This window comes from Mesoplodon mirus (assembly GCF_964341445.2).
Source record: "Mesoplodon mirus genome assembly, chromosome: 8".
In the NCBI taxonomy this organism is placed as follows: Eukaryota; Metazoa; Chordata; class Mammalia; order Artiodactyla; family Ziphiidae; genus Mesoplodon; species Mesoplodon mirus.
The window spans coordinates 34,398,724-34,520,619 of record NC_138984.1 but is presented as its reverse complement, the minus strand read 5'-3'; the positions used below and the strand labels follow the sequence as shown (position 1 = coordinate 34,520,619).

Sequence of the window (121,896 nt, the reverse complement as noted above, 5' to 3'; positions counted from 1 at the left end):
AATGACCTTAGGAGTCTATGAGAGAGAAAAGTTCTGTTCAAAGACTGCAAACTAGCTTGAGGTAGTTCCTTGACATGTCATGGTATTAATATAGTAAATGTTAATTACATTTATGTGGAAGGAAGGAGGCAGGGAGAGGGGAGGAGAGAGGGAGAGAAGGAGCTATTTCATACAAACTTCTCTCTCTCCACCATTGTGTAACACTGTTACCTGTTTAGTAATAAGAACAACACAGGTGCTCACTAGATAGTTTTTGAATTGGTGAATGAATGAGTACCCGTTGGGACTCTTAGTTACACTATTGCATAAAGGCAAAGAGATGGAGTAGATATCTTCAGCTTTCTTCCTGTTTTAGGGTTCTGTGGTTTCTTTGACTACTAAAAGTTGGCTAGGTTACAAATTTATTTTGAAGTCTTAAAAACAAAATACTTTCAGATGAAGGGCAGGAGGAAAATACTCCTTAACATATCTGCTTTAGCACCAGGAAAGCCTAATAAATATTATCAATAATATGGATAAGCAATGTAAATTCATAAAAACTGTGTATACCAGTAGCACTAACTTGTGACTGGAATAAGAACTTTAATTGTGCCAAGTTTTATTCTTGCCAATATTAGCTGTCCTGGTTTCAGTTGCGCACATATGAATGCAGGCGGCCGCCTTTCTGATGTGTAGTTTCTTGCACTGATGAAGAAAAACTGCTGAAGTCATGAGGCTGCTCCAAGCAGAGCCCTCATGTGAGTCATATGAAAGCCCCAGCATTGCTGACCTCTGGCACAAAGGGAGTGAACAAGGACAGGAGAGGCAGAGGGAGAGAGGTTCAAGTGCCGGGTTTTCTCCTTGAACCTAGAAGATTATGGGTCAAGAGCTGTGTGCAAAGACTCTGCAGCCTGGATGCAGCTGCCATTGCTGTTGGGAGGGAGGCGATGCACACAGCCGTCAGAGGAGTGCTCCGGAGATGATGGAGGCTGCGATCAAGGTATTTGTATTCCAGGAGCAGCATCCTCCTCTATCCATAAACCGAGGAGTTCAGAGGCTCCCTTTCTGTACCAGGGTCTGGTTTTCCTGCACTAGGTCTAAAGCAATAAAAAGAAAATTCTATTAAAGTCACAGAGGATTTGTGACTGTTGTTATCAAATTTGGAGATATCCTTTTAAGCCAAAAGGGAAAACTAATCCTATGCTTTGGGCTGCATGAAACTCACTTGACTTGAAGTCGAGAAAGTTATTCTCTTGAAATCTCTGAAGTACTAAATTAGAGAGCTGAACCTCAAAAAGCAAGCTGCAGTAATGGTACCCTACGGATTAAAAATTTCAGTAATTAGTTCATGTTTATTAGCAGTGTTATACTAGAAAATTTTTCTCCTAAAAAGAGAAATTAAGGGGACACGAAAAAAAAAAGTGTAGGTTTAACAGAAAAATTTGAAACCATCCATCAAAGAAATTTAGGTTAACCTAAGTGTTTAAAGATATATTTTTAGGTGAAGAGAAAATGTTGTGTTTCAGCAGTTGATATCATTATTTTATTTATTTATTTATTTTAAGGAACTGATGCTCAGGAAAGGTGCCTTTTGGGCGTGTAGGAAGCTTGGAAAACATTTGAAGAGTTAACATCAGGCAAATAAAGGAAAAGTGGTTTATGCTAGCCATTGAGTCTTGACTTTGCATAAATTTTATTCCTGCACTTTCCCTTTTCTCTAGCTAACAGACCTAAAAGAAGCATCATGTTCCATGACTTCATTTCACCCCAGGGGACTTCAGGCTGTCCGTGCCCGGAAGTTCAAGAGTAAAAGGCCACGGAGTAACAGCGATTCTTTTCAGGAAGAGGATCTGAGTCAGGGTTTTCAGTGGGTGAGTGAGCAGCTGATGTTGATCAAGAATTTAATGTGTGCTTGTCTAGAGAGGCTGGGCCTTATTTCCAGGGCAATTACTGAGCAGACCTTCCCAAGTACATTCTGCAATGCTGTCTAATTTCTCTGGGGGGAGAAAAAGGCAACACTAAAAAAATGCTCTTTTCTTTCCCCCCTCTCATTCCTCCTCATTCCCCTTATGCAGAGGAAGAGCCTCCCCTTTGGGGCAGCCTCATCTTACTTGAACTTGGAGAAGCTGGGTGAAGGTTCTTACGCTACAGTTTACAAGGGCATTAGCCGGTGAGTGACTCATTACCTGGGAGAGACTAGAGATGAGGCTCTCACCCCCAGGATTTGACATTATGAAGCCAGATGACACAGGACAGAAGTTCGGGACCTATGCAAGACTCCATAGTCAATAGGGAAAGACATGATTATTGAAGTAGCCTTGAAAGAAAACAAACTTCCCCTGCCCCAATTAAAATAAGCCCACTAATTTATCAGCTTTTCCTTTCTTTGATTCAATTCAAATTAAACTTTCTCAACTATTGACCCAAAGAACAATTACTGCTCTTTACCTGGTGGGAAGTACAGTTGATTAGGTGTCTCTACAGATATTTTCATATCCCCCCATTCAGCCCAAAATACAATGACAGAGGTTTGCAATGGCAGCCTTGAGTTTTCTCCTTCCTTCTTCCACTTGGCCTTTGTAGAAGAAACTGAAGTTGGTTTCTACAAAGTATGATATATTATGCAAAGAATGATTAATCCTGGGTATTCTACACTTGCAATTCTACACAAAATGGCTGGAGAATAAAAAGATTGTTAATCCAGAAAGCAAGTGCCCATTTTGGCTAATAAAAACTTTGTTAAACGTATTTGAAAGATTCACAAACTCCACAGCTTTTAGTCAAGGTGGGATAGTCAAAAGGTCTGATTTCTTTAATTTATGTTACTCCAATGGAGAAAAATAATGGCTCAAAGTAGTTAAATGTTAATTTTAAGAATTTAATATAAATACAAGACTATTATTTATCTTAGGACTTGTGTTATAATTTTTACTTGTTAAAGAGGATTTTGGAGGAGATACCATTTTAAATATATTATGTAAAAATAGGATTTAATTCACTTCCATAAACTATCTTAGGTACTAAGAATATAAAAGATTTCCTCCAAGGGATTCAGCCTAGTAATAGAATGAAAAATACATTACAAATATATACCCTGTCCAAGTGCACAGAGATATATGTAACAGTGTATTAATTGCAGCAAGATTTATAATAGAAAAAGTAAAAACCTGGTTACAAATATCCATTAATGGAGGACTGGCTAAATTATCACTATATAATGAAATAGCATGCAACCATCTAGAGTATAAGATGTATGAAAAGATGCCCAATATTTTATGAGAAACAAGCAAGTTACAGAACAATATATGATCTCATTTAGAAAAAAAGCACTGTTCATGTATAAATTTGTATGTGCCTAGAGGAATCTGGAAAAATATACAAGGGATTATTAAAAGTAGCTCCTTCTAGTGGTTGAAACTGGAATGGAGAAAGGTCACTCAAACTTTTCACTTTATTTCTTACCACAAAAGCATTACATTTATAATTTTAAAACATATAGAGATAAATGTCAAAAAGGCATTTGATAAATTCAACATCAATTTCTAGTTTTTAAAACTCTGAACAAAATAGGATTAGAATGATAATTACTCATTATGTTGTAGAATAATTTCAAATCAATAGCCTACATACTTTTTCTTTGTTAAATACTAGAGACATCACCATTAAGTTAGAGGTAGGGCAAGACTGCCCACTATTCTCTGTTGTTAAAGATTATCATAAGCATTCTAGCCAATGCAACGAGGAAAAAAAGACTGAATATAATTTTTGTGGATTATAGAATTGTCTACCTAAAAAAACCCAAGAGAATCATTTAAGAAACTATTAGAAGTAGTGAGATAGAACAATAAGGTGATCAGTTACAAAATCAAAATATACTTATCAAAAGTTGTCTTATGTATTAGCAATAACCATTTAATAGAAAATACTGTAGGGGAAATTATTCTCAAAAAGCAACAACAAAAAAAATCATTACAATAAAAAATGGGCAGGATTGGGACTTCCCTGGTGGCGCAGTAGTTGGGAATCCACCTGCCAATGCAGGAGACATGGGTTCAATCCCTGGTCTGGGAAAATCCCACATGCCATGGAGCAAGTAAGTTTGTGTGCCACAGCTGCTGAGCCTGCACTCTGGAGCCCGCAAACTACGACCACCAAGCCCGTGTGCCACAACTACTGAAGCACACGTGCCTAGAGCCCGTGCTCCGCAACAAGAGAAGCCATCGCAATGAGAAGCCTGTGCACCACAGCTAAGAATGGCCCCTGCTCAACGCAACTGGAGAAAGCCCACGCGCAGCAGCGAAGACCCAACGCAGCCAAAAAAAAAAAAAAAAAAAAAGGGCAGGATTTATATAAAGATTTAGTAAGGGACACAAAAGACTTGAAGAAAAAGCCAGAAAGGCATTCATTCATTCTACTCATATTTATTAAGCACCTACTCTGTGCCAGGCACTATTTTAGCCAATAAGGACTCATTGGAAAACAAGAGACAAAAATCCCTGCTCTTATGGAGTGTATGTTCTAGTGGGGCTGAGAGAAGCAATAAACAAATGAACTCTTTGACTGAGTTTGTCAAAGAGTGAAAATGCTTTGGAAAAGAATAAAACAGGGAAGAGGAATAGGGAGTGCCAGAGTGGGGTGGTGAATTACTATTTTAAATAGTGAGAGAGGAGGCCTCACTGAGAAAGGAACATTTGAACAGAGACTGACAAAGGTGAGGCGTGAGCTGTGTGAGTGTGTAGTGGAAGAGAGTTTCAGGCAGAGGGAACAGCAAGTAGCAAATCCCTGAGGCAGGAGCAGGCCTGGCACTGGGCTGGGAGAATGGAAGGATGTGAGGACAGTGAGGAGTTGCAGATGCAGTAGGGCCTTATATGGGGTCTTGTAGATCATTTCAGGGACCCTTGTAAGGATATTTGGATTAGAATATCTAGTAGTACAAAGATGTCAATGATTCTGTAATTTAGAGTTTTAATGTATTCTAAGTATGTTCAAAAGCTACGATAATTAAAATAGTGTAGCACAAGTATAAGACAGATCAAAGAAATATGATCTGTAAAAGTCCAGAACAGTCACAAATCCAAGCATTAGTAAGATCTAATATACAATCATGGTGGCGTGTCGAATCAGCAGGGAAAATAAATAAATAAATAAACAGTCCAATAAATGGAGTTGGGACGATTGTTAGCAATTTGGAAAAGGTAAATATACAATATAAATTCCCAGTAGATTAAAGAGTTAAATGAAAAAGGAAACATACAAGAGCTAGAAGAATAAACAGGGGAAGTCTGTGTAACTTTTGGACTGGAAAGGTCTGTCTATATGTAACACTTAAGTCAGAACCTGTACGGGAAGATTGGACATGTCCGTGGTGCCCCATCTATCCAAGTACGTTCTAGGGACCCCCCCCAGTTCTGAGACACCTGACTAGAAGTTTCACTGAAACCATTACCATTGTCCAATTGACACGGGTAACCCTAGAACAAAATAAAATGTGATCCTTTATTGTAGGTGCTCTCAGCATCTTTAAAATGTTGATGTGTACCATGACTCTCTAAAAAAGATGAAGAAGGGCCTCCCTGGTGGCGCAGTGGTTGAGAGTCCGCCTGCCGATGCAGGGGATACGGGTTCGTGCCCCGGTCTGGGAGGATCCCATATGCCGCGGAGCGGCTGGGCCCGTGAGCCATGGCCGCTGGGCCTGCGCATCCGGAGCCTGTGCTCCGCAACGGGAGAGGCCACAACAGTGAGAGGCCCGCATACCGCAAAAAGAAAAAAAAAAAAAAAAAAAAAGATGAAGAAAAATTTTAAAGTATAAAGCATTTTCTAAACATATTTGAACAGAAAAATTTAGGGTAGGGGATAGGGAGAATTTCACAGAGCTATGTTCTGGGTAAAACATTTTGGAAAATACTGAGCATCATAAAAATTTTTAAGTTTAAAATTTCAAAGATATGATAAGGCAAACAAAAGAAATTGGTGAAAAGTATATGCAAAATTATTTCAATAAAAAATGGGCAAACAGGTAAACCACAAAAGAACAGAAAAGACCAATAACCTTATGAAAACTCAGTTCCACAATTATTTAAAGGAATAGAAATTAAAATGTGATAATCCTTTTTACCTATTAAATAGGCCAAAAAATGAAGATAAAAACATGCCCCCCAAAAAGAAACCCCACATTTATGGGGATATGTCAAAGATACCTAGGAGCCAACTGAAAAAGCTCCCAAAGAGCAAAGGTGGAAACATTTGAGCAACAAAATAAATAAAATAGTATTTATTGGGTTGTAACCCAAAGTTTAAAGTGACTATGAGGGCTTCCCTGGTGGCGCAGTGGTTGAGAGTCCGCCTGCCGATGCAGGGGAAACGGCTTCATGCCCCGGTCTGGGAAGATCCCACATACCGCGGAGCAGCTGGGCCCGTGAGCCATGGCTGCTGAGCCTGCGCGTCCGGAGCCTGTGCTCCGCAACGGGAGAGGCCACAACAGTGAGAGGCCCGTGTACCTCAAAAAAAATAAATAAATAAAGTGACTATGAGTCCATAGTACTGTAAATAAGTGGTTCGGTTAATTAATAAATGGGAGAGAAGAGACAAATTTCCAGATAATTTATGCAGATAACCCACCCTCAAGGTGGTGGAGCGTAACTTTCCAGTACTTAAGTGTGGGCTACTCATAGTGACATTCTCCCAAAGTTTAGTATGGAAGGGGGTGGGGGGAGAATAATTTTACAGTGAAGAAACCTGACAAGTATTACCTGAGCCAGGTGATTAAGGCCACATCAAAAGCCGTAAATTCTGATGACAGTATGTACCTTTAATATGATGTGATGAAACCAAAACCCATAACTGTGGTCTAATCATAAGAAAAACATCAGAAAAATTCCAATAGGTATCCTACAAAATACTTGACCAGTACTCCTCAGAACCTTTAATGTCATCAAAAACAAGGAGTGTCTGGGAAACTGTCACAGCCAAGAGGAGCCTAAAGAGACATGACAACTAAATGCAATGTGGTGTCCTAGAAGAGATCCTGGAATAGAAAAGGGACGTCAGGTAAAAACTAAAGAAGTCCTGGTAATCATATTGCAATATGTATATGTATCAAATCAGTTTTTTCTCTAATGTTGAACATTTCAGCTATTTCTATTTTTTTCTATTGTGACTAACACAATGAATGATATCTTTCATGCATTTGGAAGTACTGAAATCTTTGTTAAGTAACTATTGAGAAAAATTCCTGAGTGTGGTAGTTTTATGGCTTTTCACACATATGATCATGTTGCATTCCCCCAAATTTTACCAATTTACAGTGCAACCCACAACAAGCAATACAATTTTACTGAAAAAAAAAACCTAAAGAATTCCTAATAAACTAAGGGCTTTAATTAATAATAATATATCAATGTTGGCTCATTAATTTAACAAATGTGTCATACTGATATAAGATGTTAACAACCGAGGAAACTGGATGTGAGGTATATGAGAATTTTCTGTACTATCTTCTCAACTTTTCTGTAAATCTAAAACTTTTCTAAAATATGAAATCTTAAAGCAACAACAACAAAAAAAAACAAACAACGCTGCCTGCTGTTGGCGAGAGGGTGCTGGAATGGCCAGGCTCACGACCAGTTAGAGGTGTGATCACTCTGCGGCACAATTTGGGAACATGTGTTCAAAACAATAAAAATTTGTGTACTGCATACTCTTTGATTTAGCAATTCCACCACGACCCTAAGAAAATAACAGAGGCTGTATGAAAAGATTTATCTACAAATATGAACAAATATGATCGTCCAGGTATTTTTATAATAGTCAAAAATTAGAAACAATGTTAAAATATTTGGAATTGGCAAAATATATTGTACATATTTATATGATGAAATGTTACTATTAAATGTCAAATAATACAAGAATGACTAACAGAAAAAGTTAAATGGAGGAAAAACAAGTTCCTAATAATACGATGTGAATCCCACTGTATTAAAAACAATATACTGGGCCTCCCTGGTGGCGCAGTGGTTGAGAGTCCGCCTGCCGATGCAGGGGATACGGGTTCGTGCCCCGGTCTGGGAGGATCCCATATGCCGCGGAGCGGCTGGGCCTGTGAGCCATGGCCGCTGGGCCTGCGCATCCGGAGCCTGTGCTCCGCAACGGGGGAGGCCACAGCAGTGAGAGGCCTGCATACCGCAAAAAAAAAAAAAAAAAAAGAAGAAAAAATAAAAACAATATACTTATACTTACATTAAAATCTTCTCTGTTCTCTGGCATTTAGCTTACATCAGCAAACAGAACAATGAATAAGGGGAGAGTAAGAGATGAAGAGAGAGAGAGAATGGTGGGACTGGGCAAGTCTGGTAGCACCTAGGAGGCAATTGTAAGAATTTGGCTTTTATTCAGAATGAAATGTGGAGATGACGGTGGGTTTTGAGCACAGAAGTGACTTGTTTTGACTTTCACTTTAAAAAAGATGCCCTGGGCTACTGTTGGAAGTAGACAGTAGGGGTACAAACATATAAGCAGAAAGACTGTTAGGAGGTCATTACAATAATTCAGATGAAAAATAAGAATGGGTCAAACAAGTGCACAAAGGGAAATAAAAGAAACAATATACATCAAAATATGAAGCTGGCTTTGTTGGGTTATTTTTTTCTGTGCTTTCCCATATTCTCCATATTTTCTGTAATAAATATATATCACTTTGGTAAAGAGAAAACAATGGCTTGATATATACATATGACTTTTAAAACTTTTTTATTTTGAGAAACATGTACATTTCATATACTGGAATAAATTTTGAAGGAAAGCTACTTTTGCTAAACCATCCTTAGTATAAATTGCTGCTATGGGCCATGTCAACAAATCTGTGCCCTTTCCCCCAACTCTTCTAGGATAAATGGACAACTAGTGGCTTTAAAAGTCATCAGCATGAATACAGAGGAAGGAGTCCCATTTACAGCCATCCGGGAAGGTAAGAACAGTAGAGTGGACCCAAGGGATATTTTAAGTTTTTGATTTGATAAAAATGCATTGAGCCTATCCATTCAGCATCTAGCTTTTTATATTTATAGAAGTAATGTTATAATTGCAATTTTATTCTTCACACCAGTTTTCCAAATCATTTTATTACTTATTCCTGAAGAAATTAGAATTCAAAACTATTATATTCGTTGACCCAAACTATGAACTCAGTGAGTATTTACTAAATATCTTCTGCAAGTTTGGTCCCATGCTAAGTGCTAAGGCTGTATCTATATAACCCTAGAAAAAGCCATACAAAAGAGAAAGTAAATAATATACTCACACAAATTCTCAGTAAGCAGTTTGCCTGAAAATAAGTCGTTGAGATAGCATTTGAAAAACTCCTTAGGAAAACGTGTATTTTTAGTGTTATGCCTGTATTTTCTCTGAACCCTGGACAGTAGAGCAAGTGGGTGAGAAGTTTGGTGGCATCAGATAGACTTGAGCTTCAATCTTAGATATACCAATTACTAGTGGTGTGACCGTGGGTAGATTACTTTTCCTATTTAAGACTCAATTTATTGCAGAAAGAGGATAATAGTACCTATTTCACTGAGCTGTTATGAGGCTTTAATGAGAATATACATATAAAACACTAATCATAGAGTTTTATCTTCATAGTTCAACAAACATTGACTATTATTATTATTCTATTTTTTTTACTTTCCCTTAGTGATGTCTTGTTCACTATCAAGATAACTAACAATTTATAATTTAAAAATCAAGAAGCCAGTATAGTGAAAATAAATCATTAAAATGCAATCTATTAACCTTTTTACATAAGCCATTTGAAATAAAATGGTGGCGCAGTGGTTGAGAATCTGCCTGCCAATGCAGGGGACACGGGTTCGAGCCCTGGTCTGGGAAGATCCCACATGCTGCGGAGCAACTAGGCCCATGAGCCTGCACGTCTGGAGCCTGTGCTCCACAACAAGAGAGGCCACGATAGTGAGAGGCCCGTGCACCGCGATGAAGAGTGGTCCCCGCTTGCCACAACTAGAGGAAGCCCTCGCACAGAAACGAAGACCCAACACAGCAAAAATAAATAAATTGATAAACTCCTACCCCCAACATCTTCTTAAAAAAAAAAAATGACAGGATTGCTATTCATTTCATCAAAAACCCAAAGAAATGGCTTCTCCCTGGTCTTTCTTTCTTCCCTTTTAACTACTTCACCTTCCCTTCCTTATGGAGCACATCCTGTACGCAAAGCATGCTGCTGGGTGTTGTGAAGAATAAGAAAAAGCCTGATCTTTGCTCTCTATCTTTTCAGTTGTAACAGAGCAAATGATTCAAGTTGCAACCAGTGTTATGGTGGAGGTAACAAAGACCTTGTAAACTGAGATGAGAACAAGTCAATCTCAATGTGGCTAATAGAGTCAATAGAATTTGAACTGAGCTTGGGAGGATGGGTCATGCAAACAGGCATGGAAAAAGGAATTCAGAAAATGAGTTTATAACTGAATTTGATGCCATTTTCAAAAGTCTTCCAGAGCCCCTGGGAAATACATCATTTTGAATTTCAGGAGAAGGGCCAAATGACTATCAGGTTAGCCGGGGATTTAGTCTGGTAGGATCAGGTGCATTCTGGAGGAAAGTGTGGCCTTAAGTGTTTAATATAATGGAAGCTGTACTTAGTGATGTATGTATTAGTGGTCCCCCTAAAAGGATGATCAGATTTAGAAAGAGATGTGTGGATAGGCTAAAGAGGATTTCTGAGCATAATAGACATCCCCAGGTCACCAGCATAAGGGGAGGGTCTCTAGGCCCAGGTTCACCCTGTTCTCATGGTGTTTCCTTTGTGAGCTGAGCTTGCCTGTTGCTTCAGGCCTGGCTCGCTCAGATTTTGCCCACAGCCAACATTTTCGGGATGACATTTGAGTTTAACAGTGAAAACTTTTGCCGGTTTTGCTAACAGATGGTTCTTAGCATGGTTCAGAAAAACTGGATGTGTATTGCTCTGTATGCTAAGTGTTTCTTTTATTGCATATTTACCGAGGAATTGCCTCTCCATCACAGGTGTTTGCAATTACATTTAGTATTCAACTATGGACTTTTCTTGGTTTGTTTTATGGACTTACCTTACTGAATGCTTTGCTTGTTTAATATGAAAAACCACAAAAGGATTTTTTTTGACACATTTGAGGTTGTTAGGCATCCAGTTTCCAACAATGGATGTTTCTTTTTCCACCAGTGTAAAAGCTGGGAGCCCTTCATAGAGGAGCCCTCTCCCCTCAAGAAGACATGAGGCCTCATTTGAAAACTTTGGCATTGTCCCATTTTTCCTGTAAGAACTTTAAGGATGTGAGACCAGGGAGACAGGAGGTTAAATGAGAAGGGCTGAAAGGCAAAAATAAGAACAGCTGGAGTTCATTAGTTAAAATCCAGGGTCACTAGCTAAAAAGGCAACTGAAAGCCACGTGCAGAAAAACTAAATGAACAATACAGACTTCTCTAAAAAACCTTGAAGTAGGAAATACTTTTCCTGAACACTCTGGCTGCTCTAATGGTATATCAGCCAAAGATTTATTGAGTAGGATTTTACTACATGTACAGTCTCTCTACATACAGGTAGAAAACATGCAGCAGTTTATTAATCTGGTCATTTGGAATACTTTTTGATTGTAACATGTAATGTTATAAATTAGCAAATGTATGAACAGCACTAAGGAAAATACATGTGCCAGATATTTTTCATGTGTTACCTCTTTCAATCTTCTTAATAACCTTTGGAGATAGAGATTATTACGATTCCAGTACAGAGCTATGATTCAAACCAAATCTCTCTGATTCAAAAATCCATACAATCTCTTAGCATTCATTCCATGAGTATTTACTGAGCACCTATTTTGGCCAGGTACTCTGATGGCTGCTAGATACACAGCAGCAGACACAATAGGCGTGTTCCCTACCCTATTCCTCTGCTAATTAAAAAGATTAGCCACCTTCATAGCAACTTAGGGAATCTTTCATAACTAGCTGTATAATTATATATATTTTTCCAAGTTTGCAAACATTTTTTTTTCTTTTTTTTAATACATTTTTATTGGAGTATAATTGCTTCACAATGCTGTGTTAGTTTCTGTTGTACAACAAAGTGAATCAGCCATATGCAAACATATACCCCCATATTCCCTCCCTCTTGAGCCTCCCTCCCACCCTCCCTATCCCACCCCTCTAGGTGGTCACAAAGCACCAAGCTGATCTCCCTGTGCTATGCGGCTGCTTCCCACTTGCTATCTATTTTACATTTGGTAGTGTATATGTGTCCATGCCACTCTCTCACTTTGTCCCAGCTTCCACCTCCCACCAACACCCCCAATGTCCTCAAGTACATTCTCTATGTTTACATCTTTTTTCCTGCCCTGCCACTAGGTTTATCAGTACCATTTTTTTTAGATTCCATATATGTGTGTTAGCATACAATATTTGTTCTTCTCTTTCTGACTTACTTCACTCTGTATGACAGACTCTAGGTCCACCCACTTCACTATAAATAACTCAATTTCGTTTCTTTTTATGGCTAATATTCCATTGTATATATGTGCCACATCACATATACCTAAACGTTTCGATGGACGTTTAGGTTGCTTCCACGTCCTGGCTATTGTAAATAGTGCTGCAATGAACATTGTGGTACATGACTCTTTTTGAATTATGGTTTTCTCAGGGTATATGGCCAGCAGCGGGATTGCTGGGTCATATGGTAGTTCTATTTTTAGTTTTTTAATGAACGACCATACCGTACTCCCTACTGACTGAATAAATTTACATTCCCACCAACAGTGCAAGAGGGTTGCCTTTTCATCAAACCCTCTCCAGCATTTTTTGTTTGTAGATTTTTTGATGATGGCCATTCTGACAGGTGTCAGGTGATACCTCATTGCAATTTTGATTTGCATTTCTCTAATGATTAGTGACATTGAGCATCTTTTCATGTGCCTCTTGGCCATCTGTATGTCTTCTTTGGTGAAATGTCTATTTAGGTCTTCTGCCCATTTTTTAATTGGGTTGTTTGTTTTTCTGATATTGAGCTCCATGAGCTGTCTGTATATTTTGGAGATTAATCCTTTGTCCATTGTTTCATTTGCAAATATTTTCTCCCATTCTGAGGGTTGTCTTTTTGTCTTGTTTATGGTATCCTTTGCTGTGCAAAAGCTTTTAAGTTTAATTAGTTCCCATTTGTTTATTTTTGGTTTTATTTTCATTACTCTAGGAGGTGGGTCAAAAAAGATCTTGCTGTGATTTATGTCAGAGTGTTTTTCCTATGTTTTCCTCTAAGAGTTTTATAGTGTCTGGTCTTACATTTAGGTGTTTAATCTATTTTGAGTTTATTTTTGTGTATGGTGTTAGGGAGTGTTCTAATTTCATTCTTTTACATGTAGCTGTCCAGTTTTCCCAGCACCACTTATTGAAGAGGCTGTCTTTTCTCCATTGTATATTCTTGCTTCCTTTGTCTTAAATTAAGTGACCGTATGTGCATGGGTTTATCTCTGGGCTTTTTATCCTGTACCATTGATCTATATTTCTGTCTTTGTGCCAGTACCATAGTGTCTTGATTACTGTAGCTTTGTAGTATAATTTGAAGTTGAGGAGCCTGATTCCTCCAGCTCCAGGTTTTTTTTTTTTTCTCAAGATTGTTTTTGCTATTCACGGTCTTTTGTGTTTCCATACAAATTGTAAAATTTTTGTTCTAATTCTGTGAAGAATGCCATTGGTAGTTTGATAGGGATTGCATTGAATCTGTAGATTGCTTTGGGTAGTAGAGTCATTTTCATAATATTGATTCTTCCAATCCAAGAACATTGTATATTTCTCCAACTGTTTATATCATCTTTGATTTCTTTCATCAGTGTTTTATAGTTTTCTGAGTACAAGTCTTTCGCCTCCTTAGTTAGGCTTATTCCTAGGTATTTTATTCTTTTTGTTGTGATGGTAAATGGGATTGTTTCCTTAATTTCTCTTTCTGATTTTTTGTTGTTAGTGTATAGGAATGCCAGAGATTTCTGTGCATTAATTTTGTATCCTGCAATGTTACCAAATTCACTGATTAGTTCTAGTAGTTTTCTGGTAGCATCTTTAGGATTTTCTATGTATAGTATCATGTCATCTGCAAACAGTGACAGTTTTACTTCTTGTTTTCCAATTTGCATTCCTTTTATTTCTTTTTCTTCTCTGATTGCCGTGGCTAGGACTTCCAAAACTATGTTGAATCATAGTGGCGAGAGTGGACATCCTTGTCTTGTTCCTGATCTTAGGGGAAATGCTTTCAGTTTTTCACCATTGAGAATGATGTTTGCTGTGGGTTTGTCATATATGGCCTTTATTATGTTGAGGTAGGTTCCCTCTATGCCCACTTTCTGAAGAGTTTTTATCATAAATGGGTGTTGAATTTTGTCAAAAGCTTTTTCTGCATCTATTGATATGATCATATGGTTTTTATTCCTTAATTTGCTAATATGGTGTATCACATTGATTTTCGTATATTGAAGAATCCTTGTATTCCTGGGATAAATCCCACTTGATAATGGTGTATGATCATTTTAATATGTTGTTGGATTCTGTTTGCTAGTATTTTGTTCAGGATTTTTACATCTATGTTCATCAGTGATATTGATCTATAATTTTTTTTGTGATATCTTTTTCTGGTTTTGGTATCAGGGTGATGGTGGCTTCATAGAACGAATTTGAGAGTGTTCCTCCATCTGCAATTTTTTGGAAGAGTTTGAGAAGGATCGGTGTTAGCTCTTCTCTAAATGTTTGATAGAATTTGCCTGTGAAGCCATCTGGTCCTGGACTTTTGTTTGTTGGAAGATTTTTAATTACAGTTTCAATTTCATTATTTGCAGTAGGTCTGTTTATATTTTATAATTCTTCCTGGTTCAGTCTTGGGAAATTGTACCTTTCCAAGAATTTGTGGTTGTCCATTTTACTGGCATATAGTTGTTTGTAGTAGTCTTTTATAATCCTTTGTATTTCTGTGGTGTCAGTTGTGATTTCTCCTGTTTCATTTCTAATTTTATTGATTTGTGTCATCTCCCATTTTTTCTTGATGAGTCTGGCTAAGGGTTTATCAGTTTTGTTTGTCTTCTCAACCAACTTTTAGTTTTATTGATCTTTGCTATTGTTTTCTTTGTTCTATTTCATTTATTTCTGCTCTGATATTTATGATTTCTTTCCTTCTACTGACTTTGGGTTTTCTTTGTTCTTCTTTCTTTAGTTGCTTTAGGTGTAGGGTTAGATTCTTTATTTGAGATTTTTCTTGTTTCTAAGGTAGGATTGAATTGCTATAAACTTCCCTCTTAGAACTGCTTTTGTTGCGCCCCATAGGTTTTGGGTCGTTGTGTTTTCGTTGTCATTTGTTTCTATGTATTTTTTAATTTCTTCTTTGATTTCCTCAGTGATCTCTGGTTATTTAGTAGTGCACTGTTTAGCCTCCATGTATCTGTGTTTTTTACAGTTTTTTCCTGTAATTGATTTCCAGCCTCATAGCATTGTGGTCAGAAAAGGTGCTTGATATGATTTCAATTTTCTTAAATTTTCCATGGCTCGATTTGTGACCCAAGATGTGACCTATCCTGGAGAATATTCCCTGTGCACTTGAGAAGAAAGTGTGTTCTGCCACTTTCAGGTGGAATGTTCTATAAATATCAATTAAATCTATCTGGTCTATTGTGTCATTTGAAGCTTGTGTTTCCTTATTTATTTTCTGGTTTGATGATCTGTCCACTGGTGTAAGTGGGGTGTTAAAGCCCCCTACTATTATTGTGTTACTGTCGATTTCCCTCTTCATGGTTGTTAGCATTTGCCTTATGTATTGAGGTGCTCCTATGTTGGGTGCATAAACATTTATATTTATTATATTTTCTTCTTGGATTGATCCCTTGATCGTTATGTAGAGTCCTTCCTTATCTCTTGTAACAGTCTTTATTTTAAAGTCTATTTTATCTGATACGAGTATTGCTACTCCAGCTTTCTTTTGATTTCCATTTGCATGCAATATATTTTTCCATCCCTTCACTTTCAGTCTGTATGTGTCCCTAGGTCTGAAGTGGGTCTCTTGTAGACAGCATATATATGGGTCTTGTTTTTGTATCCATTCAGCCAGTCTGTGTCTTTTGGTTGGGGCATTTAATCCATTTATATTCAACGTCATTATTGATATGTGTGTTCCTATTACTATTTTCTTAATTGTTTTGGGTTTGTTTTTGTAGGTCCTTTTCTTCTCTTGTGTTTCCCGCCTAGAGAAGTTCCTTTAGCATTTGTTTAAAGCTGGTTTGGTGGCGCTGAATTCTCTTAGCTTTTGCTTGTCAGAAAAGCTTTTGATTTCTCCTTCGAACCTGAATGAGATCCTTGCTGGGTAGAGTAATCTTGGTTGTTGGTTTGTCTCTTTCATCACTTTAGGTATATCCTGCCACTCCCTTCTGGCCTGCAGAGTTTCTGCTGAAAAATCAGCTGATAACCTTATGGGGATTCCTTTGTATGTTATTTGTTGCTTTTCCCTTGTTTCTTTTAATATTTTTTCTTTGAATTTAATTTTTGATAGTTTGATTAATATGTGTCTTGGTGTGTTTCTCCTAGGGTTTATCCTGTATGGGACTCTCTGCACTTCCTGGACTTGGGTGACTATTTCCTTTCCCATGTTAGGGAAGTTTTCCATAATCTCTTCAAATATTTTCTCAGACCCTTTATTTTTCTCTGGGACCCCTATAATTTGAATGTTGGTGCATTTCGTGTTTTCCCAGAGGTCTCTGGGATTGTCTTCAATTCTTTTCATTCTTTTTTCTTTATTCTGCTCCTCAGCAGTTGTTTCCACCATTCTGTCTTCCAACTCACTTATTCGTTCTTCTGCCTCAGTTATTCTGTTATTGATTCCTTCTAGTGTATTTTTCATTTCAGTTATTGTATTGTTCATCTCTGTTTGTTTGTTCTTTAGTTCTTCTAGATCTTTGTTAAACATTTCTTGTATTTTCTCAATCCGTGCCTCCATTCTATTCCTGAGATTCTGGATCATCTTTACTATCATTACTCTGGATTCTTTTTCAGGTAGATTGCCTGTTTCCTCTTCATTTATTTGGTCTCGTAGGTTTTTACCTTGCTCCTTCATCTGTGACATATTTTTTTTCTGTCTCTTTGTTGTTGTTGTTGTTGGGTGGGATTGTGTTCCTGTCTAACTGGTTGTTTGGCCTGAGGCTTTCAACACTGGAGTCTGTAGGCTGATGGGTAGAGCTGGGTCTTGGTGCTGAGATGAGGACCTCTGGGAGACCTCACTCCAATGAATATTCCCTGGGGTCTGAGGTTCTCTGTAGTCCAGTGGTTTGGACTCAGAGCTCCCAGTGCAGGAGCTTCAGCCTGACTGAAGCTTGTGAACCAAGATCCCACAAGTGCGTGGGGTGGCAAAAAAAAAGAAAAAGAAAAAAGAGAAGAAAAAACAGAAAAAAGGAGAACAATAACAAAGAGTAAAGAATAAACTTAGACTAGGAAACTAACAGATATGTTAGAAAGAATATAAAAATAAAAATATAGATGAAGGTAAAACAGAACCACAATTGTAAAAAAGAGAAGGAAAAAAGAAAAAAAATGGTGGAAAAGGCCTTGGCTGTGGAGGATGAGGCCTAGGCAGGGGCGGGGTTTGGGCAGTGGGCAGGGCCTATGCTTAGGACCCAAAGGGCTGGAAAAGGCCCTGTGGGATGGGGGCAGGGGTGAGGCTTAGGCTCAACAGAAGGGGCCCAGGCATGCCTCTGGTCTCAGAGGGTGGGGGACCTGGCCTGGGAGGCCAGCAGGCCTCCTGGGCCCGAGTGGGTGGGGCAAGCACCCTCTGCTCCTCTCCTGCTCCTCCGGTCCTGGAGGGCCCCTCCCACCTGCCCCTCCTGTTCTCCCCTGCCCTCCCTCCTATGCCCCCAGGACCACTGTGGCCTGGAGGGGGCCTCTGAGAGCATAGGACCTGGCCTGAGAGCCAGGCAGGCTCCCAGGCCTTTTGGGCAGTGGAAACGCTCGTCACACTCCCCCCTGATCCAAGACCCCGAGGGTCCCTCCAGGAATGGGAACCCCTCCCCACTTCCAGCCACCCCTCAGGGGCACTGATCCTGTCTGGCCTCCACTTCTCCTTCCTTCTTGGTTCCCCCATGTCCTACCAGTTTGCTTGGGGGTTCCTCCCATCTCCTTGGGCATCGAGGTCCCCCACCAGCATCTGGCAGGCTCCCTAGTTGTGGGGAGACACGAGCTCCATGTCTTCCCATGCTGCCATCCTGACTCTGCCCCCCATAATTATATTTTAAATGTTTATTTTTACAACTAGGAGATAACACTTTCATTTGAATAGGCAAATATTAAAAGGTTTTATATAAGAACAAGTTCCCTAGTTTTATTAACCTATGTATAAATGTCTTAATAATGTGCATTATTTTGAATATCTTTCTATAAAAATAGAAACTTGGTTTAGAAAGAACTTCCAGGACTTTCAGCCTGTTAGCAGAATTAGTGAGGAAGCAATCATAGAACTAATCTTTTGTGAAGGCTAGGCACATGACATAATCTTCCTCCCAATTCAGTCTTTTTTTGAAACTTTACATCAACTCTAGTTGGTAAAGTGTTATTTTTGTCATAGTGATGAAGGAATATGAACTTCAGAGAGGTTAGGTTACACATCTGAGGTCACAGAGCTAGTAATCAGTCATTACTTATTCAAATCCATTCTATTATATTCAAAATATCCTTTCTACTTTATTATGATAAATTTAGAAATCCTTAACTCAAGCATTTTCCTTTTGCAACAGTTAAAATAAAAATAGAAATCTATTTTTATGATACATTTTGTATAAGTGTTAAGCAAAATACAGGAGAGACATGTTAAAGAAAATGCTATACAATATTGTATATTTGTCAATTCTGATTCTTTCATCCACTCTACAGCACTGTAACTGCAAGTCTTTAAGTTAGAAAACTGTTTCAGCTGAGAATCTTTTAATATCATTCTCTAGTAGAAAACATTACAAAGGAACTATTCCCAGTCCATATATGAGAAAACTGAGCCAAAAATAGACAGAGGCACCTCTGCAAGGTCATACAGTGAGGTGGAGGATAGCAATTAGAAGCACTGAGTTGCTGGTTACCACATATAGATTACGATAGGCCTGGTTGTCAAGAAGTCCTCCGTTAAATGCAATCAAATCACATCAGGGACATAACACATTTATATGTGCATAGTTGTATTTTTATAAAACAAAATAATGCCATGTGATTGGGATAACAATTCCAAAGAAGTCAGATGATAACTATTATCTAACATTTGTCTTCATATTTTTCTAAATTTATGTAGGTGATTTCTTGGAATGCATAACTCAGCTCATTGACTTGATTTGTGACACTCAGGCCAGAGAAAACATGGCATCAGGAACTACAAATTCTTTTCAATTCAATGCCCAATGTGGGTTGGGCCTAAGAATTGGCTCCATTATTGACTGCTACATAAATTCATGACAACTGTCTGGTCTTCATTAATTCACAAGCACTTACTGAGCACCACATGCCAGGCGTATGCTAGGTGCTTAAGGAGTTCAGAGCCTAGGAGGGCTTTGACTACCAGGCACTCACTCTATATAGCTGTGCCCCAGGACTTTGAGAATCAGCCTTGTTCTTTGTCATTGTCATCTTTACATTTTCTTCTAAAGTAGAACAGAGAGTAACATCAAACATCCAGACCCATTTCACTTGCAAAGCTTCAATTTTCCTAAAACTTCACTAAACCACAAACCCAATGAAATTAACAAAACAAAGAAATTAAATATTCTCATATCATTGCAAGATGAAAATGATAATTTTTTTCTAAATTATTACTCTCTTACCTATATTAGAATCAGGTTAAATTTCATTAGCTGGAATTTCATTGGTATTTAGTTGGTCATATTAAACACCTTTTGGGACACTTAAAGAAAGAAATACTTTACATTTTTTAAATGAGCTGACTAATGTTTCGTCATAGGTCATTTTTTTCTGATTTTGGGATTATGTTGTTTTCTTCAGGTTTTCTCTTTGGATTTCTGGGTGTTCTCATGATCATACCAAGTTAGTATATGTAAAATTCTTAGACCAGTGCCTGGCATGTGGTAAATGCTCAGTGAGTGTTAGCGATCATCATCATCATCATTATCATTATAAAAGTATTTTAGAAGCACTTAAAGTAATTCTATTATGATTCCATTTGTCTGGAGCTTTAAAGACTCCCTTGTTTATCTTTGTGTCTACTTTGAAGAACAAAAATAAGTATATCTAGACTATGTGAATTATAAAAACAATAATTTGAGAGGAATCAGAATGCTCTGATTTTAGGATTTTTCCTCTTCTCATTTGGCTTTGCATCCCTCAGCTATTTATCCTGTAGAACACACCATACTCTGCTGTGAAGTTTACGAGGTAGCCTTGAAATTAGAAGAAAAGACCTTTCCTTCTTGGGTTTCAGACCCACACATCTGAGGTGTAGGCATCTTAGATATCTCTGCTGGATGGACCAAACAACATACCAATATCATGAGAAAACTGCTTTAAATATCATCTACTCTTTCACATAAATTCCCTATTATTACTCGTCAAAAGTCACAGTTTCTGTATAAGTATTTCAATGGTTCTGGGGTGTTAAAAAAAAAAAGCAGTAGTAGACATGCCATAATACACCCGACATTTATAACTAAAATAAACATGGAATAAAAGCATCTTCAACAGAAATACTCTATGCCAACCAATAGTATGTATAGAAATATTAGGTAAGTAGTGACCACTAATTCAATAGCAAATATTTACTGAGTGCTTATAATATCCCAGACATTGTTGTAGCCACTGCCAATACAGCAATAAGCAAAAGAGACAAAAGTGCCTGCTCTCATTGGAGTTTATATTCTGAAAGGTGGAGGCAGACAACAAACAGATAATATGTCAGGGGTGATAAGTGCTCTGGAGAAGGATACAGCAGGGCACAGGGATAGAGGACACCTGAGGGTGGGGCAGGGGCAGGGGCTTGGACTTATATATATAATATGAGCGGAGACCTGAAGGAAGTGAGGGAAGAAGCATGCTGAGCTGAGACAAGAAGGTTACTGGCAGGGACAAGGGCAAGTGTAAGACCTGGGGTGTAAATGTGTTTGGAAGCATCCAAGGAACAGCCTTGGATGTCCACAGTGGCCAGAGCCAAGTGAATGAGGATGGAGTGAGGAGAGGAGGGCAGGGCAGTACCAAGGGTGGACAGGCGTTGTACGTCCCTTCCGTCTCACTCTGAGTGAGATGAGACACCACGGGAAGGTTTGGAGCCAGGAGGACATGTCCTGACTTCCATTTGAGAAGGGTCACAGTGGCTGGGTTCTGTGGAGAAGAGACTGTCGGAAGGAAGGGAGGAAGCAGGGAGACTAGTTAGGAGACATTTGCAGTGATTTGGCCCCACATGATGGTGGCCTGGCCCTGGATGGCAGCAGAGGAGTCGGTAAGAAGGGAGGAACTCTGGACGTGTTTTGAAGGCATCGCCAGAAGTTCTGCTGATGGACTGGATGAGGGTGTGAGAAGGAGTTGAGAGGAGCACTTACTGGAGTGGGGAATCCTCATCATATGGATGAATGGCTTCAAAAGATGTCTGAAAAATTGTGAAGATAAGACGAATAATGCAAATGTAAGAGAACAACAGAGAAATGCAAAAGTGACACTTTTGCTACTCCTATAAAACAAATTATCGAGAAAACTATATGAAATAAAGATTTATACCCAATGTTGTCATTAGCAGTGAGCCTCATCCTAAGTCGATATTGTTCCTTGAGCTTTTTACCAAATGACAGTGTGAGGTCATTGTGATTAACAAAACATACCATCATGGTTAAAAATAAGCATCAGGAGTTTTAGTAATATCATATTTAAGCAAGACTAAAATTGTATTAAAATAAAATTAAAATGTCAATAATATTCTTAGCCATTTCAGCTTTATCATATCCTTTTAAAATCTAATTTGGGGGCTTCCCTGGTGGCGCAGTGGTTGAGAGTCTGCCTGCCGATGCAGGGGACACGGGTTCGTGCCCCGGTCCGGGAAGATCCCACATGCCGTGGAGCGGCTGGGCCCGTGAGCCATGGCCGCTGAGCCTGTGCGTCCGGAGCCTGTGCTCTGCAATGGGAGAGGCCACAACAGTGAGAGGCCCGCGTACCGCAAAAACAAACAAACAAAAATCTAATTTGGTATGTGCTTTGTAGTGTGTGTGTATGTGTGTGTGTAGAGAAAGAGAGATGAGAGAGAGGGAGGGCAGGAGGGGGAGAGAGAGAAGTTCATGAACGTAATTTATAAATAAAAATATAAGCATTCTCAACCAATTGTCTGAAGTCAGTGTTGTAAGTATGGATGGTGTTGAAAACTCTAGCAGAAACATGACATAAACAAAATTTTAAGATGTTAATCTGGGAATGGAGGTTTAGTGAGGTTCAAATTGATAGGGAGGCTTAGAAGCTGATGGCTGGGATATTCTAATTTGCAACAGGGGTGACACTTTATATTTATGCATGGGATCTGATTCCATCCACATGTCAACCCTGTGAAGTCAGGTCAGGAAAGGCATTATCTCCTTTTCACAGGGAGTGAATGGAGACTTGGGTTGGGATTCTTTCCTGAGCTCGCTTGGGTAGAAAGTGACAAGGCCAGGATTCACATTAGGCCCGTGGCTCTACAGTCAGTTCTCTGTTAAGACACCCAGTAAATATATTTGAAAACATTAAGTGCTTACTCTTGGCTGAGCGTTGTACTAGGTAATGTGGCAGCATCCGAAAGAGAGGGAAAGTTGCTCCATTTCCACGTAGTCTTTGGTCTGGGACTAGGGACAGTAAACAGATGCCTGTGAGACAATTTACTACGTTTACAAAGCAATGTACTTGTGAAAGTGAAATAATAAATTTAGCTCATAAGAATTCAGGGGGGAAAAACTATAAGTTAGAACATTAGTCATTCAAGCAGAGTAGGGTTAGCAGGTGCAGTAGGGCTCCTATGATGGTAAGGTTCCCAGCTCAAACCGAGGTAAAGAAGGAAATTCACTGGCTCACAGATCTGATAACTACAGTCTTGCAGGGTGCAAAGGACGTCACCAGGAATCTGGCCATCACCCAACACTGTTTTTCTCTGCCTTAGGTTTAGTCCCAGGCATTGGTAATCTGGCCACAGCAGCTCCCGGTTAAATCCTACAAACTCAGCCCTTACAGTGGAAAAGAAAGCATGTCTTTCCTAATGGCATAAGCAAAGTTAAAGCTCTCTTAAGTCTTGGATTTTGTGCCTGTCTCTGAACCAATCACTGTGGCTGGGGGGATGTTGTGCTCTGATTGGCCAGACCTAGGTCACATGCCCAATCTTAGGTAGGGGTGGTATCAGCCCCATCAGAATAGCATGGGCTGAGTAGGGAGAGGGTTGGTTCCCCAGAGTAAAATAGAGATGTCCCCACTAGAAAGGAGAATGGCTGCCAGGACATAAAACAACAGGATGATTACAACAGGATAAGATTCCTGAAGGAAGTAATTGTAAAAATTTGAGTATTTGAGTTAGTCTGTTTTTAATCTTATGGAATTCTGGGAGAGAGTAGGTGGAAGAGATTCATGATATGCAGGCAGACCCTGCAGAACATTGATTTGAGTTTTTACACTTCACTTTTCCTTTCCTTTAAGTCTTAAAGACATCATTTCTTCATGCAGGGATGCCCTGAGCTTAGACTCACCATCTCCTTATTGTGCCTTTCCTGGTCTCCACCCTCCTGAAGGTCTTCCTGTCTCTGGAGCCCCCAGAGTCAACCTTTCAAACCCTCTCCCAGCCACTCACTGGCCTTTTGTGGTGACTTCTCCCCTTTAGAGCTGCCTTTAGTGACCTAATAATAACCTGTTATCGAAGATGCAGAGACAGTCCTCACCCCTTGCCACTCATCCGGGCTCCCCAAGTTTGGCCCTCTCCTCTTTTTAAGTGTGAATTTCCTCCTTTCCACAAGTTTTCAATTCTCCCATTAAGAAATCCCATCCACTCTCTATATTATGATTCAGCAATCCTTCATCCCATGTTCTTATCCCTGCCTTCCATCAGTCTTATCTACAGGCCCTGCTGACCCCCTGTGGGACTTTGAATTTTAGAGAATGGTCACATGTTGCAAAGTCCTGCTCTAGAAGGCACAGCACTCCTTTTCCTGCTCCTCCAATGGCCTTTATCTCTCCAGGCTTCCTCTCCTGTAGCTCTGAAGCAGAGATGATAAGCTTCCCAGAGGAAGGCATTTGCAAAGCGCTCTGAGTGCTTTGATGAAATTGATTGGGTAAATGGAAACATATTTTTTGCAACTGCTTTAGCCTGTAAGAAAAATAAGTTATGTAAATGCAATGATTCACCATTTAATAAATAATGAAGATTGTTTTATAGCTTTAAATATTATTTCACAACAAGAGATTTTTTTCCAACATTAAAAAACCAGAATGGTTGATTTGAAATGTTTAAAAAATAAATACTGCTTGATATTTTTAAAGCAGTACTTTCATGATCAATGATTGAATTAAAATTTTGTTTAATTTTTCTAGCTTCTCTGCTGAAGGGTTTGAAACATGCCAATATTGTGCTGCTCCATGACATTATCCACACCAAAGAGACACTGACATTCGTTTTTGAATACATGGTGAGTTGCCCCAGCATTTTATAAAGCATAAGGGAAAATCCTGGTGCTTGTATAATGAATCTGTTAATATTTTATGGCATGATAAAACTTTCATTACAATGTGGAAAGTGTCATGGAACTTTTCATTATTGTGATTAGTGGAGCCTGTTGTTCTTATGCTCATTCTTTAGTCCTGCTCCTTTACCTGCTATATTTGCTGCCTTTTCCCCCCCTCACCAGCAATAATAAACACTTTGAGTTTGCCTCCTAAATAAAACTTTTGCACTTATTTTTTTAATCTATTTTATTCACTATCTGAGCAGAACCCAACATTTTTTCATCAACAATAAAGACATAAACCACAAGGTTTTAAAAAATTGTATACAAGTTTACTAAAGAATACCTCATTTTGTATTTCTGAAAGAAAAAACTGTTCAAATATTAGCAGAAAGGAATCATAAGGCATGTGTACCTGACTTGCCTCCAAGGACACTGAAGAGTACAAAATCCCCATGTCATTGTGTTCAGGGGAAGTCATTTAAAATGAGCCTCTCTTGTGCCGAGAAACAGGCTTCCTTCTAAGAGCAGCCAGTTAGGAAGGCACACTGTGTTTGACTTTAACAGTGGTGTCTCAGAAAACCTGGTTGTGTACCTTTTGCACCTTATTCTCAAAAATTCTGAACTTTGTAATACCTTTGAGAGTCAAGTCTGTGGTCTGCTTTGTGACACTGACCGAGCACTGCTAATGTCACTCTCTCCACCATTTTGTGTAGCACACAGACCTGGCTCAGTATATGTCTCAGCATCCAGGAGGGCTTCATCCTCACAATGTCAGGGTGAGTACTTTGAGGCTCGGGACTCTCCTCTGGCTTGCCCACAGCAGAAGAATCTTGAAACAGACTGCCATCACAAACTGAAGTTCCATGATACTAATAAGAAGATGGATATCACTGATATTTTAGGAGAAAGTAAAAAAAAAAACAAAAAAGATTTGCCTCAAGATATGGAGCAATGTCTGGCTGTTTTCTGGGCAGCCTAACCCTGTCAGTCATTGTCAGCATGCAAATATGTCTTTAGAAGTATAAACCAATGAAAAAGAATTGCATTACAAGAAAAAATGTGAAGTTAGGCCATCATAAAATAAATACTTTCTTCATAGCAGACTACTGTGGTCTGTGATAAAGTTTGTGTTGTACCTATAGTTCCCCACTACAACTAGCAAACAAAGTACCTTTGTTGGATCTTTATCAGTTATCCTTTTGCCTGTTCTATCAGATCCGATTATACGTGGGACCAACTTCCATTTTTCCAGTCATTGGAATAGAAATAATAATAAACTCTTAACTAGCTGTAATTCTACATCTGTTATAAATTTTAGAAAGCATTTGTATTTCATACTTTTCATTCCCTAAGGTTTTATTGGCATTAATTAATTGATTGGCCCTTAACATAACCATATGAGATTTGTATATGATGTACTCATTCATTTAACTAATATTTATGTGTTTATTAATTCATTCATTCAAGAAATATTTATTGACTACTTAGTGCCATGTTAAATCCTGAGGTTTCAATAATGAATAAGTTGTGTTTCTTATTTTCAATGAGCTAAAGCCCAGTAGGATATATGGACTTAAATAGGTAGTGAGAAGCAAAGTTATAAGGGCTATGACCATGTTAACTAGGAATACTATGAGGACTCATAGTAAGGGGACCTAATCCAGTCGTGGAGGCAAGGGGGAAAGGAAGGTTTGAAGACAGGGGTTTGAAAAGAGTGAAAACATTTAAAAATAGTTAGAGGAAAATGAAATAGAAAACTAACTAGGGAAACCAAGAAGGAATGTCTAGTAGTGTGTTAAGGACGCTGGTGAGGATGAAACCCATTAAATTATTTGCATGATCATGAGATATCTTTCTTTGTTTTCTTTCTTTCTTTCTTTCCTTCCTTCTTTCTTTCTCTCTCTCTCTCTCCCTCCCTCCCTCCCTCTTTCTTTCTTTCGTTCTTTCTTTCTCTCTCTCTGGCAGTGCTTAGCAGTTCAAATAGAGGAGCAGAGAAAGTAGATAGTTGGATTGATTGAGAACTGGGGCTTTGCCAGACATGTGAGAGGAAAAGACAAGTGGGCAAGATATTTGGCGATTGTCAAGACAGAGGTTAAAGGGATGGTCAGAGGCTTCTAAACTGAGTCCAATCTGAGGGAAGGAAGTGAAGATAGGCAGGTTGCTGATAGCTAGGGAGAGGGCAGAAGAGTCAAGGGACTAGAGGTTTGATTAAATAGAAGAACAGTTGTAGGAAGAGTAACTGTGAGAAAGATAGAACATTTTCAGGGTTGAGTGACTCTTATTCCAAGCACTGTGCTAAGTGCTTAGCAAAATAGAAAGACATAGAAAATATGATTCCTCAAGGGACATAGAGCCAAAAACAGGAGATAAGACATACACACCAATACTATTACAGGACATTGGTGAATAACACCAAGTAAGAAATAAGACCTAATGTTGTAGACATGCAAAGAAGTAAAAGATATCTTCTCATTTTAAGAGGTTTTAATAAGCCAGAACTTTAAAGTTGAACTGCATTTCAAGAGGCTGGAATAGGGGAAGATGTTAGAGGAAGAAGGAATGTTTTCAGCAAAGGTACAGAGCAGGGAAGTAGAGGATGCATTCAAGGAAGAGGACCCCAGAGCCATAGACTGTTAGTGTTGAAGGGACCACAGTGTTTTTCACTCTTCAGGCTCTGACCCACTAGTGGGCTGTGAACTCAGTTGGTGATTAGCAACCAGCATTTAAAAAAATGAAATGGAATGGATAAGAAAAGAATAGAAAATATTATAGTATATTACATTTAGTAAGAATAAGTATTATTTTGTGCAACTTTTTTTCCATTTGAAGTTGTGCTTCTATCTATGTATGAATGTGAAAACTGGAAACATATATATTTCTTACTGGGGGATGCAATAAAAAAAAAAGCCTTAAAAACACTGGGTTGGTCTAACTTTCTTTTTCTGCAGAATTAGAATCCAAGGTTTGAAAGGACAAATGTTTTGCCTGAAATTGTAGAACCAGCTTTTGCCATTGCTAAAAAGGATTCTTGGTTAAGATTCTTTTCTACCAGTGCCATACTGCGTCTCTGGTCCTGTTGGCCTGAAATAGAGACTATCTTAGTGAAATGGAGTATATTAGTCCAGAGAAATAGATTGGGTAGGTGGCTGAGAGCCTTACTTTCTAAGATGTGGACTTTATTCCTTAGACAGTAGAGTCATTAAAGGGGTTTGATTGAAAAAGAATGACACGATCAGAAGGAAATTTATGTAATTGTGGTCTGTGGGATAGATTAAAGAGAGGAGACTGGAGTCAGGGATTCCAGTTAAGAGTTTATTGATGTGGGCTAGCCTAGTGCTTCTCAAGCTTCAGTGAGCAGATGAATGACCTGGGGATCTGATTCAGTTAGTCTAGGGTGAAGCCTGAGCTTTGCATTTCTAGCATACTCCAAGGTGATACAGATGCTGCTGGCTGAGGACCAAACTTTGAGTAACAAATTTCTAGGTAAGAAGTGATAAATTATGATAGTGAAGGTACAAATAGAAAGGAATGTGAAAAACAAAAACAAGAGTTCAGCCAAGACATGGTGACTAACTGGGCTTGTGGAGGGAAAGGATGAGGTCAAACATGACTGATTTGGGGTATGATTTACCTGGAGAATTATAGCTCTATTAACAGAAATAAAAGAAGTCGACTTAGAGAGAAGGCAGAAGAGTCCTGTTTTAGACATGATGAGCTTCTCGTTGAGGTGGGATAGCCAAAGGAAATGAGCAGCAGGCAACTGAAGAGGAGATTGGTTCTCAGGAGGAAGGTGTATGCTAGAGATGTAGATCTGAGGGTAATTGATGCATGGAGTTTGTAGTTAAAGACGAGAGAGTGGATAGTCAAAAGAGCAAACACAAAGAGAAAAGAACTGATGGTAGAACTTTTGCTTTTGGGGGTGAGAAGAGGAACAGGACAGCAAGGGGCAGAGGGAAGCAGCTTTTAGGAATATAGAAGATCCAGAAAAATGCATTTTTATGGAGGTCAAGGCAAGAGACAGTTTCAAGGAGGGCATGGTTGAGAGTGTCACAAAGTTGAAAATCATATTTGATAACAAGGACTTTGTGGGTTTGTGAGGGATACACTAATAAATAGAGGAATTTATTAGGGGTATATGGAAGCACAAAGGAAGAAGTTATCCAATCAAAGCAGATAGGGCTAGGGATGAGTTCCCCACAGTAGAGGCAGCAGTGAAAATGCTGGGATGCCAGGGAGGGTATGGTATATTCCAAGAACTGAAGATAACTCAAGAGTTAAGGCTGGATTAGAATGAACAGAGTTGAGGGTGGTTAGAGCTGAGACTTGAAAGGTAAGTAGGAGCCAGAGCATGAAGGGCCCAGCTATGTCATGCTATTCCATATGAGGAACCATTCAATCATTTTAATAGGAGGTGATAAATTCAGATTTCCTTTTTGTAGAGCTCACTCTGATGACACTGTGGTGAATAGATTGGAAGGTGAGCAATACGGATTTTTTTGGAATGTTATAGTCCCCTGACCTCACTCTCCCCTTGTTTTTTTTTTCTCTACTCCCACCCCATACTCTCATTTCCTCCAGTCATTCTCTAAATGCTGGTGTCCATTAGGGTTCCAACCGTGACAGTGAGGCTAATGAGGACAACAGTGGTGCAGATGTGAATTGATGGTGGAGGAAACTGGATATATGTGCAATTAATTACTTAGCCAGAATGAATGGGAGATGGAAGAATCAGCAATCCTTTTTCTAACTTTAAGTAATTAGATGGATGATAGTGCCATTCACTGAAACAGAGAAATGGGAAAATAGATTTTGGAGGGATACAGTGAGTTAAGTTTTGGCATACTGAGCTTGAGGTGATTATGGGATGTCCAGGTGAACTTCAGACTATAGGGGTCTAACAGTTCAAGAAAGAGATCTGAGGTGGAGCTGAAGACTTTTAAATAATCAGAATACAGCTGTTAATTGAAGCAAGGTTAGTGGATAAGGTGGCTAAGGGAGCATGTAAGGTGATAATAGAAGGTCAAGGATGGAACCCTAAGGAATATGAATATATTAGACATTAGTAGAGAAAGTGGAACCTATAAAAAGAACAGTCAGAGAAGTAGGAGAAAAATTAAGAGATTGTGTTACCAAAGTGGGGAGAGAGCTTCAGGAAGGAAGATGGTCAACAAAGCCAGATGCTGCAAAGAGAAGGAGTGAAAGGTATCCATTGGATTTTCGTAGCAAAAGACATTGGTGACCACAGTAAAAACATTATGAATAAAGTGATCGTAGCAGAAGCCATTTTGTAGGGGGATGAATTTCACATTTCAGAGGAAAAGCAATTCCATATGATGGCAAGGCCCAGTGTGTGACCGTGGAGAGTGAGGGGCTGGAGTGTGTTGGAGAAGCAGACCGTCGGAGTGTGGAGGGTGACTGGACATGTTCACATGGGCACTGATGTTAGGGAAGCAACAGCTGGGATCCGGGTGCCCAAGTCTTGAGTGAATGATGGAGAATGGTAGGGAGTCGTGTGGATGACAGTGAGAAGAGAGATAGAGGAAGATGTGGCTCAATGGCATGAAAGTCCAAACAACAAGGGTTTTTACTTGAGGGTGGAGAAGCAATGGTTTTGAAGTGGTATTGGGAAGTCACCCAGTACCCCACCTCGCAGTAATCAAAGGTATGAGCAAGTTGTAGAAGAACTAACATCCACTTGAGAATGCTGTAGGGAAGCAGTGAACTCAAGGTCTAATTTAAGCCAAAGGAGACAGAAGGAAATTCATCAGAGGGTGGGTTTTAGGAAGTTTTAAAACCAGGATTGAGGAGTGAAAAGTGAACAATGAAAAGATTTGGGGGAGAGAGGGACGATGGATGCTGGGTTAAATGAGAGGAAGCAGAGAGCGGTATGGAGATGAGCTTTAGGGAAGAAAAAGGAATAGTCAGAGAGGCTTATATTTTTAGTGACCACAGAAGACAGGATGGGAATCATAGTGAGATTAGCCTGTGTCAGATTTCTAATAGAACAAATCCCAGGAATTCCCTCGTGAGTGGAAGGACTCAGGCTTCCCTGGAAGAGTTGGCTGAGTGATCTGATTGTGTTTTTGCGGGAGTCCTAGCCCAGATGGTACTAGCCCAATGGAATTATTTTGTTCCCAAGAGCCTCATTGTGTTGGAAACAGGACTAACCCCTGGGCTATGGGAAACCCCTCTGGAAAGAGTCACGATCTGGATGGTGACTGAGAAAACACCATCAGATTGGGTCGTATTGCTGGTGAAGTTTTGGCAGTGGGAAAGGAGAAATACAGGCTGTAAGGGATTAAAGAATAAGTGGGTGGTGAGGTCACTCAGCACACACTGCAGTTTTGACAAGTGTGGCTATGAAATCTCATACCTTAAGACTGCAGTGTTTTGCCATTTACAAATGCTTGTAGACATGCGGAGCCAGGGAGGAAAGGAGCTAAAGAGCAAGAAGGTGAGCGGCGGGCGTGTGACTCATCAGTGAGATGGTCTATGCTTGGGACGTGAAAGGGGTTTCAGGCTGGCCCACTGTGAAGCTCTGTCTCTGACTCAGCTAGCCAATTCTCTCCTTCCCTGTCGGGTTTTAATTTTCTAACTTTTCTCTGGTTTCTCAGGATGGCGTCATGGTGTCAGGTAGGTCTGAATTTGAGACCTGGCCCTGACTCTTTTTAGACGTGTTTTGAATGTTTCCCTGAGCCCTACTTTTCTTATATATAAATCGAGGACGAGCCTATCTTCCTCACAGGGTTGTTTTGAGGATTCCAAAGGGTCCTGGGTATTCAGTACATGTTCTTTTCCCTCCCTTCCCTCTGTCTCTGTTCCTTGCTGGTCACCATCTCTCTGTCTTCTGTCTCTCACGTGTCTTCATCTGTCTTCATCTCCCTCTTTCCTTACTACTATCACGTTGAAAAACATATTTTTAAGCACCTACTATGGCATCTTATCTTTTACCTGGAATTTAAGTTGGTCCTTTGTATTGTCTTTTCCACGAACATGTATGTTTATAACCGATCGGAGGGTTGAAATGTTGTTATGGGACTTTTGTGCTTTGGCAGCTGAGTGATGTGATAAACGGTAAAATGAATAATACAGTGTGTGTGTTTGAAGCACCAGGAAGAGAAAGAATTGGGATGAGAAAGACTCATAGAACCAGCGAACATTTGAAGTAGGAGCCTCAAGAAAATGTTAACATTCTTAAACGGCTTGGGGACCCTGATATGGGAACAGCATAGAGCCCATGCAGCCACAGCTGTGCAGTGGGAGGTAAACTCCCCAGGATCCTGCTTTGGTCAGACCATGGCACCCATCAACTTGATTCCAATGTGTCCAAGTCATTGCTAGGTCATTGCAGGTTCAAGCATCTCTGAAGTTCCTAGTTTCCAAGATGTGATGAAAAAAGTGGATTTATCCGCATGGTTCTGCATCTACTATTTTGCCTGTGTCCCAGGATTACTGGGGCTGGCCTTTTCTTTTCAAAACTGCCAGAACATGTTCTCAGTTGGCATAGGTCTTTGTAAACACTAATGTTGGTGTTTGAATTCTCAGTTGCCAGTGGCACTGGAAAATAGCAAAAGACACTTGGAATACTAGCATTCTTATTTTTTTTTTTCCTTAAGCTTGTGTTTTGATGGGAACCTAATAATGTCTTTCATTTCTGTGCCTTGTAACCACAAGCAACATTTTAAAATTTAGGCCTAGAATGTATTTTTCATTTTGTTTCCCCCCCCACCCCCTTTTTTCTTCTCTATACTATTTATTCCTTATTCTCTTTTGATTTTTTTTTTGGTCTAATTTATTTTGGTATCTTTTCCCTCTGAATCTCTACTGTATATTTCCCTTGTTTTCACTTTGAACTTAATACTTTAAAAATTCATTTAAAAAGATAATGGTTCCTTTATTTCCTAATACCATCTAAGGATATATTTCCCAGTCTGGTCTCCCTGTGTTCTGTTTTTAAAAGGGTTTTATATCAGAGAGCCTGGAAAACTTAAGCAGTTGTAAATGTTAGAATATCATTTCCAGGTCAACTTTGATCTTATATGCCAAGTTCATCAGTGGGAAAAAAATTAAATCTTTCACATCTAAATCAATAACTAGTGTTCCAACGGAAACTTCAAAGTTTCGCTTTAGATTTTTAAGGAAGGGTAATTCCTTCAGTATCAAAGAAATGAGATGTCAGGAAAAACCAGAATCCCTTTGTTTAGGACATGGTCTACTTACTTGACTTTCCTTGTCCTTTTTTTCCTGTTCGAATGCAAAATCTTCATTTTTTTTTGGTCTCTCAAGAGACCCTTTTACTATATTCTTTCAGAAGACTGTTTTTGATTTGGAGGAGAAATCAACACATAGTGGCTCAAATCCGCTTAGATAAGGTGTTCATTCCTTCCAGCTTTTCATGTTTCAACTTTTGCGGGGCCTGGCGTACCTCCACCACCAACACGTTCTCCACAGGGACCTGAAACCTCAGAACTTACTCATCAGTCACCTGGGAGAGCTCAAACTGGCTGATTTTGGTAAGTCGCCTCCCGAGTCTCTTCCTGGGCTATGAACAATGATGCTTTTGTGTGCACATGTTTAAAGCATCAACTAGGGCTGGCTTTTGAAAAGTGGGAACCGGGGAACATGATGCTTTGTCAGGATTTCAAACAACCATATAGGAAGATTGAGGCAAGAAATAGGACGAGATTGGTAACTTCTTAGGGTTCCATCAAGCCTCAGTCTAATCAGATCCTAAAGCTTGGTTACCTCTACTACCTCACTGCCAGTTTTGATGTAAAGACTTTTGTAGAGTGACCGTACTTGGTAGGTTTCCCTAAACCTAGGTGGAGGTACAAATTCCATCAGACTAGATCAAAGTTATCCCAGGATGACAGGATAAGGAGGTTAAGCCCAGATTGTAGGATGGACTCCTGCTGGAATGGAGGCTCCATCCATGGAGCAGGACACCTGTTCCTGCTCACCTATGTATCCATATAGGTGGGACTGTATGGGTACCTGAGGCTTTTATTCTCATCAAAGTGATGCAGATTTCCCCTGAGTATCACTGTGTCTTTCCATTTTAGCACGTATCACAGTTTATAATTTTACATATATACACACATATATACTTCTGTGATGATTTTGTCTCCTCCACTAGACTATAAGCATTATGAGGGCAGCCTGGATCCGTTTTTACTTATCATTATATCCCTAGTGCCTGGCACCGTAGCAGGTGCTCAATGAATTTTTGTTGAAAACCTGGTTCTGAGTAAGCTGAGGAGCCACTCTTCTCTGTTTGGCAGATGTCAAATGATGCAACTATGGCTGCAGTAAGCCTTTAACAGACATTCATTTATCCAATTCCCCACAGCAGTGAACTCATCTATTCAGGGTGTTTTCTAGCTATAGATCATGTGATCCAGTGAGATAAATAACTAACTGATGAAAGTACTCTCATGTTTGTAGAGGAGTACTTGAGAATGATCCAGCTAAGGTCCTGCCAAATAAGTAATGTGGATCAACAGCCCTCACCCTGTATCTACTAAACTGGGGATTCCTGGACTGCAGAAATGGAGGGTGGCCCTAGTAGTAGTGAATCGATTTTCCATTGCTGTTACAGAGAGCCCAAATTACAGAGGTGTATACGTGCTCGAAGCTTCACATTCTCTCATGTAACAGTCTGACCTAAGCAGTCGGAGCTCTGTAGTGGCTCCATGGTGTATTGGTCCACTCTCCTTCTTTCATGAGGCCCCACCACCCCTAGGTATTGCCCCACGGCCTATTTCAAGATGGCAGCCACTTCCGCCTCACTACAGCCTGGAGGAAGGAGAAAAGAGACCAACACTTAACCCCTGCATGAAGTTCGCACATCACTTCTATTCATATCAGATAGGCAAAAATTTAGTTGCCTTGCTACACTTAGCTGCCAGGAAGCCCATATCTAGCTGCAAAGTAGGCCAAATTTTGAGAAATTCATTTGATGAAGAGGTACGCAAGAATCAAGATAGTTGAGTAGCTCTATTAAAAGCACCAAAGTTTGTGTATTATTTTTTAAATGTTGTTTACTCTGCCAATTATACTCTCCTTGGCAGACTGTATCACTGTGGCTCTCCAGAAAGTCTCAGGACAGTGAGTTCTGTGCTTTCCCCCTTTGGTCAGGTCTTGCTCGGGCCAAGTCCATTCCCAGCCAGACATACTCTTCAGAAGTTGTGACTCTCTGGTACCGCCCTCCTGATGCCTTGCTGGGAGCCACTGAATATTCCTCTGAACTGGACATATGGTAAGAGCTAGTGCCAAGAAAATGTGAGTCATCCTACCCGTGAAGGTTGTTTTATTACCTGTATTACATTTTAGATAATCATTTTAATAATGACAATCACATTTGTATACAGAAATAGAAAGTACTTTCAAATACATATCTCATTTGATTTTTACAATGCCCCTCCTTCTAGCTCTTCTCTTCAATCCTTTGTCATCTCCCTTGTCCTCAGGGAAACATACATACACTCCCAAACCACAGATACACACACACACACACACACACACACACACACACACCCCTGTCTGCACATGCCCAAACACCGTTCAGAGCCTGGTGAAAAAACCATAAATACCAAGACTCGGTAGACCTGATTTTCATGCCAATATTTCTAATCAGTTACTCTGGATTACATTATCTTCAAAAAAGCCATGTATCTTCTTTGTTTTTAAAATAAGGGTAATAAACTCTCCCCATGAGGGGTTAAAGGGGACTGTAGTGCAAATGTAAGAACCAGATAGATGCTATCAAGTAGAGCCACACTGTTGTAGAGGTTCTTGGATTAACCGGGTGCAGTGGTGAGAATGGGCTCTCAGCCACTCATCATCCTAGAGCAGTGGTGTTATGTAATCTGGCTCTGATCCCTGGAAATATCCCAGTCATTTGTGTGGTAAATTTGCAGTCACAGCCACCTCCTCAAAGGTAACAAAATGTATGGGCTTCCTTCAACTCCTTAGATGGTCTTATATAAACAGAAGGCCCTGTTTTTAAAAAAAAAAAAAAAAAAAACCACTAAAAGGCTAAACTAAGCTTTTGAATTTCCCAAAGAATTGAGAAAAGTTGAAGAGAATTTCCTCCAGTGTGTCTGGAGTCATTGATTTCCTGATACCCAGTCGCACTTCTTGAAATAACACCTGCTAGTCAAAACCCCCCTGAAACTGTCAGCTCTCACTGCTCTGCACTGTCACTTCAAAGGCCTTCAGCAGGCTCTGGCTTTCTCAGCTCTTAATGATCACTTCCTAGTTGTGCTTCACAGACAGTGAAACTTCTTCTCGTCACTTTTAAACTTTGTTTTATTATAGAACATTTAAAACATTCAAAATATATAAATATGCACATCAGTGATTCTTAACCAGGATCAATTTTGCTTCCCAGGGCCCATTCAGTGTTTGGAGACATTTATTGTCACAGCTGGGTGGTGGTGGGTTGCTCCTGGCATCTAGTCGGTAGAGGCCAAGGATGCTACTAAGTATCTTATAATGCACAGGACCGCCCCCTATGACAAAGATGTATCCAGCCCAAAATGTCAATTGTGTCAAGATTGAGAAAACTGATGTAGATTAAAAGCATAGTAAAGTGAACTCCACGAGCCCACTACCTGATGTAACAACCAGAAACATCATCAGTACTGTCACATCCACTCGTGTCCCTTTCCCATCAGCCTGCCCCTCCACCAGAGGGGTTTCTACCCTGAATTTTTTTTTTCTTGTTGTCATTCCCTTACCCTTTTTAAAAATAATATTTTTTACATTTTTATGTATTTTTAAAATATTTTATTTTACTTGCTTTTGAGTTTTTATAAAAATGATATTACATTGTTTTTAGTCTTCTGTGACTTGGTTTTTTTTTTTAACTCAATGTGTTTCTAAGGTTCATCTCTGTTGATCTATGTGGCTATACTTTATTTTCTGTTGATGAACATTTCAGTTATTTAGTTTGCCTTTTGTTTTATTTCTTTTTGCTATTTTGAATATACTTGGTACTTATATTTAAGGATATGTCTAGAGCACTTACTTAAGTGTAGATTTGCTGTGTCACGGGGTATATGAATGTTCAACTTCATGAAACAGTGTCAGATTGTTCTCCAAGTGGTTGTAACAACTTATGCACCAGCAGTGTATCATAGTCCCTTATCCACATCTGCACGAACTTCATAAGATCAGATTTCTTAATTTTTGCTAAGTTAGTGGGTAGAATGGTAGCATGTTGTGATCAAATTTGCATTTCCTTAATTACTAATGAGGTTGGATGTCTTTTCATGGATTATTTGCCATTTGTGGTTTTTCTCCTATGAAATACCTCTGTGTGTCTTTTGTTTATTTTCTTTTGGTCTCTATGTCTCTGTCTGTCTCTCCTTTTCTCTCCCTTCCTCCCTTTCTTTCTTTATTAATTTATAGGAGTTCTTATACTCTGGATACTAATCTTTTATCAGTTATGAGTGCTACAAGCAGGCTCCCCAGTTCATGGCTTATGTTTTCATATCTTTATGTTGTCTTTTTAAACAAAATTTCTTAATTTTAATACTGCTGACTTTATCAGTCTTTTCCTTTATGGTTAGCCCTTTTATTTCTTGTTTAAAAAATCCTTCCCTCCTTGAGGTCAAAATGATATCCAATACAATCTTTTTTTTTTTTTTTGCGGTACACGGGCCTCTCACTGTTGTGGCCTCTCCCATTGCAGAGCACAGGTTCCGGACGCACAGGCTCAGCGGCCATGGCTCACGGGCCCAGCCGCTCCGCAGCATGTGGGATCCTCCTGACCCGGGGCACGAACCCGTGTCCCCTGCATCGGCAGGCAGACTCTCAACCACTGCGCCACCAGGGAAGCCCCCAATACATTCTTTTAAAAGTTGTAAAATTTTTCCTTTCACTTTAAATACTTAATACATTGGAAATTGACTTTTTCTATGCTAACCCAGTGGTCTCACCCTAATTTCTTCAGCAATCTGCATGCCAAATCTCTCATATATCAGGTTTCTATAAATGCATAGGTCTGTTTTGAGCTCTCTACTCTGTTCTACTGGGGTCAATTTATCTGTCCCTGTACCAACATCCTACTGTATTAATTTCTATACCATTATAATAATACTTGATATCTGCTAGGACAAGTCTCACCACTTACTTCATCTTCTTCCTCAGGAGTATCTTGCCTATTTTTCCCCTTTGATTCTCCATATAAATTTTACACTCAGTCTTTCAAGTTTCATGAAAAACCCTAGTGGGATTTTCATTGGAATTGCATTGAAATTATAGAACACTTTGAGGATAATTAACACCTTTGTAATATCCTCTTTCAATTTTTAAACATGGTATAATTCTCCATCTGTTTAGCTCATTTTTAATGCCGTTTAGTAAAGTTTTATAATTTCCTCTCTAAGCTCTTACATATCTAGAGCAAAGGTCCTTCCTTGTAAGTCTGTTTCTGTTGTTTATTGTTTCTTTTGGTTCTTGCACATGGTATCTTTTTTCCATGCGTGTTTTGTTGTTTTTGACAATGATATGCTAAGTATCCTTGGAATTTTATTTGTGGGATTTTTTTTTTTTGAGGGCTCAGATGAAGTGTGGTCTCTCAGAGAGGATTCACATTTGATTCTTCTAGGTACATTTTTTTAAAAAAGAAATATATTATTGTATTTTACGTAAGTGTTGGTCTGCTACTCAGATATTGCTTTCATAATGCCATTCCCTACTGAAAAGAATTAGGCCTTTTTGGAGAAGTAGCCAATACTGAGGCTGGGTCAGGGAAAGTATAAGATGAGCTAGGAACATCTTGTTAAGCCAGAACATTTTTTAACAAAGTGATCAAAAAATGATGCGAATATGTAAAAAGATGTGGGAAGCAGCTTGAAGAGACTCCCACTGGCCAAAGCTGGTACCTTCTGAGCATCCTAATAGTGAGAGTAATGTAATGTATTCTACCACTGAATAACATAAGAATACATAAGTCCATACTGAAGGTAGATAGATAGATGGATGGATGGATGGATGGATGGATGGATCAATAGATAGATAGGAAGGGAAGCTCCTTTATACAGTAGAATGCCAAATAATAACTGGAAAAGAAATGACGGAATTAGAAAATCACTATTTTGCAATATAGTAATAGTTGGTTCAAACAAGAAGCATCATAGCTAAACTAGAGGGGAAGGTTTGATGAGGAATAAAATATTTATTTACATAGTTCCAAAGTGCCTCTCTACAAATTACTTATTAATTACAAAAGAAAAAAATAGTAACTATAGTAGAGAGTCTTGGCAGACATCACCTTAATCAAGTGATTAGAGTTAGTATTGTTGATAATGGCACTGACTGACATCGTGTGCCCCCTAATAGGACACACTGGAGAGACAGTATCATATACGTGGTTTTCCTGCAGAAAAAGAGCATAACCAGAGTCACATCGTGAGGCGGCATCAGATCAACTCAGTCTAAGGAACATTCTACGAGGTGACTAGACTGTACGCTTTAAAAGCGTGGTAGGGAAGGAAGAAGTTTCCTCTGTCCCCTGAGGTTCAATGGATGGGTCTGTGAAATAAACTGACAAAAGACAGATTAACAGGAGAAAAGCGCACACATTTTATTTTATGTTAAGGGTTTTATGTGACACAGAGGAAGTGACTTCATGGAAAGAAGAGAAAATCCCCAAAGAAACAGCTAGCCTTGGAGGCTTTTATACCATTCTTACAAAGGACAATACACTTTAGAGAAGGAACAAGACAAAGGAAAGGGGTTTCTTTTGTTATTATTATTATTATTATTTTATTTATTTGGCTGTGTCAGGTCTTAGTTGCAGCACACGGGATCTTCATTGTGGCACGAGGGCTCTTCGTTGTGGTGCACAGGTTTCTCTCTAGTTGCAGCTCACGGACTCCAGAGTGCATGGGCTCAGTAGTTGCGGTGTGTGGGCTCTCTAGTTGTGGCGCGTGGGCTCTAGAGTGTGTGGGCTCAGTAGTTGCAATGTGCGGGCTTAGTTGCCCCTGGCATGTGGGATCTTAATTTCCTGACCAGGGCTCGAACCCATGTCCTCTGCATTGGAAGGCAGATTCTTAACCACTGGACCACCAGGGAAGTCCCAGAAAGGAGTTTCTGGACTCTTTAGGGGTGGTAATTGTGGAAGGTGAATATGTATATGGGGCACCCTGGTGGTAGATAAGGGTTACTTAGCAAGATTTGTTTACATAGATTCTTCTTGGTGCCATCTCTACACATGGTGATAAGGTTGTTCTCCCCTCCTGGGATGGGAATGGGGGACATCTTCATAAGGGGATTTTATGCCCTCCTTTCAGGCAGCTAGAGAGAGGCAAAGAGCTCATCCGGTGTTTGCTTTTTCTCAGTTGCCTTCAGCTCACAACAATTCTTATGGCAGGGTGGCATATTTTGGGGTGACATTTTCCGTTCCCCTACAGAGTCAAGGTTTTAAAAGCCAAAGAAAAGCTGAGGAAATGTTCCAGATCAAAAGAGACTAAAAAGAGATATGCCAACTAAGCACAGTGCATGTTCCTAGATTGGATGCTGGGGGAGATGGAGCTAAAGAACACTACTGGGACAATCAGTGAGATTTAAATATGGACTGTAGGAGTGAAGTAAGTCAGAAAGAGAAAGACAAATACCGTATACTAACACATATATATGGAATTTAAGAAAAAAAATGTCATGAAGAACCTAGGGGTAAGACAGGAATCAGCTAGGTGCTTTGTGACCGCCTGGAGGGGTGGGATAGGGAGGGTGGGAGGGAGGGAGACGCAAGAGGGAAGGGATATGGGAACAGATGTATATGTATAACTGATTCACTTTGTTATAAAGCAGAAACTAACACACCATTGTAAAGCAATTATACTCCAATAAAGATGTAAAAAAAAAATAAAAATAAATAAATAAATAAATAAATAAATAAATAAATAAATATGGACTGTAGATTAGATAGTACTATTGGGATTGATGTTAAATTTCCTGATTTTGATAATTGCACTGTTGTTATGTAAGAGAATGCTTTTGTACTTAGAAAATACATGCGGAAGTATTTAAGGGTGAAGAGTCATTGTATCTGCAACTTACTCTCCACTGTTTCAGAAAAAATAGATGACAGATAGATAGATAGATAGATAGATAAAATGATAAAACCAAAGAGGCAAAATGTTGGCAACTGGTGAATCTGTTTGAAGAATATAAAAGAGTTCTTTCTACTGTTCTTGCAACTTTAAATTTTAAATTATTTCAAAATTAAAGGTTAGCAAAAAATTGAGAAAAACCTGGTGTTTCACCAAAGATAGTGAAGTAGCACTGGCTTTGTTAGAAGCTCTAGCCCAGTACGTGATCAGTGTTTTCAATTATTTCCTGTGTGTTCAAGAAGGGTGTGTATTCCTGAATTGTTGGGTACAGGGTTTCACATATGTTCAAAACTTCAAGGTTGTTAATTGTGTTATTCACATTGTCTTTATATAATTTTTGTCTGCTTAAGTTATCAGGGAAAGATGTATTGAAGTTGTTTGATATATTGTTGACTTGTCAACAATGAACAATTCTATTCATTTTTGCTTTATATACTTTGAAGCTACTTTCATTAAGTGCAAATAAATTTAAAACTGTTCATCATTCCTTCATGCACTTTAAATCTTACTTTTGGAATAATTTTCCTTTCTTTTGGTATAAATCTTTTAGAACTTTCTTTAGTGTCGGCCTGTTGGTGGCAAACTCTGCTTTTGTTTCTTAAGGTAAACTCTGATTGTTGAAAGGTAGTCATGCTAAGGTTTTTTTTTTTTTTTTTTGGCGGTACGCGGGCCTCTCACTGTTGTGGCCTCTCCCGTTGCGGAGCACAGGCTCCGGATGCGCAGGCTCAGTGGCCATGGCTCACGGGCCCAGCCGCTCCACGGCATGTGGGATCTTCCCGGACCGGGGCATGAACCCGTGTCGCCTGCATCGGCAGGCGGACTCTCAACCACTGCGCCACCAGGGAAGCCCAATGCTAAGGTTTTAATTGTAGATTGACAGTTATTTTCTCTCAGAACTTTGGAGATACCATTTCCCCAGCTTTGTCTTCCATTGCTGCTCTTGTGAAGATTGCTCTTAGCCTAATTGTAGAGAAGTTTACTTTTAGCCTTATTGTCTTTCCCTTTTTTCAGGTGATCTCCCATTTTCTCTGGATGTTTTAAAGAATTTTTTCTTTGCCTTTGTTACTATGCAGTTTTCACTATAAGGTGCCTAGTGTGGATTTTTTTTTTCACTTACCCTGCTTGTTGCATATGGTGCTTCTTCCAATTATGAATTCATGTTTTTCATCAGCCATTTTCTTTTTGAGTGTTGCCTCTATTCCATTCTCTCTTTCTGGAGCTCCAATGAAAGATTATTAGACTATGTCTTTCTATCATCCATGGTTCTTATCCTCTCTTTCATATTTTCAGTCTCCTTGACTTTCTGTGCTGCATTTGGATAATTTCTTCAGCTCATGCACCAATTCTTTAAATCTCTTTTAAACTATGTATCCCTTACTTTTTACTACATATACAAAAGCGTATGTTATTCCATTGATGAATAATGGTGACACTTACAGAATAAAAGTACAGTTGTAAGTTGGAGTTATTGTCATTACTCTTATTGGTTTCATTATTGTTGTTTGTCCAGTAAAACTCAAAAAGTAATGAAATAGAATAATAGGCATTTTCCACTGTTTACTATATTTGTTCACTCTCTATGTAACTGTTAGATATTGAGTGTTTACCCTGGGATTCCTCTTCCCCATTTTTTTTTCTTTTCAGAGTGATAAGAGGGAAATGGGCAGGGAAAAGATTACAACAGAAGAAAAGGGAAAAAAATCCTATCTTGCTAGGCATGCAACCCTGTAGGATACAAACTGAATGCCTTTGTAGGAGGCCGATGACATTGGGTGAGCGTTAGAGCCTTTGTCTTAATGAAACTAATTATGACATGTAGTGCAAGAGCCTCTCATTCACAGTAAACCCTGGGGAACAGCAGAGTCCGTGGGAAGCCCAGAGCAAACTGTTAGATTATGGAAACTATACAAGTAAGACATACTGGCTATTCCCAACACTTACAACCACCATCCTCTAATCTCCCAACATCTTTTCTTCTCTTTCTGCTACTTTTTCAGACCTTAAAAGATTCCATTAGCAACTTCAGTGAAGAGAAAACCTCAGTGTTTTAGGATGATTACACTGTTTTTGGTTTTGTTTTTACTTTTTTGTATTGTGTTAAAATATATATAACATAAAAATTACCATTTCAACTATTTTCTTTTCTTTTTTTTTTTTTTTTGCGGTACGCGGGCCTCTCACCGTTGTGGCCTCTCCCGTTGCGGAGCACAGGCTCCGGACGCGCAGGCTCAGCGACCATGGCTCACCGGCCCAGCCGCTCCGCGGCATGTGGGAACTTTCCAGACTTGGGCACGAACCCGTGTCCCCTGCATCAGCAGGCGGACTCTCAACCACTGTGCCACCAGGGAAGCCCTCAACTATTTTCAAATGTACATTTCAGTGGCATCGAGTGCAGCCATCACCACTATCCATCTCCAGAACTTTTCATCATCCCAGAATGAATACCTGTACCCATTAAACAATCACTCCCTGCTGCTCCCTCCCCTCAGTCCCTAGCAGCGACTATTCTACTTCCTGCCTCTATGAATTTGACTACGCTAGAACCTCACATAAGTGGAATCATACGATATTTATCCTTCCATGTCTGGCTTATTTCACTTATCATAATGTTTTCAAGGTTCATCCATGTTGTAGTAAACTGGGTTTTGTTTTTTTTTAACATCTTTATTGGAGTATAATTTCTTTACAATGGTGTGTTAGTTTCTGCTTTATAACGAAGTGAAGCAGCTATACATATACATATATCCCCAAATCTCCTCCCTCTTGCATCTCCCTCCCACCCTCCCTATCCCACCCCTCTAGGTGGTCACAAAGCACCGAGCTGATCTCCCTGTGCTATGTGGCTGCTTCCCACTAGCTATCTATTTTACATTAGGTAGTGTATATATGTCCATGCCACTCTCTCACTTCATCCCAGTTTACCCTTCCCCCTCCCCGTGTCCTCAAGTCCATTCTCTACGTCTGCATCTTTATTCCTGTCCTGCCCCTAGGTTCTTCAGAACCATGTGAACTGGGTTTTAAAGAAGGATTTATTTTGGTAGACAAGTCCTCTATTCAAAACTAACCACAGGCAGCTGCTGGATTTAGGACTATGGAAAGTTGTCACTGCCTGAGAGATTCTTTATGGTCAGATTTCTTGCTGAAAACTTCCAAATATAAAGAGTGGCCCAGGGAAAGCAAATGGAAATATCATGTCACTGCCATATATCATGCTGTTCTGAATTAATGTCAATAGTGGAAAATGAAATACTGATTCACTTCTCCCAACAATGTTCTTATGTACTCCTTGCACCTCCCCAAACCTAAAACTCCTGAGATGGTTTATTTCTCCAGAGATTGCCTAAGGAATTTGAGGAATCTTTTTCTTTCTTATGGAAGAATTTGTTCATGCTCAGAATAGAGAAAAGACTAGGAAGAGAGCCAGAAAAAGCAGAAAATATGTAAGCTGTCTCGTCTAACTTGACTGAAGAACCACAGTTGGAGCAATAAAATGACCCATTGCATCTCTCCCTTCTGGAAGGATTCACTCTTTGATATCACCAGGTTTTTTTTTCTCCTGCATGTGAAGTTCTGCTTCATCTACATGAGCTGCCCCAAGGGCATCTCCACAGAGCAGAAATCCTCTGAGAAGCCTAAAGATATGTAGGGTAAGAAGAGCCACAGGAATGAAGATTTAAGAACAAAACAGAGGAGTAAAAGGAAATAGGAGCTGGTTCCCTATCTAGACCTGAATGTCCAGATTATTTAAAATGTTTGCTTTGGGCTTCCCTGGTGGCGCAGTGGTTGAGAGTCCGCCTGCCGATGCAGGGGACGCGGGTTCATGCCCCGGTCCGGGAAGATCCCACATGCCGCGGAGCGGCTGGGTCCGTGAGCCATGGCCGCTGAGCCTGCGTGCCTGGAGCCTGTGCTCCGCAACGGGAGAGGCCACAACAGCGAGAGGCCACAACAGTGAGAGGCCCGCGTAACGCAAAAAAAAAAAAAAAAGTTTGCTTTAAGGCTAGTCTGAGATGGGCAAAATAGATGATAGCCACACAACTTGTTTAAGAAGCAAATAAAAAATATGAAAGCCACGATACTTGTTTACAAAGCAAATGAAAAAAAACAGTTCTGAAGAATAAATGAAAAAAACAGGAAGATGAATCATATAGTTTTTAAAGAACAGTGCTTACCTGAAAAATATCTTTCCTTTTCAAACTTAAGGTGTACAGCCTTATTTTCTTACCAGTGCACTGATGTTTATGATACGGATATTCTAGGTCCTGAAATACAATTGATTTAGGAATTTTGTTTGTCTTGTAAGTGTTCTAAGTGCATTGCACATGTGCACACATACACACTATATATATATATATATATAACCTTAGACTCCAGATTGTTAGGTGAGAAAGGTTTTAACCTGCCCCTAAGTGAAGCTTAAAAAGAAAGACTCAAGAGAATGCCTATATGGCACCAACCATACAAATGCAAATACAAATGGGAATTTCAACCAAATATTAGCATTTTATTTCTTAGTGCAAATATCTTGTGTTAGACTGCAGTACTTGCACAATGGCCTTAAAGTCCAGCTTTCTCCAATATGTTTACACCACTGTGTACACTGTTCTAGTGGTGCAGAAGGCAAAGGGCACTAAGAAACTGTAACGAAAAGGGCTTCCTTCTCGGCTCCCCAGAGCCACCAGTATGAAAGGACATAAAAAGGCAACAAGCTTTTTCTAAGCCATGAAAGCCTTTTGAGGGGAGGGGGGAAAAGTGGACTACAGGTCCACTACCTAGCAATGACTATGGTTTGAACCTTGTTTAAAATGCCCGCAGGCCTTCTGGTGATTTGCGAGCCCCTGGGTTTCTGGAAGGTGTTAGGGTACTGGATGGAGGGTTGGTTTAAGTCTTCAAAAGCTGTTACATTTCCATTTCTATTTTGTGTCAGTTAATAAACAATTACATGTGTTTTATACACACAGATACATAAATGTGTGTGTGTGTGTGTGTGTGTGTTTTCCTTCAAAATGAAATGATTTGAGACCTTTCAAGTATGCATAGACAAGGCATGAGGGGAGGTGGATGGAGACAGTTTGATTTTATTCACCACCTCAGTTTTTCAGCTGGCTTATCTCACTGTTGACCATTGCTAGCAACCAGGATGTTTTTTAACCATTTGGCAGTTTCCTATTACTTTTATTATTCTCCATGTATTGTTTAATTTTTACCTTTTATATCTGTTGCTTTAAAGGCAAGAAGCAAAAAGGCCATGGATATTTAAAAACAAGCTAGTAAGCAGTCTTAAAATGATAATAATTCTAAAAATTCACCTCAAGATACTGTGCACCAGATTCTTAAGCTATATTTGCCTGATCAAAATTCTTTTCTTTTTTCTTTTTTTTTGGTCGTGCTGCATGGCTTATGGGATCTTAGTTCCCCCACCAGGGATTGAAGCCGGGCCCCGCCAGTGGAAGCGCCGAGTCCTAACCACTGGACCGCCAGGGAATTCCCAAAATTCTTGTGTCACATATCAAGATGTCTCTTGTACATGAAAAATCAGTAAAAAGAAAATATGGTGGCCATTTAATCTAAATTAGCTTTTTAACAACTAGGGATAAAGACAACCTGTTGTTTGAGGAAAAAAAAACAAAAAACTACCTGCAAAACTTAGTCTGATACCTCTTATTTATATGTATACAAAATTCTAAGAATAAGCTAATTGATTATTTTACATGCAAACCAAATATTAGGTCATGAAAATAGTTTTTGTGTCTTTTGAGGTGATAAGATACAGTTAAATGTCAGTCTTTCTTTTAATATATAATCTCTCCCCAAACGAGACACAAGATAAAAATTATTCTTAAACTTGTTTATCAAGAAATCTGCTTTCTCCTACACAAAGTAAGTTAAATAGCATGTGTCTACAGTCAGATGGAAAAAGTAAAAATTTATCATATGTAATAAATATGTATGAATAATATTAAGGACCATTTTAAAATGAACTTCATAATAACTCTTTAATAATATGATGATCTATAATAAAATGTTTTACTGAGGGCTTTCCTGGTGGCCCAGTGGTTAAGAATCCACCTGCCAATGCAGGGCACACGGGTTCGAGCCCTGGTCCGGGAAGATCCCACATGCCGCGGAGCAACTAAGCCCGTGCGCCACAACCACTGAGCCTGCACTCTAGAGCCCGCGAGCTGCAACTACTGAGTCCACGTGCCACAACTACTGAAGCCCACGCGCCTAGAGCCTGTGCTCTGCAACAAGAGAAGCCACCTCAATGAGAAGCCCGTGCACCGCAACGAAGAGTAACCCCCGCTCACCTCAATTAGAGAAAGCCCATGCGGCAATGAAGACCCAACACAGCCCCAAAAAAAAAAAAAAAAAAGTTTTACTGAAATTGTCTTCTTTATCATGCCACAGCAAAACGTCTAGACGATTAAGGGAGTTTGCAAGATTATGTGTTATGGTGAAAGGGATTTGGCATCAAAACTCGGGAAGTATTAGACCATGGGGATAATCTCTGTAATCAGTCACCTGAACCATTCTCAAAAGATTTGTAAGAGTTGGGACTTCCCTGGTGGCACAGTGGTTAAGAATCTGCCTGCCAATGCAGGGGACAGGGGTTCGAGACCTGGTCCAGGAAGATCCCACATGCCGCGGAGCAGCTAAGCTCGTGCGTCACAACTATTGAGTCTGCGCTCTAGAGCCCACAAGCCACAACTACTGAGCTCACGTGCCACAACTACTGAAGCCCCCATGCCTAGAGCCCGTGCTCTGAAACAAAAGAAGCCACCGCAATGAAAAGCATGTGCACCGCAACGAAGAGTAGCCCCCGCTCTCCGCAACTAGAGAAAGCCAGCGTGCAGCAACGAAGACCCAACACAGCTAAAAATAAATAAATAAATAAAGATTTGTAAGAGTAAAAGTGTGCATTATTAGCAAAACAGATCTTACTTCTTACTGTTCCTGAGGAAGTATCCTCCAGTTTGACTAAGTAGGAAAGGAAATTTATATTTCTCCCTATTTCATCTATTTTAAGATGCACATTCTCTGTTAAATCAGGATGCGTCTTAAAATCAGCAGCATCTTCCAGTAGCCGTCAGCCATGCTTCAGTTATGACTGTAGTTACCACTGTACATGTGTGGACATCAAACACGGCAGCATCAAAACTTGCAGAATGGGTGCCAGTAACTTGGAAGACAGGAGACCTCTCTTTTTTTTTCTTTTTAACCCCTAGGAACAAAATGGTTGTGGAGAAGGCGTGAATCAGACACGTTTAGCAACATTCTTTAAGCTGGAGTCAAAAGTGAGCTAACACGTAACTGCAAGGTCAGCTTAGGAGCCCCAGCACCAATGACTCTTGGTTGTTTTATGGATTATTCTAAGAAATGCTGTATCATCAAACTCCTGACGATACCGTCAAAGGACGATACCATGGATAAATACAGACATCAAAGAGTCTGAGTCAAATGCTGAATGTCAAAAAGTTTGATGAGGGCTTCCCTGGTGGCACAGTGGTTGAGAGTCCGCCTGCCGATGCAGGGGACACGGGTTCGAGCCCTGGTCCAGGAAGATCCCACATGCCGCGGAGTGGCTGGGCCCGTGAGCCGTGGCCATTGGGCCTGCGGGTCCGGAGCCTGTGCTCCGCAACAGGAGAGGCCACAACAGTGAGAGGCCCACGTACCGCAAAAACAAAAAAAAGAAAAAAAAAAAGTTTGATGAGTACCGAAACCAATTTCTTCCACTTAATATTCCATTTTTTTTTGCATGTATAAGTATGCTATATGGTGAAATAATCTGTCTAATTAAATTTGTAACAGCCCTTTCAATGAATATGAAAGAAATATTCTGATCATCACAGTTTAACTTGTGGGTTTTTTGTTTGTTTGTTTATTTTTTGGTTTCTTAAAAGTCCATACAATACTGATGCTTCTTAGAATGATAGCATCTTAGTTTCAGTGAAAGAGGGTATTCAGTTTGGAGATTCAGTACTTTCCCCTCCTCTCATAGATTGTTAATGAGCTTGAATGAACTCAAATGTTTGCTTTCTCTACTGTGCTCCTAAATGCCCATTGCGTTCCATTTTAACAAACAGCTGCATGCTGTTTTTATTTTTGTTTCACATAGGGACTTTTTCTGCCAAGACTTTTCATAGTATGTGGCCCCGATCTAATTGTCCTCAGAGTATTTCTTGGGAGGTGAAATGCTAGTAGTCCAGGTTTGCATGTATGGGTTCCTTGAAAGCATTGGGTTGACTCTTATTTCTTTGTTAGGGGTGCAGGCTGCATCTTTATTGAAATGTTCCAGGGTCAACCCTTGTTTCCTGGGGTTTCCAACATCCTTGAACAGCTGGAGAAGATCTGGGAGGTAAGAGAAGAATTCCTCTTAGGAAGAAAAAAATATATGCATTACAAACTTTGAACCAAATTTTCCTTAGAGACAAACGAAGCAGTCCACCTGCTTTGAGAGAGTAAGCCATATTTTAAGGGTTGTGGAAACTGTGGTATTTGCCAGGGGCATAAGTACCTTGGGAATGAGTGGTCAGGACCCCCCCCCCCCCGTTGTCCCGTGGCAGCCCATGAATCCACTTGCTTCTGGTGATTATTGTCTCAACCTCCCAGGGCAATTTCTGCCATTACTAATTAAACACATCCCTGCCCTGCCACCCCCAGCTCTAAGTCTACCATATATTTGGCCCTGGATCCTTGTCAACTGAAGACAAGACACTGAATTTTCATAGAACCCTGAAAAAACAAAGGCTTCCCATGTTAGTGTGAGAGAAGTATGCTGTGTATCATGCTCCTCCAAAACCAGATTCCTAAGGTAACAGGGTGCTTTTGTGTGTGTGGTTCCATTTCTTTATTCATTATTTATCCCTCCCTCATTTGCACCATTATGTACTTCATTTTTATGTCCCTGGTAGCTTGTATGCCATGTACTATAGTCATTTATATATTGCTGTCTTTTTTTAGATGATTTTTAAATTGTGGTTAAATATATATAGCATAAAATTTACCATTCTAACCATTTTTAAGGATACAGTTCATAGCATTAAATGCATTCACATTGCCGTGCAACCATCACCACCATCCATTTCCAAAACTTTTTCATCATCCCAAACAGAAGCTCTGTATCCACTCAGCCAGCTCCCCATTTTCCCTGCCCCCAGCCCCTGGTAACCTCTCATCGACCTTCTGTCTCCATGAATTTGCCCATTCTAGGTTTTCATAAAAGTAGAATCTTAACAGGATTTGTCCTTTGTGTTTGGCTTATTTCACTTAGTGTAATGTTTTCAAGATCCATCCACATTGTAGCATGTGTCAAGTGCTTTAAACTGGGGTGGGGGGAGGGTATCGCTTGTATCCTGGATTCTGCTCCCTTTCAAGTTTGCTTGCTTCAAGCAGGCATCTAGAGCATACTTGCTAACAGCTTCCCAATCAGGTATCTTGGGAACTATTGCAGAGTGGGATTTTTGTGTGCAGGTGAGGAAACTTGTCTTTTCTCAAACTTCTTTATGATTTTGATCCAGTGGCCCCAAATATTTTGCCTTTCCAGGAATGGTATAAAAGTTTCATTTTTGAATTGTGTCTCCACTGTGGAGTCCTTCATTTATTTTTTAAAAAAAAGCTGAGTTTATCTTTAATGCACACATGAAGGTGAGGAAAATCCTCAGGGAACATTTAGGAAAAGGGAAGAGTTAGTTGCTAGTGTCTGGAGGGTCAATGGCTCACCTTTAGGAAGATATTCTGTGCAAACCAGTCTAGTGCTACAGATTCATGACCCAGAAAACATTGTGCTTTGTGAATGTCAAAATAAAGTAAAATGTCCTTTGTGAAATTAAGACATTTTATAGAGATTAATCACTGCCATTAAGCTTTCTTTTGGAAACATTGGGGATATTATGGAGGAACATAGGAAAAATTGGGATGCATTCACAAACTAAAAAAAAAAAAACATTTTTCAAGCCAAAAGTTTTGTTTGTTTTTTTTCTCTCAAAACTACCCTGCGGGGCTTCCCTGGTGGCGCAGTGGTTGAGAGTCCGCCTGCCGATGCAGGGGACGCAGGTTTGTGCCCCGGTCCGGGAAGATCCCACATGCCGCGGAGCGGCTGGGCCCGTGAGCCATGGCCGCTGAGCCTGCGCGTCCGGAGCCTGTGCTCCGCAACGGGAGAGGCCACAACAGTGAGAGGCCCGCGTACAGCAAAAAAAAAAAAAAAAAAAAAAAAAAACTACCCTGCAAGACCAAGAACTGCTACCTTCAAAAAGTATCACTGGATGATATCATCATCTAAACTGGAGGCAGCCTAATGTAATTAATGGCTTTAGAGTCGAAGACCAGCATTTGAATTCTAGCCACTTTTTAGCGAGACAGACGTGTGCAAGTTATGTAAGTCCCTCTGAACTCCAGTTTCCTCATTTGTTAAATGGGGCTAGTGATAATGACTTTCTAACCTTGCTGTGAGAATTTCATAAGATCAAATGCATAACAAGCCCCATGTGCCATAAGTGCTCGATAAATGTTTGCTTTCTCTCTCATAGAAATTATTTTCATAGAGGTGTTTCAATGACCAAACCGTTAACAGGCATTTCCTAATATTTCACCTAATTGTTCTGTTCTTCCACTTAATATTACTTCTTGTCCACATTAGAGGAAGCTTAGCTAGCACTGCCTAGACCAGACCCTGCAGTGATCTTTTACACATTTGAAAAGTTTTTCCTAGCCATTAAATCAGGACACAATATTTATTGGACACTCATTGTCTTATAAGATGTTACAAGGCATGGAAAAATGGAAAGAATAGGAAAAATGCATGATCTATGCTTTCACCTGTTGTTCAGTCTAGGTGGGGTGATGGGTGGAATATAAGTAAATATATGTAAAACACACATAAACTATGTATAGATGCAAAATGATGTATGTATATATAGATAGTTAATAAAAATTATAATACTGAGCTAAGGTAAGCTATTAGGATATTTGAAGAGTTATATATAAACTGATTTTTTTACATTACTTCGTATTTTTAAATGATCGTGTTCTTAAAAGCAATCATTTTACAGTTCTTTGCATTTAGCATAGCACTTAGAAATCATGGGACAGAAAGAATGAGTTAGACGTTTCCCAGGACCTGATGGCTCTCTAGCTATTGGTTCAAGTTTCTGGGACTGGTCTTGGTGGCTGACACTGGCCATCTGAAGATGTTTTAGGTAATTCAGTAAGTGAAAATTTTGGACTTGTATCTGGACATAAAGTACCAAAACATGAGTGATGCAGCCAAAACAAATGTGTCTTAACAAATGGGTCCAACAGGTCCCACCCAGGAAGCCATGTTCACGTCTACCATTATTCTTGTCACACTGCAATAAATCAGAAGGACTTTATTTTGACATTTATGACAACTCATTACAAATATAAAACAAGTAAACACATTAGAAATAACACTGGCTTGGTGTTAGTAGACATGAGTTCTGAACCCAGCCCTAACTTCAGGTTAGGTGGTAATGCAAGTCTCATAATTTATCTCCCTGGGTCTCTAGCATCTTAAAGTATATTTGATTTTCTGACTCCATGAACTTGTGACCTCTTTGAACAAAGTGTTAAGAGAATATTGTAGCTTCTATCATTTTTAATCATAATATTCTTCTCTGTTTATTGTCCCCTCCCCACAAGCCCCGTGGTTATTCCTCAGGTTTATTGACTTGTATAGCTCATTGTTGATTTTCAATCTGTGCTTATCAGGAGATAGTTCCATATTGCTTAGTTCTCCTTTATGGGCACCAAGAGGTCAGATTCATTACATCTCTTTTCCCCCCTGGTTCTGTCCAAGCAGGTAGAGGCCACAGTTTTGTTACCACATCTGTAGTTCCATGCTCTGAGGACAAAGAGAGAACCACATTCAACAGTGTGTTATCTCTTACACTACTACATCCCAAGCAGCTTGGAAATTCAAACATTACAAATGGCTCCTGAGTTGTGTTTTACTAAAGGTGGTCTATTTCGGGTTCTATGATACTTGATGTAGGAATTGCTTCTTTGAAAGTAATGGTCTAGTCTACATCTCCCAACCTCTAATCACAACTTTTCTTTACATTTATTCTGAGATCTCACACTTAGGAATAAAAACATAATAATAAGTCCTGAATTTTTATTTTACCATCTTTCTGAAATGCCTCCGTGTATGTGTGTGTGTGTTTACATCTGAATGGCTGTCATCGATTTTTAATCAATTTTTTAGAAATCTAATTCTTTCAATAAGTATTTTTAGCAAATAATACCAGATGTAGTTCTAAAATCAGAATAAAATAAATGATGCAGACTTTAAAGCCATTAATCAAAATGCCTTCAGTTTCCATTCCAAAAAAGGCAGAAAACAGCCCTTGCAGCCCACTGTGGTTTCAAACACAGCACTCACTAGCTGCCTTTTAAGAGCCTTCAGGGAGGGAGTAAATCAACAATTTTTGGTTTTCAGTTTCCCAGTCAGTGAAGCGGAGATTGAGTAATTTTCTCAAGTGAAAATGTATTCAATAACTTTCAAATAAAAACTGAGCATCAAATTTCCAAATAAAGGATATTGAATTTTTGTTTGAACTTTCAAAATCTCAGGCTTAAAGCTTTTAGCACAATATTCCAAAATTGTTGGTACCCATTTTGTTGGCTTTAATTACACAATAATACAAAGTAACCAACAATTCTGGTAACTTTCACCTTAGTGAAAATATGGATATGGTCGTTATTTATTTCCTTTATCGCTTTCTCTTCATTATCTTTACTTTCTTTCATTGTGCTTTGCCAGGCAACAGAAGATGTAGGGGTATGTGTGAATCATCCCACCCACTTGTTTACATGCACATCTGTGCAAATACATAACATGGTAGGCTAACAAAGAAGAATTAGCTTCCCATCCTCTGGCTCTCTCCCACAAAAGAAGAATTAGTCCAGTTGGTTTTTCAAAATGGATTCCAGGATTCTTAGTGTTTCCTCCAGCTCAGGGTGGCTGCTAGGAAAAGCCTGTAATCCTCTCAGTGGCTTTTCAGTTTGTTTAGGGAATGGATCAAAGAAAGAAGCTTCTACTGGGTGGCTTAATTTTTTTATTATGTGAGGGAAAATGGCGCTTCAGTGTCTTTTGTTTGAGGACAAGCTTAACAGGCACCACAACGTGTACTTCTCGGCTAGAGTCCTAGTCAGCAAGCTGGTAAATATTAAGAGCCTACTGGATTCCTCATTGATTATTATCAGTCATTGTTGGGCAATTGACTTCCTGCCATAACAATTGGGCCAGCATCTGTATCCAGCATTTTACAAATGGATTCACTAGGCTTTTTCTATGAGAGATGCTTCTATAAAGACTTGTAGGGCTTCCCTGGTGGCGCAGTGGTTGAGAGTCCGCCTGCTGATGCAGGGGACACGGGTTCGTGCCCCGATCCCGGAAGATCCCACATGCCGCGGAGCGGCTGGGCCCGCGAGCCATGGCCACGGAGCCTGTGTGTCCGGAGCCTGTGCTCCGCAACGGGAGAGGCCACAGCAGTGAGAGGCCCGCGTACAGCAAAAAAAAAAAAAAAAAAAAAAAAAAAAAGACTTGTACTGAGATATGCTTCTAAGAAGAGTTATATTGTAGTGGTGTATGAAAACTACTAGTGTTTTATTAATATTTCACAAAACAATATTATTCTGGCTCCTAGATATAACTGACATTGGGCTTTTATGATTATCTTAAAAGAACGGTAAGATTTTGCCTACAAGGGAACTCACAGTAACAGCACCATCTAAAATCTGAAGTGTTTGTCTTTATACTCCCAAAGACTTTTTATAGTAATTAAAAACTAAAGCTTCAGTTTGGTAATCCAAAGTACAAGTGGGCTCTTTTTCAAGTGATGGTGTTAATATCACTATCCACCAGTTAAAAACCAAATACCATGTTCCAAGCTGCTGGGCCACAGAGAAAACAAGCAGATAAGATGAATTTGGTAGAAAAGACTAGAGTTAGGTTTGGGATCATTTTTAGCCAACATTCCACTGCTTAAAGGTCAGTAATCTGAATCCTTTTTAATTTGAGCACATCGGGGAACAGCTGAATGCCCATGCTGAGGCATAATTTAAATTGTCAAGTGTCTCCTGTTGAGACATATATATATAAATACAGTCATCTGATGTAAGGCAAAGGGACACTTTACCACTCCTGTCTTTTTATATTCCTAACTCCCAATGCAGCATCCTAATGTATGGTGATCATGCAGTACAGCAGACATACCTCGTTTTATTGTGCTTCATTTTATAGCACTTTGCAGACAATGCTTTTTTTTTTTTTTTTTTAACACATTGAAGGTTTGTGGCAACCCTGCACTGTCAGATGATGGTTAGCAACTTTTAGTGAGGAAACATTTTTAAATTAAGGTATGTACATTGGTTTTTTAAATTAAGGTATGTGCATTGTTCTGTTACACACTTAATAGACCATAGTATAGTGTAAACATGACTTTTATATGCATCAGGAAACCAAAAATTTGTGTGACTCACTTTACTACAATATTAGCTTTATTGTAGTACCAAACCCATAATATCTCCGAGGTATGTCTGTAGATATTTTGGGATGAGAATATGACTTTAAGCAAGGTTATATGATCTGTATTAGTCAGAGTTCTCCAGAGAAACAGCACCAATAGGAGATATGTATGTATTTGTGTGTATGTATTTGTGTGTGTGTGTGTGTGTGTGTGTGTGTGTATCTCTTGTGATTCATTATGGGAATTGGCTCATGTGATTTCATGGAGGCTGAGATATGTCCTTTGCAAGCTGGAGAACCAGGAAAGCTGGTGGTATAATTCAGTCTAAGGGGACCACTGGTTTAAGTCCCAGAATCTGAAGGCCAGAGAACTAGGAGCTCCAATGTCCAACGGCAAGAGAAGACAATGTCCCAGCTCAAGAAGAAAGAGAAAATTTGCCCTTCCTCCACCTTTTTGTTCTATTCAGGTCCTCTATCAATTGGATGATGCCTCCCACATTGGTGAGGGCTAATCTCTTTATTCAGTCTACCAATTCAAATACTAATCTCTTCCAGAAACACCCTCACAGACACCCCAGACATAATGTTTTACCAGCTATCTTGGGCATCATTTAGCCCAGTCATGTTGACACATAGGACCGTAGAAATACACTGCAGTTTTGCCCACGAAACTGCAAATGTTGGAAACACTAAAGTTTCTTTCTCTTACACATCAGCTGGCATAATGTGACATACATTCATTTCTTCCTTCTTCCTCCCTGATGTGTCCTTCATGTCTCCATACCTGCTCCATCCACCTTATCGCCCCCTCATCTTTCTTTGTCTTTCTTTGGCTTTATATAGGTGCTGGGAGTCCCTACAGAGGATAGCTGGCCTGGAGTTTCCAAGCTACCTAACTACAATCCAGGTAATATTGGCTTGAGCTTCCAAAAGCTCTGAGAATTAACAGTGTGAGAGCACTGGCCACACAAACAGGGTGTCCCTCTTTAATTGTTAACAGTGTAGATAGCCCTAGACAGATTTTTTTTTTTTTTTTGCGGTATGCGGGCCTCTCACTGTTGTGCCCTCTCCCATTGCGGGGCACAGGCTCCGGACGCGCAGGCTCAGTGGCCATGGCTCACGGGCCTAGCCGCTCCGCGACATGTGGGATCCTCCCGGACCAGGGCACGAACCCATGTCCCCTCCATTGGCAGGCGGACTCTCAACCACTGCGCCACCAGGGAAGCCCTAGACAGATCTTTAGACTCATATTCCTTGACTAATCTTTTTACGAGGAGGACATCATTGAAATAGTTGAGGTTAGATCAGTTCTCCAACTCTGTAAAACACAAGTAACAAGCTGAATAACAATCTGGAATGACTGTTACTGTGGATTCCACAACCATTTCCAAATACCCAATGGCTTAAAAGGACAACTCAAAAGATGGTCTCATTTTTGAGCCCAGTGACTATCATTGAGTTTATTTGCTAGGTTATTGTATCTCATAAAGTATAAAAAGAAAGCTAATACAATAGTGGGGAAGTAGAGGCTCAATGGGCCTAGGACAAGCCAGGTAACATGTCTCTAGATTGTATCAGAGTTCATCCATTGTCTCTAAACCTAACACTTGGTCATTTTCTGTCACACATTTTGTCCTCCAATACTGGCTCCTGGGGGTGGAAGTGTTGCCATGGGGGATGTCTTTGAGAAGTGGTCCCAAGGACATGCCAGAGAGGTCAGATTACCCAGTTGTCACTTTAAGGATGTTGAGACAGAAGAGAGGAGGCAAGCAATGAGCTATAGGATGAAGGGCCATATCAGAGGTTGAGAAGCAAGTAATGGCCATACCAGAGCTGGACTCTTGCAGGAAGGATTAAAGGGGAGGTATAGATATGTACAAATTAGGGAGAATGTGGCCCAAGTCTGATTTTCCAGTCTCTATATTATTCCATTGTCCCGTAACTAAAAATGGAATTTCCCCAAATTGTTTTCATTACTAACTTTGGTATGAAGTTATCCTGGAAGCGTTTTATGAGAGTAAGAAATTGTAAGGAGATTTCAAAGACAATTAAAATGGAAAACATGGGCTTCCCTGGTGGCACAGTGGTTGAGGGTCTGCCTGCCGATGCCGGGGACACGGGTTCGTGCCCCGGTCCGGGAAGATCCCACATGCCGTGGAGCGGCTGGGCCCGTGAGCCATGGCCGCTGAGCCTGCGTGTCTGGAGCCTGTGCTCCACAACAGGAGAGGCCACAGCAGTGAGAGGCCCGCGTACCGCAAAAAAAAAAAAAAAAAAAAAAAGGAAAACAAAAGACATAGGAGGATGGGAATTTTTTTACTTTTTTCTCCAGCATCTAATAGTTTTGCTCAAACAGCTATACATACAGTTCAGGCACCTTGAACTGACCAGGACTGTGGAAAACCTACACCAGCTAAAGACCGACTGTAAAGTCATTTCAGCTGCTTTGTGAATGACCTGTATGCATTGCTAAATGATGTTCGGATTTCCAAATAGTTTATCATTTCTAATGATTTTGCTTGAGTTTACTACTTGAGCAAAATGCCACCCTCTCGCTGCAGGGATTGGAATAACGCCTTTTCCCTTTCACTCTCTGAGTGAAATGGGACCCCTCAGCTTCCTAACATGGATGCAAGCAGAAGTTTAGGGTCACAGATGGGTTGTAGAAAAGAATCTGAATGATCTCAATACAAAGCTGCCATGGTGAGCATATGCTGTTTCCCCAAACTTGAAATGTTTGGGTTTCAGGTTGATTCAGGAAATAAACAGTGATCCTTGATGAGAACAATAATGATAGAAACTTGTCCAAAATGCTTCCCTGCCAGATTCTGTACTAAATAAGATAACTGGGTTCCAATAAAACATCGAGAAATATGTTGCATTTTTTATTTTGCTGTCATTTCAAAGTAATATGCAATTTTTTATTTATGAAGAGAATTCTCCAGGCCCAACATCAATAGGGTTCATACTTTGCATTGTTTTTCTAGTAAGGATTCAATTTAATTCAAATAAGTCAAAAATTTCTGAGCACCTACTATCTGCCAGGCACTGTGTAACGTGCTGGGTCTGCATAGATGAATTCGGCACATTCATGGATCTCTAAGAGGTTGGGTTTGTATTCATTCATCCACACTCTTTCACTGGCTCTCCTTATGGGGGGGGTGCTCACTTGTGAGCCCCACTTCCACGGGCTTGGGCAGTGTATAGCTGTGGGCCAGGCTAGGCTTACGAAGGGAAGGGCATTGTAACCTTAGTCACAGCCAAGATGTCTCAACTTTTACTTGTAAATCTTCAAAGTCCAGCATATCTTGGGCATGGGGTCAGTACTACTGATAACTCAATTACAAGGACTATGTTTTAAAACAGTCACCCACATTCGTGTTCCAGGAACATCCCCTTATATGAATTAAGAAGTTCCTTCAGGCCGCCTCCCACCCACCCCCTTCCCTGAGCTGTTGCTGCTGCTTCCAGGGACTTGAGCTCCAGTGATTAAGGGACCAGAAGAGGGGATGGGAGCCGGTAGAATGTCACAGAGGAGAACTGTTAAAGCCATTCTTGATGAGATTTTCATTCCTCTCCTTTTCACTCTAAGAGTCCCCAAACTTTGAATTCAGCTGCACAACAACTTTGAGGGAGCTGGAGAGCTCAGAACTTAGAGGACCATCCAGTGGCCATCTGTGCCCACGCTGCCCTTACCAGGTCTTGTCTCGACTATGTATGAACAACACAGTTTCTGTTTGTACAGGTTTTAAAAAAAACACCTGGTGCTGACCCCGCTGGACAGGTTTCTCTGACCAGTTACCTGGTTTCTTGGGACGCTGATGAGCAGGGCTGTAAGTTTTCTCGCCAGCAATTCAGACTCCTGTGCCTGATTAAATCTGGGTGAGGGAAGAAAGGTATATAATTTTAGACACTGGTCTTTCTTTCTTTCTTTCCTCCCTCCCTTCCTTCCTTCCTTCCTTCCTTCCTTCCTTCCTTCCTTCCTCCCTCCCTGCCTTCCTTCCTTCCTTCCTTCCTCCCTTCCTTCTTTCCTTCCTTCTTTCCTTATCTCCCCCAGCCCCACCCCCTGCTTTAAGCAAGCTGGCTGAGAACTCTTGTGTCTCCCACTTCAAAGGGCCAGTTGTCTTATTTTGATGTGGGCAGATTGAGAGGTAGGCTTTGAAAAGTAGGCTTTTTTTTGTTTAATCTTCTCTCCTGGGATAGCTTTCAGAGCAATATATCCAAGTGTCAGTGAGGGGTTCTGACGAGCACGGACTCCCAGACTCTCAGCAGGATCATTCTCTAACAGAAATATAAAAGTGAAATATTAAAAACCCTGGAACGTGAGCTCCATCTGTAGAGTAGCCAGTGTCTTGCCTTGCTTGAACCATGGGAAAAAAAGATCTCCTTGAAAAAAGAGGGAAGCGAAAAAAAGTGCTTTGAGTAAGAGGTTTACAGGTTTAGTAGAGCATAGTAACATCCCCTCAAAGAAGTGGGTGTTGCTCTGTGACCCCCCAAAACGCTCCTCCTTTGACTCAGCCGCCAGAACACTCACCCTCCCCGGCAACACACCCCCTTTTCACATGCTAACTGAGGCGCCTGTGATTGGCTGAACAATAAACTGGTCACACTTGCTAAAGGCCTGCCATCTTGCACACAATTAGCCAAGACACATTCATCAAACGGGCGGAACAGGGTCTGTGCTGGCCTCCTGCAGCGGGGGAGGGGAGCAGTTCGGGGATCCTTAGTGAGAGTCCACAGGAAGCAATAATAAAGAAGGCATGCTGGAGGGGATTCTACTATCAGAAAGTCTAAAAAGGTTAAAGCCCCAACTGATGCCATATCTGGGAGGCACTGTGTTTGTGACACAGAGGATCCCAGAAGCTTAGAGCAAACTGGATATTGGTCTTGATTGAAATCTGCTGATACATGACAGTAGTGTGAATTTAAAGGATGGACCCCTATAGACATTTTTACAAAACTCTCTCAGCCCTCTTAGCTTCCCCTCCCTCTCCCAAGAAAATGCGCTCAGGAGTCCCTCCCCTTTTTAGCCTCAAGCACTTCGGCCCAACTGGAACCAATAAGAATAAAGTGTATGTAAGAAGCAGAGAACCATTTAGGATGAATTAAGAGAAAGTATTGACTGGCAAGGTATTGGTCCTAAACTAAATATTTGGAGGACATTACAAAGAGTTAATTTTGAGGGGGGGGGGAAGTTAACATTTGCACCTTCAGTGGTAATATCTTCTGACTTTTCCAAATTCCCTTTAAATAGCTCTCCCGATGGCAATATAGACCCAATAAGATCATTCCTTAAAGACCAGTTTGCTACAGACTGGTGTAAGGCTTTTAAGAGAACCAACTAAATATTTAGACATTTCTCAGCTAAAGTAAACAGAGGCCTTACCCCTCTGGAGGTTGTCCAGGCACCATCTCATTAGATGCAAAGATCCTGTGATAAAGAAAAACTTTTTTTTCTGCCCACATGATTGCAGCCCAGTTGTGGTTTTTTAATGTGTCATTGATTGTTTCATCCAACTCCTTTTGCTCCACTGAAAGGGTCTGTCATGGCTCTGTTTGCTTCCTTAAACACGGTTTTTGAAAGCACTCATGCTGTGTGAGCTCAAATCCTAGCATTAATGTACTGCTGGGTTCATTTCACCACACTCAAAAGCGCCTAGTTTAAATCCCTCTCAATTCCATTTGAGGCACCAGAAGACTTTATCCTTCTCCACTAATGGTCCCAAGTTTACATCTAGATACTGGGGGTCAAGGACAGGAGAGGATTTAGAAATAACAGTGCATGACATTAGTCAATGCATTTGCCAAATTGGCAATTAGTTCCTGATGTGAGTGCAAAGCATTTTATTCCTGTCTCTTTGATGCCTGTTCCCGTTGAGAAGGGAATAGAGTCCACAGAGGCCTTCAAACTTTTAAAGAAATATCTGCTGAAAATCATGCCTGATTTGTGACATGAGCTCAGCTGCAGGGAAGCATCCGGGATTATCTTGGTCCTTTCAGCCCCAGGAAAGAACACTGCACGTGGAAAGATTTTCCACTGGAGGAACTTGGTAGAAATCAAAAGGCAGGAAAGCAGTACTAAAAGCCCTGCAGCGACCCAGATTCAGATGTCCTATAAACGATAGGCAAATGGATCCTGCTGACACCTAGTTATTTTCAGTACGCCTGCTTTTTCAACTTTTGACCACCAGGTGGAAGCAAGAAATAATGGGGGCGGAATACTGGCATCAGACAGGCTCACAATACAGCAATCTAGCCTTACCCTGGGAACGTTTTATTTTGACCTGAAATCCAGTGTGAGAGCTTCACTTCATCTGACATCATTACAGGACAGATGATAATTAAAAATCTAAAATGATCCTTGTCCATGTTGGGATTACATAGAGCTACCACGCTTTGGGCTCAAAGAATTATGAGCGTGTCTTTGTGTGCCTGCTGTGAACACAATCTAAGCTGTGCATCAGCATCCACTCAATAGAATGAGCTATTAGCCAAGTGAGTTACTCAGTGGGCTGAACTAAGGGAAAGGATACTGATAAGAGAGGTTTTCATTATTGGCATCAATTCATGGAGCGGCAGATCCACACTCCACCTTGTACTCTCTGGGGGTACTTGAGGAAGTGATTTCTTTCTCAGTTCCCTAATCTGCAAAATGGGAGCAATCCTATCATTTAAAAAGTGTCCGCTGTGTGCCAGGCACAGGACATACATAATAGCTAATCCTTATACTGTCTGCTAGGGTCCATGCCGGTTGGAGTAGCACAGTTTTACACCTGAGGAAACCGAGGCTTTCTCCCAGTTCCACACAGAGGGATTTCCTAGGTTGGAGATGGGTCAGTCCACAGCAAACCTGTTCTTCTTGTGTTCACCATGTTATGTCCCTCTGTCTCATTTTGCAGACAACATAATGACTTGATATATGTATACATTATAAAACAATAGTTAACATCCACAGTCCCTAACTTTTAGGCAATGCCCCATAAAAGTTAGTTCCCATCCTTTTTTTTTTATACAGGGTGGAAGTTCATTCAGCTGCTCAGTGACTCATCAGGGTTCAGACTCAACGGTAGTTGTATGAGAGCTGATGCAATGTCTGTTTCTTCCTGTTTAGCTCCCTTGGAGTTCTTGGCTTCCTTATAGATGTCAGGCAGAACTGACTTTGGTTTTTACTTGCTTGGGCCTAAACACTGCCTGAATTCACATACCCTAAGAGCTGACCTGCAGCTTTCAAACACCTCCCTGAGTCAGTGTGAGCGCCTGTTAAAGCTGCCCCTTCTGGTGAAGGCTCCTTTCTGCTGCCTGTCCTAAACTGCTGTGAGATGCCTGCCCACGCTGTGGCCACAGGCCTCTTCCCTGGGAGAACCCTCATTATCTACATAATGGTGTCCAGTAAGGGCCACTGAATCACAGACGGTATTCATGTTGTCATTGTTGGTTTCACCCAAAGCATGGTACAGCGGAAAGAGTGCTGAGGTTTTCTACAAAGCAAACCTGACCACTTCCAGTGTTTCTAGTATTTTACACCTGCCCCCATAACTGGCACGTAATAGTAAATAGATATTTGTTAGATGAAATCAACGGCCACCTGGGTTCTAGTTCCAGGTTCTAGCACCTTCTGGACTAATAATCCTTGTTCTGCCTGCTTTGCCAAGAAGGTACATGTAAGTTATTATTCACCTTATTGCTGGGTAAAATAACGGTCGTTTATCGAGCACTAACTATGAATTAGGCACTTTTCATACATCATACTACTTGGATTCACAACAGCTCTATCCAACAGGGGCAACGTTATCATTCCTACTTTATAGACGAGAGAGCTAAGGCTTGGGGAGTTATGTGTCTTGCCCAGGGTCACCTGGCCAAGAAGGGGGTGACCCAGAATATCCAGCCTGTTGAACTCCAAGTTGGTGCTCATAGGTAATTCCACAGTACCTTCCAAGGGCAAATATAATTTGGTAATAAAACAATGCCCTAGGCTGGCATCAGCCAATAACACTTTTCCAAGTTCATTCCCAAATGATTATGTCCTTTAACCCAGACTTGCTTTTAGAATCTGTGAGCTTGGTGACATGTTTCTGAAGTGTAATGTGAGTGGAGCTCCCGCCCTGGGACTCCAGCAGGCAACCCCACCTGCTTCAGGTAATGAAGCCACGATGTTCACCGAATCTATGAACCACCATCAGGCGCGTTGCTGTCCCACTTCTGGAGCTCGGCAAAAGCTCGTGGGAGTTACTATTAACACCTTTATTAACCCATCCCCCACATCAAGCAGTGAAATTCATTTAGATACATGGCCCACTTTGATCTTCATTAATAGTTTCTACATTTATTTTTAGTTTTCTCATCTTTATTTGGTAGCAATTATTAGTTTTTATTGAGGGGGACTGGATAATCTTAAAGTAGTTAAGATTAGGAAAAATTACAAATGAAGGAAAGCAGGTTAAAAGAAATTTTTTTCAAGTAAACCCTGCTACATTTCTTCCCAGTTCAGGAAAAAGGCCTTAAGGTCGCAAACATCATGGACCTGGGTCAGATCAGAGACTTCTTCCACACCTTAGTGGCCTGTGCCTGGCATCATCGATCTCTGTAAGATACAGAGTGGGAATCACAAGTGGGCTCTCTAGGACTTCCCTGGTGGTGCAGTGGTTGAGAGTCCGCCTGCCGATGCAGGGGACACGGGTTCGTGCCCCGGTCCGGGAAGATCCCACATGCCGCAGAGCAGCTGGGCCCATGAGCCGTGGCCGCTGAGCCTGTGCGACCAGAGCCTGTGCTCCGCAACGGGAGAGACCACTACAGTGAGAGGCCCGCATACCGCAAAAAAAAAAGAAAAAAAAAAAGTGGGCTCTCTTGAGTCACTTTTACCTCTTAAGAATAAGGTTTAGTAAATTTCATTTTTTATTTTTCACCTAAGCATCGATTTTTCATTCATTCAACAAATATTTATTTAATGCTAGGTGCTGAGACTAAGATTCAAAAATAAATAATACATTGATACCTGCCTTCAAGGCATACAGTCTAGAGGGAAAAACAAATAAATTCTACAATGTGGAAAGTATTATTATAGCAGGATCCCCTAGGGACCTCTAGGAACACTTGGAAAAGGGCCTTGGTTTGTCTGGGGAATTTAGGGACTGTTTGGGAGAAAGAGACATGAGCTCGGTTTCAGGCATGATGAAGTGGGCTTTCTCCAGGTGAGCAAGAGGGGGAAGGACGTGCCAGACAAAGGAACTTGACACAGAGGAGTAGGAAAGCCGGTGTACCTGGTAATATACAAGCAGGTGAATTGCTCAGGGAAGCTAGACTGTTGTCTTTGTGGCAGACCATTGTCGGAGATTAACCTGGAAGGACAGATGGGGAACAGATTGGAAAGTGATTTGTAATCATCCTAAGGATATGGACTCGACTAATAAGCAAAGAGAAGGCATCGGATGATTATTAGCAGGGAAGTGATATGGCAGGATTTAAATTTTAGAAAAAATTGCTTGGAAGACTATATGTAGAATTAAATTGGTGGTAGTCAGTGTGGCAATGCTCTAGATTCTAGAAGATAAATAGGAAGTGTCAACTAGAGCAGTAGCAATGGATGAAGAATGTTGGGGCAAATCTAAAAAGCATGAAGGAGGTAGAGTCAAGGGGAGGTTGTAACTGATTGGATTTGACTTGCGAAGGAGAAACCTAAATCCAGTGGGTGAGAGAATGATAATACCATTTACTGGCACAGGAAATAAAAGGGGGAAGGAACAGATTTGTGGAGAATGTAATGAGTATAAGGTTTGAACATTTCAAGATGAAGATATCTGTGAGACCATCAAATGGAGATATCTGAAAAGCAATTAGAAATACAAGCCTGTGGGGAATTCCCTGGCGGTCCAATGGTTAGGACTCTTCTCGTTCACTGCCAAGGGCCCGGGTTCAATCCCTGGTCAGGGAACTAAGATCCCACAAGCTATGCAGTGCAGCAAAAAAAAGAAAAGAAATACAAGCCTGTGATTATAGGGGTCTAATCTAGAAATACGAAATTGGAAGTCATCTGCTTAAAGTGGTATTTAAAGCTCCAGGTGTGAGTTCAATCGCGCAAGGGAGACCGTGTGGAGAAAGAAGACCATGATGGCACCCAGGGGGACCAGTGCTGAAGGATCCAGTAGAGGGAAAGGGTTCTTTGGAAGCTGAGAAGGAAGGGTCAGAGAGGCTGGAAAAGAGCGAAAGATGACGATAATTACCATCATTGTCGTCATCATCATCCCATGGAAATCATACGGCTGTAAACTTGGGGGAGCACCAAGTACCATGTCTGTGCATTTCCAGTGCTGAGCACAACACCTGCACGTGTGGCCCTTAAACATTTGTAGAGGCTACAGGGGAGTGATAAATGCAAATGATGCGTCATTAAATACCAGAAACACCGAATGGCATGATCGGGCTATAGCTCAAACATCGTCTGTGGGTGTGGAGAGACATTAAACACTGCCCCCGGGAGAGGGGAGACTCCTGACCGAGCCCATCACCTCCACCTTCTCCATCCACGCACCGGGAGCCAGGCCTGGCTTCCCCTTCCTCTCCAGAGACCATTACCTTAGGAACAAGCTTCCGAGGATAGATATTTTCTTAGAATCCACAAAAAGTTTTGATGCAAGGTTAGAAAAGTGAGAAGCCCCCAGTGAGCGTTGAAGTGCCAGGCTCAAATGCCAAGGAGCACCCTCCGTGACAGCACTGGCTTTTGGTGTCCCGATGACACTCAAACAGGAATGCCAAGTTCAGACTCCCTGAGCAAAAGACTAAGCCAGCTACCTGAGGAAGAGGGAGGCGAGCAGCTGTGAGGGCTTGAGTGTGTATATCTGGGGTGAGGCTGGGGGTGAGGTAGACGAGCTACAGATTTTTGCAAAGGCTTGAGATAGCGCAGTAAGGCTAACAGCATTATCAACTATCTAAATATATGGTATCTCAAGAATGCATTGTGTCCGGGAAATTCCAGAGGTGTCATTCAGTAGACCGCACTATAAGATAACCTTAGGGGGGCTGTGGTAAAGACTATAGTAACTAGAAAATGTTTCACCTTGAGCTAAGGCTCAAAATGGTCCTGGTGATATTGTATCAACCAACCAACAAATCTCTATTGACTTGAATCAGTTGTGGAATGAGCTTTCTTAGAGGTCTATGAAAAAATGCATTATTTTACTATGGTAGCAACAGTTTGGCCCTCATTTTACTTTTACTCTGTTCAGTTGGGAAATTAAAATGTTCAGCTTTTAAACTTGGCTTTTACAAAAGCGAAGTTTACTTTGCTCTTCCTGCCTCAAATTCCAACTGAACTCAAACGAGAACCCCTTTAAAGAGAACTGCAGAAGGAGCAGATGGAGAGGAATCTGGTCTAATGATTAACCATCAGCTTTGGAAGGAGAAGGGAAATAAGCTACCGACAGACCTACGATTTGAGAGGCTACTGAAGCCAGAGAAACAGACTTCTCTTGAAATGGCACTGGGTAAAATGCCTGTTTGTGGATCATTCTCTCATTGATCGCTTGCGGTTTAACTACTGGGAAAAATCAATGGGAACGAGGCAAGGTCACCCAGCATCAGGTTATCTGCATAAGAGCAGAGGGCTGGCCACAAGCGGGTGCCGGGCTTTGGCTCCGCTTCATAACCAGCAACCTGGCTGACGCTGGACACATCAATCCGCTATCTGGGCTAACGTAGCTACAAAATAGATGTGGGAAGAGAGTCAGGCACAGTCTATGCAAGACACGGAACCTCAAGTTCAATGTTGTCACATTGCCTCCTGAGGCCAACTCTTTTTTTTTTTTTTTTTTTTTGCAGTACGCGGGCCTCTCACTGTTGTGGCCTCTCCCGTTGCGGAGCACAGGCTCCGGACGCGGAGGCTCAGCGGCCATGGCTCACGGGCCCAGCCGCTCCGCGGCATGTGGGATCCTCCCGGACCGGGGCACGAACCCGTGTCCCCTGCATCAGCAGGAGGACTCTCAACCACTGCGCCACCAGGGAAGCCCTGGGGCCAACTCTTACAAGTCATCCTCTACTGGTAGAATTTATGAGGAATGATTTTTTTCCTTCATCATGCTTCCTCTTTCACATCCTTGAAAAACATGTGAAGTATGCATCAGACATGGCGTTCTGCGATTTTTATGTACATTGATTAACTGAATTTTCACAAGCCTACTTGAGGAAATGAGCCCCAGAGAAGTGTGTGGGAGTTGCTGGAAGTTGCTGGTCGACCCTGCCCTCCTTGATAGACCAGTGTCCTCTGCCTCATTTAGTGCCATTCTAGAAACATCTGGAGACCATTAAACATAATAACAACCACACAACAACCGACCAATGCTGGGCCCTCCCCAGGCTCGTTGAATCAGACTCTGTAGGGTGGAGCCAGCGCCTCCTTTTTGTTCAAAAACTCTCCCAGGTGATGCTAGTGTGCTGCTTGGCTTGAGGACCACTTGTGTGAGACCAGGTTGCTTCTCCGAAATGAGAGGTAGAAACAAGAAGAAGAAAAAGGAATAAGACTAACATTGATTGAGCCCCTACTACAGGCCAAGTGCTTAATCTTATCTAATCCTCCCAGGCAACTGGAAGAGTGTTCCCACTTTACAGATTGAGAAACTTCTGAGTTACTTAACCAGAGAGGTGAAGTAATTTCCCCCAAAGCCCAGAGCTCATAAGTGGCAGAAAGGAGATTTAAGCCTGGGCTTGTGTTCATGTTACTACACCACAGAGCTAAGGCACACACCTCTGGCCCACACTGAAAACTCAAAAGAAATTAAGCTAGGCTTGTAAGAACTCAAGCTTGGAACACGTTAGAATTTCAATAGAATGAAACAGCAAATTATGGATTTCCAAGGAGAACAATAAGCAGAAACCTTATTGAAACCTGAGAGGAGAAATACATGGTACATCAAACAAGAGAAAGAGGCAGAAAGAAAAAAGGCAAAGGATGAGGAAATACTTATACTTCACTCACTGCTCTAATTCTCACAACAACCCTGTGCAGTAGGAGCTATAATTATCTCGCTCCTGCAGATGGGAAAACTGAGGCCCGGTGAGGTTAAGCAACACCCTCAAGTCATACAGCTGGTTAAGTGGCATAGTGTGTATTCAAAACCCAAGTCCAGGGCTTCCCTGGTGGCGCAGTGGTTGAGAGTCCACCTGCCGATGCAGGGGACACAGGTTCGTGCCCCGGTCCGGGAAGATCCCACATGCCGCGGAGAAACTAAGCCCCTGCGCCACAACTACTGAGCCTGCGCTCTCTAGAGCCCACGAGCCACAACTACTGAAGCCTGCACCTAGAGCCCATGCTCCCCAACAAGAGAAGCCACCACAATGAGAAGCCCTGGCTCGGCAACGAAGAGTAGCCCCCACTCGCCGCAACTAGAGAAAGCCTGCGCACAGCAACGAAGACCCAACACAGCCAAAAATAAATAAATAAATAAATAAAAATTTTTTAAAAACTGCCAGCAGAGTAGTCCACATTTGATTGCATCTGACCTTGAAAACTCAGCTTAAATTATGTTCTTCGATCACAGCTTTCATTCTACAGCTCTTAACACCATAATGTCCATCTTTAATTGAACATATTTTTGAAGTTACACAGTAATATGTGCTTTTTATTTAAAAATAAATAAATTTAAGAAAATTAGCATAGAAGGGAGAAGGGTAAGCCCTAGTGACCATTATCACGATCAGGTGAGTGGTCTTCCAGGGCTTTTTACATACACATACAGACATGAATAGGTCAGTATTATCAAAACCATTTTTTGCCCAACTATGATTAAATTCTTTGTTGGATAAACAGTCTTGCTGTATTCCATTCCTATAGGAGCTGGAAGAAGAGAGGTTTTAAAACCAAGAGAATTATACTTCAGGCCCAAGGAAAATATAAAGCAAAAACATCCTTTTACATGAGAGTTGAAATACTCTTTTCTCAATTTGGAGTCGAAATAGAAGGATTTGATAAGTAGCATAAGCTTACATCCTTGCAGCCCCTTTTAGCACCCTTACATAGAGTAAGCATTTAATTAGTATTTCTTGAACGAATAAGAAATTGTCTCCTTTTATAGTGGTTTTATTTTGGGTTAAATAGTGTCAATATAAAAAAAATAATAATAGAAACACATGTATCCACATGTAACGTTGTAAAGAGTGCTCCAAAGAAAATTACAAATCTTATTATCATCCATTTTGGATTATTCAAGCCAGGATTCACTTCCACCTTTACTGTAAGTGACATATAAAATTAGTCCTGTTAACTTTTTAACCACTTCTGAGTTTTTAAGACTTTGCCCCCTCATTTGTCACACGTTTTCTTGGAGGGGGCGGGGCACGCACGTTTTGTTCTCTCAAATGAACTGTAAGCTCTGTAAGAGTGGGGAAGCTTCTCGTGATTACTTGTGTATTCTCCCAGCACTCGGCACGTTCTGCACCCAGCAGACATTAAATATTGTGACTGTATTATTTTAGTTTGCTAGGGATGCTGTAACAAAGTACTACAAACTGGGTGGCTTAAGCCACGGAAATTTATCGTCTCACGCTTCTGGAGGCTAGATCTGAACTTGAGGTGTTGGCAGGATTGGTTCCTTCTGAGGGCTCTGAGGGAAGGATTTGTTCAGGCCTCTCTCCTTGGCTTGTACGTGCTGTCTTCTCCTTCTGTCTATTCTTTGTCTTCCCCTATACATGTCCGTCTCTATGTCCAAAATTTCCTTTTTTATTCGGGCCCTGGTCATATTAAATTAAGGTCCACCCTAATGACCTCATCTTAACTAATTATATCTGCAATGACCCTGTGTCCAAATAAGGTCAAATCCTGAGGTACTTGGGCCTATAGGGCTTTGACATATGAATTCGGGAGAAGGACACAACTCAACCCAGAATAGTGACCTTCCATTTAAACTTAAACTCACGTAGTTTGCCTACCTGATAACTGAATTCCCTGTTACCCCAAGCCAAGAAGAGCATTTAGAATTTTAATAATATTTTTGGCCACAGGATTTTAGGGTTGTTTTTGTCTTTTAACGTGTCTGTGTATGCTTTCCAGAATGGTTCCCACTGCCTAAGCCTCAGAGCCTTCAGAATGTCTGCAACCGGTGAGTACCGCCTTGGAAAGCTTATCTCGCAGCAGGGTTGAAGGGACATTTCCCTGGGTCTCAAACTGATGAACATCCAGCCCCTGAGCACCTTGATCTGGGGGCCCTCAGCCCCAGGAAGACGCCTCTTAGACAGGCAGCCACCTGTGAGTCTGTTAGTTTTTCTCTGTGAACCATTTTACTTCCTGTGAGTTTGGTCATTAAAATTGTTTTGTGCCCCTCCACCCTGCCCGAGGCCCTGAGAACGAGGGAGCGTTGGCCTGTAAGAAGACCTAGTGGGTTTATTATTCTCCGACACAGAAACCAAATGACGTCACTGAGCAGCTGTTGGGGGGCAACGTGATTCACGGAGGCCACGCTTTCCCAGGCCCTCTCTACGCAGCCTCGGCTCGGACCAGGGCAGACTTTTATTACCAGCTTTCAACAAGTCCCCGGTTTCTTTTGCAAAGTAAAACAGATAATAGAGACATTCCCGGAATAGTTAGCTAACTAAGCCGTGCCAGGCAACCTCAGAACTAAGAAGAACTCAGTGTTTTCGGACAATGACCAATTACAATAACCAGTATTATTTGATCTGAGAGTAATTAGCCAAGGCTCTGTTCTTTTTGCTTCAGTGAGGAGACAAACAGGGCAGTGAGGAAAACATCAGAGACAGGGGAAAGGGGCTCAAATGTCAAAGAAAAACACCCTCCCGCAGGTGGGGAGAAGAGAAAGAGACCCTCAGTGAACGTTTGAACGTTGCTCTTCCCTGCAAATGTGGTAGGGTTTAACCCAACCAAAGTTTGTTTGATTTTTTTTCCCCATACTTACTGTTCATGTGCTTTAAAAAGCCTCCACGGAGAGTGGATATCAGAGCACAAAGAGTGAAATAGGTCGGAACACAGAACTATGAACTAGCAAAGGATCTTTTTTTGGGAGGGACACGATTCTCCCCAGGGCGTCCGCACGCTGCACTCTCATTTTCGAACGCGCTGTATCACCTGAAACTCCCCGTTGTTTTGGAGACAGGTTCCAGGGAACTGCTGTTTCTCATTTCATGCAAGACGTGCAGACTTCCTCTTGCCCGCATAGTCAGGCTCCCTGACCCCTAACTAGGGGATTTGGGTTTTCATGCTGCCCTGTGGCTTTCCTCCGTCTCACCACTGGCTTCCCGAACCTGCAGGCCGCCTTACTACCCTGCACTGCTGCTGTTGGCACTGTCGCACGGCAGGAGAAAGCGCCTGCAGCCGCCCAGCCAGCCCTTCCTCCTAGGCTGAGCAGGACGTGGAGTCGCTGAATATCCCGCTGGCTTTTCTGACCATAGGCAACACCTCGGCCCACTGCCTCGTTCCCAGCAATACCTCTGCCTTAGCTCAGACTCCTGGCTTCTCTTTGCTCAGATTCTCAAAGCAAGGAGTAATGGCTAGAGATGTGCTGTCTCATGCCATAGCCACTAAGCACATGTGGCTATTTCAATTTACATTATTTAAAATTAAATTTGAAATTCAGTTACTCCAAGGATTTACTGTATAGCACAGGGAATTATATCCAATATCTTGTAATAACCTATAATGGAATATAATCTGCAAAAGAAAACCCCCAAAACTGAATCACTACGTTGTACACCTGAAACAAACACAATATTGTAAATCAACTATACTTCAATTTAAAAAAATTTAGCTGCTCAGTTGCAGTAGCCACATTTGAAGGGCTCAATAGCCACATGTGAGTAGTGGCTACCGTATGGGACGGGGCAGAAATAGGATATTTCCATCAGCACGGAAAGTTCTATTAGACAGCACTGGCCTAAGTTATCACATGAGAAAACTCTTGGCTCTGAGACGGACTTTGTCATTGAAAGGGGACTAAGGTTAGGTGGGATGCTTGCTGTGTGCCTAGTAGGGGGCTGCACGTGTTAGTTCACTTATGCCTCACAAATCTCATTCCCATTTCAAAGAGAAGGAAACTGAAGCTCAAAGTTCAGTAACTTGGCCAAAGTCATCAAGCTAAGTAAGCGGTAGGACTGGGCTTCATCTGGTACCCAGGTCTCTGTGGCTTTGTCAGTTGAGTCAAGTTGCAAGTGTGATGAGTAAAGAGTAGCCTTGTTGTCACGGGCTTTTTTACAATATTTCTGCCAAGGAGCGGAGGAACTGTGAGCGGACTGGAAACGCACCTCGAGGCCTTGTGGGGTTTGATGGGATTGCGATTAACATGGGCCTAGTAAGTGCACACTCACTCATTAGACTGATTAGGAAATTATAGGACAGCTTCTCTGATGCTGTTTCTTTCTAGTGCTGGAGATTTTTTTTTTTTTTTTTTTTTGCGGTACGCGGGCCTCTCGCTGTTGTGGCCTCTCCCGTTGCGGAGCACAGGCTCCGGACACGCAGGCTCAGCGGCCATGGCTCACAGGCCCAGCCGCTCCACGGCATGTGGGATCTTCCCGGACCGGGGCACGAACCCGTGTCCCCTGCATCGGCAGGCGGACTCTCAACCACTGCGCCACCAGGGAAGCCCTATTGGAGATATTTCTTATTGGGCATATCTGCTTTACCACATCCTAAACTGACAGCACTAAAAAAGTACCCACTCCCCTGAAACAACAATAACAAAAAGGTCACCATCGAAAAAAACCAATATTTGATGTTTGAATAAAGTCTGCAGTTTAGTTAATAATATTGTGCCTATTAATTACTTAGTTTTGATAATTTTACTATGATTATCTAAAATGTTAACATTAGGGGAAGCTAGTGAAACATACAACTATTACTCCTGAAACTCTTCTGTAAACTTAAAATCACTTCAAAATAAAAACAAATTGAAAAATTGGAAAAAAGATAGTGACCGCTCTATCCCTGCCCTTTTTCTCTTTCTGTGGATCTAGGGGAAAACAACAAAGGACCCAGCTGAACTCACCGTGACCAGCCTTGTGCTGCAAACAGATAAAGCCCTTCCCCATCCACCTGCTGGCAGCAGTGGCAGTGGGAGAGTTCTATACTCAGCGCCAGGCTGTGCAGAGAAATCAAGGCTGTTGCCTTAGGCCCCTGAGAGCCACCAGATTCCAGATATGTTGAGTGACTCTTTCTTATTGTTCATGTTTCTATTCTGGACTTCTAAAATTAAATGCGGATGTCCTCGCACCCCGCACATCTTTCAGGATTGATTTACAATTATAATCCTTTTTACCACTTTCATGAGCAGTGGGGCCCGTGGCAATTCAGGTTGGCTGGAATGAATTTGTTTTCTTTGCACACACAGACAGGAGCTCTCCCAGAATGCTGATGGAAATGGAAATTGGGACAACTAGCTGATAATCAAAAAATGTAACATGTTGTATAGTATCCTTCAACCTGGGAATTTCAATTTCCAGAATTTATACTAAGGAAATTATTGCACAAGTACACAATGATTTCTCTTTGAGGATATTTGTCACAGCATGATTTTAATAGTAGCCCCTTACACCCCAACAAGAAAGGAAACAACTTCAATAAGCGTTTGGCTATGTGGACTATGGTATAGCTACACAGTGAAATGCTCTGCAGTCATTAAAACTATGTCCCAGAAGGCTATTCAAAGTCCTGGGAAGATGATCAAGACAGTCAAGTGCAAAAAGTAGGTTGAACAGCATGTAGAGTATGATCCCATATTTTTGTAAAACAAAAAATATATCTGTATAAAAATAAAGGACTGAAGAATAACTAAACACTAAAGCAATGGTGATTATCTGAGTGAAAAGGGTCATCTCAGAGTGATGAGATAGCTTCAGTTTTCTTTCTCTGCATTTTCTAAGTGTTCTACGGCAAATGTATTATTCTGGCAATGGAACACTTCTCACTTCTGGAAATGTTACTAGTAGGAGAGGTTCACCAGAGGGTTCTTTGTCTTTATTAACAGACTCTCATTAATTGGGTGGTAGGTTCTCTTAACTTTGCAAGATACTCCTGGCATGTTCCATAGCTAATATCACAAGCCTAACAAATAATATCTATTAACATTTAGCCTATATGGAAATGTGCTAGTAGGCAAATTAATTTTGCGATGTTCGCTTTTCATGTCAACTTTCATTTCCAAAGCAGGGGTTGTAACCAGTGAAGAATTGTTCGGGTAGGAGTTAGAGGAAGTGGGAAATTGTAGAAAGTTGCCAATAAAGGCAATGGATAGTAAACAAGACTATAGATGGCAGAAAGAAGCAGAATTATACAAACATGGAGGTAAATTAACATTTGTGCCCAAAGAAGCAACATCTGTATCCCTAGGGCTCTTTTCTCAGCTCCCAAATAAGAGATCATAGCATGGTGGAGATTCTTAGGATGCTTGTCCAGATCAGGTGGTCCTACTATAAGCCTTTACTATGCTACGAGTAAAGGCTCGTAGTCAGGAGGGCACGTATTTGGTTTATACAGGGAAGACCAACGTGAAATTGTCTCCCCCGAGGAAAAGGCTTCATGCGTATACTCCGCCTCTGCCAGCTGAGGAGCAGAAGTAGGTGGTGGCGGTCACAGTTTGGAGGCCGTGAGATTGAAATAAGTCCCAACACCACTAAAAGCCCTGACACAACCTCGTGGGAAGGGCGGGGGCCGGGGGATGGGGTGGGGTCGGGGGAAGGTTGGTTAGTTGAAGAGGAAAGTCCTCAAGAAGAAGTCCCCGTATTACTGACCGGTTCCCACTCTCCTTTCTTTCATTTGTCCCCCGGAAGTGGCCTTGCTCTGCTTCTATGTGTCCCCACAAGCCCCGTAAGCTCCATCAGCCTTTCCTGGCTTTGGCAGCCACCCCACCTAGGTACAGTCTAAATAAAACCAGTATGTACGCCCGGGCTAACACGGGTTGGAACAAGTCCCCTAGCCTTCCTTGCCCAATCAGATCGCAGCTCCTAAGCCCCTTCTCCAGAGCAGTTCTGTAACAATTCAGTTGTTATGAGCATGCTGGGTGGGAGTGTGCAGAGAAAACACATCTCTGACTGGGGTGCAGTGTGGAGGTGGATGCATCGCTCCCCTCCCCCCCCCATAACCACCTGTCCACCCGCCCACCCCCGGAAGTTCAGAGAGGTTTCAGGCCCTAATTTCGCCACGCATCCCACTCCACCACCCTGTCGTGAAAACGGACTGGCTAAAATCTTTTTCACGAGATTTTCCCTGAGTCTCCTTCCAGACTGGTCCTGGGTCCTGCTGATCTGAACCAGCTTTCGCACTCTGGACTCCTATTTCATTGGCCCTGAAAATCTGCGCCTGGGCAGGGCACCCTAGATGGAGAAAAGACCCGCCAGTACTTCAGGCCGCAAACTACTAAGCAGGCCTCCACCCCCGGTTCCCTTCTCTTCCAGCTGGCCTGGAGATTTGCAAGGACCGGGGATTTGCAGATTTCTTTTCTATTTTAAGTCTGTGAAGCATTTACTCTGGAGTTTGAGGGTAACGTTAGCTATCTGTTTGCAGAAACAGTTTTATGTCATGGGAATCAGATACCTGAAAGTTTTTAATGCAAATCTTATGCAAAAATTAGGCAAATTCCACCTCTGGGCCAGGACTTCCTGCATCCCTGCATCATGGCACCTGGGGAGGGAAAGGGTATCTGTTTGTCGCTTCAGGTTGATATGTACATTCAACCTTAAGGAAGCCCATCTGTTTTTGCTTAATTGGGGAGTTGCACGGCCATGCAACTGAATTCTGAACATCAGGCATCAGTTCGGAAGTTAACTGTGTCTCCGGATCAGCACAGTTTTCTGTCTTGTGCTTTCCACTTGTAAACCTGTCTGTGGTCTCTAGAGATGGGTGTACTTAAATGATTGGCACTAGATTAGCAAAGACTTTCAGCCACTGTAAGTAAATAGGAAGCATGGAAGACTCACAGGGCCTGCAGGGTCAGCCCCTTGCCACCCTCCCTGGCTTCATATCAGGCCCCTCTCCTCTTTGTCCCAGGCCAGCAAACTGGCCTTTCTTCCTTTCTTTAAAATCACTCTTCTCCCTCCCACCCTGGGGGTCTGCAACGCCTGCCCCTCCCCTGCCCCAGCTCTTCAGCTCTCAGCTCAAATGCTGCTTCCTCAAGAAAGTTCTCCCTGACCACCTCCCAAGTCTGGACCTTTTTCTTCCCAATTGTGCTTATGCATCTGTATGACCATTTGATTAGTGTCTGACTCCTCTGCGAGATTAAGCTGCCAGAAGACAGCTTCCCTGCATCTCCCAGATCCAACCGCCTACATAGTAGTTGCTCAGCTAATGGATTTGCTGAACTCCAAATTTATCATTCAACATAAGGTCAACTTGAGGATTTGTCCTTACTGTCATTTGGATACTTAATTATCTTTCTTGCCTATGCTCCATCTCAGGGGAAACCAATAGAGCTTCTTAGAGACAAACCCTGGGAGCTGAGCTTCAGAAACACTGTAAATAAGGGTTTTTTCCACCCAAGTTTCACCCTCCAGAGTCTCCTCTTTCCCTCTTCCCCTCCCAGGATTCTGTGCTTCTCACCCTTGGAACATATTTCCATCTGGGCTTTTCTGCTTGCTAGAGGCTGCTGTGTCCCTCAAAGAAGAATCCTTAATTATATATTTCTGTTTCTATTATTACAATTCCAGGTCCTTTATGTGCACCTGGTACCCAGAGCCACGGTGGAGGGGGCGGGGGCGGGGGCTGAATGGTGGTAATGCTGGAAATTTCCCTTTATCTTAGTAACAGGACAGGTAAGAGTTTCAACTTGCCGTCAACTTTACTAGTCCCAGGAAAATTCTATTTGAAACTCTCCTAGCCATCTCCTTTTCTTTACTTTTCTTCTTTCCCCCTTGATTTTTCAGAAGTGAGGCCTCTGGAGAAACTCTTTTTCTCTCTCACTTTTCCAGGTTAGGCAGGGCTCCGGAAGCTGAAGACCTGGCCTCCCAAATGCTGAAAGGCTTTCCAAGAGACCGTGTCTCCGCCCAGGAAGCACTGGTTCACAATTATTTCAGGGCCCTGCCTGCTCAGCTGCACCAACTTCCTGATGGTGAGCAAGGGAGTGTGTGTGTGTGTGTGTGTGTGTGTGTGGTGTGTACATGTACACATGTAAGTCTCGGTGTCTAAGTATTTTCTCAGTGCACTGGAGAATGATAGAATTTGCAACCAGAAGTGAGCTTAGAGCTGGGAGAAGTGAGATGGGTTCAAATCTTGCCTGAGGGTTTTTTTTGCGATTTTCTAAAACTCCAAAGTTGAGGGTTGAGGTGACACAGATCTCCTTGTAATGATCCAGACTTTTCCCATGTACTCACTTACTCTTAGAAATTGGATGAGATGAAAGTTGCCTCTGAGTTTGCTTTCACTAGCATCTGCCAGGAGAAGCAAAACCAAAGTTTCTAACAACCCCCTTTTCTCTTTCCGTAGAGTAAGATGATAGGTGACACGGATATATCAGGAGAGGAGAGCTGGGCCTGTCTTGATTGGGAATCTGATGCTGCCCAAGGAAGTACGGGGTGGGGCATGGGGAGAGGGGAACGTCCTCCCAGGCTGGACGTTCACGGGAAGCACAAGTTACCCTGTAATCAGCTTTGCTGCCTGGGCCTGAAGTCATCCTCCAAATCTGAAAACTGCTGAGAGATCATGTGGCTGGAGCGCTCCTCATGTTTCTCAGAACGTGGCCAGGAAAGGCTGTGCAGAAGTTGTGGGCAGTGCAGTCATGGCCCCGGCTGTTTGCAGGGGACTATCCTTAGGTGGAGTTTCTTTGATAACATCCAGCATTCAACTGAAAACAGTTTTTAGAAGTCCTAAGCCAGAGAGAAGAAAGCTAATAAGGAAGGTCTAGGGGCTCAGACTGGGTGGGGGAGGGTCCTGGGCTGGGGGGTGTGATGGGGCGAGGATGGGCATGGGGTGGGGAGCTGCTGTTCAGTAGGCTTAGGCCTGTGGTCTGGCCAAAGTCTCCAGGGTTTGCAGACGCAGCTCCACTGTAACTGGGACATTGTCCTGCAACAGCCCAAAGCTCTTAGTTTAGGATTTTTTGAGGTATTTTATTATTAAAGTGAGTCATTTAGGATCTCCAAAAATAACCATAATCATACAACTGGGGTTAATGTCTTGCTTAACCCTGTAAGAAGAGTCGGTCATCAGTATTTATTAAGTTGCCATCAAGTGTCAAGAACATATTAAGTACTATAAAATTTGAGGGAAAAAAGAGGCTTGTCCTTGACCTCAAGGATCCTATGCAGTGGGAGGAAAAGAGGGTGAGGAAGAGGAAACAGGACACCCTCATACACATATTAGCACAAATCATATCTAAACAGCTAAAGTCTGTGCATAATCAGCTGCAGATGTTCAGAGAATATGTGTGCGCTAAAGGCAATTCTTTGGAGGTACTAGAATAACTCAAGTTAAGATGGATGAGACTGGAGGTGACTCTGGAATAGAATTTGGAAGGAGGGGAGGGACGTGGCTTGGCATATGGGTGGAATAAAGGACATTCCACCAGACCTACAATTCTTACGCCCTTCCTGGTACCTCACCCCGAGCTTTATCCCCATCCGCTCCCCCACTCCCATCTCAATCCCCTCTTCCCAGTCTGAACCCCTAGATCCCCCCTTCTTAGCTTTCTCCTCTTGGGCTTGGGGCTTCCAGCTACCACTTCACGCAAGTATACACGCTGGGGGTGTACACACACACACACATACACACACATTCACGTTCCCTCTCTCCATTTAAAGAAACTTCTCCCATGGGCCCTCCTCCAGGATTTATTATTCTGTGTACTGAGAACCACTGGGGATCTTCAAAGTTTTCTGGGCACCAGCTTTTCCTTGATGAAGAGTAATTAGGAGAAAATCACTGTGCAAACTGATGTGTTGTTAGAAACCTGGGTTTTGATTCATCCTGGTCATCTGAAGCAAAGCCACCGACAGAAGGACTCTGTTGTGTGTGTGTGTGTGTGCATGCGTGTGCGTGCACATGCAGGTGTAGGAGAGGGACCAATCTGTATTCCTTCTCTGTTCACCCAGCCACAGAGCCCAAATCTACTTTGACACTTTTAGAAAAATGAAAAGATGGAATCTTGCAGGAGCCTGCCTGTGCTGTCGGGGAGACAAGGAGTGCTCACAGCAGGAGGGAAGTTGACTTTTCTTTATACATATAGGGGTTTTTCCATGCAGAGTTTAAATTATGCCTGATAAAAGGAGTTTCGTGGATGTTTCAGTTCTTTCAAATTCTCCTGGCTTCCTCCCAATTAAATGAGGTTTGTCAAAGCCACAGGGCTCTGCTGCTGTTGCCTCGGCCGACAAGCACTTCCTGCAGCGACATCTCGAATCCCCGAGGGAGAAGATGAAAGGGCCAGCGCCAACAGACAGGGGAAGGGGGGCAGATCGGGGTGTGTGTGTGGGGGGGTGCAGAAATAGGTTTAGAGACAGATCGACAGATAGGACATGGACAAGAAGACAGGGAAAGCAAAGGTACCAGGAAAATTGGAAAGAAAAATAGAGTAAGACAGAGCAGCCACTGGGGCCAGTTTGTGCACCTTGAGAACAGTGGCCCTCACCAAGGGCGCGTCTTCTAAGGGTGCACTCCCTTGGCCGGGCAGTGCCAGCCTACTTCTTCATTGTCCATGGCAATGAGCCTTTATTAAGAGCCTCCTTTGCAGACGGGAAGAACCGGCCGGTAATCACAGTTCCCAACCCTCAGGGACACACAGTCTCCATGCAAGGGGTGGGCTGCCCCAGGCATAAGAACTGTGCAAAAATAAGACATGCTCTTGCGAGTGGTGTGTAAAGAGAGTTTCCCTTCCATAATTATGCAAGAAATTTTGCTCTCTGGTGGCAGGATGGAATTACTTACGGGGTTATATTTGTATTATTTTATTATTCTGGTTTTATTCCGGTTGCAGGATAACAAAGTTGTCACTTTAAAATATATTCTGTTTCCCCTTTGATCTGGGAGATTCCAGCTCTTATTGTCTGCCCTCTGACGAAGACAATTTAAGCATGAAACCTGAGGCTGGGAACCGTGTGAAGAGTGGAGAGACAGCCTAAATCCCAGCGGAAGCAGGGCACAGAAATTCCCCCACAAAATGCAAGGGTTGCTCTCATCCATCCATGTCTGTTTTCACGAAGCCGAGAGGTCCCAAACAACACTGTCCCTAGTTTGTGGCAGTAAGCTTATGGCCAGAGGAAATCGGGGGGTCACTTGCCACGAAAATCCAGGAGTTCTGGGCTTAGTTCCCTTTCGGAGCACATTCTCAAGTGGAGAAGCATGAATACTAGAATGGCGAGCATGTGGGAATTTCTGCCAAGCGCGGACATTTTCCCTTATTGACTCTTGAACACCTGAAGAAACATTAGTTGAAGGAGAAATAATTGGTCGTCTCTCTCAAAACACACCCAACAGCAAGCTAATTGCTTTTGCAGATGGCCTGGGAGACACGCTACCCACTCAAGTCATCTGCCTACGGCCACACTTGTGGTCCTCACGGCTCAGCCAGCAGTGCAGGACATCAGCTGGGGCAGCTAGGACCTAAAATTAGGCCCTTGGCAACTCTCTAATCTTAGCTGCAGGTTCAGCTTCTTGCTTTAATTCCCTTTGCCCTCAGCATGAACTTGGGCTCTGGGAAAGGAACGCTGCTTAACGACTTGAGAGTGAGGGGAGTAGAAAATCATTAAGCTGCCCCTTCTAGAAGCTGGCTCCACTCCTTTCTTGCAAGGAGCCTTCCAAATGTTCCCCTTGGAAAGTTAAGACTGATTTTGGAACCTAGCCATTTTGAATCACAGACACTGATCCACAAAAGTATTTTTTATCTCGGGCAGTAAATGCCACGTGATTTAAGAGTCTGGTCCTTAAGCCATGGTCCTTGATCGTCAGGACATCAAAGGCTGTCTCTCTCTGTGGGTTGGTCCCATTTTGCTTTCTAAATCCCAGACGTGAGTCTCTCCCATGCCTTCCTGGTCTAAATCCCCCTTCTCCTTTAAAACAGGTTTCAGCATCTTAAAACAAAAAACAAAACAAAACAAAAAACCCCTACAACTTAAAAGCTTGCAATTGATTTTGTAATTTTGTAAAAATAATTTACCAGAGTCCTTCCTGTCATCATATACTTTGGTACCTATAGGGATGGAAGAAGGCATGGCACTTACCTCTACCCTTCGTCACATCACCCTAGTATCTATACTCTGCTAGTTCTTCAGCAGGCCTGATTCATATTGCTCCATTAAAATCTGAGTAATTTTTTGTTTTGCTCCAATAAAAGAAGTTCAGGCCTTCTTTTACTAATATCTCTTTAATATATTTGAAGATCCCTTGATATCACTTTCTAAAGCTCACTTCTCTAGGCTGACTTCCTTTGACCTCCACCAAACATACCCAATATATATTGTTTATTTTACCTTTTAACTATTTTGCCTCATTATTCTATTCTGAACCTATTCCAGTTATGTTGCTTATCTCTGAGACTATGGACCCACCCTAGACTCAGGTTTGTAACATACTGGGAGAGTTATTTTCCAGTTCATTCATGGAAGATTTACTGAGGGTCTATTAGATATGAGATTGAGGGATACAAGTATATAAACGGCCGTAGACCAAGTGTGAAGTGCTCTGACAGTTCAAAGGAGGTGAGATTAAACTCCAGCTGTAGGGGTCCAGGATGGCTTTGTGAGTGGGTCTTGAAAGATGCTGGGGTCTGGATGGTTGGGGAGGAAGGATATCCAGGGAGAGGAGTGTCATCCTCCTCTGAATGCCATCTAATATTATCTGAAGGTATCTTCTCTTTAATAGTAGTACAATCCTGACTCATATTCCATCCTAGGTTTTACTCCTCATCATTGTATGCCTTCTTGCAACAATTTAAACCTTCTTTAACATGTACCAGCAAAGCTTAGTTTAGCTCTTTGTGTGCTAATGATTTCAAATCTACTCTGTTTATTGCTTTTATTGTCTAGTCTATTCAAAGTTTAACCAGAATATTTTGTCATTCCACAGGCCAGGTTTCGGAGGTTGGGTTTCGTAGGGAAGAGGGAAGGGAGATTCTGAGCCAGGTCTCTCAATCCTATTCTGCTTCTAGGAGTTTATAACCTAACTCAGACCACTCTGTCTACCTTTTAAATCCTCTATTAATCAGTACTTAAGAAGCAAGTTAGGAAGTGTCCTCCATAACACACTTCTTTACCTTCTATGCTCAGTGTTGTCCTCAACCCACTCTAATACATTAGAATACAAGAGGTTGGGTGGAGATATGGCTTAAGATGTTGTGTAGAGTTAACGTTGGTAGGAAAAGTCTGGGTAAACCAAGTCCCTCAGCTCTACCAACCCCTTAAGTTGGTTAAATTTGTTAGCATCATGGACTGAAAGAATCTCCAAATAAAGATAAATACTTCAGGAAAGAGTTAGAGACCCTTTGACAAGAAAAGGATCTTGGGACTCATTATTCCATGTCTTCATTATATAGATGAGTCCCTAATACCCAGAGAAGAATAGTGGCTGCCATTTATTGGGCGTCTATGTGTTTTACATAAATTCTCATTTAATCTAGATACTAACTGTCAAATCTAGAGTTATTATCCTCATATTACATATTAGAAAACTGGGGCTGAGAGAGGCTAATTGCTCAAAGTCATACAGCTAGTAAGTGGGAGAGGCAAAATTTGACTGTTAGTCAGACTCCCAAGCCACTGTCTTCCACTTCTCATCACTGCTTGCTAAAGATCACGAGGAAATTTAGTACTGTAACACAACCAGGATTAGAACCAAGATCTTGACTCCCAGCCCTGTGACCTTTCCACTCTCTCGTCATGCCCTATGTTTATTTTAAAGCCTTCCCAGGAAATATGTCACATGTTCCCAGGTAACATGTTCAATATCTCACAATTAAGAGGGCTCAATTTTATGTTTAATAAAGACTCAAGCCCTTGACCTCTTCCTTAATCCTTAATGTCATCTGGTCTTAGTTTGTTCTTTCTTTTTCTTTTCTTTTTTTTTTTTTTTTTTTGTTTGTAACACAGTCACCCTTGGGTTTTAAGATTTCTTAATCAGTGCTGGTTATTATTTTTTCCTTACTATTACTTATTCAGTTTTGTAAGAAAAATATCAGGATCCAATGGAAAATTGGGTAAAGGCACAAAATAGCAATTTACACAAAGGAAATGAAAAAAACATACCAACACATGGGATAAATAGGCAGTCTAACTAGTGATTAAATAAATACAAATAACTGTTAAAGTAGTTATTTTTTCCCCTCAACTTAGTGACTCCTAACTCCCAGTGCTGGGAAGATTGTGGTAAAATGATTCTCTGCAGATGGTGGTGTAATTTGGGGCAACCTTTGCAAAGCATTTTGCCATACCTATCAGGAGCCATAAAAATGCTAACAACATTCAACCCTATACTTTGGTTCCTGGAAATTATCCAAAGGAACAATTGAACAGAAAAGAAAAAAAAAAAAAAACCAAACCCTAGATGCATAAAAATGTTCATTGTGGTGTTGTCTATAATTTTTTTAAATTCTAAAAGATAAAAGAAACTCTAAATATTCAACACAAGAGAACTGATTGGATAAATATTGTTATATTGACTCAGCATACAGTACTATGTAACCATTTAAAATGATAATTCACAGGAGTGTGGGGTAGTATGGAAATGTTTACCTTATGACACAAGCTAAAAGAAAGGATACAAAATTGCATATTATAATGCACCTGTGAAAATGTATTATGCATATCAACAAAACTGGAAAGTAGAGTACAAAAATAAAAATGCTCTTCTAGCTGAGGGGAATTGTGGGTAATTTTTTTCCTTTTTTCAAAGTTTTCTTTCATGTTGATGTTATATTGCCTTTATTGTTTAAAGGAATAAAGTAAGACAAATGGTACAGGGAGTTCACGCTCTGGATTGAGAGTTAAAAAACTTGAGTTTTCTTCTTTTTTTCCCCAGCATCACATGCATTATTGGCCCTCATAAACCTCAATTTCTCAGTCTGCACAATGGGTTAACACTAGTTTCCTGCACCCCAGATTGACAGAATGTTTATTTTATAAAGCTTTTAACTCACTGATTTCAAGGGTTCACATAAATGCCCTCCTGGGAGAATGAGAGGAGGGAGGGAGAGGAAAAGATAAATAGGCACTAATTAATTTTAAACGGAAAGATCATCTGCTTTAATCGGAAATGCATGTGTGCTGTGCCCCTAGTCAGAGTTTTAAGTGCACTCCATGTTAGTTAGCAACTTCAATTTAAAGTAGTGTGTGATCCTTTGGGCTTTGAAGATATGAAGCCTATATACATACACATGAGCTAAAATTACCGCTCAGTCACAGAGGCTGTGTGCACTATGAATAATTAAATGCACTAAGCAACTCCAGCTGATGGATTGATGATGTGCAAGAGTAGCGCGAAAACCACGTGACAAGGAAAATTACAAGACATTTTGAAATGATGGTTTAATTTCCAAGCTTTCTTTTCAACTTGTGCTTTCTCTTTCAGCCATTACAGGCAAGTAGAAGAGATTTGATTGTCTTGTTTCCTGTGAAAGGTTATTTAGCTCCTCAATGCCATTAAGTCACTTTCTGCACTCCAGTGCACTGAGACTTCAGCAGGTTATCAGCCCAGGAAGAGTAAATGGAGACACCAGGATCGGATTTCTAAAGGAAGGAAAGTTAAAGCAAAGTTTGAAAGCGGTGACAGCCAACAGCCAGGAGCTTAGGAACTCAATTAGACTGAAAGACAACTATCTCATTATCTCATTCCGAAATGATCTAAATACATAAGAATCTCAAAGTTTTAAATAAACTTGTCCTACTGACTGTCTAGATGACTGAATTTCCCTTCTCAAAAAGTTTTTAAACACCCACTTTTGTATTTATTTATTCTAAGCGCAAAGCAGCTGCAATAATTATGCTGTCAGATTCAGAAAGCTAATGAGGAGTCAGCAAATGGAGGGTTTTGCATTTGTGAGATTGCTACAGGAGAACCACTCGGCTGCTTTCTTCCTTCTTTCTTTTTTTTTTTTTTCCTCTTGTTTTCTTTTTCTTTCTCTGTGAGTTGGGAAGGAGAGTCGGGCAGTCCATGGCCAAATTGAAATCTCTTTGATTAACTGGTTGCTTTCCCAGCACTGTTCTGCCACGTTTCTCTCTCTCTCTCTCCCTCTCTCTGTCTTTGTCTCTTTCCCTCCCTCTCTCTCTCTTTTTTGTTCTCTCCCTCTCTCTCTCCGCCTCCCCGCCCCGCCTCCCTCATTGCTATTGAGGAGCTATTGCTTTTGAGGGACATCTTCATGCCACTGTCCCCAAGGTAAGAGGACACTTCTTCCTGAGAGACGTTCCCAGAATGGTTTGAACTTGAGTCGATTTGAGAGTAATCTGTAAAGTTTAATATGCACTGTTTATTTGAACTGTTTGACTGTTTACACTATGACCCGAGCTAAAAGAAAGTAGACTACAAAATTGCGTGTTATAATGTACCTGAGAAAATACATTATGCATATCAACAAGACTTGAGGTCTCCCCTTTCCAGTCTAGCAAATATGTAACTCCAAACTGAAGGAGTCAGGGCCACAGCTTACCCAAGGTAGCCAAGACAGAGTCAGCATTGCAGGTTTATTTCTTGCCTTTGGGTGTGAATAGCTTCCAGCAAACAATATTATTACGGCATTTTATGCTTTCGGTGCACCAAAGCTGGAGCTTCTCTTTTTTGTGAAACTGTGTGGTATTTAGAGCAACCCAGTTTGTACAGCTTGTGAGCTTTGGAAAAGCAGTGCCCAAGTGGAAGAGTGTCCTGAGCAGGTTTTGTGGATGTGCTTTGGTGACGATATGGCTGTTGCCCCGGATGTTTTTCTCAGATGGTACCTGTGCTAATGCTTGTAACAATGGCTACTGGTTATTAAAGATATATGGCATATCAGAGCAACCCAAGACGTTTGGCACGTATTATCTTCTCTAAGCTGAGAGCAATCTGCCCGCAAGTTTTCTTATCCCCATTTTGCAGATGAGCCCCTTAACATGTTAACTTTTAGAGGACGTGGCCCATAAGTTTAGCATAGTAAAGCACCCAGGGACAGCACACATTTAACAAACACAGGCATTTATAAAAATGCAAACTGTCAGCATTCTGAGCTAACCAAATACATGAGTCTGAGGGCATAGGTAATATACATATATTTCAAAAACATTTTCTAATCTACAAAAGTTGCACCTTAGAGTCTATTTAAATGGATTGCCAAATGTATCTAATGTAACAGAAATTTGAAACTTTCCAAAGCATTATCTAGCCCAGCACCATGCTCACTGCCTGTCATCACTGGGACCCGTGTCCAGACTCCTTGGCTTGATTTTGGCCCTTGTTGTTAGTGTGTGTGTGGCTCCCAGTTCTACTCCTGTTTTGACCACCTTCAGCACCAAGGTGCCTTACCCAAGGTTCATTTGGTAAATATGCATTGAAGTGAATCGAATTGAAGTGAATTGAATAGGACGCACTTGACAGCTATTCAGTAAAGTGAGTTATCCATGAGTCAGTATAAGTTATTGATGTATGAGTCTGGCTCACATTTTGATGTCTCTTCGGGTGACAAATATTACAACAGACATAAAAAATACACCGTGGGGCTTCCCTGGTGGCGCAGTGGTTGAGAGTCCGCCTGCCGATGCAGGGGACACGGGTTCGTGCCCCAGTCCAGGCAGATCCCACATGCCGCAGAGCGGCTGGGCCCGTGAGCCATGACCGCTGAGCCTGCGTGTCCGGAGCCTGTGCTCCACAACAGGAGAGGCCCACGTACCGCAAAAAAAAAAAAAAAAAAACCACCGTGAAAGATCCCAGGAAATAATATGTTGGTGCTTTTCTCTTTTTTTCCCTACAGTGGAGTCTTTATTTACAGTTTCGGGAGTGAGGCTAAAGCCAGAAATGTGTGACCTTTTGGTCTCCTACCAGAAAGGTCACCACCTAGCCGGGTTTAGCAAATGCTGGTGAAAAGAAAGGTCAAGATCACCAAGATTTTCCAGGTAAGTGGTTCCAACTGTTTGGCTCCTTATGGATGGAATTGAAAATCAACCACTGTCCAGTGAAGACCTGGTTCATGGGTTCAGAGCACCTCTGTCCTGTGCCTGGCTCTTCATTCCCACTCTGGGCACAGAGGCCTAGGCCTCACAGGCCGTGAAAGGAGGATGGCAGTGTGCATCAGCTCCCACTGCCAGGGGACTGACAAGACTCCTGAGACAACCCTTACACGTCCCTGTAAGGCCTTGAGCTGACACATTGGAATACAGGACTCCACTGACATGTTAAATTCCCTTAACTACCTAGTTCTCCCTGTCAGCTGATAGGACAAAATCAGAGGTCAGGGTGACCAACTGTCCCCATTTGCTCGAGACCAAGGGGTGTCCCAGGATGTGGGATGTTCGGTGCCAAAATTAACACAGTCCCGGGTAAACCAGGATGGTTGGTCACCCTAGTGCTGCAAATGACCACCTAGCCTGCCCCCAGGTGCCAGAGCAGACCTGGTTCAGTCCAGCCCCACCCAGGAGGTGGTTTCGGAGGCCTACAAGTGTCCAGTCATCGCTGCTACAGGCTTCTTAGGCTACACCTTTTTGCACCATTGCTGACAGGGAGTCCTCTCCAGGGTGAGCTCTGGGAACCATGAGGACCTGATAGGGAGGGAGGACCCATCCACAAACGTCACAGACTCAGCTGCTCTCAGGAGTCTCCTCCATCAGCCCAGGGCAGCCCAGCCTTCCAAGGTAACCTTGAAGAGGAAGGGGCACTGTAGAGGATTTCCCCAAAGCTACTATATCCTAAAGAGTTCTGCTGGTAGGCACAAGAAGCCAGGTGGGACAACTCCAAAAGCCACCATAGTATAGACATCCCTAGATCTTACAGGAGCACTCATCCTGGGCCTTCCATGGTGGGTAGAGGGGACAGCAGTCTAGATAGAGGAATCAAGTGAGACCCATGCACACAGCCGGCCAGCCAGCCCTGTAAGTGACCCTGGCTATATCCCAGACCACAGTCATTAACCTATGATTTGGCCATGCATCTGGCAACCACAGCTTGCTGTGCTTCCTAGCAGAACTTTTGGGGCCTAGATGGTAATGACTGGCATACTCCCTGCACCACCCCTGCCCCAACGTCATTCACATGGCAGGATTCAGCTCTTTGCCAGTTCCTCTGTTAAAGGCATATACACATCAAGAACGTCTGCCTTTTGGATCTTCTAAGATCATTGTATTTAGAAATTTGGAAAGATCAGGGAAGTTGAGAATTATAGGTCTTTGTCAGAGCATTTTATGAAGTACTGAAGTTTATATTTTGACGATATAAAATTGGAATTACAATGGGCAATACAATAATAACATGGTATTTCCCAAGTAAAATATTTTCTAGAGCAGAAATTTTACTGTGTAATTATGGCATTTTAAACCCACCAGTTATGAGAATAGGGTATACTTTAGGATTTGCCCTTCATAAAATTATCAGAGACATTGATGGAAATGGTCTCAGATGGTGGTGCCCCATAAGAAATTACAATTATTTCTATTGTTATTTTGTTTTACTAAGCCGCCAGAAGGTCGGGAGCTTACCCTGCCTCTCTGAACCACAGTCAGTCTCCGCAAAGAATCATTCATTACCTGTAGATGTAAATTGGTCACAATAGAAAATCAATTAAAAGCAGCGTGACAAACTTGGCGTCTGTGCCAGCCATTGAGGAAGGGAGGGGCAGGCGGAATGTGCACTGGAGTAATCTCCCGATGTCCCTGGGCCCTTGGTACTAATGTAAGGAGATAAAAGCCACAGGAGATGAACCACAACAGGGAGAAGCTGGAGCAATTAAACTGTTTAATAAACGGCTTGGGATCAGCAAAATCTGGGAGTGCTGGAGTTAGGGACTAAAAGTGGTAATCACATGGACACTTGGGGCCTGTAAATCTTTTCCACTAAATTGAATTTATGTTAAAATATTCACTTTTCAGGAGATTCAAAATGTAAATTGGGATATTAGGACTTATAACTAGCAGCAATGCCTGAAAATTAAGACTCTTAAAAGATCCTCAAAATGTCAGTTTCAGGTGTGGAAAAACTGTATGCTAATGTCTACAGTAGAGAAATGGAACTAAAATTTACTGGGTATATACCAATGTGCCAGGCACTTTATGCATATTATTTCAAAGCTTGGTGTGTTTTGAATAGTTAGGGTGTGGTGAGGTATAACGATACTTTGTACATTTGGAGATAGATTTTGATTACCAGGGGTAAGATGCGGCCTCTGTTAAAATTTATTATCACCTTTTCTATCTATCTATCCATCTATATTTATATATAATTCCATCAATAACTTTGCTATAATATTTAACAGGTTTCCTTACTCAATCTGTTATTCATGATTCTGATTTTTTTTATTCTTCATTCACTTCCAGGGCTACTGTATTGCTCTTTCTGTTTTAATTTGCTTCCACTTACTAAGAAGCTTCAAATCTAACTCCACATTGGACCAAGGGTTTTATTTTTTTTTATTTTTTTCTTATATAAGATAATTTTTCCTCCTCGTTTAAATCCATTTATTTGAGCATTCCCCCACTTGCAGCTAAACAACCTAACCAACTCAAAAGGCATGTCTTTTTATAAAATTGAAGTGAATCACATACTTTGGGGATTCATATTTTTAGGAAACACTCTCATACAACTGAAAGCACCTGGAATCTTTTTTTTTTTTTTTTTTGCTTTATAACAAATTTAATCAGTTATACATATACATATGTTCCCATATCCCCTTGGACCAAGGGTTTTATACCATTACCTGTGATGTGGAATATTTTAAATATGATGTCCAAGGCAACAGTGCATGATACTTGAGGAAAAAGCAATGAAAGGTTATAGCTGCTGTCATTTGCCTAGAATTTAACAGTGATTGGCTCAAAAATTAGACATAGATTGAAATCATCTGAGAAGAGAACTTCTGAACAGTTTCATTCATTTCGTTATTTGATAGAGTGATCCCTGGGCCAGAAGGAGGACAGGACAGACGGGAGACAACAATTGAAAGACTTTGAAGACAGAGCTGGTGCTTGCAGAGGCCTGTCACTCCTGTGGTCACTGACAATTTCCCGCAACAAAAGGACTTCTGTGGCAAGGAGAGGATTAGTCTAAAGTTTAGAAAAGTCTCCAGGGAAGGTGGTTTCTTGGATAAAGTTGTCAACGAAAGGAGTCTTGCTTAAGACTCTTTGTTATGATTTCCTAGGGGGCGCTTCTTCCTTCACTAACTGGATTGTCAAAACACATTACCACCCCATCCCAGCCAGATTTTGGGAGTTTGGATTGAGCTGCTGGTTAGAATTAAATTTCAGGCTGTCTCCTTCTACTGAATCCTAATTGTCTGTGATGACAGCAAAAGTGATGAGTAATCTCAGCTCTGACTTGATGGCAGAGATACTGAATAGATAGATAAGAGCAAAGAGTTCCAAAGTTGTAATTCAAGTCCTGTTGCACCATGAGATACACATGCTTGTGTGCATACACATAAGCCTCAAATAAAATGAGAGATCTGTCTCGGCTAACATGTGTTTCATTTTCTACAATGGGTCCTTCTAAAAGAAGCCGGGGAAACTCAAATTACTTCATCTGGGGATGATCTACACAGGAAATGTAGTAGCCTAGAAACCAGAGACCGCTATATAGCCTTTAGAAGAACAAGGAGGAACTAATTAAGAGAGAATTTAAAAATAGTACTTATGCACTCAGAGTCGGAGATGGAAGGAGGAAAAATGTACACAGATAGTCCAAGGAAATCTACCTTATGGAGTATTTGATTTTAGTAAGGCATTTGACAAAGCCTGTCCAGATATACCTGAAAGATGAAACTGTGTGGGCTGGATGATGAGGCAGATATATGGGCTCAAAGAACAGTGGCCTTACTGGAGAAAGGCCAGCAGTGGTGTGGTACAAGTTTCAGCCCTAAGTCCTATTCTGGTCAAATGTTTTTATTATTAATCACTTGAATAAAACAAGAGAAGGCACACAATTTATTCATATAACTCATTAAAGTAAGTACTGTTATTACTCATTTATTACTTCCATTTTACAAAAGAGGAAACTGAGGCTCAGAGAAGTTAATTAACTCCTTTGTGGTAGTACAGCAGAGGTAAGTTACACACCTGAGGTCTGGCAGTCTCCAATGTCTATGATCTTTCCAGTAATCACATACCTATCAAATCTGTAGAATACACAACTCTTGAAGAGGCAGCTGATATTTAGCATTGGATCATGATTCAAAAGGCTGAGATCTTGCTAAAAGCTAATGTGTAGCATTTCACACCTATTAGAATGATAAATTCCAGAACACTGACAGTACCAAATGCTGCCAGGGATGTGGAGCAACAGGAACTCTCATTGTTGGTGGAAGTGCAAGATGGTACAGCCACTTTCGAAGACCGTGTGGCAGTTGCTTACAAAACTAAGCATACTCTTACCATAGATCCAGCAGTCATGCTCCTTTGTATTTACCCAAAGGAGTTGAAAAGTTATGTCTACACAAAAACCTGCACACAGATGTTAATAGCAGTTTTATTCATAATCGCCAAAACTTTAAAACAACCAAGATGTCCTTCTGTAGATAAGTGGATAAATAGACTGTGGTACATCCAGACAATAGAATATTATTCAACACTAAAAAGAAATGGAGCTATCAAGCCATGAAAAGACGTGGAGGAACCCTAAATGAATATTACTAAGTGAAAGAAGCCAATCTGAAAGTCACATACTACATCATTACAACTATTTGACATTCTGGAAAAGGCAAAACTATAGAGACAGTAAAAGATCGTGGCTGCTGGGGGAGGGAGGGAATGTTGAATAGATGGTGCACAGAGGATTTTCAGGACAGGGTAACTATGTACGATACTATAATGGTGGATACAGGTATACGTCATTCATCAAAAATTTGTCCAAACCCATGGAATACACAAGACCAAGAATGAATCCTAATGTAAAACGGACTTTGGATGATAATGATGAGTCAGTGTAGGTTCATACAGTGTAACAAACGTAGCACTCTGTGGAGGGCGGTGGTAATGGGGCAGGCTGTGCATGTGTGGGGGAGGGGTGTACGGGAGTTCTCTGTACCTTCTGCTGAATATTGCTGTGAACCTAAAATTGCTCTGAAAAATAAAGTCTATTAAAACCAAACCAAAAGAAAAAAAACCCAGAAGATAAAAAAAGCTGATGAGCAACAGCCAATACATTCCTATCAAATTTCATCTGGTTTAATTTCTTACACTTCGGGCTTAAAATGTCAACAAGTTAAGTAAGGCTTAGTGGAAGTTAGCACTTTTAAGTATAATATGAATTAATAGTATGTCTGGCTGCCCACAAAAGATAATGCTAATACTTGTGGGTGATATAAATGAAGGAATAAGAGGGTATCCCAGAGAAGGGAATTAGTCAGATCACATCTAAATTATTGTTAAATTTCACTCTACCCATCACACTTTAAAAGAAACATCATATTGAAGTAAATATTTATTGTGCATCTATTACTTTACAGATTTAATCCTGTTTAATCCTCTTAACAAGTAAGAGGTAGGTGTAATTATTCCCTGCCTTGCAGAGAAGAACACAGAACTTAATTTAAGCATCTAGGATTTGATGCTCAGACTCTGTCCCCAAAGTCTGGGCTGCATGCTTCAAGGAGGGCTGCTAGGAGAACAGAGGGTACAGAGACCAGGGCAGAAGAAGGAATACTCCAAAAAGGGAAAACCCAGGGCTAGAGAAATTCCCTTCAAGGAACTGAGGGTTCTCGTGGAGCAAAGGGGCTGGCTCTCTGCTGGGTGGCTGTAGAGCCGGGACAAATACGTACATTGAAAGCTCAGAGATGACATTTTTGATACAGCAGGAAGAGTTCTCCAAAAATTTCACCTGTCCACCAATGAAATGAGCTCCCACAGCAGTAGTGGACTTCCTTTGTGGCCCCAAAGAGATAGAAAGCTGTAGGAGGGATTCCCATATTGGAAATTAGAATAGCTGACCCCTAAGGTCCCATCTAATTCAAAGACGTCTAAAAAGGGCTTTTGAAGAGCTGTGGACCGACTATACTTGGAATTATAGTCAGATCCTATTGTTGTAAGAACAGGTAGGCTTGTTTTGGGGGTTTTTTTAAGGATTTTTTAAAAAGTAAAAATTGACAAAATTATTCTCTTTAATTATAATGGAAGATAAATCATGCTTGTGTTTCCTTCCTTTTCTCCTTTAATGAATGGATTTGCCTATTCAAAAACTTAATAAAAATTATGTATGAAACACCAAAACATTATTCTAATCTTCGTTTCTTCCTTGATTCTATCAAAGGAGCATTCCTGTTTGTGCATATTTTTTTCCTCCCATGTTTTTGTTGATTCCTTTGTATAGGCATATACCTGACTTTAAAAAACATGGGGCTTCCCTGGTGGCACAGTGGTTGAGAGTCCGCCTGCCGATGCAGGGGACACAGGTTCGTGCCCCGGTCTGGGAGGATCTCACATGCCGTGGAGCGGCTGGGCCCATGAGCCATGGCCACTGAGCCTGTGCGTCCGGAGCCTGTGCTCCGCAAACGGGAGATGCCACAGCAGTGAGAGGCCCGCGTACCGCAAAAAAACCCAAAAAACATGAGTTACTTTTGTTCAATTAGATGTATTAGTTATTTAATAATGCTTACTTTTTCAGTCACTAGTGCTACTCACCTAGTATTTCTGTCTCCCAGACTCCATAATTGGATGACACTTCCTGGCTCTCTGGTGGATGAATAGGGCTGTATGATTAGCGCTAGCCAATGAATTGTGAGTGGAAGTGACATGTATCACTTCTGAATCAAGCATTTATTTGATTGCCAGTGCAAGACCCTCCAGATCTCTCTTTATTTTTCCCTCTGTTACAGTGACCAGCAGCATTCAAGATGGTCCCAGAATGAAAGGATGTAGAACGGAGTCCCCAGATGATATATAATGAATATATAGTGAGAAAGAGAAATAAAACTTTGTTTTAATCCATTAATATTTGGAGATTATTTGTTACTGCAGTGTAACCTAGCCTATCCTGACTATTCTAGGTCACATAAAATATGTTGGTCACTGTCCAACACGGCAGTTACTACCTACATGTGACTATTTATATTTAAATTTAATCAAGATCAAATTTAGTTCCTCAGTCACACTAACCACACTTCAAGGCCTCCATAGCCACAGGGGGCTAGTGGCTACCATAACGTAAAATGCAGATATAGAACATTTCCATTATTGCAGAAAGTTTCGCTGAACAGTGCTGATATAGAGTGGTAGGATTTTTATGAGAGTTGGTAACGTTGTCTTCTAACATTTCTTGATATTTTAAGTGCACATCCAATACCACCTTGGAGTTATTCTCAAAAATTTTTGCCTTTTTATAATGAAATCTCTGGGAACATCCAATGGAAGTTACTTTCTGGAGGAAAATAAATTACTCTGAGCAGTTACATTTCTTAGAACCAAAGTGCTCAGACTTTCCTGAAGGTTACATTGACTGACACCTTTTTGTTACTCTCATGCCTTTCATAAATGAATTCCCAGAACAGTTTTATTTTAGTCCATCCTCTCTGAATCTATTCACATTTTCTACTTCTAACTCCTCTGCATCCCTAAGTAGGTTAATAGGCACCTGGTATAAGATCTGAGGTGCTGGGTAATGAATTCATCCAAGTTTATTGGCATTCTTGTAAACAATTGTTTCTTTTGTAAGAACTGTCATTGGATATTACAAGAAAAATCTTGCGGGAGCCCAAAACTGAACCAAGATATAAAATAATCTTTCCCATCTATTCATTAATTTAGTCCACAAACATCTGCAGTAGAAATATAAAAACGTTCCCCCAAGGATCCTATAGTCAACTGGGGCATTAGGTGGAAATAAATACAAGATCCAATGACATTTCAGTCCTCCCTGTCATAGAGGAGATGACAATTAATCTTTGTCTTCAAGTGAGAGTTTTCCAGGTGGGCAATTGGGGGGGGGTGTGGGGAGGAGGGTGAAAAGAAGATAGCCCTGTGTGTGGGAAGTAAAGAAAGGACAGGATGGTTTTGGGCTGTAAGAAATTGAAAACCCCCATTCAGTGGCTTAATCCATGAGGATATTAGGTCACATAAGAAATCTAGAAGTACCTGGCTCCAGGATTAATTAACTGATGGGTCAAAGACATCATCAACAACCCAGGTTCCTTCCGTCTTTCTTCACTGCATCTTCGGTGTCCTTCATTGCCTTAATTCTCAGGCTGGTTCCTATCATGGTCACAAGATGCTGCCACAGCCCCAGGCATCACATACAGGTATGACAATGTCCGGTAGAGGAAGAGGATGTCTCTTCCTGTGTTCTTATTTTTCAAAGAAAGCATACTTCTCTTCACATCTTACTGAACAGACGGTCACATATCCACTCCTAAACTGCCAGCAAGAGAAATTAGATGACTGCTTTAGAAGGGTCAGGATTTGCTACTGATCTGAAGTGGGGATCACTTTCCTGAGGGGCAAGTTCCTGAATAATCAGTTTTCTCTTAACTGGGGAAGAAGTGAGGAATGACTGTTGAACAGTTGACCAAAGAATCTGCCACGGCAACTGTCTGTGGGGTGTAGTGGTGCAGGGAGTGGTGGGAGATGAAGAATGGCTGTAAGGTTTCCAGTCTGTGGGCCTGGATGACTTGTTATATCATTTTTAGTCAAGCAATTAGTTCAGGAGAGGAGGCTATGTGCTCATTTCTGGACATCTTCAGTTGGAGGTGTGTATCAGACAATTGGAACTGCTGACCTGGGACTAGGAAATGAAGACTGGCTATATGGGGCATCACCTACATACATGTCACTGAAGTCCCAAAGATGTGATTCCCAAAGAACAGACTTTTTCTAAATCCTGTTATTGCTGGATTTCATGCTGTATAATTTATGGTTTACTGATTTACAGTGTTTATTGTTTTTCTCACCCCTACTAAAATGTAAGCTCCTTGAGGATAGGAAACTTTGTTTTATTCACTGATGTATTTCAAGCACCTTGAATAGTCCCTCGTACATAGTAGGCCCTTGATAAATATCTTTTGAGTGAATGAACTCCTCTGCCATTTGTTTCATTGCAACCCCACACTCCTTTACTCCCTTGACCTGATCTGGGTTTTTTTGTTTTTTTCATATATGACATACTGATGTTTTATATTTATTGTTTACAATTGACCCTTGAAAAACTCAGGGATTAGGGGCACTGACCCTCTGCACAGTCAAAAATTTGAAAATAACTTACAGTTGTTACTCTGTTGGTGGTTCCTCCACATCCATGGATTCAACCAACTGCAGATCTTGTAGTACTGTAGTATTTACTACCGAAAAAAAATCTGCATATAAGTGGACCCATGTTCAAACTCATGTTGTTCAAGGGTCAAGTGTAGTTGCTCTCTCCCCCTCCTAGAAAGTAAATCCCACAGGAGCAAATTTTAATGTTCTGTTCACTGATATATCACAAGCATCTAGAATTGTGCGTGACACATAATCGGCATTTAATAACCATTTGTGGAATACATAAATGAATGAACCAGTGAAGAATCAGAGATTGAAGGAAATGAGATTAAGAGTTCACGTTGGCCTGGAAGAGGATGAGAGACACGTATCCTCTGTGATCAGAAAAAAGAAAAGTACATGGGTAAAAGTTTAGAAAAGTTCTGAAGATTGCTCAGCGCTGAGCAGGGTCAAGATCCAGACTGCTTTTGGATCTGGCTCTGCACTAACTAGCTGTGTGACCTTGGGCAACTTACTTCACTTCTCTGTGCTCTCATTTCCTCCTTTGTAAAATGAGGATGATGATAATATCTGTGTCACAGAGTTGCTTGCGAGGATCAAATGATTTAATACATTTAAAGTATTTTGAATAGTGCCTGGAAGATAGTAAGCACCATGAACATCAGCTAACTTGTGGTGGTGGGTGATGTTTATGGAGGTGGTGGTCATGACGGATGTCGGTAGCCATCATAGGAGAGCGGAAGATAAATAGACCAGGAAAATGAAAGGTTCAGCGCCATGGGGTTCTAGCTAGCAAGGGGAGGCAGGAGGCCAGGAGGAAAATAAGAAACAAAGCAAAAGAGTAAAAGGGTTAGATTGGGGTTTAGAATGAAGTTGGGGAAGGAAAAGCCACAACACCTGGTGCTGGTGGTTTGTGGTTCTCCCTGGTGAGCCTGGCTAGTTAAAATTGCAGGCATTTTTATAATGAAGTGTACTCGGGTTTTATCAACCACCTGCTCTAATAAACATTCGGACATGAATATTAGTGCTTTAGAATTTGTTTCTCTCCAAATTCCAATTCCTGCAAACTTGCATGAAATATAATCATGGCACTGAATTTTTTGGTCCTTTCTGAGTTTTTTTTTTTTTGTCTTTATTTTAGTTTTGCAGGTGTTTCGTACTTTATTATGTTTAAACAATGTTTGAGGAGAGGTGCAGGGGATTTGAGGCAGGAAAAGGGCCAGGCTAATGGCACTAACAGAACCCACTACAATGGCCACCACAGGCCACACATCTCTGGAAAAGACAATTCCCCACAAGGGTGCCTGGGGAAGGCAGATAAAAGACCAAAGTTGGGTCATGTGACAGGTGTCACTTGAGTAACAGTACTGGGGCCAGAGATGAAAGCCCACTCCTTTGGGTCACATGACACAGCTTCATTACGCTCCCAGCAGGGGGTTAGAGAGTCTGGATGCCATTTTTACTTATTTATTTATTTGTGGGGTTTTTTCCCCTTATTCTGTGATAATGAGAAAATGTTTAAACTCCCATCTCTGTGTTTAAACATTTCTCCCTGCTGACAGCAGCGGGATACCCCTTGATCAGCTGTCAGATAGGAAAGTGCAATTTTTCTGGTAAGTAAACAGCATGTTAGCTGGTTGGAAATAATTTTCTGTTTATTGGTAGCTGTTTGTGCAGGAGTGATGGAGCTCTGTGACAGCACTTGTCAAATGAGGAATAAGAAACAAGTTTGGAAATACCTTTAAGGACAGAGCTCTGACAATAGGGCCTTACTATTTTTTTGATAGAATGTACTCTAAAAAAGTTAAATTCAAATGAGCAAAAAAAAAAAAAAAAACTTTTCCAGTGTTACCAGCTCCTGGAGATCCTTCTGGCAAAACTGACACCAAGTCAAAGGCATGGAACGCTGGAGTTGGAAGGGTACTTGGCAGTTACTAAATCCAACCCACTGGGGAAACTGAGGCTCAGCAAAATGCCTTGGATTCTTCTCACAAATAAGCGGAAAACGTAATCATTACCAATATAATAGAGAAATAGAGGTTATTTTTGCTTTTCAAATTCATGTGTGAAGATAAATGGGAAAAACTGGGGGAGGCAGTTTTAACTTTTGACCTATGTATACTTAACGACCAGGTTTAATGTATCATGTGGATCTCTTATTTTTTTTTTTGCAGAGCGGCTACAAAGATATCACCACCATCTTTTATTGATTAACCATATCAGAAAAAAATGGCAGCAATAGAAGTAATATATTGATATATTCTCAAGCTATATACAGTCAACAGTTCATGTCTATCTTGAGTTAGGCTAAATCCGAGGTCCTGATCTGTTCCCGAATTTGCCTCACTTCTTCCAGATAGCTAGAGAAGTAGTCCCAGCTGCTGACTAGGTGCCTTCACTTAGATCTTTCCAGCAAATATGTCTAGTCCTACATGTCCGAAATCTTCTCCCCCCACATCATAAACAGAGCAAAATGTCTTCTCCATTTCCATTTTGATTAATGGCGTTGCATTGTCATTCACCCCTTTGCCAGATCCCCCTCTCCCTGCCTCCAAGATACCTCCCAGCCCATTTTCTCCTCTCCATCCCACTGCCTGGCCACAGACCTGTGGTTCTCAAAGTGGGGTCCCTGCACCAGCAGTATCAGCACCGCCTGGGAAATGGTGAGAAATGCACATTCTCCGGCCCCGCCCCAGACCTCCCAAATCAGAAGCTGGCTGCTGGGGCCCAGCAAGTTAACAAGGCTTCCAGGTGATCCTGATGCACTGAAGTTCAAGAACCACTGCCCTGGAGGGGTTCTCCAGGCCTCCAGTAGTCCCCTAACTGGCCTCCCAGTCACCAACTTCTTTCTTCTCTGGAGTTTTCTCCACACCAGTTGTTCTCAACCTTGGCTGCACGTCGGAATCACCTGGAGCGTTTTCTTTTAAATACCAAATGTCTGAGTCCTGCTCCCAGGAACTCTTATTTAATTGATCTGGTGTACAGCATCAGGCATCAGGATTTTTTAAAGTTCCCCATGTTATTCTGATGTGTAGCCGGGACTGCTAATCACTGCTCTGCACTGAAGCAAATCAGATGATGTCACCATCCCCCCTAGAAAAGACTTCATCAGTCAAAAGAGAAATTCTGAACAGGACCCTTCAACATGGCCCCACTCGACCTCTTCATCTGGCTCCTCCATCCTCAAGGCTCATTCACTCTCTCTACACTCAGCCACCCAGAATTGCTCATCATTCCCCAAATGCAGCGTTCTGTTCGTATCACTAGGCTTTTGTACTTTCTGTTCCCTCTGCTAGGAGCATCCTTCTTCCTTTTGCCTGATAAATTCCCATCTGTCCTTCAAAACTCAGCTCAAAGGTCACCCTCCCTGACTGCTCCAGCCCTGAGTTAGTTTCTCTCTCCTCTGGGATCAGAGTCCTCTGTTGCTTTTACATGAGAGTATTGGTCCATTTGGTATAATCATTAGTTGACACTTCTTTTTCTCCTTTGCTAAAACTGTCTGCACCAGGAGCAGGTCAGAAGAATACTTAGCTTTTAAATTTTACTGACACTGAGAAGATGCTCAATGAACATTGTTTAAGTGAATAAATTGAAAATAAAATCAACCACACTTGCTGCCTTTCACTGAGATGGAATCATGGTGTCCTTTGGCTTTTCTTTCCAGAAACAGTAAAGCTCATGTAGCTCCTATTAAAATGTGGACAAGGAGTTAACCAGACCTAAATATTTGACCTTTGTTTTCTAATCTTTAAAATAGCGTCAATAATACGGACTTTGTAGAATGAACATGAGGACTCATTGTACAACACCCAGCAGAGTGCTTGACGCAGAGCAGGCACGAAATAAGTTAAAGTTTTTATTATCATAATAGGTAAAACTAACTGAAAACAAAGAAAGTCAAACTGAGCAGCACATCTGTTTACACATCTGTCTCCCCCTTCAGAGCGTGAGCTCTTGACAGGCAGAAACTGTCTTATTTATCTGCGTGTTCCCTGGGGCTGGGAGCCCAGTAGGCATTCATTAATTAATTCAGTCCCTCACTCAACAGCATTTATTAAGCTAATGAATGAAATAACTAGTATTTGGATTCGAATGATGGCGTGCTGTGTGGCGGCACAGAAGGACTCACACATTTGCCCATCTTACAAAACAGAATCACAGTCTTGGCAGCTGGAAGGTATCTTAGAGATCACCTTAAAGCTCCTTATTTACAGATAAAGAAATGGAAATAACCCCACAGGAAAGCCATTTTAATTTCAATATTTAACAAAGACTTTCTGAGTTACAAATTGATGCTGACCAAGTAGGAATACAAGTCCATGTTTGTAAAAGTTGGCCCCATCAGTGACTTGTCGAGTAAGCACTATAACTAGGACAGCACCTGACTTACCACGAGATGAGAAGCTGGCAGGTGGAAAAGAATTTCAGGGAAAAAAAAAAGATCATGGGTTGCACCTTTGAGCATTTTCAGTTCCAGATCATATAGTTCCTCTCTTGGAAAATAAAGCACATTTACCCAATACGCATTTAAATTTGTTACTCTGTCCTTTCAAAAGGCAGGTAGAAGGCACAATTTGGGTCATTTAACAAGTTCTTATTCAAGCAACAACAAAGAACAGATAAAAGTGGTTAGCAGGGCTTCCCTGGTGGCGCAGTGGTTGAGAGTCTACCTGCTGATGCAGGGGACACGGGTTCGTGCCCCGGTCCGGGAAGATCCCACATGCCGCGGAGCGGCTGGGCCCATGAGCCATGGCCACTGAGCCTGCGCGTCCGGAGCCTGTGCTCCGCAACGGGAGCGGCCACAACAGTGAGAAGCCCGCATGCCGAAAAAAAAAAAAAAAAAAAAAAGTGGTTAGCAGATAGGATTGCATAAATAAGCTTCTTTAACAAAAAAAAAAAAATCACTTCAATAGAGTGTCCTCCTGGTCTGAATCCCTCCCAAGAGGTCTGAAAGCCACTTTCCACTTTCAGGGCAGTCTAGTGTGGAGTTTCCCTGGTGACCCTGGGTGACTGGCTTAGAAGTCAGGAAGGCTGCACAGGTGATGCAAAGGGGACAGCCAGGAGCACTGGCCACAGGTGTGCGGACGGAAAACCCAGGAGGATCTTTGTGCCAAACATGCAGCACCACTAGGCCTTGGTGCCCTGATCTCCAGGAAGCCTCTCACTGCAGGGCTCTCCTGGGAGGCATCCACCCTGACCCTTGTGTGCAAGGCTGAAAATGAAGTTTAGGCCTTGTATCAGTTTGCTTGGGTTGCCATAACAAAGTATCACCGACTGGGTGGCATAAACAAAGAAATTTATTTTCTCACAGTTCCAAGATCAAGGCGTCTGCAATGTTGGTTTCTTCTGAGGCTTCTCCTTGGCTTCCAGAAGGCACCCTCTCACTGTATCCTCACAAGGTCCCTCCGTCTGTTATCTGGGTCCTAATACCCTTTTCTTATAAGGACACCAGTCATGTTGGATTAGGGCCTTCCTATAGGACTTCATTTTACCTTAATTACCTCTTTAGAGGTCTTATCTCCAAATACAGTCACATTCTGGGTCACAGCATATGAATTTGGGGGGAACGCAATTCAGTCCATAATAGATAGGCCTCTTAGCTGCAAGGCTGGCTGCCGACCTCTCTCCTGTGGAAGATGAATGAATGAATGAATGAGTGCTCTAGGCCAGCTGGACACTAAGCTGCAACTGATGCTATGCTTCCTCTGGCCACTCAGGATTTTTCTTAAGTCACGGTGTGAGAAGGAACTACAGGGGCGGGGGGCAGTCCCGGGCAGGAGTCGGGGTGGACAGCCAGCCCCGGCCCCAGATAACAAGCCTCTCTCTAGGAACATGTGTTAGGAAGAGTGTTTGATCAGAGTGTCAACTTGTGGGCCGAGGAGGAACACTAAGTGGTTTTGTCTGTCACCTCCTCCACCCCCACTGGAATTTGGCCGCAGTCTGATGGAAACTGCCCACTTTCGGGAGAATTTCCCGCTATCAACGAGGCTGGGCTTCGTACTCAGGCTATCACCAGGCTTTCAGAGAAGCGATACTGCTTTCCCCCGGGCAGACGTGTGGATCTCAAGGGCTGGGGTATGGCACCAAAAGCTACTCTGTTCACTGGGGGCTTCATTCACATTTCATTCCCTGCACCGACTCTGCCACAGGCTACTCCTGCAGCCCCTTCATTCACCCCACGTTATAGTTGAGAAAACTGGGAGGGGCCTCATGACAGGTAAGGGAGCGAGCTGGGATTCAAGCTTAAATCCAGCCCATGTGATTCCAAAGCCCACGCTTGGACCCCTATTCACGCTGTCCTCATGTCACTGTGAAGAGGACCAACAGGCCTTCATAAACAGCTGTGTGAGAAAGGGTTAAAGGTGCTAGTTTGGAAGTCCGAGTAGCTGGGTTCCAATCCTGACTCCACAGCTTTGTAGCTGAATGCTTTGGGGCAAGTTACTTAACTCATTAGGCCTCAAATTTCCGTATCTGTTAAAATGGGTCCAATAATAGTACCTACCTCTAAAGGGGTGATAGTGAGGCTTGAAAGGGTTTTACCCACCAGGGGTGTTTAATTAATGATAGTTACTAGTACTATCATATCACAAAATACAATCAATATTATGAATTTGCTCGCACCTGTTTGTGTGTACCCAGTGTGCTAATGAAGAAAAACAATAGCCCCTACTTACTGAGCACCTACTGTGTGTCATGCTGTAGACTGGGTGTTTTATATATATGACCTCGTGTTCTACGTATACGACCTTATTTATTCCTTGCAGGCATCCTCTGAGGTAGCTTATAGGATAAGCCTCCTATTCAGATGAAGAAAACAAAGCTCAGAGAGGGTAAGTGACTTGCTTGAGGTCACACAGCTGAAAAAATATAGAGCTGAACTTTGGTTCCAGGACTGACTTCAGAGCTTATGCTTTGAACCACTAAGATACAATGTCTCTCTGAAGTAATAAACCTCAAGAAAAATTCCAGAAGTTACTACCCTCAGCTGTGCATAATCTTTTAAAGAAATCACTTTGAAAGGTGCCAACTAATCCCATCAATGAGTCCATTGTTCTTACTCTTTGGCCCTCAGAACCATCTGCAACCCTCAGGAGAAAACTAGTCTCATTCAGTTATATCGGACTCATCTTTTAATCTAAAATAATATCACTTAATTTTACCTTATTTCCCAGACTTTGATACAAATTAAATTTGGCTGTTGGTAAAAATCAAATCCACCTTTAGAGGATAAATATTTGCTCCCATCAAGATACTCCAAAGTATGCACTTAAGTGTCTAAAAAGAAACGATCCAGATTGTTTTTAACAGTATCTTTGGAATAAGTGATTCATCTTCCAACGGGACTGCTTTAAAGGGGAGACTCATGTGGGATGCATATGCTCTGGTATGTTTATTTAAAACATATCTTAAGGGCTTCCCTGGTGGCGCAGTGGTTGAGAGTCCGCCTGCCGATGCAGGGGACGTGGGTTCGTGCCCCGGTCCGGGAAGATCCTACATGCTGCGGAGCGGCTGGGCCCGTGAGCCGTGGCCGCTGAGCCTGCGCGTCCGGAGCCTGTGCTCCGCAGCGGGAGAGGCCACAACAGTGAGAGACCCGCGTACCACAAAAAAAAAAAAAAAAAAACCTTAAATTTTCTTATATATATTCACAAGTAACTTGCCTGGAAGCCCCAGACACTCAACTCTGCTGAGACAGAGGAAATCGATGAGGTCACTGAGTCCTTTTCAATTGTGTCTTGCCTGGACTCTTAAACTCTTATTCAGTGGATTACAAACATGAGCGAAAGGGTTCATTGAGGACAGGGACATCCCTACACTTGCACCTTGAACCAGCTCTCTGTCCTGCAATGCTGGGCCCTAAGACAGAAATGGCAGTTAGTAGCTTGGGAGAGTTTCGGGCTCTAAAGAGACAAATGAAGAGTATTGGGTGCAGCTTTGTTGATAGGAAGTCAGCAGTTCTCTCGTTCATGGGACTACCCTGAACTTAAATGCCTCCCATTTGCTGGAAACCTGGTGTTGCTTCCGATCCCAGACAGTGCTGGTTAAATTTAGACAAAATTTCTTCATATGATTTTTATGTGGCCAGCCATATGACAATCAGTTTCATGTCAGACACATGGGACCACCCTTCCACAGTCTGTCTCGGTCTCCAGCACTTGATAAGTCAGGGTGGCTAACATGGCCCAAAGACATTCTAACTGGGTTTAGTCATTGCATCAGACCCTACTTAAATCCCTCCTTTCAAATGTACTCAGAACACAGCCTTTCTTTTTGCATTGCATAAGTTAAGTTTCTTCAAGCTCTTGTCACTTTTAGTTTTGCCTACACTGCCGCCCAGTTCCTTCCAAAGCTCCCCCTCTCACCAGACTGTGCTTCCCAGATGTTCACAACCCTGAAACATCCCAGATGACAAAATGTATACACATTGTAATTGTCCAAGTAAGTCCATCTTCATTCACTTTGCTCTGGTTCCCATTTGTCTTATCAAGTTAAATAGTAAAACTTTAATTGGTGTGGTAGGCAGAATAATGGCCCCCTAAAGATGTCCACATCCTAATCCAGGAAACTGTGAATATGTTACATTACATGGCAAAGGGGAATTAAAGTTGCAGATGGAATTAAGGTTGCTAATCAGCTGACCTTAAAACAGGGAGATAATCCTGGATTAACCAGAAGAACTAATGTTACCCCAAGGTCCTTAAAAGTGTAAGTAGGCCAGAGTGATGTAATAGTTAACTGGACCCATTATTGGTGGCCCTGAAGATGGAGGAAGAAGGCCAAGAGCCAAGGAGCTTGGGCAGCTTCTAGAAGCTGGAAAGAGCAAGGAGACAGATTCTCCCCTAGAGCCTCCGAAAGGGAACATAATCCTGCTGAGACCTTGATTTTAGCCCAGTGAGACCCATTTCAGACTTATGAACTATAGAATTTAAGATAATAAATTTGTGTTGTCTTAAGCCACTAAATTTATGATTAGATGATTTGTTACAGTAGCAATAGGAAATGTATACAGTTACCTGGGACCTAAATAACCAGAAAATACAATTCACTGAAATTTTTTCTGCTTATCGCTTTCAAGAGAAATATACACGGCTTCCTTGGTGGCGCAGTGGTTAAGAATCCGCCTGCCAATGCAGGGGACACGGGTTTGAGCCCTGGTCCGGGAAGATCCCACATGCCATGGAGCAACTAAGCTCATGTGCCACAACTACTGAGCCTGCGCTCTAGAGCCTGCCAGCCACAACTACTGAGCCCGAATACCATAACTACTGAAGCCCACACACCTAGAGCCTGTGCTCTGCAACAAGAGAAGCCACTGCAATGAGAAGCCCGTGCACCACAACGAAGAGTAGCCCCCGCTCGCCGTAACTAGAGAAAGCCCACGGGCAGCGATGAAGACCCAACGTGAAAGAGAGAGAGAGAGAGAGAGAGAGAGAGAGAGAAGGAAGGAAGGAAAGAAAGAAAGAAAAGAAAGAAAGAAAGAAAGGAAGAAAGGAAGAAAGAAAGAAGGAAGGAAGGAAGGAAGGAAAGAAAGAAAGAAATCTCAAGAAAAGTTTAAATCAACTACTTTAAGCAAGCTCTTAGATTGAGACAGACTCTCACATGGAAAGTTGGGGGCCACATGTTTCCTGGGGAGAGCTCTCAGGAGATGCACCTGTAAGGGGTGAGGACCCAGCAGAGGGAGACACTGGCCTGCAACGCAGCTGCATCTGAGGGTTTAGATGACCCAACAGGCAACTCTGGAGCTGGGGCGGCCCTTCAATATCGTCCCAAATTGAGGCAGCTGAACTTTTGTCTCCACATCATCCAGCCTGGGAGGGAGCATAACCTTGGGCCAGGCGGCGCCTGATGGCTATGGGCCATGCCCAGCTAGGAACACAACTGTGAGTCCTCAGAGCTGCTGGAGGACAGGTGGGTGGGCCCTGAGGAGGAGATCTGGGCAGGCATAATAGTATTCACCACCAGCAATCAATATTTCTAGGGTATATGAGATCTATCTGAGCTCTATCTACATTCCATCTTGTCTTGATACAACAGGTAAGAAGAACTCTTATTTGCCTGGTGCTTCTTATGTAGCAGATACTATGCTTAAGGACTCTACACTCATCATCTCTAATCCTAGCCAAGTAACTACCGTGAGTTCCATTTCACAGATGAGAATACTAAAGCTCAGAAGCTCAGGCTGGTGACGCAACTTGTCCCAAGCCACCCAGCTCGTTAAGTGGTGGAGCCAGGTTTTGACATCAAAGCCGGCCCCCTTAATCCCCAGTCAGCCATGGAGCTCATGGAATGAATGAATGTTTACAAACATCTGACACCACAAGATCATTGACCATCAAAGAAAGATAAGATTAGATTCAGTAAACTCTGCTTCCTACATAGGAATAGGGGCCCGAGACCAATTGATAAGATATTAAACAAGGATTGAAATAAGTAAGGACTTCTGGTGGCCCAAAAAGGTTGAGAAGATCAAGGTCTGTACTACATGCTATAAATCAAAGTTAACTACATTTTTGCTCCACACTGTACATGGTGAATTGGGTCATAATTTTTACGTATGCCTCAGTGTTCACTTTCCAAATGGAAGCTCCTAAGGGAAAAGCCTCAAGACAGTCTACCTTTCCTCATACGGCCCCTGGCACTGCATCAACACAGGACCACACATCATAAATACCATTTGATTATTTTCTTCCCTCACAGCCTTGGCCCAGACCCCAACTTACAGCCTATAATGCAATATCACTCCCTGTAGCACTCTCCCTGTGGGTTGGGTCTAAACACTGCGGTGCTCTGGAAAACGCTGTAAAAGCTCTCTTCCTTAATAAGGATCCTGGTGTCCCGTGATGGATGCTATAAAATCGTGGACCGGCTGCTGTGTTCATAGCCGGGTGGGCCCATGAACAGCGTCTGGCTCTGCGGTAACATACTTCATATCCTGGGCAGGGAAAGGTGGTCACCAGACAGCAAAAGCGAAAGCATTTATTATAAATAACACGAGGTGACCCTGGAGTAAACACAGCTGTGCCCTCACGGTGTCTTGTCAGTGCAGCTCCCTCAGTAGATTAAAGAAATCCATGTTTTATGGGGCCATCATTTATTCTGAATATACACCACAGAAGGCGGCTTTTCCATCAAACCTTGCTCATTGCATATAAGGTTTCAAGCCCTGGAATTGTATGAAGCAGAGAGGCTGCATGAAAACACTTATTCTCGCATGTTCTAATATTTTCAAAGGGGGATGAGGATCAGTTCCTATTTGTTCCTAAATGATTTACACGGCATTTCTGGCTCTGCACAACTTGTAGCTGGCCTTCTGCTTTCTTACAGACTCTTCCCATGCACGCCCTGGCGCCCTGCCCTGCAGCCGGGGTGAGCAGAGTCAGCAGGAGACTTTATCTAGGAGGGCTCGGGAGCTGACTGTCATCTCCCAGCTGTGGGGCTTGGGCGATTCCTTCAATCCACTGGGCCTTATTTTGCTCATCCTCAAGTGGGGAGAATGAGCTCTGCTTCCTGGAATTGCGCTGAGTTAGGTCGGTTGTCTCTGAATTGGAGGGCAGAGTGGGACGGGAGTAGCAACATAGAGAAAGGCTCTCTGTTGGGGAGAAATAGAGGCACAGAATTAAAAAGCAAACATGTATAACTGATTCACTTCGCTGTAGCGCAGAAACTAACAGAACATTGTAAATCAACTATACTCCAATAACCTGCTGGGGAAAAATTAGAATATACAAGAATGTTATTAAATTTATATAACATGATTATATGATTATATGCATGTTAATAAATATTAATATTTATTAAATATATTAATCTAAAATCACACAAGGGCTATGTAGCTATTGTGTGTACATATGTATATGAGCGCGTGTCTGTGTGTATGTATAAAACCTTTGTGTGATCTCACATGTAGGCAATTAGCACAGCAGTGCATGCATAACTTACAGCTACACATGTGCTGGGGAGAGCCGCCGGGGCCACCACACAGCAAAGACGTGGCAGCAGGCTTACGCTGCCAACAGTGGTGGTGACTCAGTGGCCACCTGGGGGCTTTCTCTCAAAGGTTCCATCGCTTCTCCAACCACTTCCTCCTCATTGGTCAGAATGAGACCCAGAGAAACTAGACCTTTCATTGTCTTCTCTACCCTCCACAAACTGAGTCAAAAGGAGACACCCTTAATTAGATGGGTGGTGTGTCTGTAATTCAACACAATTGGATTTTTGCAGAAAAAGCTATCAGCCATCACTGGAGTGAAAACAAACTCTTAAAGGTTCTGTTTATACATGAATTTGGTTGCCTCACCTCCATTCCAAAAGCAAAAAAACACAGCATATCATCTACTCAAATAATGCAGCTTTACTGTCACAAGCCCAGGGCCACCAAGTGTTATCTATTCATTTGCGTTCCGAGGGCCCACTCCGTGTCAGGCATGCTACTAAGCCCTGGGATTTCATAAATCTCCACGACATCACCCCTGCCCTTGATGGGGGGAGATGGACAAGTCCACAAAGCATGTGTCAGCGATGAGCTCTGTACAGAGTTACGGGCAAGGTCAGTTGCCTGGGGATCCAGAGAAGGCTTCAGTTTTCTAAGGAGTGGGTTGCGTTTTGCCAGATAAGGAACAGCAGAGTGGATGGAGCAAGCTGTAAAGGACAGAGGGAACCTCATCTCTGAAGGCACAGAGGTGTGGGATTGCTCAGGAGGACCATAGCAGGGGTGTGCCATTCTGAACGACAAGAGAACAGAGGGTGTTAGGGAAAGTGTCAGGAGAAGACCTGGTACATTAAGTAAGGGCAGCTTGTTAGAGTTATATATGTTCTGACTTTATATTACAAGCAGAGGAGTGGGATTGAAGGCTTATACAGAGGAGACAGGCATGATGGTACAGTGGGGTCCACTATTGAGGATTAAACATATATTTTCCCGTTCTTCATCAGCAACTTAAAGGTATTGGAGATGGACTGGGACACATTAGTCAGGCCTTAAAAAATCAGATCAGTATTTAGTCATGTTAATTACCAGCTCATTTTGTAGGATGCTATTCTGTCATCACTGTTAGGGCACACATACACATAAACACACAAACACAACTTTTAACTTGCCACATGAAGATTTCCTCAAAACTGGAACTTACTCATTTTATTTATTTATTTTTAATTTAATTTAATTAATTTTTTTATACAGCAGGTTCTTATTAGTTATCCGTTTTATACATATTAGTGTATATATGTCAGTCCCAATCTCCCAATTCATACCACCACCACCACGCCCCGCCCCGCCACTTTCCCCCCTTGGTGTCCATACGTTTGTTCTCTACATCTGTGTCTCTATTGCTGCCCTGTAAACCACTTCATCTGTACCATTTTTCTAGGTTCCACATATATGCATTAATATACAATATTTGTTTTTCTCTTTCTGACTTACTTCACTCTGTATGACAGTCTCCAAGTCCATCCACGTCTCAACACATGACCCAGTTTCGAAGGAACCTACTCATTTTATTTAAAAAAAAATTTAATCTAACAGCTTTGCTTTTTAACGGTTTTCTTGAGATATAATTCACATACCGTACAGTTCACTCATTTAAAACATACATACAATTCAATGGCTTTTGGTACAGTCACAGAGCTGCACATCCAACTCCACAGTCAATTTTAGAGCATTTCCACCACCCCGAAAACCTTGCCGCCATTAGTCCTCACCCCTGAACCCTCCAGCTCCCTCAACCCTAGGCAACCACTAATCTTGCTGTCTTTGTAGGTTTGTCTGTTCTGGATATTTCATATAAATGAAGTCATACAATTTGTGCTCTTTTATGACTGGCTTCTTTCACTTAGTATAAGATTTTCAAGGTTCATACATGTACGCATCAGTAATTCATTCCTTTTCATGGTTGAGTAATATTCCATTATATGGATATAGCACATTTTATATTTATCCATTCATCAGTTGATGGACATTTTGGTTGTTTCTACTTTTTAGCTATCATCAACAATGCTACTGTGAACATTCAGGTACAAATTTTTATGTGGGCATATGTATTTATTTCTCCTGGGTATATACCTAGGAGTAGAATTGCTGGGTCATGTGGTAACTTTATATTTATATTTAACATTTTGAGGAACTGCCAGACTGTTTTCCAAAGCAGTAGCACCATTTCACATTCCCACCAGCAGTGAATGAGAGGAACCTATTCATTTTCATGCCAAACTCTCCTGTTAACTCCTGTAGGAATTCCCTTTTGGATAGAAGGACTGGCTCCCGGCCCTCAGTGCTGAAGGAAGAAGTATTTGCCGTGGCTGCCTTTGCTTTCATCCCTGCTTGGAACTTACTTTAGAGTATCTAGGCCACCCCGTTGGTTTCAGGCAGACTCAACCTCTGGGACGGTTGGAATCAAATGCTTATTTTCCTGTTTCTCAGGAGTATTTTGAGGAGGGAAATTCTTTATGATCCTTGTCATGGAATGACATGATTTTATAGGGTCTGTTGGTGGTGGTTGCCACAACGAATGGAATAGCTGTAATACTTAACATTACTGAATGTTAGCCTTGGAAGGGACAGTGAAGAGACCATTTAGTCCAGGCATGGTAGATAAGCTGCAGCAGTCTGATCAGCTGTAGGCACGCGGGATTATGGAAGTCTGTCCAGGCTCAGGAGAAGGGCTGGGATTGATTAACAATGTCTGCCCTGGTGACAGGAGGGCATCAGTGGTGGCGCATATGCTACCTATTTGCTTTCCCTGATTGAAGCCAGCCACAGTACAGCTGAGGCTGCAGCCAAGGTCACACAGCTGGTTAATGACAGAGTTGGAGCAAGAATCAGTTCAATGTTTGTTTTTTTCCCTCTGCGCTATACTGCCCCCAGTTCTGAAAAGTGCCTCATAAAGGGACCTGTTTAGGGACAGGACTATGGTTACCAAGTCAGCAGATCAGTTTCCAAAATGCTATGTTCTGACAATTCTCATCAGTGCCTATAAGAATGAGTCCATCAGTATGAAAAATATATATATATAACTGAGTCACTTTGCTGTACAGCAGAAATTAACACAACATTGTAAATCAACTATACTTCAATAAAATTTTTTAAAAAACTACTCCATCAGGGTAACCAGTTAATGATTATAAAGGCTTAGTAAATGCTAGCTAATAAAGAGGGGCCATTCCCACCTCCTGAACCCCCATATCTCCAGCACTCATGTGGAATGCCCTTTGAAGTCCACAAACTTGATGCATTTGCACACAGGGAGTGTTGAGGGGGATGGGTTTGGACCAAAAAAAAAAAAAAAAGAAGTTAAGCCTCTTCTGATTTGAAAGGGAATGCCTGTGTGTGTGTGCTTTCCATTTGAACAAAGAGAAAGAAGCTCCATATTCGACCCTTAGGTCAATCAAACCCTTTTCCTGAAACAGTAAGGGTCAAGGTCATTCTAGGGGAGAAAAATTATTTTTCTATAGGGGAGAAATGAATATTGTCTATAAAAGAGAACCATTTTTTAAATTCTCAAATCTGTTTCATTAGAATGTAAAATATGCCTTTCTCCTTTTCCACTTTATTAATGAATTAAATTAGAGACCAACAAAAAATTGCATAGAACTCAGAGAACTTTTGTACCTAATTCTTTTTCTTTTTAAATGTTATTACATAAAAATAGAAATAATACAAAAATGATCTTCCTTTTCCTTCTATCCCTCTACCTCTTTTTTTTTTTCCTTCCCATCATCACTTGAGCACCTACCATATATCCTGCATTCCACCAGGATTCAGGTGAGTGAGCCACAGTCCCTGCACCTGAGGAGCTCAATCCCATGGGGCCTGTGCTTCTTCCCTGCCCAGGAGGAAGCAGAGACCAACTGCTTCCAAGGAAAGGCTCTAGAAGGCCAGTAGGTGGTCCGTGGGCAGAGAAGCAGGAGAAAAGCATTCCATGATCAGGATGCACCAAGGCATGGAAGGCTTCCAGAAATGCAAAAAGCTGAAGATGCTGAAGCAGAAGATGAATGTGGAAGAGGGAATTTAGAGGAGCCGCAGGAAGTGACGCTGGGAAAGGGACCTCTCTTCTCAGGCTCCTGGGGTGAACCTGGCTCCAAACCCCTTGTGTGGAGAAGACTGTTTTTTTCATCAAACTGTTGAAACCAAATCCTGAATGCAGGCAGGGGTATGTGTGTGTGCGTGCATGCATGCGTGCGTGCATGTGTATGTGTATGAGAGAGAGACCACATTTTATTTATTCATTCATTCTTTGATGGACATTTGGGTTGTTTTCACTTTTTGGCTATTATGAATAAACGTGCACATGAAAAGTTCATGTGCAAGTTTTCATGTGGCCCTGTGTTTTCATTTCCTTAAGTTGTAGATGGAGGAGTAGAAATGCTGGGCCATTTGGAACTCTGTTTGACATTTTGAGAAATTGCCAAATTGTTTCCCCAGATATCTTTTAAATCTGAATTTAAAAGGTAATTTAAAACCTTCAAAATATATAACTTTCCTTTAACAATTATACACAGGAACACATGCTCCTCAAGGATTATGTGCATATTATTGTCAAATGACAAAACTAAAACAGTTTAGTAATGAGTCTGATGTCCTTTGTTCAAAGGAAAACAATCCGTGTCTTGGGGGAATATAATGCTCTTTCCAAGGGATTTTGGTCAAGAGTGATGTTTACAGTATGTAGAGGCAACAAGGGGCAACTTGGAAATAGGGCATGATTGGCTAGGAGGTTGGGGATTTCCTTACAAGGCTACAGGTCCTATTTTCTAGAGTAAGGTGAGCTAGCTGAAGCTGAGTTGGGGGATTGTGGTTGGTGTTAGTTTTCCGTGACAGAAAGGTGTTTCCTGTAAGTGCAGGCTGACTTAGGTTTAGATTTGTGACTTGAGCTGGGCCCTGGGGCAGCCTCCATTTTGTGGGTCTGGATTTACGAATTAACTTTATCATTATATAAGCAGGACATTTCTTATGCCTGCAGTTCAGGACTAGAGCATCTGAGACTCAGGGAGGCTATGTCTAAAGAGATCTCCTTCCTCCCAGGAAATCCCAGGTTAGTGCCTCAGACTCATGGAGGAGTAGTTTCCTTCCTGCCTGGCCTAAAATCTTTTCTTGGTTTTATATAGAGATGCTGGCTTTGATCGATGCTCACATCTCTTAGTTCCTCCCTCCACCTATAATTGACCAATGTCTATGGGATCAATTAGGTTGAAGGCAAAGGCCTAGATAGTTCTGTGGTTTCTGAATTCCCACAGCAATACGGGAAAGGAAACACCAAGTGAAACGCCCATCATTAGCAGAAGATCTGGGCAACACTCCCTTGACTGGTTGGGTCCCAGTAGCTCAAATTGGGGTGGGCGATGGGATGAAGAAAGGGGTCATTGAGCTAGACAGAAAGACTGGGGTGGGGAAGGGCCTAACCCAAAGAGCTGACTGCCCACCTTCTCTGTGCCAGGTGTTCTGGGTCCAGCTCCTTATTTATCCCCATTTTTATAGAGGAGGAAACCGAGAGCCCACAGATACGAAACCAAGAGCTTAGATGCCCCACAGCAGTAAAAGGCAAAACAGAAATGAAGACAGAGTAGGTCTGCATCCCCACATTGGCCTCCCAACTGGACCACCATCCCTGTGATCTGAAGCATAGAGGTTGGAAGAGGAGTGAGGGCCTGGCATCCTCCCCACATCGTTCAGTGGCCTTCAAGCACCAGCACCTGGTCCTGCCCAGCAGAGCGGCTGTCACTGCTGTTTTGGAGGCAATCATATATTTTTAATGACCTGCAAAATCTCCCTGTGAGAAGGGAGGGAGAGTTGAAATTACAGCCAAGTAATTTGCATTGCGAATCAAGTTCTCCTCCCTCCTGCTCTCCAAGAATATGCAGAAATAAATGCCTCCTAATGAACCCTGGGGGGCTGAGGCTTTGATATGAACTCTGCTGCAGGGGTAAAGAGTTCTAGCCAGACTGAAACCCAGCGTGAGGTTGGAGCAGTAGGGCTGGGGCAGCCCCCTTCAGAGCGAGGGAGAAAGGAAATTGGATTATCTTGCTAGCAGTTGGTGTTTTTCTATCTCTTAGAACCGCAGGTTAGAGCTCCCCTCCTTCAGATGGGGGGAATTTGATTTAGTCGTATTTAACCAGCCGGCTGCTTGCCCGACTCCGACCCTTCCACCCTGGCCTCACTCACTAACCCTCAAGCTCCTTGCAGACTCTCTGGACCGACAGAGACCAGGAGCTCAAAAGCCTTTGCCTTTTCCAGAACTAAAGACCTATTAAAGATAGATAGATAGATAGATAGATAGATAGATACATAGATAGATACATAGATAGATAGATAGATGATAGATAGATAGACAACCTTTCTATCTGAAGTCAGGTAGCCTTTAGTTCTGGCTACCATAGGGAAAACACCAACCCCCCCACCCCACCCCCGCCAGTGCCTCCAGGGTCTGTGTTTACTCTGCACAGTGAAATGTGTGTAGGCAAGCATGTGCTTGCAGGCCTGAGCCGTGTGAGGGCCGGCCTGTAAGCTGAGTGGTGTGGGTCTAAGGGCATGTGGATGTGGCATTTGCGTGGGCTTAGAGAGATGTGGTAATGATGGTTTGTGTGGAACTGTGAAAGAGAGAGGTGGGGAGGCCTGCTCACAGCCTCCATCGGGGAGTTGGTGGGGATGGGCACAAGCCCAGCTCGGACAAAGGGAGTCCACAGAAGATCCAGAGCTCCATGCCAGCTGTGCCTCTCTGGAGCCTCCTTGCCCTCACCTCTCCCCAGAACTGCAAACACATCCTAGTGATCAAGATTCTCACTTCTCCCTGCTGGCCCTGCCTGAGAGGAGCCTGGAAACCCAGCAAAGCCCCTGGTGGGAAATAAGACCTTGTACCCTGAGGTAGGGCCCCTCAGTGGTGAAGAAATGGGTGCCTCCTTCAGACAACTTGATTTCAAAGCCCACATCCACTGATCAGAAAGAGTAGAACAGACTCTTCTATCCTTCTACTTCCTCATCTGGGAAAATAGAGATGGTAGAGGACCGATCCTGACGGGTAGTGGTAAATGCCTACATGCTAATAAATATGAGTTATTGGAATGAATGGGTTGGTGACTGCTCAGCACTTTAGGATCCCATTGTTTCAATCAGTATTGGTCTAAGATGATTAAGCTTTCTTTTTTTATTGAATGAGAGATTCTTTTAATTCTATAGTGCTTTGCAATTTTCAAAAGTTTCACACACGTAACTTCATGTAATCCCATAACCCCTTTTTTTACGCTTACCCTTATATTGCCCCTCTCCCTTCCCTTTCCCGACTGGTAACCACTAGTTTGTTCTCTATATCTGTGAGTCTGCTTCTTTTTTGTTATATTCACTAGTTTGTTGTATTTTTTAGATTCCACATATAAGTGATATCATACAGTATTTGTCTTTCTCTGTCTGACATTTCACTTAGCATAATGCCCTCCAAGTCCATCCATGTTGCTGCAAATGTTTTTCCTTTTTATGAGTAGTTTTCATAAACTGAGTAATTTTCCACTGTATATACCACATCTTCTTTATTCATTCATCTGTTGTTGGACACTTAGGTTGCAATTGTAAATAATGCTGCTATGAACATTGGGGTGCACATGTCTTTTGAATTAGTGTTTCTGGTTTTTTCGGATATATTCCCAGGAGTGGAATTGGTGGATTATATGGTAGTTCTATTTTCAGTTTTTTGAGAAACGTCCATACTGTTTCCCACAGTGGCTGCCCCAATTTACATTCCCACCAGTATAGAAGTGTTCCCTTTCCTCCACATCCTCACCAGCATTTGTTATTTGTGTTCTTTTTTTTTTTGCGATACGCGGGCCTCTCACTGTTGTGGCCTCTCCCATTGCGGAGCACAGGCTCCGGACGCGCAGACTCAGCGGCCATGGCTCACAGGCCCAGCCACTCCGCGGCATGTGGGATCCTCCCGGACCAGGGCACGAACCCGTGTCCCCTGCATCGGCAGGCGGCCTCTCAACCACTGCGCCACCAGGGAAGCCCTGTGTTCTTTTTGATAATAGCCATTCTGACAGGTGTGAGATGATATCTCATTGTGGTCTCAATTTACATTTCCCTAATGATTAGCGATGTTGAGCATTTTTATGTGTGATTTAACCGTCTTAAGGTGCTCTTAGGGACAGTAGGCAGAGGCCTGTGGGTTAGGGCCATACTCAAGGACATAAATAACTTAACCCACGGTATAAGGAGGGTCTGTGCTGACAAGGGTGCTTTCAGGATTTCCTTCTTGGTGGTGGCACAGTGTACATATGTTTTGGGAACTTGTCCACATCAAGATGTCCCTGAAAAAAAAAAAAAGAGGAGAGGAATTGTTATAGATTAAAAAGAAACTTGGGTCATATTAAATCAAATGCAGTTGGGAACACTGATTAGATGCTGATTTAAATGAATCAAGTATTTAAAAGTTATGAGACAGTCAAGAAAATTTGAACACTGGATGGATATTAGATAATATTGAAGAATTATTGTTAATATTTTTAGATGTATTCATGACATTGTGGTTATGTGAAAAGGCCACACAGTCTTTATCTCTTAGAAAATACACTGAAATGGGTGAAGTGATAAAATGGGATTTAATTTAAAATAATCTAGCTGGTGGGGTTAGTTTAGGAAACAGGCAGAAGCAGAGAAAACAAGATTGGCACGGTGACGGTTCAAGGGGCTCCATTACATTATTTTCTCTAAGTTTGTGGGTTTGAACATTTCTAAAATTAAAATATTAAGAAGAAAAGAAGAAGCCCCTTCTGGAGCTGCCACTTGGAAGGCGGCTTCTGCTCTCCCACAATGTCACCAGGACAAGATGTTTCAGTCAGGCCCTTGGACCAGCAGGGAGGGGCACAGCTGAGCAGTGCTTTCTAAGCCCTATAAATCAACAAGCACAGCTGAAGCCATTTAGTAGGAAGCTTGTTAATAAGAAAAATCTGGTTTAAATGGGTCATTTTATTGAGGAGAGGGAGCGGAGAATGATGGAGAACAGGGCCGCCCTGGCAATGAGCAGGTTTATAACTAGTGCCAAGCTCTTCCTCGCAGGCTAGGATTGGATTGCGTTAACTCTATCGCCACCTCGAACCTTTTCCAGGACAGTGAACCCAAGGTGGGAGCAACAGGCGTGGGGTATGGGCCTGGAGCCTGTGCAGGGGAGGGTGCTGTTGGGTGATCCACCTCCTCACAGACGTGAGGGGTCTCCAAGGGCGTGCTGGGCGTTTCCATATTCTAGGGAGGCCACATTTGGGATCTAGCGGAGACTCCCATAGACCCAGGGCAGAAAAGTGAAGGCAAAAACAGTCAGCTTGACAGAGAGAAGGTTTTAAATAGAGTAACCTGAGCCAAAGAGAGAAGGAAGGCCTCCTGCAGAAGTGGGACTTTGAATGGGGATCTTAATGGAAAAGAACCTAAGACAGACCCTGAGAAATAATCTAGCCAAACCCAGGTGAGGATGCTTGTGGTAAATTGCACTGGAAAGTGGTTTTTGATGAAAGGGGCCTTGGAGGGCAGCTTGACTCAGCTTGCTCAGCCCAAGGGCTAAGAAAGCCCAGGCACCTGAGTTCAGGGCTTAGGTAGTGACAGACCAAGACAAGGGGCCCTGGAGAAACCATGAACTCAGCTCTTTCTCCTTTCTGAATTTGCCAATGACCCAGGGCTGATGCAGGGGTAAGGGGAATAGCACTGAATTTGGAGTCAAAAAACCCAAGTTCCAGCTCCAGCTTCGCCATTTCCTAGTGGTAAAACTTTGGGCAATCAATTGCTTGCACTCTCAGCCTGTTTCTCTACTGGCAACAGGATGAACAATACCTGTTTTACAGGTTGCTGTAGAGGGGTATTTGTGCAGTAAAAAGTGCATAGGATTTGGAGGCAAGAGCCATGGAGGCTCAAGCACAGGCCTCACCAACTATGAGCTGTGTACCTTCAAGCCAGTCGGTGCCTCTGAGCCCCTATTTCCTCATCTGAAAATGGGTGAAGAATACCAGTTTAACATGAAGACATAAAGGGGAAATGTAAGTAATCGATTTATCACAGTGTCTAGCACAGGAAAACACTCAATAATGTTAGCAATTGGCATTAATGATATAAAGTATAAGAACAGAAATGAGGTGAAATGTGGGGAGAAAGCACACTGGGAAGAGAGAAGGGAGCTCAGATCTTCCCAGACTTCTGGACAACTCAACATTGACCTCTGGTACTTTGTTTTTATCTTTTCACTTGGACTACAGGGACCACCTGGTTTTAATGCAGGCACACTTCTGCTTTCATATGCAGTAGACTTGGTAGTGTCTATTAGATAAATAAAGGCACTTGATTGATTTGAGACCTTTCTCCACAGAGAAAAACTACAGAAACTGTAGCCCGGGCATGATCGAGGTTTTGTTTTGTTTTGTTTTGTTTCATTTCATTTCATTTTTTTTTTAATGCAGCAGGTTCTTATTAGTTATCCATTTTATACATATTAGTGTATACATGTCAATGCCAATCTCCCAATTCATACCACCACCACCACCACCACCACCCCACCCCTGCTTTCCCCCCTTGGTGTCCACACGTTTGTTCTCTACATTTGTGTATCTATTTCTGCCTTGCAAACTGGTTCATCTGTACCATTTTTCTAGATTCCACATATATGCATTAATATACGACATTTGTCTTTCTCTTTCCGACTTACTTCACTCTGTATGACAGTCTCTAGATCCATACACATCTCTACAAATGACCCAATTTCATTCCCTTTTATGGCTGAGTAATATTCCATTGTATATATGTACCACTTCTTCTTTATCCATTCGTCTGTGGATGGGCATTTAGGTTGCTTCCATGACCTGGCTATTGTAAATAGTGTTGCAGTGAACATTGGGGTGCATGTGCTTTTTGAATTATGGTTTTCTCTAGGTATATGCCCAGTAGTGGGATTGCTGGGTCATACGGTAGTTCTATTTTTAGTTTTTTAAGGAACCTCCATACTGTTTTCCATAGTGGCTGTATCAATTTACATTCCCACCAACAGTGCAAGAGGGTTCCCTTTCCTCCACACCCTCTCCAGCATTTTTTGTTTGTAGATTTTCTGATGATGGCCATTCTAACTGGTGTGAGGTGATACCTCATTGTAGTTTTGATTTGAATTTCTCTAATAATTCATGATGTTGAGCAGCTTTTCATGTGCCTCTTGGCCATTTGCATGTCTTTGGAGAAATGTCTATTTAGATCTTCTGCCCATTTTTTGATTGGATTGTTTGTTTTTTTTAATATTGAGCTGCTTGAGCTGTTTATATATTTTGGAGATTAATCCTTTGTCCATTGATTTGTTTGCAAGTATTTTCTCCCATTCTGAGGGTTGTCTTTTCATCTTGTTTATAGTTTCCTTTACTGTGCAAAATCTTTTAAGTTTCATTAGGTCCCATTTGTTTATTTTTGTTTTGTTTTTATTTCCATTACCCTAGGAGGTGGGTCAAAAAATATTTTGCTGTGATTCATGTCAAAGAGTGTTCTTCCTATGTTTTCCTCTAAGAGTTTTATAGTGTCCGGTCTTAAATTTAGGTCTTTAATCCATCTTGAATTTATTTTTGTGTATGGTGTTAGGGAGTGTTCTAATTTCATTCTTTTACATGTAGCTGTCCAGTTTTCCCAGCTTACTGAAGAGATGTTGAAGAGACTGTCTTTTCTCCACTGTATATCCTTGCCTCCTTTGTCATACATTTGTTGACCATAGATGCGTGGGTTTATCTCTGGGCTTTCTATCCTGTTCGATTGATCTGTATTTCTGTTTTTGTGCCAGTACCATATTGTCTTGATTACTGTAGCTTTGTAGTATAATTTGAAGTCAGGGAGCCTGATTCCTCCAGCTCCATTTTTCTTTCTCAAGATTGCTTTGGCTATTCGGGGTCTTTTGTGTCTCCATACAAATTTTAAGATTTTTTTGCTCCACTTCTGAAAAAAAATGCCATTGGTAATTTGATAGGGATTACACTGAATCTGTAGATTGCTTTGGGCAGTATAGTCATTTTCACAATATTGATTCTTCCAATCCAAGTCCATGGTATATCTCTCCATCTGTTTGTATCATCTTTGATTCCTATCATCAGTGTCTTATAGTTTTCTGAGTACAGGTCTTTTACTCCTTAGGTAGGTTTATTCCTAGGTATTTTATTCTTTTTCTTGCAATGGTGAATGGGCTTGTTTCCTTAATTTCTCTTTATGATCTTTCATTGTTAGTGTATAGGAATGCAAGAGATTTCTGTGCATTAACTTTGTGTCCTGCAACTTTACCAAATTCATTGATTAGCTCTAGTAGTTTTCTGGTGGCATCTTTAGGATTCCCTATGTATAGTATCATGTCATCTACAAACAGTGACAGTTTTACTTCTTCTTTTCCAATTTGTATTCCTTTTATTTCTTTTTCTTCTCTGATTGCCTTGGCTAGGACTTCCAAAACTATGTTGAACAATAGTGGCAAGAGTGGACATCCTGGACTTCCCTGGTGGTGCAGTGGTTAAGAATATGCCTGCCAATGCAGGGGACATGGGTTCGAGCCCTGGTCCAGGAAGATCCCACATGCTGCAGAGCAACTAAGCCCGTGCGCCTCAACTACTGAGCCTGCACTCTAGAGCCTGCGAGCCACAATTACTGAGCCCGCATACTGCAACTACTGTAACCTGCATGCCTAGAGCCTGTGCTCCGCAGCAATAGAAGCCACCACAATGAGAAGCCCACGCACCACAACAAATAGTAGCCCCTGCTCGCCACAACTAGGGAAAGCCTGTGCCCAGCAACGAAGACCCAACACAGCCTAAAATAAATTTAAAAAAAAAGAGTGGACATCCTTGTCTTGTTCCTGACCTTAGAGGAAATGCTTGCAGTTTTTCACCATTGAGAATGATGTTTGTTGTGGGTGTGTCTTATATGGCCTTTATTATGTTGAAGTAGGTTTTCTCTATGCCCACTTTCTGGAGAGTTTTTAATCATAAATGGGTGTTGAATTTTGTGAAAAGCTTTTTCTGCATCTGTTGACATGATCATATGGTTTTTATTCTTCAGTTTGTTAATATGGTGTTTCACACTGACTGATTTGCGTAAACTGAAGAATCCTTGCATCCCTGGGATAAATCCCGCTTGATCATGGTGTATAATCCTTTTAATGTGTTGTCAGATTCTGTTTGCTAGTATTTTGTTGAGGATTTTTGCATCTATATTCATCAGTGATATTGGTCTGTAATTTTCTTTTTTTTGTAGTATCTTTGCCTGGTTTTGGTATCGGGGTGATGGTGGCCTCATAGAATGAGTTTGGGAGTGTTCCTTCCTCTGCAAATTTTTGGAAGAATTTGAGAAGGATGGGTGTTAGCTCTTTTCTAAATGTTTTATAGAATTCACCTGTGAAGC

The 121,896-nt window shown here is 41.7% G+C and overlaps 1 protein-coding gene across 4 annotated transcripts; it reads left to right on the top strand.

Moving 5' to 3' along the window:
* Nucleotides 1-856: 856 nt before the first annotated feature.
* On the top strand, nt 857-87,231 carry CDK15 (cyclin dependent kinase 15; the record flags this gene model as incomplete). 4 transcript variants are annotated; one of them, XM_082630827.1, is made up of 13 exons in its annotated part: nt 857-979; nt 1,707-1,850; nt 2,058-2,149; nt 8,862-8,941; nt 24,550-24,644; nt 25,397-25,459; nt 33,073-33,196; nt 34,821-34,941; nt 49,067-49,160; nt 56,136-56,199; nt 70,327-70,375; nt 77,181-77,320; nt 87,122-87,231. In XM_082630827.1, 13 exons carry the CDS (start codon nt 857-859, stop codon nt 87,229-87,231), a joined length of 1,299 nt encoding a protein of 432 aa, XP_082486953.1. The 4 variants fall into 4 exon arrangements, with proteins under 4 accessions (XP_082486953.1, XP_082486952.1, XP_082486951.1 ...); XM_082630826.1 differs by having other exon boundaries at nt 2,055-2,149; XM_082630825.1 differs by having other exon boundaries at nt 1,701-1,850; nt 2,055-2,149; nt 87,140-87,231.
* Between the last annotated feature and the right edge of the window lie 34,665 nt (nt 87,232-121,896).